The sequence below is a fragment of the Artibeus jamaicensis genome, unplaced genomic scaffold (genome assembly GCF_021234435.1).
Source record: "Artibeus jamaicensis isolate MK-2021 breed Jamaican fruit bat unplaced genomic scaffold, CSHL_Jam_final contig_465, whole genome shotgun sequence".
NCBI lineage: Eukaryota > Metazoa > Chordata > Mammalia > Chiroptera > Phyllostomidae > Artibeus > Artibeus jamaicensis.
The window spans coordinates 2801461-2944574 of NW_026521843.1; the positions used below are offsets into that span (position 1 = coordinate 2801461).

The window sequence follows — 143114 nt, forward strand, 5'->3', positions numbered from 1 at the left end:
GAGGCGAAGGGAGAGAAAAAAAGAAAGAAACATCAGTGTGGTTGTCTCTCAAGTGCCCCCTACTGGGGACCTGGCCCACAACTTAGGCATGTGCCCTGACTGGGAATCGAACTCATGACCCTTCGGTTCACAGGCCAGTGCTCAATCCACTGAGCCACACCAGCCAGGGCTGCTTTTCCTTTCTTCTTAAAGGAAATACTACATCACTTAAGCCAGATGGCTGTTCTCTCCTTCACTTCACTTGAAAATTTACTAATAACAAAAATAAAAAAGATCAGAGACAATCTGCATTTCATTAAATAATGTAAGGTAAAAAGAAAGTAAATTCCACAAAGATTGGTCAAAAAAAGATGCAGCTGAGAGGCCCTGCCCACCCATCCTGTTTGCCGAGGCCCCGACACCAGGCCGACCTGTCACCCCACTGTCCCCATCCAGCTACTGCAGCGAGACTGTGGGGTTCAGGGAGACACCTCGGGATCAAGGCGAGTTCATTATGGTGAAAACAGCCCAAAAGATAAAAGCACATTTTTCTAATTACAGAGTCGAAAACTCATTAACAAGAGTTAACAACAAAATTTTAATGTGAGAAGATAAGAGTTTGGAAACTAATTTATATTATTTTCTAAAAATGTGGCTCAAACCCAATGACATTAAGTTTTCATTTCCCTAAAACGTTCCCAAATATGAATCAAACTGTCAAGGAGGAGAAAGTGAATAGCCAGACAGCAGCCTCACCCAGTGATCTCTCTTTCAAAACCTTGGAGCAATCTCCCACTACTAATTTCATAACCCTTTTACAGTCCTATATAATTTATGCGTGATACATTTCATTTAAGATCTGCAGTATTCAAACATTAGTAAACTTTCGCATCTTACGTATCACAAAAGCTCAGATAAGTAAGGGAGAAGCGCACTTCACCGAGCGCCGGGCACTTGCCGGGCACCCGCACTGCCTCCCGCAGCCACCGGCTGCTGCCCCGCCACCCGGCACCCTGCTCACTCCCGCCCTCCCGCCCGCCGGCCTGCCTCCGTCATCTTCTCTCTCTTCTGTAAGAAAATGAGCTTGAAATATCACATTACCAATCTTTAATTATGCTTAAGAAACGCTTCCTTGAAGCTCTCTGACTGACACAAAGTAATTAAACTCTCTGGGAAAGTAAGCTCCCTATAATTTGGCGTCCTCACTGTCTGCGGACTCGCTACCCACTGTAGTGATTTGAGATACTTTAAGAAACCCCTTCGAACACTGAGGTGTTTATTGCATTTTTAAACTTATCCACAATCTTAAATGTCCTGTTTCGATCTCCCCCAGAATTCCTTCGTAGCCTAGAACGTCAAATATTGAAATAGAGCTCTCACAGTAGCACACCTGAAAACACCATTTAGGGACAACAGTTTAGGAAACAGAGGGCTTAAGGCAAGACATTCGTTTGGAAGAGTTAACACCTCTCCATCGCCCAGAGGGACACAGTCCCGTTGCACCTCTTCAGCGCCTCAGGGCACGCGCGGACTTTCAGCAGCAGGCCCCACGTGCCCCTGCTGCCCCGTGCGGGGGTCCCCGAGCCCATCGAAGTAGTGGGAGTGTCTGTGTAAGGCGTGGCCCGCGGGGACGTGGCAGGGGAGGGCTCGCTCTGCTCCACTTCCGAGCGGGTGCGCAGGAGATTCCCTATCGGCGACTGTCCGATTCCCCCCCAACTTCCTCTCTTTTCAAACAGACCCGGAACCTTGAGAAGGTGCTAAGACTGGTTTCTGTTAATGTACGAACAGCAGCCGGCCTTCTGGTCACTGGTTCGACGGCAGGTGTGCGGAGGCTGCTTCTGGGCTACGAACACTGTTTGTTTCGGGAAAACTGTTCGGTTCCAAAGAAGTCTCTGTCTCATCGAACTTTTTGGATCGTGAGAGCTGCACATTTTCGTGTGTACTCTTTCCTCTTTGAGTTTTTTTCACTGGTAGCAACAGTAATACTAAGATACCAGCAATGTGAAGGCAGTAATACCAGGAGCTGGAAGCAAAAGGAAAAACTTTATTAAAGTTTAACAATCCTTAATACCCATGCACTTGGCAAAAATGTCACATGCCCCCTCAGGTTGTATTTATTTGCTAGTTATTCTCTTATCCCCCCACCCCTGCCTGAGATGATCTCTACAGTGCATTCCAGTGGGTCTTTATAAAGCTCTGGATAAACCCGAGTGGATTATAAGCATGAGACTAGGTATCATACTACATTCCTTTCTAAGGGTCACAAGGCCACAGCTAAATAGACCAAGGACAAAAAGGCACTTCTCAGCGGGTGCAGTGACCTGAGAGTAACCTCTCAAATCCACAGAACCAGACGCTGAGCAGAGGAGAGAATGCGGGACCAGCAGGGATTTCAACGGCTCTGGCATCTCCTGCTATGTACGGTCCTAATTAAGTTACATAGAGTCCAATGAAGCAACATAAACAGTATTGCTTCTTGATGGTACTGTCACGAAATTAAAAAGTCACGTTGCCCAGATTAAATATAAGCTAAATGTGATCTAAGCTGCTTCTACAGCTATAAGTTCAAGTAACTGTGAACGAAAATACTGGGTGAAGTTCAAACAACAGCTCGCTCCATCACATTAAAAAACATGTAACAATTTCATTAAAATGGGTGATTATCGTCACAGTTGATTCAACAAGTTTTGGCCCCGCATTCTGTGCTGTCACTCCGAATGCTGGGCAGTGAAGAATCTATGAGAGAATGAGGCCTTTGGTCTCAAAGATCACTAACGTGGGGGGAGGAGAGGACTTAGACAAAGCATGGAACTCAAGACAATGACGTCCATGTCACAGAGATGACGCGGTGCCGCTGAAGCACGAGACAGAGTGAAGCAAGAACAGGTAAGTGGACTGTCACTAAATTATGTCCTTTCGATTAAAGAAATTAAGAGAACGACTAGGTCCTTGTAAAGAAGAGCTGCGCTTTCTGGTTAACCCTTTCTGGGGGTGGGGGGTCTGAGGCACTGGCCATCCAGCTGCTGGCTCTGCAGCCCAGACTCTCATCTGAGGACCGAGGGGGAATCACTCCGTAAAGAGCCCGGAAACCACAGTCTCCAGACTGAAAAGTGCCGGCCCGGGCACGTGGCGGCAGGAAACGAGGCGCTGCTGCTGTCCGCCTGCCAGCGAGGAGCGCCCCTTAGAGTGGAGGCGCCCCGGGGACACCCCCGGCGGGAGCGCGCACCTGTAGAAGGCCAAGGACGGTCTCACGGAGAGCAGCACGAACGGCACGACGGTGTAGCTCACGGCCACCTGGGTGACTGCCCACGTGACCACGTCATACAGCAGTTTACGCTGGGGAGACCCGACGAAATAGTGTCTGAAGTTACTTCTCATCTGAAACAGAGAAGCACAAACGTGCGCTTCATCTCTAACACTGCTTTACGGAACTCCACCGCCTCCACCGCGTGTTTCGGGGCCTGGGAGAACAGCGCCCGGACAGCGCTGGGGGGGTTGTCCCTGCCGTAAGTGGGTTCAAAACAATATGAGGAGGTAGGAGAGCAGGGAGACAGGGCGCAGAAACACGTGGGCGAAACACGCGCGTCTGGGGGAAGGGCAGAGAGCTCCTTGCAACTCTGCTGTAGACCTGAAGATGTATTAAAATGAAACGTTTCAAAGTTAAAACAGCATTGACTAGAGCTCCTCAGACTGATCTTCCATTTTTCCACAGCAGTGACGATGTTCCCCGCGGCAACCACAAAGGGGACAGCCCCTGCTTTGTCCTCTGCGTTTGCGGAGGACAGATGCCACACTCCGAGCTCTCTTAGGACAAATGGCAGCCGTGCGCGCTCTCTGTTAGCACAAGCTTCGGAGGGCTGCTCGAAAAGCAGCTTTCTAGTAACCGCTGTTCTGTTGCTTTCAGCTTCTAGAGAACAATCGGTTGTGAAGAGGGTAAATTTAAACATTGTTTCCTTGACCTGGACGGGACTGCAGGGACGCGGTGTGAGTCCGTCCGAGGGGAAGTGCTGTGTGGGGCACTGTGCCCCCCCCAAATGTCCCTCCCTGCCCAGGACCCTCCCCTGCAGTTCCCACCCACTCTGTCCCCTCCGTCACCCTCGGCAACCCCGCCCTCCTGAGCCGGGGTTCGAGAGCCTGGGTCCCTGACATGCATACAGAAGGGGACGAGGCCCTTGCCCAGTCTCATGGTCAAGTTCTCTCTCCTATTCTTGCCTGCTGCCCCCACCCTGCCCTTCCCCTTTCCAGACTATTCCTTCTTTACGCAAACCGCGTGCGCCTGTCGTGCCCAAGCACCCCGGGCACTCTCAGACCCATTTCCGCCAATGCCATCTCCACGCCCAGAGCGCCCTTTCTCCCCCCAGCACACCCACCACGGAAGGAACTTTCCCTCTGGGAGCCCGGACCCAGCTGCGCTTTCCTAGGGAAGTCGCCTCTAGTGACCTGAGCCACAGGGACTTCCTGAGCCTCTGAACACCTGTGGTACCTCTCGTAGGCGCACAGAACCCATCACTCGTGCCTGTGGCACACGTGCAACACACGGTCTCACACCCCCAACGAGACCACAAACCACCAGGAGGCAGAGCCTCAGTCAGTCCTTCTTGGTGTTTCTCTCACACGCTCCGCACAGGGCATCACCAGCGGGCACAGCAAACACCTGCTAGCTTGGTACATGAAGCCACCTCACCTGGAAGTGACAGGTAAGACTGCCCTACCACCCTTCTGTCACGTCGCTTTCCTTTCAAGGACTTTCAAGGACTCACACTGAGTGTCCCTCTTCTTTTCCCACCCACGCCACTGATCTGTCTGCTCAACTGTTCCCCAGAACGTTACTCCGGGGCCCAGCCAAGCAAACACTCTCCGGAAGCCCACCCTGCTTCCCACGGCACCTGCCACCAGGGACAGCTATGCACTCCGCCTGGGCTGTCACCTGCGTCCACACCAGGGCTCAAAGGTGCCGGCGCTCAGGCAACGTTGCTAAAACCCCACCTGCCTGGTCATCTTACGTAACGGTTTCCAGCTCCTTAACAACCTCTCCCACAGCAGTGGTCGCTCTGTGGGTGCCACTGTGTGCCGGGCCCACGGGCGGGTCTGGAGCGAGGGGAACACTGCCCCCAGGCCCGTCTATTCCACGCTCTGCTCGGCCTCCGCTCCGGCTCCAGGGGCAGCCGCCGGTGCTCACCGCTCGTGCTGCCAGCGTCATCAGCACCCCGGTCAGGAAGGTCAGGTAGTACCCCGGGTACACGCCGTGCCAGATGGCGGACAGGACGAACGTCTGGATGGTGGGGCTCACGGTGGCACGCTCGTAGCACACCCTGGAACGAGGGAAGGCCGGGAGAGCGCACCGTCAGACTCTGCAGTGCCCACGGCAGCTGCTCCGCTGCTGCTGAGAGGGTTCAGGGGCCCGGGGACTCGGGCACCAGCTGCATCGGCCGAGACGCCGTGGCTGGGCTCAGGCCCCTCGCAGCTGCCAAGTGCCCAGTGTGGGAAAGCAAGTGTAGCCCCGTCTTCTCACTGGGGCAGTGTAATAGCTGGAATGCTCACGCCCAGTGTTTAGGAGTCTACACTAGTTAAAAAAAAACCCTTTAACTATGATTAAAGTTATTTTTATTTTACACTATTTTTTTGTTAGTAGCATTAAGACCTTACAATTGATCTAATAACACTATTTGTTCTGGCAAGTAGGTGGGGCTTACTCTACGGCTTTCTTGTAACAGGCGAGAGAACTCAGATGAAAATAAGATCTTCCTAACGTATCAAACTTAAAATTTGACAACAGAAGTAACACAGCAAATCAGCTCCCAAATTCTGCAGCCACAGGGGGGCTGCAGGGCAACACGAAGCGACAATGACGACAATGACGATGCTACCTTTTGGCTTTCGGGATGAAGACACCCCACTGGTCCTAAGACAGAGCACGGGCAAAAGGAGCCTGGGGCTGGGACCCCCCCATCCCAGGGCAACACGGGGCGTTAAGTCTTGTTGGGACGGTGAGACGGAACTGCTTGGTCTCCTGTGACTGCCCCCGCCCGAGTGGCCTTTCCCACTCATCATCCGTGTCGGGGCGCCCCCCCCCCACCGGCCCTCCCTGGCTGCCCCTGCTCCATCTCCTCCTCGCACCTCGGGGAAGAGCTCATGTGGATCGTTTGGCTCTGTCTTTAAGGAGACTGCAGGCCCTGCAGAGGCCGAGGCTTCTCCTTGGTGACCTTCCTACCCTGTGCTAACGGTGAAGACCTGCTGAGGGGACCATGTGGGAGCTGGAACTGTTCTGGAAAACCCAGGCCATTAGCACAGTGGTTGGACATTCGCTGGTTTTGTGTGACTGCATCTCCAACCAGTGGGAGCAGGGGATGCTGCAGCCTGACCTTGGCAAGGCCTTCTTAGGCCTTGGAGGGCTGGGGACAACTGCCTTTAGGACCTGGCTTTGGAGGACACAAACAGGGTTTCTGGGGACACCAAGGCCACAGTGTCACTCAAAACACTGTTAATTTAATCCAGAATCGGAACTCAGCGGAGCTCGGCCCAATCATTAACCGCCAAAGCACAGCTGAAGACTGTTTGCGAAGGAACGTACCTTTTAAGCCAAAGAGCTGTCTGAATATTCCAGTTATCAAGAAACATCTTGAAACTTGTTGACATCTGAAAAACAAAGGAACTTTTTTCTTTACCCAAGAAAATAATGGAGTTTTAATACAAGTAATAATGTTTTATTGTGCTAAACATCAATGAACTTGACAGTGATGGCAGGGGAGTGATTTCTTCCCCAAACACTGCTGTTCTAATAACGCAGGAACATCACACGCCACGGAAGGAGCCTGTTTGCTGCAGGCTCATCCACAGGGCGAATGGGTCAGCGCTCTTTTCTCCTGAGTGGCGACATTCACGGGGTGCTTGTGAAAGTATGCCAGAGAAATTCCTGAGAGAGTAGCCAGTGACTCTCAGGAGGATGGTACATCCCAAGAGCCACACCCACCCCGGTCCCCGGCTGCAGTCTGTGGCCCACCATCCACCACTCTGGTCAAGGTCCCCATGTCTTTCCTTTCCCCTTCTCACTCAACCCCCATCAAAGTCCTGACCCCAACCAACCATAGCGCCCATCTTCCCTGTCATAACGCCTGAACACTGGGTGCAGAATGTCACACGATGTTCAAGACGGTCGTCACTGTTCCTGGCTCGTAACTCCAACGAGCCCCTCACCCTGCTGGCCATCCCCGTCTCCCCAGTTAGGACAGTTCGTTCTCCTCTTCCTGGAAACGGCTATCGGAGCGCACCACCGGACACGCCTGTGTCTGGTAAGTCCAAACCAGGTAAAGGCCAGCACTTTGCAAGGTCCAACGAAGCATCGCCGAAGCTCCCCACTCTGTTCCTATCACCTCCCCAGTCCCTCAGCTCCTCCTTTAGCGAGGCGACAGACCCCATCAGAAGCCGCCTCCTCACATCAAGACCGCACACTCAGTGGCACCCACGTGCAGCTTTCCTCCGGTCCCTCTTCTGCGGGGTCACTCTGTCCGCCTGTCCTCAGCGCCAGGTCCCCCCCACCCCGCTCAGGGCCCTCACAGAGCCGTCCCTCTTCACACACGCTCCTGATCAGTGAACAGGCGTCAGTGCCTCCACTCTAAAACAACACAAGACTCCTTCGACCACCTGTCCCTCAGCTGTTGTCCTATCTCCACCCTCCTTCCCCGACGGGGAGGGTTGTACAGTTTGGCTCCTACGTTCGTCCCTGCCTCAACGCCGCTACCAAACCCCACAAACTCACACGCTGCTCATGCCAGCGGTGCTTCCGGTCCTGTCTCAGCGGGCACCCTGCACTGCTGCCCACACCCTGCATGAAGGGGGACCCCCTTCTCTTCCCTTCGCTGCTTCTTACACTGTGTCTTTCCAACGGGGGCGATTTCACCCCTGGGGAAGCAGAAATCTCTCTTTGTATGTGTAAAGCGTACACACACACACACACACACACACGGCACAATGGCTATGAAGTGCACCTGTGACTAAATTAAAGTCTCACGGGGGGATTTTGAAAAAAGCTCAAGGGGCCCCTTCGGGCACAACAGTGACGAAGGGTAGAAGTGCTGCCATACAGTCATCACCCGGTGTCCGCAGTCACCAGCTCTTCTCTCCTCTTCTCCCTGTTTAGTACTGACACGGTTAACAGTATTTCAAAGCAGAATTCCAGAAACCTTACTTCACCTGCAATGGATCCGAATTTAAGCCCTTTATACACATAAGGACTTTTAAAAAACTACGATCAGAGCCAACAAAATTAGCAATAATTTCTCAGCATCACTCAATACCCATTTGGTGTTCAGATATCCCCGATCATTTAAATGTGTGTCTCAGTGTCCTCATCTGCTGAGTGGCGAGGACACCAGCACCAGCCCTGGAGGCCGACGGTCAGGAGCCACGGTTCCCACATGCGTGCGGCACAAAGCCCGCCACAATGCTCCAGCACCATTCACACCCGCTCTCTCCACACGCCCTCCGTGGGGTACCTGACCCGCCCCTGTCCTACCCTGGGAGCCGGGTGAAGCGCACGCCCTCGGGCTGACTGCTCCCCTCCACCGGGGGAGGACGCCGCTCACTTCCCTCCTGCTGACCCAACGAAGACATCATGTCCTTCAGGGCCCCGCTGTCACCTGAGGAGGACCCCAGCCCTACGGCGACGTGCACCTGTCTGGTGGTTACCTACCTCTCTGCCTCCCTGTAACCGCCACTAGACCACAGCTCCATCAGAGCCCAGAGTGTCCCATTCTTTGTCCCCAGGGCCCCAGGGCCTGGCACAGGGTTAACAACCAGTCAGCGCTGGTGCAATGACCCAATGGGCAAGATTATTAAAAATCCTTCGACACTGCTCTTAGATATCACATCCTGATCTATGAAAGCAAATGATGGCACTTTCAGTGACATATGGTGACTCAGTGGTTTACTGACCTCTATCTGCTGGATCCGCAAGTTGGAGATCAGGTCCCAACGGGCTTCTCCGTTCTCATCGTGCCCCCTGAAACCGAAGCCCGCAGCATTGTTGATGGCGTCGGCTGCAGCAAACAGAGTGAGACAAAGTGTTAACAACCTATGGAACAATCACTCATGTTCTCCCAGGACGTGTACATTATCCCATACTCGTGTATGACCTTTTATTCTTAAACAGTAAAAGGAGATTTACTCTCGTGTTAACCTAATGATCCAGTTTTTAGGGTAAATCCTCATATTTTGGGTATGAGCTATGAGGTTTGTTTCTTCTACATCAGTGACCCCAGTTTTTCTAACTGGCCTCTAACCAGACATCCTCAAGAGGGCGCTCTCATGGCTGCGTACAGGGTATGATACACTTCAGCACATAAAGAGAAAAGTCTAATCGCAGCGAAGCAGCCTGGACATGGGCAGTCAGGACGTCACTCAGGCCCCAGAAGCTGGCGGCATCTCCACCAAATGGTGCAGAGCCAGACTTTGGGGGGATGGGTCCCACAGGGTGGGTGGCCGTGACACCTAGGCCATTCATCGGGAGTGCAAGTTCAGAACCTCTGGTCAAGAGGGAGGCATGGGTGAACGGGCTTCACCTCCTCACGCAACCACAGAAAGAATTACAACCAGACCTCAAAACCAGTGACACCAGAACCATCAGAAAATGGAGCCGGACGTGAGTCTGGCCACCAAGGATTTAAAGAAGCTGCATTTGTCCAGACGGACCATACCGCTAGGACAGGGAGTCAGAGCAGCTGCCCCAGACACGGAACCAAACACAGGGAAGCTGCCGACTGAGGAGACAAAGAATGATCGAAGAACAGAACGAAACCCAGAAAAATAACTAAACAAAACCGAGATAACCAACCCATCAGATGCAGAGTTCAAAACACTGGTTAGTAGGATGCTCAAAGAACTCACTGGGTACGACAACAGCATAAAAAATGCCCAGGCAGAAATGAAGGTTACACTAGGAGAAATAAAGAAAAACCTACAGGGAACCACAGTAAAGGGGACAAAGCCAAGAATCAAATTAACAGCTTGGAACATAAGGAAGAAATAAGCATTCAACCGGAACAGCAAGCAGAACAAAGAATTAAAAAAAATGATTATAGTATAAGGAGCCTCTGGGACACCGCCAATCATACCAACATCTGAATCATAGGGGTGCCGGAAGAAGAGGAAGAGCAAGAAATTGAAAACTGCCCTGGCTGGTGTAGCTCAGTGGATTGAGCGCGAGCCTGCGAACCAGACAATCACGGTTCGATTCCCAGTCAGGGCACATACTGGGGTTGCAGGCTGGTTCCCTGCAGGCCAGTTCCCAGCAGGGGACGCATGAAAGGCAACCATAGATTGATGTTTCTCTCCCTCTCTCCTTCCCTTCCCCTCTAAAGATAAATAAATAAAATCTTAAAAAAAAAAAGAAATTGAAAACTTATTTGAAAAAAAAAAAGAAAAAAATTCCCTGATTTGGTGAAGGAAATACAACTCCAGGAAGCACAGAGTCCCAAACAAGTTGGACCCAAACAGGACCACACCAAGACACATCATAATTAAAATGCTAAAGGTTAAAAATAAAGAGAGAATTTTAAAAGCAGCAAGAGAAAAGCATAGAGTTACCTACAAAGGAGTTCCCATAAGACTGTCAGCTGATTTCTCAAAAGAAAACTTTGTAGGCAAGAAGGGACTGGCAAGAAATATTCAAAGTGATGAAAAGTGAAGACCTAGGCCCTAGATTCCTCTGTCCAGCAAAACTATCATTTAGAATGGAAGGGCAGACAAAGTGCTTTCCAGACCAGGTAAATAAAGCCAAAGGAGTTATCACCAAGCCATTACTACACAAAGTATAGTATCCAGGGACTTATCCAGGAACACAAAGATGATCAAAACTATGAACATGAAAATGGCAACAAGTTAAAAAGTATCAATAACTGAATTTAAAGATACTGCCCTGGCTGGTGTAGTTCAGTGGATTGAGCGCGGGCCTGCGAACCAGAGGATTGCGGTTCGATTCCCAGTCAGGGCACATGCCTTGGTTGCAGGCCAGTTCCCAGCAGGGGACACACGAGAGGCAACCATGCACTGATATTTCTCTCCCTCTCTCCTTCCCTTCCCCTCTAAAGATAAATAAAATCTAAAAAAAAAAAGATACCAACTAATCAAACCACCAGAACAGGAACAGAATCACAGATAACAGAGACCATCTGGAGGGTTTGCGGCAGGGAAGGGGAGGCGGGAATGGGGAAAGGGGCACAGATTAAGAAACATAATTGGTAGGTACAAAAAAGACAGGGGGAGGTTAAGAATAGCATAGGAAATGGAGAACCAAAGAACTTATAGGCACGACCCATGGACACGAACTGAGGGTCGGGGTAGGGGTTGCTGGAGGGAGTGGCAGACCTGGGTGGAGGGCGGTTTGGGGGGAAGACTTGGGACAACTGTAACAGCATGACCAATAAACTAGGTATATTTTTAAAAGAAAAGTCCAGTCACAGGTTACTTACCTAATGTCCATGCAAAGTAGTATTTGGGCCTGGCCGCCAGGAGAGAGATGTACAGATAGATGACCTTTGTGGGCCACGAGGCTGTGGCTCGGAAGTGCTCGTCGATGTTGTGTTCCACGGGGAAAAAGCTCGAGACGGTCAGGTGAACCAGCAAGGAGAGTCCGCAGACCAGGAGCTTCTGAGTGACCGCCACCTGGAAGGGCGAGACGGGGCTTCGTGAACCGGACCCGCCCTCGGCCTGGGCCTCTGTGCTTTCACTCACAGCCAGGGGGCCCCTAACGGGTGAAGTGGGGAGACAACACAGTCAGTGGAAGAGACCTAAGTGAACACAGTATCTCGTCTGAAACGCAACCCAGCATGACACAGCTTCCGGCGAACACTCAGCCGGTGACAGAAAGCACAGGACAAACGCACCTTTCTGGGCTAAACGCACTCAGCCACACAGCGGGACAGGGGACGCTTTTACCACTGGACACCAGCTCTTCACCACTGTCTGTCTGCAGTGACTGGGACAGGAGGCTGGCCCTCTGCCCCACGCCCACGGTCTGAACATACACTCGCACTGACTCCCAGACTTTTGATCGACCTTCTCATGGGACTTTCAGATTCTATCATACCAACCCCACAGAAAGTTCACCTGCACAGAGCCCCCAACCCTTCCTGACCAGGCAGCACCTGGGCGGGCCCAGCTGCCCTGCGGTTCAAAGGGAGTGGAGACCACCTGGGGTGCAGCACAGCCCGCCGGGTCTGGCCTCCAGTCCTCCCACTGCCAACCCTGGCCTCTGAGTCTGTCTCCTCGTCTGTTGAATGATGAGCATAAGAGCACCAGCTCCGAAGACTGCCGTGCAGGCTGGAGTAGCTGTGAGAAGTCTTACGACAGTGCCTGGCATGTGGGATGTTCTAGCAAAGAGTTAGCTGTTACCTTCCCACTGCTGGGATGGGACAAGGTTTTATGGAAAAGGTGCTATGTGAAGTGGGCCTTTAAAGGAGTAAGATTTCAATGGGAAAGGGAGAGCAGAGAGGAGAACAGGAAAAAAGAACACTTGGAATTTGCTGGAACATAAAATCTAGGTTGGAAAGGCCTGGAAAATTAGGTTGGTTCAATTCCACAAGAAGGGCTTTCTTGTAAACACCCCATAGCTAGTATAAAGCACTATTCTCAGGAAGCTTCCTACGCCCCCACGTCTGTTCTTCTCTCATACTGTACTTCTCCTAAGCATCACTGCCAGGTCCTTAATACAAGAGTCGTTTCTCTTGTAAAAACATCTTAGAGAAATAGAGGGTAAGGACAAAACTTGAACACACGAGCATCTTTGGGTGAACAGGACCAATCAGTCCACGGGATAAAGGCCCCAGGCGGTTCCCACACTTACATTGGGAGACGGCTCTGCTCTTGCACGGTGCGGCTCTTCTTTGCCATTTTTGTCTGAGTGTGCCACGTGGTGCGACCTGCCTTCGATGAATATGATGTAGTCCTTGTACGAGCAGAGGGGGCCGGCCAGGATGCCCATGAAGTTACAGTTGTAGCTCAAATACTCCAGCAGGCTCGGCATGCGCCTGCAAGGACAAGACAGCACCCTGTGCGGCCTACCAGAACCTTTCAGGAAATGTAATGGCGACGACCACCATGTACCTGGCTGCTCCCACCATTTCTGAAATAAAACAAGCTTTCCTTTCCATTCACATCCCAACAATCAGAATCTTGAAGATCTGGATGCGGTCATGCCCAACAGTGGTTCTGGACAAAGAGTTTCCACGCAGGTCTCTGTGAGCCACGACGGGTTTCCACGCCACTCCTCACAAGGAATGACAGGAAGATCCGTCTCCCACCAGTCGATCCCGCGCTCACTCAGCACACCTGTGTGTGCGCCCACTGTGAGCTCACACGCACCAGCGCGTAGACAGAGTGAACAACATAAAGGTCTGCACTCACAGAGCTTATTGCGGCACTTGCAGAAAACATAATAAAATGTAAAATCCTTGCAAAGATGCTAACCACTACAAGAGAGGAGCTATTTTATTACATTACTAAGGTAGAAGCAGCCTCTCAGAGAAGGTGACTTGGAGCAGAGAGGAAGTGAGAGGGGGTCGTGTGCATGTCCAGGACCAGGACTCCTGGCAGAGGCACCAGCGAGTGCAGGGACAGACCACCTGGGCCGCAGGGAGGCCAGCGGGCAGGGGCAGACTGAGCAGGGCAAAGAGAGAGGAGGGAAGTCCGAGGGGGCCGTGGACTGTACTTAACCCAACGTGGTTAAATCCACTGCTCTGACACCAGCCCAAACGGCACATGGTATGTACAGTTTGCAGCGCACTTTCGTTCTCAGTGCAGGTAACCAGGTACTGACTGGTTAGTAACACAGGAGATTATGTGGACTGGACACATTATCATGTAAGGAATCAGGAGCGGAGCTTTTCAATGTGTAAATTCAGCCCCATTCATCAGGCTGCTGATGAATACCAGGCACCCTAAAAGGACCTCTGCGGGTGGAGTTGGGCAGGAGAGGAGCCGGAGCCCAGTGGGGAGCTGTTACAGCAGACGACAAAGAAAGGGATGCAGGCCTGGCTGGGGGGGTCTCCATGGCAACGGTGAGGGCTCAGTCAGGTTCAGAGGGTCCAATGTCGAATTAGAGGTCGATTTCACAGACATAGTTAACCAGATTTGCTGAAGCGGATTTGCAGTGAGAAAAAGGGAGTTTGCCTACGTTTTTGTCCTAAGTCACCAGTAACAAATGGTTCCACAATTTTAAATTTGAGATAACAAATTCAAAATGAGCCCAGCCAGCAAGCCTGCGTTTTTTCCCACTTGGCTTTCAGCAGCTGTTCAGATGGAAAGCTGACTTTAACTAGGTTTGGGTGTTGCCAGGCAGCCACACGAGAGCCATGGATGAAACGGGACCCGTGTACCTGCCGATGCCTGGTGACTGGGAGGGACCAAGGCCTTGTGAAGGTCACTGAACCCAGGTCAGATTGCCCTCTCATCAACTAAGCGTGTTCACGTGGGTGTTTACTGACAGGTAAGGACTGGCTGCAGAGAGTATCAAAGGAGGAAATTTTACAGGTGGGGAAAATATGAGAGGATTCCCAGCACATGCCACCTGGGGTCAAAAGTGCACTCTTAAGGACGGTCTGTCCACCGTCACCAAGTCAGCGCGTTCCTCTGGCGGCCCCGCACCTGCTAGTTCTAGATTTCCAGGAAACAAGGTACTTCAGCAGTTTTTCTTTATGTAAACACGTATCTGATCTCTAATTAGACTTGCTAAGCAAGATGTTTAAGAAAGGTAAGCTATTTCTTAAATTAGCCAACAGAGTGCCTATAATAAATGCAATAGAAGACCATCCCCGAATAAAGTTCTCAAATAAAAACGAGAGCATCCAATGGGCTCCTCCTCCTTTGAAAACATGTCCGTCCATGTGCCGTGTTAACACACGGTCTCGCCCAGCGCCTGGCCTCAGGTCGCTGGCCTCTGAATGGTGCTGCCATTACTACAATCACTGCAGGGCAGACGGGAGGGCTACAGGGTCTTCCCGTCCCCAGGGCGTCTCAGACTGGAGACTGACAGTTCGGCAGAGAGCTTCATGGTACACAGCAGGTGCATACAGTATGCCCATAGATTCAAGGTGCTCTTGGAGCTTAGCAGGGATGCTTAGCCTGGGCTGGCAAGCCTTGGTGGCAGGGGGTTATGCAGAGGGAGGAGGTTTGGTTTCACCAAGGAAGTTCCTCGAGAATGACAATCAGCCTCGGCCCCTGAGCACTGGGTGTCCCGGGCAGAGGTGGCACGAACCCAGCAGGACACAGTGGAAAACACGCACCTCACAGCTAAGTATCTCTGCGACGGAGTCAGCTCTTCATCCTTTCGAAACATGCCTGAGAAATAAAGACAGGTACTGTTACCAATTTTGGTTTCTCCGAAGAAGAGAACTGCTTTTCCCAGGCACACTTTTCTCATTTGAAATCCACACTGTCCTTCCGATTCGGGCGTAATTGTTCCGAACACTCGGCTCCTTTCCCGCTCACTGCAACACACGCTCATCGGTCACGTCCAGGGCCACCGTGAAACCAGCAGGGCCAGGTCTGGGCACGATGGGTAACTCATCAAGGAGCTGATCTGACTCTTCCTTGCAGAAATTAGTGTTAAGTTAAGAAATTCCCCACAGCAAACACATTTAACAGTCAATGCACCCTCGCTGGTGTGGCTCAGTAGGCTGAGCGCCACCTAGTTTAGTTCCCAGTCGGGGCACAGGCCTGGATTAGGTCCCCAGTAGGGGGTGTGAGAGGCAACCACGCACTGATGTTTCCCTCCCTCTCTTCGTTCTCCCTTCCCCTTTCTCTAAAAATAAATAAAATCTTTTTTAAAAAGCAGTAAATGCTGTAACTTTTTACAAGGGTATTAAAAGGTTTCTACATTGGATGATCTAAACGACCAGCGTCAGCACTACGGGAGAGATGTCTTCCCCGCGAGACGGGACTCCCATCAGTGAGAGCTGTACTCTCTACCCTTCATCCGCACGCCTTTCCCCCAAACGGAAGGGCAGTATTACGATTACACATCAACCTTCCAGACCCTGAACCCAACGTAAAGACTAAATGAAAATGCAACCACCACACTTGAAAAACAGCTTCGGGTCTGCCCCAGCAGAGGGCGCAGGACCGGAGATGTGTACCCTGGGGCAAAGCCCGCTGAGCAAGCTGGAACCCGCCCACCTGCTGGAGATACAAACCACGGATCTATACATTCTTATACAAAAACGCACGTGCATGTTTTTAACGAGGGATGGAGAGCAGGGGGAAAACATTCTGATATTAATAAAAGTGTAACACAGAGGTGAAGCAGGAATCGATAAAGCTTTAGACCAAATATCTATTTCCTTTATATTCTAAATTGCCACTAATGTGGGTCATGAGTGAATCACACTGTTTTACTTTGTCACTGAATGGAATGCAAAATTAAGATAAAATATGGAAGAAAATGAACATTTTAATAGCCCTAAGCAGAGTTAAATATTTATTTTCCCCTGCCTTACCTCAGATAGAGAGCAGAAAGTTATGGTGATATCTTAAGCAAAAGATGAATTGAGTATGAGTTCTTTCAGTGATGCAAAGTTCATTTCTGAATTCTTACCGTCATGGATTTCGTAAGCCAAACTAGTGATCTTCTGGGTAATTATCATCATTGGTCTGTGGCAAAATGACAAATGGTTTGAAAGAGCACAGTTAACACAAGAGTTACGGTGCAGGAAAACAGTTCAGTCTGCTTACACAGTGACAGAGCCCTGGGCCGAGGTGACCTGGAGGAGACCTGGGCCGGGGGTGGCCCGGGAGATGGGGGCCAGGCCTGGATGTCAGAGCAGAAGGGAAGTTCACGCAGGGCCTGAGATCCTGGGGGCAGGGCTGAGGCCCAGCCTCACTGTGCGGGAGACGGGGGGGCCAGGGGAGCCAGAGGGGCCAGGACCACAGAGGCTTCAGACCCTGCCACCCAGCTCTGCCTCGGCACTGTCTCAAAGCCCCACGCTGCCTTCTACCCCGGGCTGTGCTTTAAGGCGGAAAGGAAAGTGCTGGGAAAAGGGGAACAGGCACAGCGAGGCTGGGTAAGAAATGTGGGGCAGACAGGAGGACGGAAACCGGGGGGAAGGAAAAGGCCCTGCGCCCATCTCCCTGCTCCAGGAGCCCGGCACCTGGGGGCGATGGCCTGCTAAGGACACCCCTCCTCCCACAGGCAGCCCACAAACCAGGGCACACCCTCGGGGAAAAGACGACTTTCAAAGTGTCACAAGTAATTAGCATTATTTTTGCATACTTTATAACCTCTGACTGAATGGATAACTTAGAAAGGAAAACATTTTGAAGCCGCATGAGAAAACGGCCAGGACACATTTCTACCCTTTAACTGTTACATCAGCTGACAGACACAAGCATCGAGGCACAACGAGCCCTGAGTTCTTTGTTTCTGTCTCTGGAATTTCAAGGAAGCGTGACGTGCCGGGAGAGCGTGAGCCCTCTGCCTGTGCGTGGCCACCCCCACACGCACCTGGGGAGAGGGTAGCCAGATGGGGGGAGGCACAGGCCCCAGAAGGCCAGCCGGCCCCGCTCACCCCCACAGCTCAGAGCACCGGGCTGGTCAGGGCCCACTGCCCCCTGCAGCGAAACACCGGCATCTTCAAGCCCTTGCAGGACACTGATCCCGTCCAAATCACCCACTGAGACATTTGGTCCATGCCACAGAGTCCTTGACACCTGGTCCTTGACATCTGGTTCTCGGGCCTCGCTGACCCACCGACCTGATGCCGAGACCGGCCAGGCTACAGAGGCAGGGAGGGTTAGCGGACGCAGTTGCTGGACCAGTGGAGCACAATGGTATTTTTACTGTGTTAACCCTGTACAGCACGAGCAGCCATGGACGTACGGCCTGCCTGACAGAGAAGGCACACGACTTTTCGCAGTGCCCGCCACCCCATCCAGGGTTCGTTTGAAACATACCTCTCACTGGCAACTAGATGCCCAGACCTGCCCGGGACGTACGTCTCATCCTCTCGAGGCCAGGCCCCAGGACAGCCTGGCGCTGACAGTGCCCCGTGGCAGGGAGACCGTCACCCCCCGCAGCCCCTGCCCCGGCCGTCACAGGTCTGTTCACACGGCTCCTGCTTAGGAAACCGCGCCTCAGCTGGCCCATCCGCCAGGAACTGTCCGTGCCTTTGAGGGTTACAAAAATGCCCTATGCCTCCCATTTCCCTGGGAGGAAAGAGGCATTTTCCCACTCTGCCTGATTCTCTTCATTGTTCGGTTCACCAATGAACGATAAAACACCCTTCAGTTCTAAATTCTAATGTCCCTGACATCTTAAAACATAGTAACAACTGGCAAAATAATTGTTAAGTGTGTTACCAACTTAGTGACATGCTACCTACTAGGTGGGGCAAAAGCAGCTTTGCCCCATCACACGTTTCCGTACGGAAACCGATACAATGATGAGTCAACAACACAGGAATGAACCCTGTGCTTCGTGTGCCGACGCTGCCTCGCCCCACACCCCCGACCCCTGGTGTGAGAAGCCCCCGGTGTTCTGCGTGCACACCCTCTGTCCACAAGCACACGCCCTGCACATCGTCCGCATCAGCCTGCTTCCTTCCCAGATTTCCACGTCTGGGGCCGTGCCATCGACCCCAGACCATGGGGGCTGTCCCCAAAGCAGGGAGGTGAGGCACTATTGCGATTTCTCACCCCTGAACCGCCCCCACCACCGGGCACAGGGCCTGGCACGAGATCTGCGCTGAGTATTTTTCAAATACCGAGTACACTGAGTCTTCTGAGTGCCAGCATCGACCATTCCTTCTGTACGTGTCACCCTCCCTCCTGTCCCTTCTCATCTGCACCGGAAAGCACTCACCCGCAGCTTTATACCTGCGTGTTTACTTTTCGGTCACGGCAGGAACCGTGCCCTGCTCACCTCTGCATCTGTGCTGACGCTCGCAGTCCCCCCACCCCCTCTGTGTTTGCTCTGCCGGCGACCTTCAGCCCTGAGCACTCCCTTCCTTCGGTGTTCAGCGAGTGGCGGCGGCGTCACTAGGGAGTGACAAGGGGGAGCACGCATGAACAGCAGCGCACGGCAGGAAATGTTCGGCAAGGGACAGAAAGGTGAACGAGCGCTCCGAAAAGTGAGCCGGAGGGGAACTGGACAGGCGAGCCTGTCACAGACGTGTGTGTGACCAGGGGACAGAAGAGAGATGGGGAGGGCAGGACAAACCTCAATCCAGGACAAACCTCAGTCCGTCACAGCAAAACACACTGTGCCAAGAAAACCCTTCTAAGTGGAACCACTGTAACAGAGGTTAACTGCAGCGATTTTCTCTGTGCTACACTGTGCTCATAAACACCCACTTCAGAGCCGATCAGAGTGACCACACAATCACTCCCTTGCACCTGACGTCCTGCCACCTGCGGACTGTGTATCCAGGGAGGCCTCAGGTACGCGTGAGTCACTTCCCAGGTGCTAGAAAGTCTGAGACACATTTCTGTGAATCAGAAAGGCCTCGTGTTTCCCTCGAGGGGGGGACTGGAGTTGACAAAGGGAGAGGAAGCAAGTGGCTTCAGAGCCTCCTCTGAGTGACGTCAGGGCCTCGGAGAGAGCCACTGTCCCTTCCACACGACGACACGAAGACCAAGTGGAAGGACAGGTGTTTCTGCCGCTGGCTCTCTGCTGGGCGCTCGGAAAAAACAGGTCTAACGGTTCACGGTAAATACTTCAACTGATGAAACAGTTTCAGGTAAATTAAAAAACACCTATCTGATGTAAAAAACTAAGACTGTAGACTTCTTGAAATTTCAAAAAAAAGATGCAAAAGTTCTACATTTATATTCCGTGCCTTCATTTTTCTACACAGAATGAGAATAACAGGATTTAAGTTCTATCATGCAGCAAACCTCGCTGCAGTTAAACATTATTAGAGAATGAATGCTAAACACAATCCCTTTGCTCCACTGTTCCATTATCTCATGCTGACGCCGACACCTGCACACTCACCTGCAAAGCAAGGACCGAGCCTGCGAGGTCAAAGGCCAGCTCGCCACCAGGGGACAAATTATGTAACAACTGAGGCAGCTGTTGACTGTCCACTGCCATCTCTAAACAATAGAACCCAATGACCCCAAATAAACTCCTCTTACCTGATGCCAAAGGAACACGCAGTAAGAGATCATGGAAAAATCCACGAACACACATGCAGTGAGAGATCACGGAAAAGGCCACGAACACACATGCAGTGAGACCATGGACAAATCCACAAACACACACAGTGAGAGGTCACGGAAAAGGCCACTGGTTCCCCTGCCACACCCACTCATCCGTTCACTTTCCTCCCTCATTCAGGACACAAGCAGTTGGTAGGCGCCTATCGTGCACCAGACACAGCCATGAGCAAGACAGAGCTCTCACTACCATGGAATTTATAGTGCATTAGAGACAGAAAATAAACCAATTAACAGGTAAATGTATCAGGTGTCGGACGCCGCTGAGTGCTGGGCAGAATGAGGCGGAGGGGGTGGTTCATGGGAGGGCCGGCAGAGGGCTGAGAACTAGCCTGGCCCAGAAGGTGACAAGTGTGGCCCAGAAGGTGACACGCGAACAGAGAACTTTTGCAGTCAGGGAGCAAGCCACGCGGAGGTCAGGGGTGAGGATGCCCCAGGAGGAGAGATCAATACATGCAAGAGCCCTCAGGCAGGAGCGAGAAAGGCAGGTTGGAGGGACTCAGAAGTGACTGGGCAGGTGAGTGGGAGAACAGGAAGAAGAGGTGAGGACAGGCAGCAGGTGGTCAGATGGAGCAGGATTTTATGAGGCGCTGTGACAACACGCCGAGGACTGTGGTGCCGGGTGGGGACAGGCAGGCAGAAGGGCACAGGGACAGCTGAGTGGTCTCGAGGGCAGTCTAGCCACCCCTGGAAGGTTGAGCCAACAGGGTCAACGATAATGAGAGTGGACTCGATGCAAGGTGTGCAGCACAATGTCCCGGGGCTCCGGACAGAGCAGCTGCCCAAGCTGACAGCCAGAGGGACGGCAACAGGAACAAGGGGCGGCAAAGCAGGGGTGCAGTTTTAGAGGTTTGGAGTGAGATGCCTGTCAGAGGGCTGGGGGAGACGTGGTGCACAGGAGCGGAACGCGTGTCCCAGGACTCGCCGAGCGACCCCGCTGCGCACCAGCGGCGGAAGACTGGGAAGCTACTTCACTTTCCCTCCCCAAAGTATCTATAGAATGGGGACAAGATCGCCACTGCGCAGATTAAATAAAGAAGCAACGTGGGGGATACCTGAACAGCATCTGAGACAAAGCAGATATTTATCAAAACTCGCACAGAACCAGTGCTGGGCTACAGATCTAAGCAGCACCGTGTTTTTTAATGAACTATTGGGTGGAATCCCCAAACAGGAACTAGAGAAGCGCAGAGCAGAAGCTGCTGGAGAAATGTGCCGGCCAGAGCCTCATCTGCTCAGCGCCCCGGGCACGTGCCCGAAGTCCAGGACTCCGAGTCGTGTGGAGACTCACGATTTGACAACACCGTCAGGCCAGCTGCTACTGCTGACATTTCTACCACCAACACGCGTGAACTGCATTAGTCAATGACATCCTCTTTGCTTCTGGTTCATACGAAATGCTTTGTTTCTTTCTTAGCTATCGTCACGCAAGCACTCGACCCTGTGACTGGACCCCTCAACAGGCCAGCTCTGCCTGCACTGCTCAGGTTTTTCTACGTTGTGTCTGTTATTCTTCCACGCTTTTCTCACTGAATTTCCTACGTTCTTCTTTACTGAAGCACGAGTGTGGGCTCAGCAACTGTTTATTTCACGCCCCTCTGTGCAAGGCGTCAGGAACACGGAGGCAACTGGACCAGGACAGTCACTGATCTCAGAGCGTGAGCTGTCCCGAGTGCCTGGGTCCTTTCAGATACGCACAGCCAGTCCCTGCTTTCACTAGTATGACGACGACCCAGGACCAGGGTCACTTCTTCCAGGTCATTAAGGTTTTTGTGGTGGCCCGACACTTCTACTGACCCTGCCCCTCAGCCCATTTTCTCCGGAACACCTATTACTTTTAAGCCGGACCACCAGCACCCGCTGTCCTTTTCTCACTTCCAGGGGGTTTCTCAGTTCTAGCCGACATCCTGCCAATGGCACTATCTAGGGTGTTTACTGTTTTACTTTGGCTTGCTTTTGTTCCTTTGAATACAATCTCCTTTCATCTAAGCTTATTTTTAAAACCTGTTTAATGAAAGTAAAATCCACTTTACTTTCATTAAGGACAAAAGGGCATTTCATTTTATAAAATTCTCTCATTTCACAGCAGTGATTTTCCTCTAAGCTCATACACCTTTGGTCCATTTCTACTGTTGGACATTTTTTTTCATAAATGCCATCATTTGGTTTTTTTCCCCCTTTAGTTATCCTTAAATTGAGTTTTCTGGTCATTATTAATCCTGTCCAGATAACTCAAGACTGACTTAAAAGTAGGTCTGTGTATCTTATTGAACAGACGACAAAGCAGACACCCTTGCCACAGAGAATGCAGAGGCTTATTGTCACCTTCCACTCCGAGTCGTTGGCCACGCCCCTGTCTACAGAAGGCCAGTGAGCCAGCTCTTGCGGAGGACTCCGGCTACGGAGGACTCCGGCTGCGCTCATCCCCCAGCAGGCAGGCAGGCGGGCAGCGTTGTTACAGGCAGAGAGCACCAGAGAGGGACTGAATCCCCTTCGGAGGAACCAGAGGCAGAGTTATTGTCACCACCCGCTGAACACTGGACGTTAAGAATGTGGAGCGTTCCATGACAGTGAGATGCGAAGAAGTGAACACGGGCTCACGGGTCTCCTCCAGCAACTCCAGACGGACACGCTGGCCCGAGGGCCTCTGGTCCAGAGCAAGCCCCTTGGGTGCAGAGAGGCAAGGACGGGTGGCCAGGCCTCACACAGAAGCTGCCGAGGGGCCACCAAGGAGGACACGGGGAGCAAGGGGAGCAAGGACGGGCAGCGAGCGGGCCGGCTCCAGGGGGCGACCGGCCACTGCTGCAGATGGCGGCAGACGTCTCCATCAGAACTAGGGAGCGCTTTCCGTGTGAGAAGGCCATGTGACCAATGCAGTTGCTATGTGTTTAGAATATTTTAAGGCAATTTAAAAGGACAGGTTATTTTTGTGACTTATGTAGCACTACAAAGACCACTTAACAAGGAGATTTCTAAATTCATAAAGGACTTTTCAACTAAAATGTTTAGTGCTGGCTTTTCATTCGAACTACTAAATGCAACTATATTTTGTCCTTTAATGAACATGTTAGAATAGAAAAAAAACAGGCTACTAAATCGAAGGTTTCATCTTACCCTGAAAAATCAGCGGAATATTGTCCATAATCAAAGATATAGACTCTAGTAATTTGGCACACTATGAGGTATCCCAAAGCAAACACAAAACAATATCTGGAAAACAAAAATAAGCTAGATTAGTGAAAATGAAGATTCATTTTGTTACAGAACACATTTAAGTAATTTATTAACTATTTGATACGGTTCAACACGTCAATATTACTGGATCTCCTCCACCAGGGCTTTTCTTCAACAAACTGTGAGAACCCTGGACCGCTTCCCCCTTCGGTTTACATGAGTCCTGCGCCATCTCCAGTGGTAAATGCACCCCCTTATCGACTGCGTCCCCTCCCCTCTGGAGAGGCTGCCAGGTGCCGACTCCCGTATCTGAGAGCCACACTCACGCACAGAGCTGTGAGCGCTGTGGTTCATTCTGCTTATTTTTCCTTCTTTCTAGAAAACAGAATTTAACACAAAATGTACACTAAACCAATTCTTACTGGGATTCTCTAAACTTGTCCTCGACCGTCTGGGAGCATACGTACGTCCTTTGTGTGCGTCCGTGTGTGTTTACTCACAGTTTTATGTGTGAAAATTTAGTGATTTTTCAGTCTTCCGAAAATGCTCGGAAGAGTTACCATCATTAAAAACACAGCAAGGGGAAGAGAATTTACACACCAACAGAAGAGACCACAGACCCAGGAATAGACTCTAGAATATGTAACTTGCATGAATATGTAACAATATTCATGAATATGTAACTGCACAATGCAAATTAACAAGAATGATGATGGTCAGTCGCCTGCTTGGTTAACGGTCGGAGGGGGAGAGGTGCCATTCCCTCATCACGGCTCAAAGAACTACACACACAACACCGAACCCAAATGCGCTGAAGCTGTGGTGCAGATTCAGACGTGCTCAAGTGGGGGAGCAACTTTCTAAACACATGTGTGTGTGTACATACACACGTACATACAGGTATACAAGTATGAATGAAGAAATGAATGGGAAAAACATATTTGGCTAAAATCTGACACTTTCCATGTAGGCAATTCAGGTGTTTTTAAAATATTTTATTTATTTATTTTCAAAGAGGGGGAAGGATGGAGAAAGAGAGGGAGAGAAACATCAATGTGGGGCTGCCTCTCGCGGCCCCCCACCTACTAGGGACCTGGCTTGCAACCCAGGCATGTGGCCGGACCGGGAACTGAACCAGCGACACTTTGGTTTGTAGGCTGCTGCTCAGTCCACTGAGCCACACAAACCCAGGCGGTTTTATGAAAGAGTTCTTTCAAACTTCAGACAAACAGGTAATTCTGATCTACCTGAACATTCCTGAGCAGAGGAAAATGAGGAAACCTTCCTAATTCAGGTGCTTTACAAAGTTACTATATTCCTGAAGGCTGTATCTGATGAAATAGCATACATGCATACTTACACAGTATTGACAAGTCAAACTGAAAATAATTTCTGAAAGTCACATGGCAGACTGCACTTTCCCAAGACACGGCAGCAGCATCGCCCAGTCTGTGTGCTCCCCTACAACCCGAGCGCCCGCACCGGCAGGAACCCTGCTTTCCTACCCACACTGGGCCCCTACCCACACTGACCGGCAGACTGTGGCAGAAGTAACACGTCGTCCGGTCCAGAGCAAGCCCGTGATTCGCAGGGCGGTGTCTACTTCCTGCCTCTGGGAGGTGGCTGTCAGGGAGGTGTGACTACCCTGAGGCCCCCCCACACAGAGGTTCTGGAGGATGAGCCAAAGGAGGAGGGACGGAGGAAAGCGGGGGAGAGGTGCCCAGCAGTGCCAAGTCCTAAGATCCAAGGGTGAAGGAGCTGACGTCACAGGAGAGAGAGGTGTCTCTCCAGCTGCATCTCTCCCGAATTCCTGACCCACAAAACTGTAAGGAAAATCACACCCCCATTTATCTCAGGTTAGGTGTAGAGACGCAGTCAGAACAGAGGCTGGTGACACCAGGGCACCATCCAAAGAAAACCCGGAGCCGCAGCCCCGGCTTCGGGGCAGGGCGGCAGGAGAGGCTTGGGGGGACTGTCGGTGACAACGCCACGGGCGTGAGGAAACTAGCTGCAGGCCGGCCGTGTTCTGCAGCGGCGGAAATGGGCAGCGCCGCCGCTTCCCTAACGGGGAAAACGAGACCCTCCTGATGAAGTGCCACTGGTTCTCTTACGTGCATGTGACAAAGTATAGAAGGAACAGAAAAAGAAAAGTGTTCAAGTGTTGAGCTGTATTTCGAAAAAATAGAAAGGGCTCAGGACGTCTTCCCAGCCAACAAAATATTCTGAACGTGAACAAGGTGAACGTGAAGTCCAGGGCACTTCTGGATGACACCCCAGACAGACTGAACGGCAGCCCCTAGAAGGACCTCTCCCATGGAAAAGGAGCTTCTAAGAACCTGACGGGCAGGCCTCAGACCGTCTCCGCTAGCAAGGGGCTGGTAAGACCCCCAGGGTCTTCCAGCACTGCAGACACAGTGGACGGGGGCTGCCGCGCAGATCCGCGGGTGCGCTTCCTGTCTGCAGCGCCGCGTTCACAACTAGATGCACAGGAAGCCCACGTCGTTTCTAAGGCAGCTGCATGAAGTTGGACGGAAAGGAGAGACCTCCAGGTCCCCAACAACTCGCAGCTAAGAAAGCTATTCTGCCGCAACATCGAGCCGTTTCCTGTGGAAAGGGAAAGAGCTCGGCGTGTGCCACAGAGGGCCGCGCGCAGGGGCGAGGTGTGGGTCTCATCCAGGGAACCGAAACAGGTGTCTGTCTGGACCAGGGCGTGACTTGCTTTCCCTCCGGTTTTAACAGGCATGTCAAGCACAATTACCCCAACTCTGCTCACCACTGCGTCCTGGGTACGTGAGGGACCCAAACCTGCCCCTTCGGCCTGCGGGCCCTCCGACGGGGGAGAAGTGTGCTGGAGGAACCACACGCAGGCCTCACTCTGAGCAGACTGACTTCATCCCCACGGGAGAGGTCTCGGGCTGGATGCCACTACAGGGAGGGAAGATTGTGGGGATCGTGGGAGAAACCTGAGAGCACTCTCAAGTCGGATGAGCGTAAATTGTGGGGCCAGAGGGCGGACTGTCTCCAAAGGCTGCGAACCCCAACAGCAACCCTCCCTGTGGCAATGCAGCTCCGCACAGCCAGTGAGGGGCTGTGGCTCTCCTCCCCTTGAATCTGGACGGCTCATCCACAGAATCCAAAGGGAAGAAGTTCCTGAAACTTCCAGGCTTGGTCATAAGGAGTCCTGCAGCTCCCCACTGGGTTTCCTGGAATGCTTGTCCTTGGCACGCCCTCCCCACACGGAGATGTGACACGGGAGTGTTCTGTGACGGGTCCTGACTGCTCTCCCAACCAATGGAGCTGACACTGTCAGCCCTCCGGACAAGACTATCATGGGTGTCCAGCAGTCAAACTCAAATGACAACCGTCCCAGCCAACATTCAAGAGTCACCACACCAGTCCCTAAGCAAAAAGTATCCAACCGAGTCTAGTCAACCTACAGAACCATGAAAAACAGTAATTGCTGTTAAGCCACTAAGTTTGAGGTGCTTTGTCATGCCGTAATAGACAACTAAAATAATTCCTTTAAAGTTTCACACACTTTAAGACTAATAGTAATTTAAGATAATTGACCTTAGTCAAGTAGGCCTTATTTGATACATGCAAGTATGATTCAATATAGGAAGACAAGTAATATATAAGGGGAGCCCCCAAAACCCAGAATTTATTTATTAAAAATTGTATACTTATTCTTACATGTTTAAACTTTAGTCACCTTTCAAGTCCTGTCCATTTGATGCAATACACTTATCAAGGTTATTTTTTTCCCCACTGCTTAAAACAGTTTTTGAACTTACTAATTGTGATGCCCTTTAGTGCTTCTGCCATTTTTTGTGTCACAGCTTTCAGGACTTTTTCTATCCAGGGGGAAAAAAAGTTGCTCAGGGTGAGATCGGATAAACAGCGGGAGTGGAGCATGAGGACCATGCCATTTTGGGTCAAAAAGCAAACACTCAATGCAGGGCAGGAAGGTGTGCTCACAAATCACCCATCACGGAACAGGTGAGTGTGGGGATAAAGTCTGCAAAGCGAACTCACTGCGGCTGACCCCACACAACAACGCCAGCTGGATCGCTGATACAGAAGGGTTTCTGGAAGAGTCACCCAGCAGGGGAAGCCTGCTCTACCAGGGGTCCACCCTCCAGGAGGTAACTCCAGTTTTGAGGGTCCCCCTTGTATATCATCACAGTTATGAGTCATAGGCAAAAATAGTTACACTAGCACTAAGCCTATGGCCTCTTCTTTTTACTTACGTTTTGCCCTAGCTAATTTCATTCTGTGGACTATGACCATTTGAATTGTTGGCACTGAATGCCAGATGTGCCTGACTGCCAACTTGACCTTGCCATATGAATATCTCACAATATCAAACTTCGCTTGCCCAAAAAAGCACTCGAGACCAATAGGCTGTTTCTCCCCAGCCCTCAGAAGTAACAAAACCCGACCAGCTGTTCAAGCTGGAAACAGCCGACTCCTCCCTCTTCTCCATGCCCACAGCGTCTTCAGTCCAATCTCAGCGGCCCCACCTCTAAGGCACACCCTGTACCCACCCCACTCTGTCTCCACTGGTCCCCTCCTAGTTTAAGCTAACAACATCTCTGGTCTGATTCCCCAGTGTTCTCCTGCTGGTGTCCCTGCCCCCACGCTTACCCTCTAGCAATCCCATCTACACAGAGAAGTCAGACTATTATTTTAACAAAATGCAGCCCCCTGCTTAAAACTCCCTGGGAGATTTCCACTGCTCTTCAAACCACAGTGAGGCCCAGCCTTCCCCTTTGACCTCATCTTACACCACTGGTGACCTTGCTCACCACACGCTGGCCAGCCTGGACATCCCTCGGGTCTCTGAACACACCACCAAACACCCCACTCCTGGGAGCCTGGCGCAGGACGCCTCGTCTGCCTCAAGAGTACTCCCTCTGGCTCTGGGAATGCCTGGCTTGTTGGCATCAGTTAGTTCTTAACTCACATGAAATAGCACCCGTGTTATTTCATTCCTATCACTCCGCCAACGACTGTGTGTGTATCTGTTCACCTGCCTACTGTCTCCCCCAACCTGAACATTAACTCCGGGGAGGCAGGCGCCTCATGGGTCTTTTCCATCCATGAAAACTTGTAGTTTTCAAGGACACTATAATTCTTTTACTCAATTAATTCCTAGGTATTTTCTTTTTAGAATTGCCTCTGCCCTGTCATTTTTAGACTATTTGCAACATGGAGAAATGTAATGAATTTCTGTATACTGGTCTGGCACCTGCGCCTTGGCCAAACTCACGTACGTACTACGTCTGGCAGTCTTTTTCTACAACCACTCCAGCACTTGTTTGCTGACTATTGGCACAAAATATAACTTTCCACTCTTTTACATTTAAGCTACTTGTGTCTTTGTACCTAAAGAGTGTCTCTTATAGGCAGCTTATGGTTAGGTCTTTTTTATCTCGTCTGACAATCTGATTCCCATTTAATGTTAATTATGGACATAGATTCACGCACATCTGCCATTTCACTACTTGCTGTGGACACCGTACTTTGCCATGCAATATGCACACCCATGTTTTTGTGCACATTATACACAGAATTATCACACCCATTATTATAGCATGGTGTGTAATCACTATACCCATGTATATTGTGCCTTATTTTTCCCTAAAAAACTTGGGCCGGAAGTCCACATTATACACAGCAAAGTACAATATGTCTCTGGTCTTTTATGTTCCTTCTTAGCTGCCTTCTTTTATATTAAGACAAATATTTGGTAGTGTACTTCTTAAGTTCCCCTGCTAATTTTCCCCACTGTATAATTTTTAGTTATTTTCTTAGTGCTTGTCCTGGGAATTACAACATGCATTTTACCTTGTCACCATCTATTTCAGACTAATACTGACTTAATTCTGATAAAATATAGCAAGTTTGATCCAATACAGCTCCATTTTCCCCCTCATCCTTTATGTTATTACCACAGGCATGGCGTCTGCACGTTACAACCCTAACACTCATGTTATAATTACTGCCTTATACAGCTGTATGTTCTTTAAAGAAATGTATGTGTATACCCTCTTTTGTATTTAATCCCATTACTTACCATTTTCAGAGCTCTTTGTTTCTTCCTGTGGATTCAAGTTAACACCTGTTACCCTACCTTCTAACTCAAAGGACTTCCTTTAGAATCTCTTGTAAGGCAAGTCTTTGTTCATCTGATAATGTCTTTATTTCACCTTCATTTCTGAAAGATAACTTTGCTAGACATACAACTTATGAGTGATTTGTTTTTTCTTTTAGCATTCCACTTCCTTCTGACATCCACTGTTTCTGGTAAGAACTGTATCAATCCTCTGTATGTAATGAATTGTTTTCCTCTTGCTGCTCTCAAAATTCTCCCATTGTCTTCGTCTTTCAACAGTGTGGCTACAATGTATCTTCATGAGAATCTGTTCATCTTACTTTGGGGTTGTTGAGCTTCTTGGATCTGGAGATCAATATTTCTTCAAACGCTTTTCTGTCCCTTTCTCTCTCTACTCTCCTTTTGGAACTCTTGCTACTCATAGGTCGGTGTACTTGATGCTTCACAGGTCTCCGAGGCTGCCTGTTTTTCTTTGATATTTTTACATCTGTTCTACGGACTGGCTAATATCTACTGATCCTCCTTTAAGTTTATTGATTCTTTCTTCAGCCATCACAAACCACTATGTAGCACTTCAGTACATTTTTCATTTTGGTTATTTACTCTTCAAAACTCTAGGGATTTCATTTGGTTCTTTTTCATAGTTTCTGTTTCTTTATTGATATAGTCCCTATTTGTTGAATCATGGTCATATCTTCTTTGAACTCTCTGAATAGATTTATAATGGCTGCTTTGAAGTTTGGGGGTCCATTTAGAGACAGTTTCAACTGGCCGATCCCCCCCCACCAGCCCTCATTTCTCCATTTAAAAAATGCTCCAGGAGTCACTCTGTGTCTGCATATCTCAGAGGTCAGCTGATAACTGGCCAGAGCTTCTGCTCATACACTTCAACCAGTAAGTCTTCTGCCCTCTGCTGATGCATCCATGTGTAGGTCCAGAAATTTTCAACTCTTCCCAGCTTTTAGTCTCTGCCCCCCCCAGACCTCCCTAAAGCAAGGACGCAGCCTCCAGTCGGCCAGGACTGTGCAGAGGTCTTCTCAAGTCCCTTTATGGCTCTCTCATTCCAGGATCTTTCTGTTCAGTGGGGGTGCCCGCCCTCAGGAGAGGAGAGCTGGAGGCATCCTCTGTTAGCCTCCGCACAGGCCTTCTGCCCTCCACTCCAAAGCAAGCCAGTTGCCTCCGGTATCAAAGCCATGTTTTCATGGCCAGGCCTGCACTAGCAGAATTACTCTGCCAAAGAATGAAGAAGGCGGGTAACCCCAGGCAAGAATACCACAGATTCCCACTGTTCTTACTCAAAAGTCAGCAGCTTTTTAGGAATAAATGTTTCTCAAATTGTTTTGCTTTTGGTCAATTTCCAGAGCCCTGAAATGGTTTTGAGAAGTTCATTCAGTTTTATAAATCTTTTGGGGGAGAAAATGTGTTCACCTCCTTACCCCTTAAAAGCAGCTCTAACAATTAACGTGGTTTTTGTAGGCTGGCATGGAAACATTATTTCTGCAGTAGGGAAATCGGAATTCTAACAAAGACCTAGAAAATCAGAAACTTATCCACACCTTGTGAAGTCTTGGTGGCAAAGAGATCGCCAGACCTCGCCAGGTAGTGAACTGAGTTCTGTCCATGGAAAACCATCATGTGTTTGCTACTCTAATGGAGGAATTTTAAAACACTTTTAAAAAACCACCTTCTTTACCAGCAAAAGCCATCCAGGTCTCTGTAGGGGAAGCAGCCGCCCCTCCAGGCCCCGTGTTAGGCTTCTCCCCGAGCACAGACACGCCACCCCCCAGTGTCTGCTGACCAGAACACGCTGAACTCTCTCCTGGAGACCTGCGGGCAGTCCCATGTTCTCCAGCGGGATTCTGCTGCTCCTGGGGAGCTGGGGTTTGCTGGGGTGTCTGTCCCACCTTTCTGACCAGGTGTTCTCTCAGCTGGAACAGCGAGACCTCGGTGAGTCATAAATACAACAAAAGTCATGAGGGACTCTGTTCGTTTACAAAGCCTCGCTCATGAACACGAGGAACACAGCTTAGCTGTCCGGACTAGGCCGGGCGCAAACAGTGACCCTGACGCCTGAAGTTACTTGAGTCTTTCCTCGTCTCACTTTCTCTACAGGCGGCAGAAGTGAACCGAACCGCCCAGCTATTGTTTAGCCTTTTTACAAAATCCAACTTTTGCTCTCACACCTGGATTAGTAACATGATGAAGTCACTTACTGGTTCTTTACAAAAAATTTCCCCAGTTGATTCAACTCTACATATCAAATTGGGTGTTGGCTGTTGGTAACAAGCAAGATTAGTTTATCTTTCAAAATACAGACTCTTAGAGTTTGCCTCCAGACCGAGAGCATACACACACTGGAACCTTGGCAGGGGCTCGGTGGCCTTGACGACAGAGGTGGTGGGCTGACGACCCTTTACCCTCTCAGAAACTAAGCATAACCCACACTAACAACAGTCATCAACAGTCACCGTATTACAATAAAAGGGAAAATTTTAAAAATAGCTGTGAATTCAAGAATTGCAATAATAAACATGCCAATACAAACAACATTTTTGTGAATGTACGTATATTTTCCAAAACAAATTAGTAAATCGAGTGGCACCAGTACACACTTGTGCAAATCCCTGCAACACCCGACTTACTAGAAGACAGCTGGATTCTCAAACGATCCCACGGCAGCGCCACGCACCGCGCTGCCCCTGGCAGGCCCGTCCACCCGGGAGAGCAGGGAAGTGAGAAAGGCGAGTCGTGCCTGAGGGTTATTACGAAAACAGCTTCGATCACCCACTCAGGAGCTTTGCACACTAGTCTAAGTAATAGTTCTCTGATCACCTTTGAGTGTTGGAAGGAAATGGAGTTCCAACAGTATGTCGGTTCTCTACGTGACTTTTTCTTTTTTTTAAAATAATTTTATTTATTTATTTTAGATTTATATTTATCTATCTTTAAAAAGGAAGGGAAGGAGAGATGGAGAGAAATATCAATGTATGGTTGCTTCTCTTGCGACCCCTGCTGGGAACTGGCCCCTGCTGGGAACTGGCCTGCAACCCGGGCATGTGCCCTGACTGGGAATCGAACTGCAATCTTTTGGTTCGGAGGACCGTGCTCAATCCACTGAGCTACAGCAGCCAGGGCTGCTGACTCTTTCAAATATGAAAGGCACAGAGCACCCAGCCCACCCTGGCCTGTTACCGCCTCCTGAACACAGGTCACATGAAGGCACAGACCCCGAACACCCCAAGGTTAACGTCTGAGCCAGAGAAACCCAGCAACCGCATCTCTCTTCTGGGCTTCATTAAGTTTGAGAGAAAGCCCAAGATGCATTCAGAGACGCAGGTGTCCAGGCTCACTTGCCGTGACCTCTCTGTACCAAGAAGCCCGGCAGTTCTTCCGGCTGTCAGACAGTCCTCCCACCACCCTCCATCCTTCCACGGCTGCTCTAAATCAGGGCTGTGCAACGAGCTGGAGCAAGGAAGTCCGTATGGCTTCCCTACACAAATTAATTTATCTAAAAGTACTTTAAAATCCTATTTTTAGTTCAAGTGACATTAAAACTGTATGTTAAAGTCTGTATTATAAATTTTGATAAACAGCACTTACAGAAGTCTAAACAATTTTAAATGAAAGAAGTGATTTTAGATATAAAAATCACTATTACTCATATATGTGTGTAAAGGTTAAAACCTGTCCCGACACTGTATTCTAATGAAGACAAAGAGAAAGCCAGCCCCAATATCCTGTCTGAATGGCACTTGTTACTCTTTCAAACAAATAAACTAAAATGTTCATGCTATCTGGTAAGCAGAGAGAAGCCTCTTTGTGTTTCTCCAACTGAAAACAAAGAAAACCCCTGAAAGAGTCATGGTAAGTGGGCAGTGGGACAGCACAGGACCCGCGGTGACCGGGGAGAGAGGAGGAGCAGGGCCTGCGTCCCCAGACCTTGGGGCCGGCAGGCACTGGCCTTGGCCTTGTTCATGGGACTCCACCTTTGGGAACCTAAGCTTCCTCAGCTGTACTGTGGGTGAGAACACCACTTACGCAGGACCGTTGGGACAGGTGAATGGAACGTTGGTGAAAAGCACTCAACGACGTGACTGACACCTAGAAGTCACCCTGTCCCCATTCAGATTCCCAAGTCCAAGTCCAGAGATTCCATTAAACAGGAGTTCCCAATACAGTGAAAACAGAGCTTGTACGGCGTGCCAACCCACTCACGACAATAATAAACCACAGGCGGAGCCGCCATTCAGGAAGCTCTGCTTCTCCAGAACGACTCCTCCTTTCTCACCTGAAGTCAAAATGCACAGCCCGGCCAGGCAAGCTCTCCCCACACACACCTCCACGTGCACCCATATTTTACGTATAAGTGTGGTGTTACGGCACGTAACTGATTTTGTTCATCATTCTAATAGATGGTTGTGTGTAATTTTTCTCTCAGTTTAGGCAAAGATCAGGATCTTGTTGTAAGAGTGAGACTAATTTCCAAAAGTACTCAAAACCAGGAGATGAGTCCTTGTGCTCGGCCAATGAGAAGTGTTCTTATTTTTAATCACTACATTTGTAAAAATAACAGATGATCGTTATTTTTGAAACAAGAAAGATGCATCATGTAATCGAATAGCATGTTCAAACTCTCTCGTGTTTTAGCTGAGGAGGTGGAGAACCAGTCGCCAGCCTGCATCTCGGACGGCCCTGACCTGGCAGACCCCGTTATGTGAGTAACCTGCGCAGGTCTCTCTCCGTTCCAGCCCGGTCCGACATCACGGCAACACCCAGTGTGGCACCCTTATTTACCAGGGGATGGGTGTGGGTCTCTTTAGTGTCCCTACGTTAATGTAACCACACCCTCTTCCTGTGAAAACCTCAATCCAAAGGGGAAAAGGTCCTGTTCTTGCTCATGGATGACGGAATCCTCCTTAAAGGAGATCCAGTTTACAAGTGGAAATCAAATTTAGAATTCAAAGTCCACTCTACTGACTTGCCAGAGAAAAGGAGTCTGACTGTGCTTTTTCCCAAGTTCGGGTTTTATGGAGGGCTGCTGGGCCCGACAAATTTTTCAGGGATCCAACAGGAGCCGGACACCCTCTCACCTACCACCACGTAACAGGTGCACCTTCCTGTGGGAACTGAGAATATTTAAAAACCTTTAATCCTGAGCACAGTGTGCCAACAAAGGCTGCTGCACCCTTCTGCACCTCTGCGGGAAGGGAGTGAACACACCCGCACAAAGCCTGCCGGTGCTGGCTCCCTGCACGGTGCAGCAGGAAAGGGCGTGGCCCCGGGTGCAGCCGACACCAGCGCTCCAGTGCCGCAGGTGGCAATGACTCACTGCTCGCTCCGTAAGACATGTCCACCACGCCCACCTGTGAGGGCTGAGCCAGGATTAAGTGGCACTGTTCGTGCTCCTTGCATCACTGACACACAGCGATGACTGAGACGTTACCCATTACAATCAGAGCACAAAACAGCGATTTTACAATTACCTGTGCTCTTCCGAGTGAAAGTCAACTTTCAGCACAGCAACGCCGAACGGACAGCTGAGTTCCAAACCACTTTTGAACCAGGTCCTCAGGGAGCAGGAAAGAGAAGACCCAGGAGTCTGGCTCCCTTCCTGCCAGAGTCTGCGCCCTCTCAGGGGGCCTCGGGCATGTCCTCAGTGAAGTGAGCACTTTCCCCGCAGAGCTGCCGCAAAGCCGCTAACCACTGCTAATTAACCTCGTGAGCACAAGTTTTCAAGCAATGCAAGGCTACCAGACGGCATTGCCAAGATCACTGTCCTGTCCTTGCGGGGCTCCGGCATCTCCCAACAGCGCTTTTATCCGGGATCGTGCTGTGAGAGTCCCCTTCATAGTGGCAGGTTTCGGGAGGCGAGGGGAGGAATGGACTGGGCCACCGGCTCTGCAGGGGCCCCGTGGATCCATGTAAAGGCCACCTCAGCTCAAACTGCCCAGTCCCCAGGGCCACAGCTCTAAGGTGAGCTAAGGGCAAGAAAAATGAATAGGAAAGGAGACAGGAAACGTGAGCAGGGCTGAGAGTCAGGCCACCAACTGTGCTCCTTAAGGCCTGGAGCACAAACGAATACATCTGTTTGAGAATACTCAACCAAGCCAAAATCAGGGATGTTAAAAAAAAAAACCAAGACTCAAAAGCGAGAGCAAAGCACCACTCAACCGAGCAAAACTGCAGGGACAGCCTCACCCTCTGGGCGGCCAGCATCTACCCACTAGAGGCTAGAGAAAGACGCAGCGCCCTGCCCAGAGTCCGCACTCTGCAGCGAGGGACGCGGCATCTCCGTGCATGGCGGTGACCGTGACAGCATGCACACTGATAGGGAGCTCTGCTGGACATCACAGAAACGCTACGTCACTAAGAACGACCTCTGGAAGCACCCCCCCACAGAATCTGACAGCCTCTTCTTGTTGGCCAGGCCCTCTGTCCAGGCAAAGCTCACCTGGATGCCCACAGTCAGCTGAGTCACTGGTTCAGTCTACCTTGGACCCAGGAAGGGAAAGGGACTTGGCCATGGTCCCCAAGCTAATGAACATCTGGCAGGGCCCGAATTCAAACCCGGGCAGGGCTGACTCCAAACCAGCGTTCACCCAGTCAGCCGCAACGGCCACTCGGTGCAAGTTTGAGTGTCAGTCCCACCCTTTCCTGGGGCCTGGCCAGCTGCTCGAGTTTATCATCAATAAAGGAGGAGTCTGAGGAAAGAACTTTGTAGTATTTCCCCATTTTAAGAAACATGCTTCAGCGCAATTCTACCTAACACCAAATACTGCACTCTGCTTCTGCTCAGCCTGCAGAGGGCCCTGCCCTCGGCACGTGGGCACAGCTCCCATCTGTCCATCTGTCCGCAGTTGCAGGGGCGTAGCAAGGCCAATGGGAAGCATGTGGTGCAGACAGCCTGTCTTTTCACCTGTCGCTGGACCCCAGCACCGGCACGACAGGTATCTGTTGCGTGACTGACAGCTTTAATGTCCCCAAGAGAACAGTGCATCGCAGTGGCTAAGCACCAACATGCCCTTCCGCGCTGAGTCTCTGGAAACACCACAGCGAAACGTTAGCTCAGAGTGTAGAGAGCCGGGCCGAGGGGCGGCAGGTGTGCCATCGTCTTCTACAGCCCCGCCCGTCCAGCCCGTCCCAGCCTGGCTGCCCACGTGATCCGTGCCATTTTACTGTCTCTCTCTACACCTTTTATGTTTCTTCTGGTCAGCTGTTTTGTTGAGCATTACTTGCTGAGTCACAAAGAAAATACTTCGGCTGCACTTCTCAGGATCAGCAGGCTTGTCCACCCTTCCCATTTTAACCACCCGCAGGTCTGCTGTTCACCTTTACACAATGGGGCTTCGCTGTGCTGTGCTCCGAGAGTCTTCGACTTCCTGGAACTCAAAGCAAGTTTTCCCATAGAAAAGTTAAAACAAAAAACTACACGACGGGTGTTTTACTCCTCGTATAAACACAGAACAAGAACATGCCAACGTGGGTGTCCTCAAGCCGGTGCAAATAGCGTCCATGGAGACCGAGGAGACTGAGGGTCAGCGGGCACAACAGAGGGGTGCCCACCGCGTCTGCACTGGAGGTCGGATCTGGCAGCTCCAGGTCCAGACTTCCTGTCACATTCATGCAGTCATGTGTGTCTCAGAATTTGGGAACACACTGTACACGTCATCGCAGGCTTAGGATCTTCTGGTCCACTCTGCCCCAGGGGGTCGACCACATCGGCTGCACAGACCTCTCCCCCAAATCCCCACGTCCCACCCAGACCTCCACACCCAGCCCTGCGTGTATCCAGCAAAGACTCACTGAGTGTTCACTGTTTAGATGCTAAATATACGCTCACTTGAAACACTCATCCCTGAACACGGCCCCGCCTCCAGGGTTCCCTTGTCAGGAAATGGGGCTTCCGGCTACCCGGCCGGTCCAGCCAGCAGCCGTCCTGGACTCCTTCGCCCCATCCACACTTCCCATCAGTCACGAGGCCCTCCAAGTCTCTCTCCAGTCCACCTCACTCCTCCCCACAGCCGTCACCTCTTCGATTAAACTAGTGGCCTTAACTGGAGGCAGTTCTGTCCCCCAAGGGACAGCTGGAGATATCTGGGAACATTCATGCTGTCACAGCATGTGGGGAGGTACCACCCGCCTGCAGCGGGTGGAGGCCTGGGCTGCTGCTGCCCCTCCTCCAGAGCCCAGGATGGCGCACGCCAGGGCGTCCCAGCCTGCGTGCCGGCGCTTCTGCAGGCCAGAGAGCCGGCTCCAGGGAGACAGACGAGTGGTGTGCACCGGCGGTTCTGTCTTTGCATTTAGGACAGTTCTCGGAAAACGGTCACAGCTCAGGATCACTGTGAATGTGGTAACATTCTACTTTGCTCTGATTGTGCTAGAGTGGAACACACTTATGCACACGTGCGCGAACCGACCACTTACTTGTGCATGGCCTCCACTCCCATCCCGATCATGATACAGTAGGAAATCCCACTTTGGACCAGGAAGTGTAAGGCGTACCTGTGAAGAGTGAGAGCACTGTTAGACGGGTGGACGCCCTTCACAAATGCCAGGTCGCAACGATTTAGGCTTCAAAGGGCTTACATGGGACACACACATTCCCAGGGGAAAAGTGAAGAACCAGAGCTTCCATGAACACCAAGAGAGGGAGGCCCACACTGCAAGCCCCAGGAAAGCTGGGCAAAATGAGCCCAAACCCCAGACGGCAGCCCCGGCACCCCGTGGATTACTCACAAGACAACAGAGACATGAACATGAGGCTCTGCTCAGGAGCGCGTGGACTCTGTCCATTCTGAAAATGGGACGGCTCGAGCCAGACCCGCCGCCTCACGCAGACCCACGCGGTCCTCAGTGGGCAGGCACCGCCCTACAGGTCCTCCTGGCTGGGACGGCCAGTCTCCCCGTTCTAACTCGGAGTCCACCCCCAAACGAGAGAACCCATTTACCCATCCCTTCCACCAAACTCAGGCCAAACACAGTCAGGACCCCTGGCTCTAAAATGGACCCTGCCTGTCCCGGATCACGCGTACATGTGCACACACGTGCTCTAGGTCCTCGGGCGGCACGCATAACTCATGAAAAAATGTTCAAATAGCTGCACAAATTGTACAGTATTCATTAGGATCCTGAACCCATGATGAAAATGACTGTTAAACCTAATCGTTATGGACTAACAGGCAACTCCAACGTGGCAACGTTAGCTACATTTTCAAACACGCTTCCCGTGGAGACATTACAAACAAGAAACAGGTTCCATGGCAGGGCCCACGCACAGGCCCGCAGTGCCCCTGTGGCCACAGGAAGAACACGTATGTGAGCACGAATCAAACAAGCTGAAAAGAATGATGAGAACACACACTTTCTGAATTCACTGCCCACCCCGAGTGTCTGCCAGCCCTGGCGCTTCACCACCAGACCTGACGCAGGAGTGCGGGCGACTGCCAGACGCCCCCAGGGCTCTGCTACCTGAAAACACCGCTCCCTGGAGATGCCCGTCCGGCAAGGTTTGCAGACTCGGGGACGTGTTTCCTTTTCCGTGAGTAGACTTCCTGGGAACGTGAAGAGCGTGTGGTGGCCCAGAGGCTGAGTTTCGTTTCTCCTCCCACCGCGGTGGGTGCCCGAGGCCCCAGCACCAGGGTGGAGGGCGCACGTGGCGCCATGTGGGGGGCCGGCCTCCGGCTGCTGCGATGTGGCCCTGCGCAGAGGGGTCCGCACTCGCCTGCCTCACGGACCACCGTGAGTAGCAGCCTCGGGAGCCCTGGGACCGTCTTTGCGACTTGCCCTGTGCAGCGCCCCACTTGTCCTCGTGAGTGAAACGAGCATGAGGCCCACCCACCAGCGCCCACTAGCTGCCAGGACTGGCAGAAACGCACGGGAAGTGGGGCCTGGGGCACAACACGGCCCTCGACTGGGCAGCATCCAGAGAGGGAAGCGCAGGTCAGACGGCGCCTTGAGCGGTCTGTGCTCACCCAGTCCCCCTCGGTCTGGGCTGCGCTCAAAGGGCGTGTGCCTCGCTACACCCCAACTGACACCGAAACCAAAGTTGCTTCTTTCTGGACCTTCGTCTGCTAGCTGGTCCTTCAAGGGGGAGGCAGGGTCGACCCCCCGCCCCCAGACTGTGTGTCATAATCTTTCAGGACACCTAAGTGCTCTGAAAACAGGACGGTCCCTTACCCTGCGTCACTGTAGAGTAACATCACATTTTACTTATTTGGAACTCCAACTTGCACTAAAGGCAAGTAAAAATTTATTTTTAGTAGAAAAGAGCATGTGTTTCCAAAGGCTGAGAAGCACCTCTTTGTTCAGAGCTCCACCCAACGGCCCCCCGACAGGCACCATCTGGGCATTGACCACGAAGAGCCGATGGGCGGCCTCTGTCCCCGGAGACGGACGCACTGACCACGGGCCACCTGAACACTAATGACGCACCCTGAACGGAGAGACTGGGCAGACACGCACGCTCCAGTCCGGCCACCAACTAGGCGGTGGTGGCGATGGGCAAAAGCCCCCTGTGCTCACCAGGAGCCGCTGCCGTGACAAATGAGCCCCTTGGCAGCACTGCCTCGCTCCACCCACGTGGTCATCGCTGGCCTGTTCCACAGAGAAGGCCGAGTGACACACCCAAAGTCACCCAGCTGCCCGGCCAAGGCGCCCAGAGTGGAGTCAGGTCTGTCTGACCTACAGTGGAAGGTCCCTCATACTACCTACACTGTCACCAAAGACAGTTAAGAAATTAGGAAAGTATAAGTTAATTCTTAGCTGAAGGGACATTGTAAATGATACTCCAAGGAAAAAAGGAAAGGCTGAGCCCAACAGAGGCGGCAGGACAGCCCACTCTGCGTTCAGAGGGCTGCCAGACCGCCCTCCCGGGGGCGGAGGGGTGCTGTCAAGCTCTGTCACCTTCGAGGCTAAAATCACCAAGTGCCCAAGCAGCAGAGGGGAGGCCTCGGCCTCCCTGGTCACACCGACAAGCACAGGGATAGCACACCTGGTACAGGGCAGAAACAATCTCCCTTCCCAGAAAAAGGAATGAAAACGAGGCCTTCCTTCAAGAAAAGAGCAGAGCACTCTATTTTAAAGCCCTGCTTATCACGTTGAATTTGAAATGAGCAGGAGTACTTGACCTTTGGGCAGGTTCCTCGAGTCACAAAGCCCCTGGGAAAGGCAGGGCCCTTGAGCACAGCGACGGTGCCCCCCCCAGCCACACCCTTCCATCTCCCCCCCATTTATAAGCCCCTCCATGTGTCCCTAAACTAAAAGCCTTCCCAGAGGACTCCCTAAAATATGCTATGTCCAAATACACACTGAATACTGACCTATCTCACAGTGGAATGTGCACCCTGAGAGGTGCTCCGGGAAAGTGCGTCAGGGAGGGATAAAATAAGAAGGGTGGTGTTCCCAGAGCTGTTCCAGCCGGTGGCAGGAGTGTGGGTGTCCGCCTCATTATTCTGTTACTTCTATACTTAAAAAGTGCCATAATAAAAAGGTAAAGCGCACGCACACGCGCACACACACTACGGCACGACATATTACAAGAATTGTACACAGAATCACCTGCAAACCCTAAGAAAATTCTGATTATATAAACTGATGCTACCAAGGAGGTGGAAAAGACCGTATTGGCTCTAAATGAAGATGCAGAGACCAGGACCAATAAAATGGCCTTGGTCCAGTCAAGACAGCATGAAGTAAACGAAACAAAGTGGAGTCATTTATGTCACCTGAGACGGCTGCCAGGCAGCCGCGACACTTTGGTTCAGGAGGGAAACCACCTAAGTCAGAGTAGACACATCTGGCGAGGAGACACACCCAAGATACCTGCCCACGTGGTCAGAACAGCGGGGTCTGCAGAGCGAGACCACCCACAGATGGGCTCCTGGGGAAAGTCCCCACTCGCCATCAGGAGTGCCAAGACACTAACCAAGAGACCCAGAAGGGTGGGGTGCACCACTCCCAAGGGCATAACGGAGGCAGGCCCCAGACCGCGGCTGAGACGGCCGAGCTCCACACCCCGGAGGGCCGCTCCACGCCACGCTGGTCTCCCCTGGCGTCGGCCACTGGGGGCTCTGCCCTGCTGGACTGGGGACGTCGTCTGCCCCCTGCCCACCTGGCTCTGGAGACCCTTCCTTGCAAAGCGCTGATGACTCCCTTCCCACCGTGCTGTCTCCCAGAACTGCAGAATGAAACTCTGGGACCCGGGTTCGTTACCCCTACTGATTGCTCTGTGTGTGTGTGTGTGTGTGTGTGTGTGTGTGTGATTCCTTAGACTGTCAGGGTGTGAGTAGGACATTAATGTGTGTTGATGTTCTACTCTGAGTGGACCTGTGTTCGATAAAAGCTGAGTGAAGAGCAGAGTTACCGTGTGTGACTCTGGTCCATTCCTTGGTGCCGGGCTCATCAGCCGACTCACAGGAAAGACTGTGTCACATACGTGTACTCGTGACAAGAGATCACACTCGGATCTGAAGACGACACACAGTGTCTATCAGGAGACTGGTCACCGGGCAATATGGGAGGGACTGATTAATTTTCACAGGTTTCTAGGAAACATGGCAATCGCCAGAGGCAAACAATAGATGAAGAAGTCTTGTCTATTCCAGCGCTCACAAGAGTCAGAAACAGCACCTAGAAGGGATGCAGAGGCGTCACCCAAGTCCCACAGATGCTCCCCCACAAGAGCGGCCACTGAACCTCCAGGCAGGGGGTGTGTTTCCGGGCTCTCGGGGAACTTCGATCCCGAAGCAGAGTCTGCGGAAAGAGCAGGCCCGGACGGGGTCTAGTGCGTGGGAGCCAGCGGCCGGCAGCACAGCGCCCCCTGCAGGGGAGACGCAGAAGCAGCCTCTGAGCAGCCTTCCCACTGAGGTCTCTGCTCCTAACTCTTCTGTCTCACGGCTGGCCGCGGGCACCAACAGTGAGGTGGCACTTCAGAATGCAAACCCTCGGGGCAGCCCGAGGACACACCCAGAGAACGTGCCAGGGGTCATAAATAAGAGCTTTCCATCATAAATAATTCTTCCCACCAAAACAAACAGAACACCTCAGCTTGCTAATGGCAGGCTCTAACACATGGGGGTACAGTTCCACCAGTGGGTTTGACCGGACTCGTAAAAGTCACTTGCAGAGAAATTTTTTAAAAATTAACTATTTTAAATGGTTTCTTTGTCTTGGCATAAAACACCTACAAAACAGGTGAAAAGAACGATTCATGATGGAATAAAACGTCTCCACCCTTCGCCTGCCCTCGTTCATGAATTATGAACAGTCGCCTGCCCCGCGCCCCGACTGAAGAGACAGAGCCCATGCTCCACTCTTTGTTGTCTCTGTTAAAGTAAAAATTGTAAAACACTGTAAGTAAATACAAGCACAAAGCCCCACAGCATGCATCTTGCTACACACCCCATTCACAAAGATGTCCAAAGTCTTCAAATAAAAATACTTACCATCCAAAGCAAAAAAGTGCAAGATAAAGGCCCAAAAGGGTAGCAACAACATGTCTTATAAAAGAGCTCGTTTTGCTTGAATGCAGGTAGGTTCGGAACCAGACAGCTGCCAGCAAGGCAGAGAGCTGGCCCACCACGAAGTTGACCTGTGAAGGGAAATGAAAAGGCCAGGTCAGCAACACAGATGGAAATTTTTTCATGTGATATCATCTAAAAATTCTCAGAACCAAAAGGCCGTGTAAAATCAAGACCTTCCATTTTATAAGAGAAAGAAGCACAAACAGAAATCAGGGGCCTTCCCGGGATGACAGTCTCCAGTCCACGGTGGCGGCCAGTGCACCTGTCACTTGGCAGGGCAGGTGCTGCCCAGCTCAGGAGGAGGCCTAAGGGATGCCTGGGAGGGCGGGGTGGACACAGGGTCAGACACGGGGTGGACGGCGAGGCTGCCCGTGGCGCGAGGGGAGAGACTTGTTGAATGACGCAGACAAGCCTGCAACTGGGAGAAAACAAGAGCTGAGTTTCTCCAAAGGTCCCCGGGGTCAAGGTCTGGCCAGGATCCCTGAGGGCCTGGTGGGACCCGTGTGCTCCCGAGGGTTTGTGCCCATCCCGGCGAGGAGTCGAGGGGATGCTGAGGGCCACCCCCATGGGAACCAGTGGGAACCAGCGTCTCAGTTCTGCCGGTTCTCAAGGACGGCTGAGAAGGGACGCAGGACCGCATGGCTGACAACAGAGGAAGGAGCCTTGGGAAAGCGGCGAGGGGGGCGGGTCCACTCCCAAGCCCACCGATGTCAGCTTCACAGTCCTCCTAACTCACTAGGAACGACACCGCCCTTCACTCGCAGAAACGAAATGCACGTTGATGACAGAGCCCTTTCCTCCCCCTCAACACTTCTTTCACCCTAGAAAAATAATGAAGTAAACAGCTACAAATAAAACTCTTTACGGCATGTGAGGAGTCAAGAATGATCTCCATTTCACTCTCATAAAGTATTCTCATAAAACCTTAAGTAAAATATGTCTAAAAATGTACAAACAAATGAAAAATCCATTTGACATCCGGACGTGCAGAAACCAGGTAACCACCGAGCAGAGTCACTGCTCCGAGAGCCTCAGGCACCCGCAGACCAGGGCGCGCCCGCGCAGGCGCAGACCCGCAAAGGCGTCTGCCCAAAGGCAGGCGGCCCCACACGCTTCCTCGCACGACAAGGAGAAAATCGGTTGAACACTGTTGTTCAACTGTTCTCGGAAAGAGACTCGATACAAGCAAAATGTCTTCCATCAGGTCCTTGGCACTGCCTCTAACCTACAGGAATAGAACAGCATTTTAAAAAATATTTTAAAAAGATTTTATGTATTTATCTGTAGAGGGGAAGGGAAGGAGAGAGGGAGAGAAACATAGATGTATGGTTGCCTCTCATGTGTCCCCCACTGGGAACCAGCCTGCAACCCAGGCATGTGTCCTGACTGGGAATTGAACTGCCATCCTCTGGTTCGCAGGCCTGAGCTCAATCCACTGAGCTACGACAGCCAGGGCTAGAACAGCATTTTAATTGAGTGGAAAGTACATCTGAAAACAAATACTTTTAAAAATGTTATTTCTTTCCTCCTGGCCGCAGCCATGGGGAAAGAAAGGTGTCACAGCCATCGGGTAAGCCTAGGCGGACGCTCACAAGCACGTCCAGGGGCCACGGAGGCGATGGCCGTGGGACGCGAGGCCCTCCCCGGGCGCACTGCTGGCAGAACCACCCGCTCTCCGCGCTCCAGGCCCCACCCCCACCCCACTCTGCCCCGCCAGGCCGGATGAGGTGCGCAGGCTGCGACACGAGGCCACGTAAGTTTACATCACAACTCCTGTATTCACGTGGCTGTGACGGCCGCGAGCACCCTGTTCCCAGGACGCGACCGACGGCACACCTGGCCCTTAGGGTGCAAACCAGCCGCCAGTTGGCCGAAGCCCCCCGGCCTGCCGCTGAGGAGCGAGCTGGGCACCGCTGTGGCCTCTAAGAGTCCCGGGTTCTCATGGGGTTGGTGCAGGGTCCACGCACAGATTCTTTGAGGCCATCCTCACGACCTGTTCCAGGAGGCTGTCGGGAGGAACACTGCTACCCAGCGGGCCACCAGGCCGGTCCACAAGCACAGGGAGACACGAGGGCTGACATCGGCAGGCTGAGAGCGGTGGCCTTGGAAAGGGCCCCAGGTCCCACCACACTAGGTGGTCCTCGCGTGCAGCCTAGAGAGGGCGCGACACTCCGGCTCCACCGTTACTGCTAATGTGTCACGTTTATAAAATTCTTACCTAATAAACAATTTAGGCCAGAAATAAATACTTTAATTTTAGAGAGAGAAGAGACAGAAAGAGGGGGAGAGAAACACTGACGTGAGAGAGATACACGCACCAGTTAGTTATCTCTCGTACGTGCCTCAACAGAGGACCGAACCCATGACCCAGCCATGGGCTCTGACTGGGAATCGAACCAGCGACCTTTTGCTTTGCAGCCCAATATCCAACCCACTGGACCACACTGGTCAGGGCTGAAAAATAAATACTTTTCATATTAATAACTACTCACATCTGAAAAGCTTCTTACAGTGTAAAAACTTCCAAGTATCTCTAATTCTACAAAAATACATAGCGCATCTTGCAGGCAAAGGAGTGAAGACGGGCGTCAGTCCTGGGGTGGCCTAGTGGCTTTGGACTCCGATGAGAAAGGCACACACGTGCTCAAGGGACCGCAACCGGGTCACCAGCATCCAAAACTAATCAAACCTAACACTGGGGCACTTCAGTCTCTGCATTTCATTGTATGTTATCATTCAATAAACATTTTTCAAGACATGATTGCCAAATTGAGAAATTTGATGATGTATAAATTACCCTTGAACTTGGTGGCTTAAAAACAACATTCCTTTTGCTCTTGAACCTGCAACATGACAGCAGTCGGGCAGGAGCACATGCTGCTCTGCTCGGCGCTGGCCGCGCACTGAATTTACGCAAAGGCTCGTCACATGCCGACAGCTGATGCTGGCCGCGCTCTGTGACCTGAGCCCAGGCTGCAGGTGGAAACACCTGCACGGCCCCTCTGTGCGCCCTGAGCTCCCCCACGACACGGCGGCTGGTGACGGCATGAACAAAGGAAAACCTCACTCAGGGCGGCATGGGGAAGCCCTGAAGGAGGAGCTCTTGTGCACGCCGCACCCGCTGCAGCTTGCCGTACAAGTCCGGGTAGAAGGAAGCTTACTTTACTCCCCAGCAGGAGGGGAGGAGTTTCCCCTTACCCAGCCCCAGTCCCGCTAAAGAGAAGCCACAGCAACCCCAACTCTCACTGCCCCCCCAGTGTGGGCCTTTGCTGGTAATGGCCCCTCCCCAGGTCCCCCTTTTTCTCTGTAAAATAGTGCTCCCCTCCTTTGTTCTCCGCACTTGCCTATAGTTCACCATAGTTTGCATGTGCCAAATCGCTGATTCCTCTGCCAAACCCTAATAAACTCATCTGCTGGTAAAATAACTGGCTATTTTATCGTTAAGGTCAAGACTGGATTTCAAGGACAAGCACGAGGGGGGAGGGGGAGAGAGAAACAGAGCCACGCACACCGGTGGAAAGCTGCAGCCTGCTAAGGAGTTAACCCAGAGCCACCGAGCCTCACTCCCACTCGCCCCCACGCCACCGTTAGCTGCAGCAGTCATGCAGTCATAAACCTGTCCAGGTTCAAGGGCAAGGGGAAAAAATTCCTCCCTTGGAAGGGAGTGACGAATACTGAAAATGCTGCTGTGACCGTTTTTGGAAAATAAAACCTACCACGGTTGAAATATAAAGTCGAGAAAAGTCTCCGAAGATGTGGGTGCAAGAGAAAGAGAGAGAATTCGCCTGAGACGCCACTGCCCAACAATGAGAGTTCCAGAAAGGAAGCAGCACCGAGGAAAAGGCAGGCACGATGCTAGCTAAGAAATAATTCCAGAGGATTCCCCAGAGCTAAAGAACGTGAGTCTCTGAACTGAACGAACTCACCAAGTACCCACGCAAAGTGAAATTTAAGGACATCCAAGACAGTGGGAGACCCTGTGAATTTCCAGGAAAGAAAACGAGGCTGACACAGTGGAGAGAAGAGACTCACGTCCGACTTCTCCCACCAGCCACAGCACATGCTGAAAAACACCGGCTCCGCGCCTCAGGAGTCAGAGCACACACCTCGGGTGAGTGTCTGCCAGGTGACATTTGAGTTTGCCAGGGAAATCATGGCCGGAAAAGACCAGGAAGCCCCGGGGAGAAGTAAAAGAAGAGTCATCTCACAGTTAAAACAGGTCCCGGTCTCCCCAGGGAAAGGGGCGGAGCAGTGTGCCCCCGTCACCTGTCGCCTGCTGGGCCAGAGACCAGGTGACAGAGACCACCGGCGGGGCACGGGCACTGCGGGAGCTCTGACCAGGGACGCTGCACGGAGCAGCAGGCGGAGCGGCTCACCGCTGTTAGGAACGGCACCTGCCGCTGACAAGGGCTTACTTACCATGTTCTTAAGTTTTAGGGGCATGCGCATTCTTCCACAACATACTAACTTTTCATATTCATGTGTTTGACCCCCCAAAAAGCTTCACTATACTTTTTCCATGTTAATTTCTCCACCTCTGCCTTTACTTTTTAATGAGAAAACACTCCCTAATGTTAACATTCTTAAATCCCCGCCTCTGTGCAGGGGGCAGAAAGGAGACAGCCCGGCCAGGTGCAACAAGGTGCCCGGGGCGAGTGTTGTCTGGCTCAGCTGGGCGCCTCACTGGGGCAGAAACTGTGCCACTGTTGAGAAATCTGTAAAAAGATTTGTCTCCACTTCCCTTCCTTGGTGTCCACCTTTCATATCCCACCCCCCGGGTCTAAAAAGACGGGAAGGCACAGCCCTGTCTCTTGACTGCACAGACCACACCCTCCCCACGGATGTCTTCCTCCAACGTCTCCCGTGACCGCCCAGGCGAGCGCTGCAGACGGTGCGTGGTCAGTTGGAGAGACGATGCGCAGTCCCTCCCCAGAAGCTCCTGGTCTGGGCTAGGGAGCACGCAGGAAAACTGGCACGGGGCAGCAAGTGGCGGTGCCCACGGCAGCAGTGGCAGCGGTGAAGGCTGACAGCTACGGAGCGCTCCTCCTACCTCCCACCCTCTGCAGAGAAAATGCCTTGCAGAGGTCCCCACACGACAGGCACTATTTGTTAGGGACCCTCCTGGGCCTCGTGTTCCTTCTCCTGTGGATACTCCCACCCACCCCACCCCCATGGGAGAAGGCGCAATGTCATCCTCACTAAACCTCTGGGCCTTCCAAGGGCTGCAGACGCCCAGCTCTGCCCGTGCTGGGGGAGTGACAGTAACTCGGGGACAGTCCTGGGAACTCCGGGCAGCAGCACATCCAAGGCACACAGTCCGACGCAGCCTGGACCCGGAAGGCTGACGATCGGACCCACGTCTGCCAGGTCCGGCGCCCCCTCTCAGCCAGGTCCGAACCTGGTGGGGGCAGGCTGCTGACCCCTGAACCCTGAAAAGCCAACACTGCCACAGCCTCTGTTTCACCCACGAGGGACCGGCGGCTTTCACAGGTTCAGTGTCAAGCTCCCGGTTCCCTACCATCACCTCGGAGACCACTGCCTCTTGACAGGAGAAAAACAGGTTCCCACACTGATACTGACTAATCTTAAGCTGAACTACAAAAACGAAACAGAGGTTAGAGCTAAAACACGTCGCCCATTTTACCTTTTGCTGCTGATAAGTTACATTTAGTTAGCTTAAAGAATGAAACCTAAAAAGCAGAAACCATCGCCAGGCTCATAGTTTATTCACACAAGTGACAGATGTTTACTGAGCACCTGCCACATGCCAGGCACTGTTCCAGGGACCAGGCCTAGTCAGTGCAGAAAGCAAAGTCCCCGCTCTCGTGGAGACTATACTTCAGTGAGAGAAACAAACGATAAACAGGGATGTGTAGCGACAAGGTGTGTAACATAATGAAGGTCAACATTTTAAAAACTGGACACAAAGAGCCCTCTGACAGGGAGTTCCAATGTCGGAAGGGGACATCAGACAGCCTCCGTGACCGCCTGAGCAGGAAGCTGCAGGAAGCGAAAGGAGGAAGCCACCAGCCAGCCAGGCAGCAGGAATGTCAAGTGCAAAGGCCCAGAGGTAGGAACACGCTGAAAACACCCGAGGAACTGTGAGGAGGCCGGTGTAAGTGACAGCGAGGAGAAGAAGCAGCAGGACGTGGGGCCAGAGAGGTTGGCAGGGCCGCTGTGACGGCTGAGAGGGACATGTGGTGCGTGCTCTTGGCGCTGGGTGTCTGCCTGCCTGCCTCCACAATACACCCCCAAAGCAGAGCGGCACCGTGTGTTTCTTCTCTTCCCGCCGCAGAAAAACCAAGGGCACGTGCAGTTGGCCCTCCACCTCTCACGCGGCAGGGCCAGCTGACGGACAAAGGACGAGTGGGAGGCTCTGCTCACTAAAACCTCGTTTCAAGTGGCTCATTGTGACCCTGTGCATGAGGCAGCAGACACTCAGGCCTGAGCGTCCTGTCCAGTGTCCTGTGTCCCCGAGGCAGCGGCATGGCCCTTTTCACGGTGAGTCTGACTCTCCTGACGCCTAACAAACCGCAGTGAGAACATGGAAAGGTTAAGCATAACAGTGAAATTCTGCAAGTGCTTTTAGGCAACTGATTTGTTTAAAAAGAGTGGGGGACCCCTACTAGTAGACTTCCAACTGGCTCGGAGGCTTAAAAACTAGCTTTTCTAAGATGCGGAAGCTTTATGGCCACCAACTGGTATGCACCACCACCATCCAAGAAGTGCCAGCAACTCGGCATCTCTGGGCCAGTGAAAAGAAGAGTAGTCTTGGGCCACACATTAAGTGCACAAACACTAATGAAAACTGATGAGCAAACAAAAGGTTCAAGTTCACTGACAGTTTTGGGTGGGGCCACATTCACTGCCATCCTGGGCCACATGCAGCCTGCGGGCTGGACACCCCTGAAATCTAAAGGGTGTAAGAATGAAGAAATAAAAGAAGGGAAAGCATAATTAAAGGAGAAAATGAACAAATAATAGTTTAAGAAAAAAGGAAAAGTTCTCATAGCTGTTAAAAAAACAGTGATTTTACATATTGTTTCAAAATAATCAGGTGTATGCGCCAACATACAAATGAGGAATTTCGCTGTGAAATCGGATGGCAAAAATCATACACGACCGAGGAGTAATTAAGCAGCCACACATCCAAATGATGGGTGGGTTTTGGAAAGCCACTTAACAGAACTGGAGATGACTCTCAAAAAGTAATAACGAAAGATCACAAAAATTTTATACTCAGCATATGCCCAATTTTGTTTAAATAAACATTACAGTCACTGAACCAACGCTACAAAATTTTTTAAGGTCTAACAAGATTAGATTATTCTATAATCCCATTACTTGCAAAACTATTTAGTGTGCTACCTTAACCTTAAAACAAAGGAAACTTTAAAAACTGCATTCAATTTTTATGCAGTTCCATTAAGTCACGACAATGACCTTTATTGATGAAAAAACGCTGCTTGGGAATGCCGCGCATCTTGTGCCAGCAACATGAGCGGAACCGGGAGCCGTGCCCCCCTCGGCCTGGCCAGGAGCAACACCCTAACGCACACGGCAGCATCTGTGACGAACCACACACAGCGCACAAAGACAGGCCAGAAACACAAGGAGTGAAGCAAAGCCTCAAAAAGAACTGAGTTCCCCAAGACGCATTTTGTTCTCGCTGACTGAAGAAATGGTTTTCATGGACACGTCTCAAGAAGAGGACACCCGCTGGTGCGAACCATCGGAGGGAAACCCGCATCTGTACAGCGGGGACAGGGCTGCCAGGGCTGGGGACCCGGACGCGGAGACTGGCCCAGCCGGCACTCGGCCCTGGCTCAGTGTTGACTTCAGCGCCCAGTTGTTAGATGCCCAACCCAAGCCAGCAGCCGGCAGGCCCTTCTCCACACCACCTGTGGCAACGCGCCACGTGGCCCTGGGCAAGCTTTTTGTCTCACGCCGGACTCCCAATCAGCCGGCGGAGCACAGTGCGTCCACCGCGCCTGCGGAAACCGTGCCCGGTGCACGCCTGGCGGTTTCTACCATTGTCTCAACTGTACTTTTGACAGAGGACGCTGGTGACTGAATCGGCACTTCTTTATGTCTGTGCACACAAGTGCACAACGGAGGCAAAGGCGGCAGATCTCCAGACAGCACGCCAACACCGCGATGCTCTACAGAGGGCGAGACGCGGACTCCAACTTTCCGACCCGGCTTCCCACCCCAGGAGCACTGGGAACGCTCACATGCAAGCCCGTGAATTCCACACAGAAGACTCAGGGGGGGTTGCGCCTAAGTCACTGAAGTGCCGCTGTTCACACTCCAGCCATGTGAAGAAAGAAGGGCATGTCTCCAGTGGCCTAGGGGGAGTGGGCTAATGACCGCCACTGTCCAGAAACGGAACTGGCTGCCTCAAAAGGAGCAGGCTCTCATTCGAGCGGGATGCAGGGAGGAGCCCTGGAGCGCCCACGGGCGTGCACAGGCGGCTTCACTTCCCGAGAGCAGCTCGCAGCACCGGTGCCAGGCCAGTGACCACGGACCAGCGCAGAGTGCTCTGGGATGCAGACTCTTCACATATGAAACACCTTTGCCTTTTCATCAGCTGCACCATCAATCGGGCCCTGCCAGTCTACCTTCTGATCTCAGCCACACGCAGCCATGCCCCCACCCACCCCCACCGCCCCCGCCACCCACCAGTGTTTGTGGAGGGAGCGAGCCTGCCTCGCTCTCCCTTGCAAACTGGTTCCTCCACCAGCAGCCGCACTCTTGCTGAGCCACCAGCACCTGTTCCCTTCCACATTTGGGCTCCAACACGACTGTGCCCTGACCATCCAACCCCAGGTTACAGCGCTCTCTCCCCAGATGATTCCAGACTGTGGTGAGCCTGCCCTACCCTCCCACCCCACAGAGCTGTGGCTGGGCACCGCCCCAGAAGGAGGCATTCACCAACCACCCCCACCCACCTCCTTGGAGCCATGTGACAAAGCTCCAGCAGAAGGAATGTGAGTTGCAGGGCTGTGTGTGTGCCACTTCCGGCCAACAGCTGTGACCACGGGGGTGGGGGGGTCCCTGTCCTGCCTGCTGGATGACTGGAAGGCTCCACATTCTCGAAGCAGGAGCCCCGGAGCAGCAGCAGCAGGAATGTCACCTGTGACCCAGCCACACTCACACATGACTCAGCCCCAGCCAGGACCCACTGAATCAGAAAGCCTGGCCATCCAGCCCAGAGGTCCACGTTGGCAAGTGCCGCAGGGGACCCGCAGGCAACACTAAGGGCCGCGCCCGTGGCCAACCAGCATCGCGCAGGCCGGTGGTAAGGCCCCACCTACTGTCCCACTACCGAGTGGCAGGAGGTGTTGGAAGGAACACGGGTCTCTGTGCGACCAGCGGAGTAGAGCTGCCCGCTGAGCTGGACAGTTCACACCCAGACTGTCACAGGAAAATAAACCTCTGTTATCTTTAGGCCACCGACATTGTTGGGGCTCTGTTACAGGAGCCTCATCCTAATGAATCCGGACACATCTCTCTTCCGATGGTCACAGATGTGCTGTTAACAACAGTCGGGCTTGCCCTTCCCACTGGCCGGGAAGTGCCAGAGCCAGAACCAACTCCTACGCATCTCAGCACCTCCCCAGGACCCAACAACACCCCTGCCTACACCACAGGCTCCACACACATCTACGGACCAGCATCTGAAGTGGCATCAGACTTTCCTTTTTAAAAACGCTCCCAAGGTCCCAACATTTACTACAGACTAAAACTCCCAAACCCACACGGATCCCCAGAATAATGCCCATTTGTCAAAGGTTTGTCCTCTGCACCCCTACCGCCTAGTCTCCTGGTCCCCAGCTTCAGAGAGGGGTGTCGACTTTGATCCTGCCTCCGACCGCTGCCGTGAAGCCACCGCGATGCACAGAGCGCTCAGCGTTCCTTGCTGACCGCGCCTGCCGCTGCCCGAACTGTCCCACCGGCCCAGGATGCCCCTGGGGAGCAGGCCCCTGCCTCCACTGCCCCCTCTTCATGAGACAAGGGCCAAACTCCAACACCAGCATTTACCAAATCTGAAGTCAGGGACAGAAAACAGGGAAAAGTAGTTTAATGCCCCCAATATTTCCAGAGGTTCCTATTCCAATAAAATCAGCAGAAAAAGGAAAACAGCTCGAGACCAGCCCTCAGCGCTGCTCCAGTCTATTTTATTGGACAGCTTTGCTGAAATAGTCCCAACGTCCTTTCCCCTTGAACATTCCAAGCAGAATTTTAAAAAATCTACCAGTGCTTTCTACCAAAAGCCATATACGTAACAAAGTTGTTTTGTAAATTACTTTCCAGTCCCACGTGGTAAAACTCTTGACCCGATGCCAAAAGCTTTCTTGGAACAGCGTATTCCTCCATTATTTTGTCTTTCCTGTACCTTGAAAGAGAAATCTGGCCCTTTAGAATGAATCCTTCCAATCCACATCGAAACGTCTACTGAGCATACGGATCGACGACGCCCGACATTCTGCTCTTCAGTTTTGACTAGTTTATCACAATTTCCACTCGAGTCTAGGGGGAGGCTGAAGCGCGATGTGGCAGAGCCAAATTTACCAACATTCCCCCTGGTAAACTGTGGCTTTAAAAACGTTTTCCAGGAACAGAAGGAGACGTAACTAGTCTCCGGCTGCGGCATGCGTGCAGCGACCGGGGCCGTGGTCTCCGAGGCAGGGTCCCTTGACTTTAGCTGCTGCCGGCTGAGGGTGCCCCCACCCTGCACTCTACCTCCATCCTCTCGGCCCCACTCGGACACCGAAAATCCCTGTCACTTGTGCTCTCGGTGTGCAGCTGACACGAACAGCCATGCCACCCTCGCACGAGGAAGGCACGCTATCACTCACGGTGAAGGACGCTGCAGATCAAACACAAACTCCACAGCATGAACAGCTAATGCAAGGCAAAGCATTCTGGCCACAACACCCTAATACACACTCTTAACCTGAAAAGCTGGCCCTGGCTGGTGTGGCTTAGTGACTGAGTGCCAACTTGAAAATCAAAGAGTTGCTGGTTCGATTCCCAGGCAGGGCACGTGCCTGGGTTGCAGGTCAGGTCCCCAATGGGCATTGTGGGAGAGGCAACCACACATTGATGTTTCACTCCCTCTTTCTCCCTCCTTTCCTCTTTCTAAAAAGTAAATAAAATCTCAAAAAAAATTTTTTTAAACAATGAAAAGGTAATCAAGACCTTTCCAAACACCCCTTTCTTCCCTACTAGCTAGACTTGTGTTTTAAAACGTCACACCCCGAAGGGAGCCTTGACAACCCAGACCAACGACTACGGGAACCGTGGACACGCAGAAGGAGTGAGGGGGGGCGCCACGTGCAACCCCAGCCTCCCCTGCAGCGGGGCGTTACCTCTCAAGGCTATTCCAAGATGTTACCTGCTCTGAATGAGAAGAACTAATGGTATAAAATTTAACTCAAACTTCTGGCCCTGGCTGGTGGGGCTCAGTGGGTTGCGTATCATCCCACAAACCGAAAGGTCACTGGTTTGATGCCCAGTCGGGACACACGCCTGGGTTGTGGGCCAGGTCCCCAGTCTGCGCGTCATACAGAAGCACACCTGTGCTTCTATATAATTAATTTCTAGGGCATGGATGCAGGCCTTTGTATTTTTCTTTGAAGTTTACTATTGCTCGGTAGATGCATTCGAGTCGATCTTTACGTACTCGGCACCCGAGAGGAGCGCTCTGGAAACCAGTGGCTTTGCCAAGGGCAGAACGCCCTCTCCATTCCGTCTCAACAAGGTATCGCTTGATGGTCTCTCGTGTGTTGTAGCTCTACTTACAACTTAGTTTCTAAAAGAAAATAAAATGATTCACTCTTCGGCTTGTTTGTATAAGCAGAAAGCTATTTTATCAGGATATACATGCACTGAGTAACTTAAACATATCTAAAATTATATAATACCTGTAACTTTGACCTTCCACAAACACTCACTTTGCAACAGGAAACCTCTAAGAACAAAGGAGGTTTCCGCGGGATTATGAATGAAAACAGAAAGGATGTTTCGTGCTTGCCCCATGCCTAGACAGGAGCAAGCAGGCCGGCCAGAGCCCTGGGCCTTTGCAGGGTGAGGTCCACCTGCTTGGCAGGTGGGGGTGGGAGGTCCTGGTTTCCTCACAGCCCAAGACACTGGTCGCCCGTGGAGGATCTGCTGATGACCACGCTACTGGGCAAAAGCCGGGCACCCCCACCCCGGACTGGCTGGTTGGAAGACGGGTTGGAGGGTGTGGGGCCCTCTAAGAGCAGAGAGGGCAGGCACAGCGCCTCCGTTCTTTCCAGGCCCACAGCCTCTCGCACCAAAGCCCCTGTTCCCCTGTTGTGATAACACACATTCAGACAGAGCTCCTCCTTCCGACCGCCCCTTGTCTCCCAGGCCATGATCGTCATCCGGCTGAGACCACCGTCCCTCACACAGTCATCCTCATTCCCTTTGGTCAGTCACATCCCCCCCCCCCAATCCCTCAATGCTTGGCACGTCTGTCTCCATTTAAGCAACCTGCCCGAAGTAAAGAAGTCAGCCAGAAGGAATCCTCGGCTTCCTTGCCTAAGAGAGACCCGCTGTGCACCCTCAGTGAGCCTCGAAGCCCAGGAGCTCACCCCTCGGGGCCACGCAGGGGGCCAGAGGTACGGCAGTGGCAGCTGGAGAGCCCAGGGCGGGCCGTGCCCTGGGCCCGATCTGAGGAGCTCTGTAGAGTCGAGGGAGGGCCTAAGCCAGGGAAAGGGCGCCGTCTTCTAGCCCAGGGGTGTGAGTGCCAAAGAGAGAGAGTGACAAAGTGACGTGTTCCCGGGAAAAAGATCTCTGAGGGCCCACAGAGCACTAAGTCCCACTCCAGAGCCTGGCTCCTGCCACCGCCCGCCACCTGGCCCGCTCCTCCCAGCAGCCATGGTTTGGGGAAAGTTGGGGACCCGTCGCATCAGCTGGCAGCCCCTGTCTCCTCTGCACCCGTGAGGCCAGCACACTGTGCAGCACGTGCCAGACACTTGCAAAACGGGTCACTGAGGAGGCACTGATGGACGGAAGGACCTGAGCGATGGGCACAGGTCTAATACAATCCTGTGCTCCCCACGACCACTGGCAAAGTGCCCACCTAGTTAGGGACACCCAGCACTGACTGGGCTCTCCCTGGGCTCTGCCCTCTACCTGCACCTCCCCCCCCACAAAGCCAACCACCACCCCAAGAGGCAGGGCCCCCACGTCCCCCTCACAGCCCAGGAAGCCATGGCTGACGCAGGCTCAGCCCGGGGCTGGCAGCATCGAGGTGCCCAGGCTCTGTGCCACGCCAGCCTCGTGAACCGCAGACACGCTCTGTGCCGATGAGGATCTGAGCAGGGGGGTCGCAGCATGAAGAAGAGGAGGCCCTGTGCTTGGAGGGAGTCACAGTGGCTAGGCGGCGCGACCTGTGCAGTGAGCAACAGCGGAGGCGTGGCAGGTGCTGGCAGAGCAGGCAGAGTGGGGCAGGTGGGAGGGCGGGCGTGTCAACAGGGCAGCTGGCTCACGGGCAGCTGGCTCACGGCAAACCGGGGGCAGCGGGGAGCGCGCTTCCCACTGCTTCCTAGAGTGGGAAGGACCCACAGCTGTCAAGGTGCCAGTGAAGAGACCCCCCAAAAGAGCCCTTCCCAAGAAAGAGAGAGGTGGGTGACCCTGGGCCCTGGCTCTGCAGAGGCAGAGCAGCGGCGGGCGCAGTCCAGAGCCGGGGGGAGGCCGCAGGACAGCCAGCCCATTACGCAGCGCTGCGGGGCGCAAGTAGGAGGCGCAGAGGAGTGGAGGCTCCACCGGAACGCCCCGCCTGAGGTGGGGGCGTGCACTGACCCCGCGTGAGCGTGCGCCTCACACACGCAACAGAGGCTCAGAAGGGGAGAGCCCAGTGGCTGGAAAGCAGGGGACGGAGCATCAAAAGCTTTGCCGAGGAGGCACAGGCTCTGGCTGAACACCGAAAATACGGGTGTGCTGGGCCAAGAGAAGGGCGGAGGGGATTTCAGGCCGAGGAAACAGCCTAGAAAGGCATGGAGCTAAAATACAGGAAGGTGCTGATGGCAACTGGAAGTAACTGGCGTGCGGCAGGCCCAGATTAAACCCCGGCGGCAGTGCTTCTACACGCGTGGCTCTCCCACCCCGTCTGAGAGAGGACAAAGGTGGGGGCGCGCGGGGTGCACAACAAGGAAGGAGCTGGCGGCCACCCTCTGGAGGCTGCCGCTGGTCCTCAAAGGTAATCAAGCGGCAGAACCGGGGGGGGGGGGGGGGGCCCACGCAGGGGAGGCCCACGTTCCGGAAGGGCCCCAGGGAGACTGCTGACACTGTCTACCCATGAGGCCACACCAACGGTCACTGGAGGCGCAATGACAGGACTGCAAGGACACACAACCAGCATCCGCGGAACACGAGCCCCGTGTCAGGGCCACGCTGCCCACAGTGCACCCTGCACTTTGTTTTTCCCAAACCTCACGATCATATCGTCAACGGCACAACGACACTGCCTCAGTCCAGCCGCAGCAGAGCCCAGGGCCCCGAAGGTGGGTAAGGCGTCGGCAATGGGTAACAGACGACATCACGCCTCAAAGGACAGTGAAGCTCCATCCGTCTATTGCAAGTACAAGCAGGTTTTTATATTTTCATTTTAGGTAGTGATTAACATTTGCAGGTGTATAGCATGATGAGTTAAGCAGAAAAAAATCAATACAGAGGTAATCAGGAAAAGTACAAGAATTTCCATAGTTTCAGTTATATTAAACAAAAATTGTTTTGACCAGGAGAACCATTAATCAGACAATTAGATGTAGCTTCATGTACAGAATTTGAAAGTCTTATTGAATATTAAATTTTCTCAGAATTTGTTATGGGGCAAAAGGATACGCTAGATTGAGTAGAGGTAATAGGAAATTTATTATAAGGCCTTTGTGATGTCTAACTTAGCTATCTATCCTTTTCTGTCTAAAATGTTTCTCTGTGTACTATAAACTGACTCTCTAGTAACTGTTTCTACGTGTTTAGTTTGTAATAGTTAACCAGCCCTTTTTTAATTTCTTTGCCTGTCTAATTGATATATATTCCTATTCAAGGTAAAGGAGGGGCTGTTACTCCAACAACTTTTAGACATTCAGGGGCTATTTCATTACAGGGAACTTTGTTCTCTGGTCAAGGAATTATTTTGTACAACTTCATTGGAATTATGTGAATCAATGAACCTGAAATATAAATGTCTAACAATTCCACCACCTTTTGATCACCCAAACAAACATGTAACTTGTTTTTCTTACTTCTCGTACACCATGGTGGTCCTGATCGACTTAAATTGCTCACACCAGGGTAATTTGTACAACTTGACATGTTTTCCCTAATGGTTAACAATTATATCGCCCTGGCTGTCGTACTCCCCTGTATAAGGGAGAGCGGAATCTGTGGAGATTTTTCCATCCTTTCAGGCAGTTCCGTGGGGAATACTAATGTTTTTCCCCTAAACTGTTTCTTCTTCTTGGATGATTTTCATAGGAATAAGTAAGTACAGTACAGTGTCCATACTCAGTAGCAAGAGTAAAATAATTAAAATAAAACAGCCAATTGTTAACCCATTTTGGATGCCACATTCTCCTCCAGGGAGACGGATTCCTTGAACTCGACTCCTCCGTGCCCGGACCTTGTCAGACAACGTGGTTGGAAGAGGACGTGGCATGACACTGCATGATATTTCGGAGGGTCTATGTTAACTGCTCCAACGCACGCATGTAAAAAGTACACCAGATTTTTATAACCCTGTAATGATAGGGAGAGTCTTTCGCAAATGTGCCCAGGTAGCTCCCCACCTCTGATGGCGGTGGTCAAACACGCAGGCTCCTGGCGCTCACCCAGGAGGTCCAGGGAGAGAACAGGTCTCTTTAGCAACGACCCCAGGTGACTGTTGGCACCAGCCGTCTCGGAGCTTAAACAGCCCTGGCGGCAGGCAGGACTGATGAGTCCTGGCTTCTCAAAGTTTGCACTGGATTTGGCCATTAGTGTTGGAGGCCGAGCCCCGATTACAATGGTTGTAAGCGACTAGGAATTAAGAAAACGGAAAAGCAAGAACTGGGGATTCTTTCCCAGCGCAGGGCTGGCGGGGAAGGGAAGGAGGGCGTGCACAGAGGCCTGGCCAGAGCCCCTACCCCGGTTCATCGGGTGGAGACTGTAAAGCATGGTGTATCAGTGGCCAGAGTGTTCAGGGCAGGAATACACGCCCTCCAACCCACTACCCACCTCGCTGCGCCCCGGGCACCCACCTGCCCTCTGGGAGGCGCACCAGCAAGAGGTACGGGGAGAAGGGATGCTCACCTGCCTGCACCAGTTCCCTCTCTCAGTCCACCACCTCCGGCTGGCTGGTCCCTCACTGGAGGCCACAGCTGCTCCCAGCAGGCAGCCCCCACAGCTCCCCTTCGGGTGCTGCTCCCCCGGTGTCTGCCCCAACCTTCCCCCTGCCCTGTAGGCCCAGTGCAGCTGGGACTGTTCCCCTAACCTGCCTGGATCTTAGGACCAAATGATTCTTTAAGTCTCCTCGGTTACCTAGTTCAGTCCGTCTCCTACCAGAACCCTGAATGATAGGAATAACATTAAACAGAATACGAATGCCAAATCCAAAATGCTTCTGTCGTTCAAATGAGCAAGCAGGCCCATCAGGTGGCATTCAGAAAAGATTTATGCGCGGTGCACTGGATGTGGGTGGGGAGGACGGTTAGGGCTGAGACGGGGAGGGAAGAGGGATACGGCGTTCGCACCTGTTCGGATGTCCCAATCAGCTCCCCCCCCCCCCGCCTTCCCACACCTGACATTTACCAAAGCGTGGCTTCAGGCTTCACCCCGTCACTCATAAAACCATCAGGAGACCACTCTCCTGAGGGCCGTGTTTGTGGCTTAAAGGAGCCGTGCGTAGCTCCGTCACTGCAGAATCCTGCCTGGCGAACTGGCCGCAGGCAGAAGCAGCCGCATGTAGGCTGTTTTGACTATGCCCCTGGAAAGCCAGCGCTTGCAGACCACAATCAACAGAGGCAGAGGTTATTTGTACCCAGCGAGGCAGTACTAACAGAGGGGGACAAAGAACCCTTGAAGCAGCAAGGAAGCAGAAAAACCACTTTTGACTCCAGATTCAAAACTGGACTGTAATCCTATTTGATCTCGGCGCAGGCATGCGGCTTACTAGGGGGCTCGTGCTTCCCTTCCCACTAAGGAAGCCCTGACGATGAAAAGTGGGTACCTGCGAACTTCCCGAAAGAGAAAGAGAAATAAATTCCACACACTTCAAAATTTATGAAGAGGCAAGAACTGTATCAAACACGTACGGGAGGAGCCAGGCACCTCACAGAGGCCGTGACGATCTCCACGACAACCCACAAGTAGGTCCTACTGACTGTCTGTACTGCACAGACGAGGACTGGGCTGACGGAAAAGTGCGAGAACGTGCCCAAGCGCAGCTCCAAACCCAGGCAACCCGGTGTTTCCCCGACCCCCCCCCCAGAGCTACTTCCTATCGACAAAGGGAAATGGCCTGCAGTTCAGGGAAGCCCACACGCCCTGCCAGTTTCTGGGCACGTGGTGTTCTGCTCAACTGCTTCCGATTATGCTGAGAGGCAGCTTGAACTGTACCGCTGAGAAGTCTTCAAAATGCATCGGACCACTGATTCCCTGTAGTTTTCATTGATATTCCCTCCAACTCAGTCCAGAAAGAATTTGGGGCAGCTTCCTTAGTTCACGAAACAAAGAATCGAGGGACTTTAAAAGGAAGCGCAACACACATCTTACACCAGAGAAAGCTCACCCATGTGCGTTAGATTAGCGATGGGGCCTGAGATGCGGGTAGGGTTCAAGCTCACACCCCCGGGGCCTCCCTGTGAACAGGACTCTGTCCCAGCAGGCCTCCCGGGTACCCCAGGGGTCCCCTGGGAAGACTGTGTTGTTTGTGGGGGTACAGAGGACATGAGAGGCACATTAGTTAAACATTTATGTCCTAAACCTAGAGCATCCAAATGGCCATTTCAAAATAAAGTTAATCCTCGACTGGCTTCTTTTATTGCCATTCACCTTCTTCTAAAGTTCGTATCCTTCAAAAGGCCCGATACTGAGAGCTTCACTTATTTCTTTATCTGGGAAATGGGGTTCATCAGAGTACAGCCTGGAGGGGGAGGAGAGAGGTTAATGTTTTAAACTTCTCTTCTCCCTAATATATCGCCTCATTTCACTGATGCTCTATCAGGGTGTCCCGCCCCCAGCCTGCGGGCTGCCTACGGCCCAGAATGGCCATGAACGCGGCCCAACACAAAATTGTAAATGTACTTAAAACCTTTTTTCGCTCATCAGCTTTTGTTAGTGTTTGCGTATTTAACATGTGGCCCAAGACAACTCTTCTTCCTCCGGTGTGGCCCAGAGACGCCCAAAGGATGGACACCCCTGGACAGCGTGGGTGCGAATGTTCGGAAAAGGCCCATCAGCAAACTGACCAAAAAGGAGGCAATTTTCTACAAGCCTCTGCACGTCCCTCCCACGGACACGCACCTTCCCCAGTCCCACACTCACCAGCTCGTCAGTGATGGCCAAGTCCTCTCCCTCCACCCTCTCCTTCAAAAATGTATGGGCAACCCAGAGCGTGGGGTTACCCATACAGTGGGCAATGAATGACCCAAGTTTCTTGCCACATGTTGAGACTATAAATTAAAACTGACCTTTGACTCAAGGTCATATATATATTTTTTTTCCTGAAGTTAAATACTTCAAGCCTTGAATTTTATCTGACTTCATAAGGTGCTGTAAGGATTCAGTTAAATAATATAATGCAACTGAAGACATCCAGAAACTGTAAGGTGTCACCCACTAAAATCACCGCCTGAGTTTGCAGGATTAATCACATACAACGGGTTGTCTCCCTTCTTCTCCTTCCTCCAAAACCTTTCAAAAGCCCTGCGTCTCCCTCTTGCCCCTCTTCATCCCCCACAAGCGAAGCACATCATCCCTAAAACAGTGACCCTGTCCCCAAGCACGACCGTGCAATGAGCCAGTCTCATTCCTAAAGGGCCGTCTGCCGGGCATGTCATCCGGGTGTCCCGTCACTAGGGAGACGTACTCTAGTTTCACAGTGATGACCGCATCACAGAAAATAAGGGAACGAAATGGTTAAAAAGGAGAGAAACAGATGTTCCTTTACAGATATTAGTAAATGGATGTTAAATTGACTTATTGTGGAAATCATTTCACAGTCTATACAAATAACAAACGGTTACGTTGTACACCGGAAACTAATATAATGTTATAGTGTCAACACCTCGATTAAAAAAAAAGCCGCCCCTCATGCACACCTGGATGCCGGCTTCCAGATGCTTCCACAGCATTGTCTGGAATGAAGAAAACTCAGCATCATGGTCCTCATCTGCAGTTTCTGCACTGCTGGCTTTGCAATAGGAAAAGAGCTAATAAACCACATCTTTCAAAACCCCTCCCCCATGCCCCCCCAAAAAGGAAAGGAAGAGAGAGAGAGACAGGCAGGGAGGAAGAAGAGGGTGGTTCTGAGTTACCAGAACCACCTCAGTCTGGTAACTCAGAGACTTAGGTAGATCAAACGCACAGAACAGATGTGTCAAGGTTAAAAAACACAAAAGCAAAAACAGGCTGATGTGCAGCCTGCAGTGATTCCCTTCGGGATGGTGCTCCGCACTTCCGGGTCTTTGAAAAGCCACCGCATCAGCAGCTGTCCAGGGACACCACTGTGTCCCGCGGCTCCAGAGTCCTCTCCGCGGCGCCTCTGGCCCTTTGGCACAGCTCTCCCTGGGCCCCAGTCCTCGGCAAACCTACCCTCCACGTGCCCCTTTATGGTCACTGCCCTCAAAATAAAGTCCCTCGAATGCGAGGCCTAGAGGGGGGGACACCAGACGCTCAGTATTTCCTGCCCTAAGGCATCACGGGACCTCACCTGATACTAGATTTTGTATTTTCATTTCAATGTAAGGCCCACTGAACAAATACTATGCTCACCCCAAGGTTATGCTGGAATTCCAGGAAAGATGAAACATCCAGGGGTCTAAGGTGAGGTATTTTGCTCCCCTTCCTTGCCTGGTCTTCCTGTGAAACGTTCCCTTGCTCCTTTCCATCCTACTCCACCTGCAACAGACGTTCCCACACAGGGCAGCGCAGAAGTTGGCTGACAGTTGAGTCCACAACACACAGAATCTATTCTTGTATTATTATTCATTACTTATTGTATTGTTTTCTATATGAGCAAGGGTAAACCTACTTCTGTCCCACCCTGTGTTCCATACATACCAATAATTTCTACCACTTCATAAATTCTACACTCTAAAAAGTTAGACAGCTTAAAAGTTAGTCTAAAAGTTAGACTATGTTTCTGGCCCTAAGGCCCTTTTTCCTCCTCTGAGATTGAACAACTACTTTTATGATCTCCTAAACTTTCAAAGCACTGTGAATTAGTATATGCCAAATTCACACACTAACAAGTTATATTTTTACACTTTGCATTTCCTGATTTGTCTTTTTCCTGTTAAATCACACTATCTGATTACAACCCATTCTTAAGCTTTCTCAAACTTGGACTCAATTATTTACATATCACCAACATTATTTTCTATTTTGCTCAATTTTAAAATGATGGGCTAAGTGGTTTTTCATCCAATTTTACAATAAGAGCCTTCAGTAAATCCAAGAGCTTTATCAACAAAAAAGCCAACTCTTCAGTGCATCAAAGAAATCATTTATCATCGCTATATAAAAAATTAAGGTTTTTGTTGATATTAATTCAATATCATTAAGACTTGCTTAGAAAAACAAACAATCCAATTTAAAAAATGGGCACAGGATTTAAAGAGACACTACTCCAAAGAGTAGGCCATACAGATGGCCAATAGACATCTGAAAAGATGCTCAACATCACTAATCATCAGAGAGAAGCAAATTAAAACCACACCTGTCAGAATGGCCATTGTCAATAAATCAACAATGTGTGGTCCAGGGTGTGGAGAAAGGATGCAGATTGGTGCAGTCACTGTGGAAAACAGCATGGAGTTTCCTCAGAAAATTAAAACAGGAACTGCCTTATGACCCAGTGATTCCACTTCTGGGTATATATTCAAAGAAACCCAAAACACCAATTCAAAAGGATACACACACCTCTGTGTTCACTGCAGCATTATTTACAATAGCCAAGCTATGGAAGCAACCCAAGTGCCCATCAGTTGATGAGTGGATAAAAAAAATTGTGGTACATATGTACAATGGAATATTACTCAGCCATAAAAAATGAAACCCTACCCTTTGCAAAAGCATAGATGGACCTAGAGAGTTTTATGCTAAGCGAAGTAAGTCAGAGAAAGATAAGATTTCATTCATACCTGAAAATTAAAAAACAAAATAAATGAACAAACAAAGCAGGAACAGACTCACAGACACAGACAACAGATGGTTGCCGGAGGGGAGGGGGCTGGAGGGCTGGGTGAACAAGGTGAAGGGGCTGAGGAGTACAGACTTGTAGGTACAGAATAGTTATGGGGATGTAATGTACAGCAGAGGGAATATAGTTACTAAGATTGTATATAACTATGCTTGATGCCAGGCAGGTACCTGAAATATCAGGGGGAACACTGTAAATGCATCTAACCACTATGCTGTACACCTGAAACTGACACGAAAACCACGTGGAAAGAGAGACTTGCTTAGAGAAAACAACTCAAAACACTCTGCACACGGCCCTACAAACTCAGATCACTCCCAAGAGCAGGAAGTCTGTCCAAAGCACCAGATCCAGACTGAAGGTAACAGGGAAGGGAAGTCGGGGTGGAAGCCCTGCCCCCTTCCCTGGACCCCCTGCCGTCTCAGGGCTGAAGAGAACTTGCTCTGGACTGCTGAGATGTTTCAAGGAGTTCATTAATATTAAATCACTCTTAAAAGATAAGCTTCATATAAATTTAAACATATTAGCACAGTTAGGAAAAATTTCATCATGGCAGGGGCAAAGAAGGACAGAGAGAATATGAATACACCTTTCTCCCCAAAATAAACCTTGCTCCACATCAGCAAAAAAAATTCTAAACTGGCACTGCCCTGCCTGTGCTGATACCCTAACAGCAACCTACTTAAGCCAGCGTATAGGTCACCCACAGTTCCCCAAAAGGAGACTCCACACAGGAGTCCCCTCAGGTCTGACCAGTGTGCTCATGACAGAGAGGACTCTTTCCTCAGAGGACAAGAGCCATTTCACCAGGGACACTTGAATCTATCAGCATGAGTCCCATGATCACAGTTCAAGGTGTGTGTGTGGGGGGGGGGGTAGAATAGGCGTTTTACTATGAACCCAAACTTACGACTAAAATATAATTAAACAATTAAGATCTGAACAGAAGGTGGATTTTTTTTTTTTAAGCAGCAGAACACAAAGCAGTTAGTGTCCTAAAGCAGACCCAGGAGTTGTCCCATCCCGCTGCTATGAAACAGGGTCTGGGTGCAGAGGAATCCTGTCTTGCGAGAGAAGTCCCCGGAGGAGTCCCCGGTGACATCAGTGACAACCACGCATTCAGGAGGACAGTGCACCAGGGTCTCTCGTACAGGGCAAATGCTTCTATATCAAGCACACTTGAAATCACTTGCAGCAAAATTTCCAGTTAATTCCCAGAAGCTAGGGGCTAGGGCAGTTCATAATCCCCATCAGCAACTTCCCTAAGTGTCACAGTGACCGAACACTTGGGAACTTTCTTTTCTGAGTAACACAGCAGTGCTGCACCCACCACAGGGCCGAGTATGTCACAGCAACCCCTCGGCCTTTCACATAAACTCAGTCGGCCTCCCTGAAACGCCACCCTTCCCTGGACAATGAATGTCAAAGGCTTTGCTGACTGGTGGGAGGGAAGGGACCGGGTGGCTGCCTCTAGCTACAAGGTTGCAACTTTCTCCCCTAGAAATCCTCGGATTATTAACTCCCTCCGATTTTCCTTCATAACCTGTCTTCCCACACACTGCTGCCTCTCAAATTAGCGACACCTCAACGCTAACTGTCCGACAGCACAGGTCGCTGACCCCTCGGCTGGTCCCCTCCACACTACACAGCCTCGTCCAGCGCACCCTCCACCTAGGCACACCCGTCCTGCTTCCCCGTGGGGTAGCGGGCGCCAGGCACGCACGGCACAGACACCCGAGTTTCCCTGAAGCACAGCCCTTCTACGCTGTCTATACCGACGTCCGCACGCCCTGTAAGTGGCTTTGGAACTCCGGGGGGCCGGCCCGCCGCCCGGCGCACACGCCCGGGTGCCGGCACTGCCGTGGCACAGCGCAGGGCCAGGCATGCACGCGCGCACGTTGGTGCCCCGAGCCCCCCCGGCGGCACGGGCACCAGCCGGGTGGGGGCTGGGTGGGCACGCCGGGAGGGGCGACGGTGCCAGGCGGCGGGTGGACAATAACAGGCGGGTCGCCCCCTCCCTTCAAGGGGCGGCCCCCACCTCAGCCCGCGCCCGGCTCCGGTGCGGAGGGCACCACGGCCCGAAGGGGGCGGCGAGGGCACGATGCCAGCAGGGCCGCCTCGCGTACCTGGTCGATGGGCAGCTGCACGGCGTTGCTGAGGGGCTGCAGCAGGGTGGAGCCCGTGGTGCTGGTGGTGGCCATGGCCGGCCTGGCGCTCCGCCCGCCGCGCTCCGGCCGCCCGCGCGCTCTGCCGGGCGACACTGAGGATGGGGATGCAACCGGCGCGCCCGCCCCCTGGCCGCCCGTGGTCTGGGCTGAGCGGGGCGGGGCCGGGGAGGGGCCGGGGGCGGTGACCAGCTGGGCCCTCCCCCCGCGCACCCTCCCCCTCGCGCCCCCTACCGCCCCCGCGCCCTGCGCCCCGCGCCCCAGACCTCGCGGGCGCCCGCCCCGCCCCCCGACTTCCAGCAGCTTCCAGCCGCCCCCTCCCCACCTCGCGCGCCCTCGCGCCAGACAGCGCCGCGGCCCAATCCGGGCGCGGTGCCCCGACAACGGCAGCCAATCAGAGGGCGCCGGCCCCGCCACACTCCGCCCCATGCCAGGCTCGGGCCGAGGGGCACGGCGGCGGCACAGGCTGGTCTGCGCCGCCTCGTCCTCCTGTTGCTCCTCCCCGAGGGTCAGCGGCTCCCGCACCTGTCTAGAAGGGGCGGCGGGCAACAAAGGGGACCCCCCAGGGGCCGCCAGACAAAGGGACGGCGGCGAGGGGAGCCGTTTGGCCAGCCCTGGGCAAGTTGGGGACAAAGCCTGGGGCTAGGATGACAAGGAGGGCAACACACGGAAAAAGTGAGGCCGATGAGAAGCCCCTTTGTCTTCGGGGTTCCGTGGGGGGAAGCGCAGGCTGGAGACCAGTTCCAGCCGAGTGTGCCTGTCGGTCCCCCGCAAGCCTCCGGGGCCTTCTACAGGCGAGAGGCGCAGGTGGGGGACACAGCCTCCCCCACGGTGACCTGGCGCCGGCGGAGGGGGCCTGGCGTCCTGGCCGAGGCGCGCTGTTTCTGAGCCTCCGTTCACCTGGAGCGCTGGCGTCCCCAGACTCCCCGGGTGCAGGCTGGCTCTCGTGTCGGGTGCAGATGCCATCCACCTGCCCGAACTTAATCGGTGTCCACTGCCGTCTAGAAAACTTCAAAAGGGGAGGAGTGCTGGGGAGAGCTCCGAATTCAAGGACGGAACGGGCTGAATTTGGGGCAAGAAATCAGTAGTGATTAAGGAGAATTTAACCACAAGCTTTTAGGCTTTGAACGCTGCCTTCGAGGTGCGTGTTAACGCGTAATCGCCACAACCACTGCATGACATAGGCCTGGGACCACCCTCCATGTAGCGAAAACATCGAGTCACAGAAAAGCTCAGTGCCTGGCCCAGGAGTGCACAGCGGATAATAAGCAGGGAAAGGATTGCGATCCCAATAACCTACCTTCAATTTCCCTCTTGGGCATCAGGCCCTCCTCGTCCTGCCGCTGGCCCCAGCCCAGAAGTCTCATCCGTGGTCAGGCGTCCAGCCTCCTCGATGGCTCCCGCGGAATCGGATGGTGAGGCCGCGCAACCGCTCTCTGGACGGCAGTCATTCATCCGAAAAGGAGGCCGTGGGATTTCCTAGTCCGGTCTCTTCCTGCCTAACATGCTGGATCGTGGGGGTTACTGAATCCAGTGGCGCCCAGTCTTGTCTTCCCTGGACGAAGGGTGGAAGGCAGGATCTCCCACCAGAGCCCGCCTTCTCCCTGGAGTCTGGTTCCAACAGGACTGGGCCTCCGCGAGAGACCCAGCCCGTTCCTCGTGCGGCTCTTTGAACGTCCGATCATCTCGATGTCTCTATTCATATAATCTTAGAAAATGTTATGTTTTTTTCCCATTTTGGGGACAGGTAGCTCAGCGCACAAACTGAAGGGAATTTGAAATATTGTTTAAAAACTTGAAAGGCGAGTGTTGGGAACGTATTACAACCTAAAGTAAGCAGCCTGAAGACACACTCCCGGGTCCAGAACAAAGAATGTCTGCAAAAATGTTTCCTTAGGCTGACATTTTAGCAGCACGTGAAAGAACATACTGTAGTCTTTCCTTGGGGTGACCACATAAACGGAGTATCTATAATGGGGAGGATTTTAATCCTCCGGGGAAATTTTCTGTCAGTCATAAAGCTATAGGCAAAATAGGAGTTTTAATAACAGCTTAAATTTGGGAGTGAAACAGGTAGGTTAGCTACCTTTTTTATTTGCTTTAGGTTATTGGGCAAGTTACTTATCCTTTCGAAGCCCCAGTTCCCTCGTGTAAAAATGACCATAATAGCAAAAATTATATTTCACATATTATAGTTCATAAATTATAGGACTTACATAAAGACCTCGGAACTGTATGTGGCGCATGATGAGGCTTAAACCATATTAATTGCCATCCAAGAAGCATAATGTAATTCTGAAAATGGAAACTTTTTCTCTTATTAAAAAATACTACATTTTCATGTTTTTAATAAAGAAACTGAGACCCATATTTTAAGCTAATAACTCAGTAATGAGCATAAATTTGATGTAGACCTTCTGACCAGTGTCTGCTAATTAGACCAAAAGCCCTTAAACAGTAATGAGAAAAGGAAGACTTGAACTAATTACATGTAACACCTCACTGTCCTACCTCAGATAACATCCATCCTATGGAAGTGACTCTCACATTCTTAATTCTTAAAACAAAACAACTATTGAGTACTTGCCAGGTTCAGGGACCTGTATGGGGTTTGAAAACAGTAAATGATGCTTGTAACCAAAAGAAGAAACTATCAGACGAAATGGAGAGTGGGGTGTTAACCAGAAAAGTACCTATCATAAGGTGTGTGTCTAATCACTATGTCATACACTTGAAACCAATATGATATTGTGGGACAACTGTAATTGGAAAATAAATGGAAAAGAAGAAAAGTACCAAATGAGGTTTTTCATTAAATATTAAAATCAAAAGATCACATCCAGGAGAAAGAAACTTGGCTGGAAGTCCAAAGACCTGATTTCGTAGCCCTGTCTTTTCCCCTAAATAGCTATGAACCTGAAAAATCTGCTTACCTTTTATGTGCCTGAAGTTTCTCATTGTTAAAAAGGGATAATGATAACTCTTTGCCCTATGTCACAAGGGTATTGTGATTCTGAGCATGAAGTTAATAATAGACTAAGTTATTTTAAATACATTAGAAATGTTAGTATTAGAAATAATAAGCAGAAGAGGGATTTCAATATAGCAACTGCATTTTACCAAGTTTCTACCCTGGGCCAAATTGGGAGAACAGTGAGCAGTGTTCACAGAATAATAAAACGAGTGTCTCCGGACTCCTCATCCTCCGACTCTCCCCTCCTAAAACAGTAATAGTAATTAAAGATTGCTAAAATGAAAATTTCCCTTCCCAACTTATTTTTAACTTTGAATAAAGCACTCAGAAGAAATGACTATTCTGCCAAGCTGCTTTTGTTCCATAAAAATGGTATGTGCCATGACATACATGTTCTTGGGCAATGGTTCTGCCTATTCTGTGCCCCAACCTCCTGGCATAACTTCGTGGATGGAAGGCGTTGGGCCGTACCCATCTAAAAGCCCCAGTCAACTGGTCGCCCTCCTGGATGACTTAGTCAACAGTGAAATTTAGGAAGCCACCCTGTAAGATTGAAGGCAGTGCCAGCAGGACATCACAAAGCCGGTGGGACAAGAGATAAACAGGAAACAGTGGGTGACCTCCTCAGGAGTCTGGGTGCTGCCCCACCACTGACAAGGCCGGGGCGACTGCAAGGCATTTTATCTTCGGTTTCGTTGTCCAGACAGGAGGAGATTGAAAAACTGAATAATCTCATCAGTCCCTTCCTCCTAAAATTACATGATTCCCAGCAATGTCTAGAATTGTCCTTTCTTCCTGTACCTACGTTCACTAGGTTTGTCTAAAGTGTGCAAACAGAACTAACCGCCACTCCAGTCTGAGGGCCGCACTGGGTTCCGGTCGCTCCGCTGGACCCTGGGCTCCCTCTGCTTTGTGGCCTCTCTGATCAAACTTGCTTCTTGAAAATGTCCGTCATTCTCAGTGGCGTATGATGATGTCTGTGTCACATCCGTACATCTTGGGGCTGTGAGCCATTTTCCTCATACGCTTACTTGGCTTTTTCGCCTTCCTCCGACCGAGTCTAATGCAAAGAACACCCCCTTCACGCTTATGTATTCTCTGAGTATGCCACATGAAACCCTGCAGTCTCCAGGCTCAGAAAAACACAAGGACAACCCCCCGTGCGTGCACATTTGCGTAATGGCATTCGTGTTCAGATTATGAAGCAGCATCTTAGGTGTAAGTCACCACACCCGCCCAGGTTTCGTCACCATCACCGTCCCCACCTGCAGCACTTAGTTCCTCCGCATCTGGTCCTGAACTGGCCTCATCTACTCAGCTCTGCCTACTAGCTCACGTTCTTTCTGTTTGTCTGTAATTATAAGAGGAGCTCCCTCCCTTACACAGGCTGACATCGCTTCCAAGTAGTGCAGTCCGGTGACTCGGGAGGAGTTACACCCCCGCTTCCCATGCCAGCTCAGTAACAAAGGGAAGGTGGCGACTCTCCAGCCCCCCGCCCCCCAAGGAGTTCCTTGTCACCCCCCATACGCCGTCGCTTGCAGCAAATTTTCCACTCTGTAGGTAAATGTGTCCAAAAACGTGTTTTTGTGGTAGGTGCTTTCTGCTTAAACACACCATCCATGACTGCTTTTTCGGAGGCTGGGTTTTGCTCCACGAATCCCAGGGGCGATGCCGGAGCCCGAAGCGGTGCAGAATTAGGAACGAGGGTCCTCTCTGCCTCCTGCGGAAAAGTCTGTGGTCTCCGCATCTAACCCAGTTTCCTCACCAAAGACCTGCTGTCCCGGGCAGGTGGCTCTTCTGGTTAAACATGAGCTGCCTGCCAAGAAATGTCCTTACCATCAGATAATGGCTTGGTTTCGATTTCATCAAATTATATTTTAATTTAGTTCCATCTGAAAGCAGATAGTTATTCACTCTTATTTAGGTTTCTGTGTGCAACTTCTGATCTATGCTTAGAAAACTATAGCACAGGGCAGTTTTGTTATCACGACATGTTTGTAATAGAAATCTAGAATGAAAGGTATACCAAATGTTCTCAAGGAAGCTGAAACCATTCGTATTATTAGATGTATAAATAATAGGTTGCCATGTTGAAAATGAAGATGCAGATCAGGTGGGAATGACTGCCAATACGGGCCCCTTTCTTAGACTCTTCATTTGGAATATTGGCCCTGACTTTGTTGAGGCATTGGGGGTGGGGGGTGATGTCCTCAAGTATCAGGTAAAGAGTTGGCGCTAGAACCAAGTTGCCTGAGTTTGATTGGATTGGATTCATTTGACTTGGGACATGTTATTTATCCTCTTTGGGCCCCAATCTTCTCACCTATAAAATGTGAATAATAATAGTTTGGACCGATCAAGTAACTTAATTCACATAAAGCATGTCATACTTGTCAAATAGTAAGCTCTCAGTAATATTAGCCACCATCACCTCCATTTGGGTGATCCTCCCACCGTTATTTTTAGAGAAGTGACAGGTCTTGGAGCACATAGTCACCTCTCCCTTGGGTCCCCTGTGCCAGGCAGGAGTGTACATTAGCAGCCAATGAATGGTCTGGCTGGTGTATTTCTCCAAATTGAGAGGGGAAAAGAAATACTAAGAGCTAGGATTTGCAGTATAAAGAGAACGTTAAATGGTTTATTATAGTCCTGGTCTATCTCATCTGAAAGCATGAACAGAGCTTTATATTTACAGAAATAGATGACAACGAGCTTTAAACTTTTTCCTCTTAAATGCTGGAATTAGTATGGTGAGTTAGGTTACTTTGTTTTCTGGCTGTCAGTATCTATTCTGAGCCTGTACAGCCTACGCAATAGAAAAAGGATGCAAAAAGGACAAATGGGAATTTATGTAAGGATTTTATGGGTAAGAACTAAGCAAATGAATGTATAGTTTATAATTTGGGGTATTACTTTGTGACACTTAAAAATTATTACTCTGATGAATTTGAAAATTCCAGGTGCCATGAGACTTCGTCCATCTGTACAGCATTTCTTTACATTCCATCTCCAAATCCACGAGTGTTTGTCTTTTTTTGGTCGGCACCCAGCTGGTGGCAGGAACCAGGAACTCGATCTTACTGCACAAAACCGCTCCATTCCTATTTGTGTAAAATACATCCAGCTACTGGCCCCTAGATACTTATCTGAGAGAGTGCTTAAAATTTTTCCCTGTGGGGTGGCTTGAGGGTCATTGAGAAATACATTAAAGGAAAAAGAAAATGAACTCAAGTACATCTAATACAATCCCACAAATTGGTGTCTCTCGGTGGTTCCCTCAAGATCAGCTTTATGGGAATCACCCAGGACACTGCCGAAAGTCCAGATTCCTGGGCAATACCAAACACAGGAAGAACCAGAATTTGAATAAGGTGAAGGAGAAGGAGAATTATTATTTTTAGGTCAGGGCCCTGGGATCTGCATTTTACCGGTATCCACAGGTAATTCCTAAGCACACACTGAAGTTCGGGAACCAATACCCCAGGTTCTTACTCTAGTAAGGACATCATTTTAAGCAAATACAGAAATAATTCACAGGTGCTGACTCTCAGAACCAGTAATTTAGCTAGGTTTTAAGTGTCTTTCCAATTTACAATGAATAAACCTGTGACCCTTTTCCTATGTGAAAATGTTAATAAAATTCACTAATACTAAGTTGGTACCAATAACTATGACAATGAACATTACCAGGTCCGTGTTGTTGTTTAAATGAAATCAACATTAAATGCTCAGGGTAAATTCTTGTGGATGGCCATGTGCAGTAAAGATAGAAACATTAACACTCCTCTATAGTTCTGATATCCGGCTTCTCAGAAGCATCAGAAGCCTGAGACCCTGCATTTGAGATCTGACGTCGGCCAGAACACCGTTCGTGAGCTGGAGCATTTGGATCGGGAAGAGAGTCTGGGAAGCAAAGAAAATTCATTGGCCGCAGTGTTCAGTTGTAAGAAAATCATCTGAGCAAGGCCTGCGAATGATATGGCCGTCCAAAGTCTTTGCACAGGAATGGTCTGTCTGGGGGAAGAAAAGGTAAGTATAGAGAAATATTAGCAAGATCATCCAGGGGTGAAATGGAGAGGGAGAAGCAATTAAGAGGCCCTAGAACAGTGCAGGCACTTTTTTCTCTTGCTTTTATTTTTTTTTACTTCCATTTTATTTTTATTTTTCATAAAGGAAAACATGTATAAGTTAAAACATCAAACAGCACAGACTTCAACAGAAAAAGGAAAGTTGCCCATCGGGCCTCTCCTCACTCCTGATTTTTCCTTCCCATAGTCAACATTCTCAGCTTTTATATCTGCCTCTATTGGTATTGGCCTCCACATTTTCTTTATAAAAAATGTTTATCCTGCTTTCAAGACTTTCTCCTTTTAAACATCGTGCACTGACCACTTTACTATGGTTGATGAGAACTTTGCTCTTTCTCCATCTTCTCTGCAGCCCTGTTCTCGTAATGGAATTATCTTACCATAAATATGACCTGAGTTACATAAATACTCAGCATTTCCCTTGTTATGACCTCACAAATATTGTTCAAAGGGGGGTCACCACACAGCAGACCATCCTTATGTTTCCTCCACCACTTTGCGTTTTTCCTGGAATTGGCATTTGCCTCTTCTCCTGCCTTCAGTTTTCTATGTCACTGATCCATCTCCCAGTCCTACCACACGGCTCTAAACCTCATCAGCACGGCCAGTTCTACGTTTTCCTAGGTGTCTTGGATCCCCACCTTCTTCTGTTCCGTTCCAGGCTGGTTGCCCCCTAACCCTACAGCCTTCGGACGAGAATTCTCCCGTGGCATCACGGATGGCTCTTCGAACTTCCCTCCTGTATCAGAGCTCCAGGAACAGGCCTCAGTCACCCCGCTGGACCGTTCTCATAGTAACCCCACCGCCATTGCCACCTGGTGTGTGGGACGTGCATTCTCAGTGGGACAGTATTTCCCCCCCCCAAAAAAAAACCCCAAAATTGTTTTGGGGCATGGGAAGTCCAGAAAACCATATTCTTATAAAACATTCAGTATAAGCCGTTACCACAGTGTATCAGTGGCATTAAAATTCAATGGGTTGGGGTCATTAAAGGGGAAAAGGTGTAAAAAGGCTCCTCAGGGGAGCAATAATGAAAACAAAGAGACTGGGAAACACGGGCTGGTGCAGCCTTGGCCCCAGACGCCCCAGGACGAGGGACACCCTGTGTAGCGCTGCTTCCTCCATCTCCCCCGCCAGGTCCTCATGGGCGAGTCTGCCTGATGGGGGGCCTTGGGGACCTTCAGATCCATTGCTGCGAGGGAGCCTGGGAAACATGGTCTCAGCTTTCCAACATGGGAAAGTGGCGGTCTGCAGCTCCTGCCAAAGCGGGGTCTATAATTTCAGACTGAGGCCCTTAGCGCTCAGAAGTTTGGAAGGCAGTGGTCCATTTTGCTGTGAGTTCCAATGGTGCTACTGAGAAATGCCCTTTAACTCCTGATTCTTTGTATGGGGACTTTTGGGGGGTTTCCTCTCCTCTGAAAGCCTTTTGGATATTCTGTCCATATTGTTGACGTTCTCAAGTTTTAACGATCTGTCTTGGGGTGGGTCTTCTGTATTCATATTGCTGGGTATTTTGTGGGCCCTGCTAGAAACACATGACCTTCAATTCAGGGGAATTTCCTTCTTTCCTTGATAATTCTGTCCCCTTCATTCTGTCTTCACTTTACGGAGTTCTTATTTGTAAGATACTAGACTTCCTGGATTGAGCCTCTAAGTTAATTTTTTTCTCTTTTTTTCAGCTCTGTCTTTTCTCATGTAAGACTTTCTCAGCTTTGTCTTTGAAATTTCTCCTGATTGGCTGGTTATTCCCTTCAAATATTTTTTATTAAATCATTCACAAAAATTATGTATATTTCCTTCAATGAAAACTCTTGTAATGAACAGAAGCAAACAAAATAAGAGAACAATAAAATATATTTCACACAGTTAAAAATGTCGTATTATGAGAAAGGGAATCTGTACAAGAGAACATAAGCTCCCAGCACACACCCAAACGGACGTGTAAAAGACAGTGAACCCACTACCTGGCTCACTGTGATTCATTGTTTACAGAATTACTAAATCAGCCACTCAGGAAATGCAAGTGAGAACATTGAGAGATGCAAGATCCACCTTACGTTTCCGATTTTCACAATACCAGCATTAGACTCATAATAGCATCTTCATCCACCCTAATTGTTCAGTGTTTCCAAGGCAAAAAAACCCAAACAATTCTCACAACCTGCCGGCTGGACAGGTTTCCCTATAATCGCGGAGTCCCCTGTTCTCACAAGGAGACTCTGTCTGACACAACGTATTATAAAATAGCGTGAGTAATAATTACAGCGAGACAGCATGAGTAATAAAGAACAGCAAACAGGCATCACTAGGAGTAAAACCCACACACATGAAAGCACTGGTTGGAACTTTTTTCTAACTGAATTAAATGCCCATTAAATCAGCCAACTTTACATGAGACATAACACCATGTCAAAGAATGCGAATTCAGGTACCAGCAGTTTTCAAAAGTGTAACCTCAACTTAGCGTTTGTACACTTGTTAAGAATTACCAGTTAATTAGAAAACAATAAAGATACACATACATATTCATAATTTAAAATGTTATGTAATACACAGATAATGTTTGGAGTTAAGTGTTGAACCAAGTTACTTCTTCCTGAGTTACATTTGTCATCAAGTCTTTAATATAAAGTTTTCTCAGGAACATCTATCAGATTGCGGTAGTATTTCCAGTGCGTGATTTCTCCTGTTGAGATATGAACGTATAAACCTATTCTGAATATAAAGATATTTTTCAAGATAGAGGTACAAACATTTTGTCAGGCAAATAATTTAGTGAAAAAAGTTGACCTTTATTTTAAAACATATAGGATCTCGTAATGAGTCCCCTGGCTTTTCAGGTTGAAATACATATTGAATTTCTCAAAAAGGCACATGCTTCATTTGAAAGGAAGATTGTGAGATATAAACTCACCAAAGTATTGAAAACCCATTAGTTTTTTAAAAACCAAGACTGCTTCTGAAGATGTGAGCAATGTGTTATAACATGGACATGCATTTCACATGATATGAGTTCTCCCCTTCAATGGTATTCCTGTAGAAGTTGAAATACGATTTTAACCTCGGGCCATGGCTTCATTTGATGGTCTGTGTAATACATTCGATATTACCTCAGACGTCATATTCCTGAAGTCAAAATCAGGGTTCTGTTTACGGAAGTCACGGGGATGCGGCCAAAGGAACCGTCCCTCTTTGCTGCTAACAAGGCAGAAATCTTGAACGGCATTTCCACCCGTGGCCGTTTTGACGCCTGTCAGATCTGCAGAACAAGGCACAGTTGTCATCGGCCTTTAAAAAGCAGCAATGAAAGCCACAAGGCCAACCGTGGAACGCCTGTCCCCGCGTCAACACCCCCTTATCTGCAGGGACAGACCTTGCAAGGCCTCCAGCGGGTGCCTGGAGCCTCAGATAGTCCCAAACGCTATATATACTTTTTTCCCTAGAGCCACAATGAAGTTTAGTTCACAAATTAGGCACAGTAAGAGACTAACAACAATAACATCAGAAAATAGACCATCACAATATGTGTAATCAAAGTTATAGGAAGGCGGTCCTTCCCTCTCTCTCTGATGACCAGGCTGATGACCAAGACAGCTACTGAGTGACTGATGGGAGATGCTGAGCGAAGTCACATCCTGGGCGAGACCGAGCGAGATGACATGGGATTTCATCCCACTGCTCAGAGTGGCATACACCTTAAAATGTATACCTTGTTTATTTCTGGAATTTTCCACTTAGGTTTTCAGGCCACGGTTGACCACAGTTATGTCAACTGAAATCACAAAGAGGGAAGCCACAGAGAAGGGGTGGCTACTGTACCCACAATGGGAGGTCAGGGAAGCGATCTGAAGGACAAAGTCAGTAACGCGGCGGGGACTGGAGCTCAGAGGTAACACAGAGCAAGCAGAAGACGACTCCTCTGAGGCTGTGGCTGCTGTAACTTCCTACACACGTCCCCATCTGGGGAATCAGGTGAATCTGACTCAGCCCGACAAGTAAGCACAATTGGTATTAATGGTCCCAGTGTTAGAAATTTTAGGAATTCCACTTTTACCTCTAACATGTGCGCAGGTGGCAAAAACCAAGCTGAAACCTATGCATTGCTCTAACCGAGGGGCTCATGGAATCTTCTGGAAATATTCACACATCCGACTGCAATGCATGGAATTAACGTTTTCTTAAGTGTCAGTTACTGTTCATTTATTCATGACATGTTTGTATTGTATACAAATTGTGTACAGTATCCTTGTACACAACAATACATTTATGGAAGAGGTAATAGAAACATATCTGTGTTTCCATGAACTGCAAACCTCCTTGACTAAATGTCTAGTTCTTACTTAATTCCCATGCACATTACAGGAACTTTTGACAACTGGATGCATGGCACTCAATTATTAACTCTATTGTTCGTAGATATAAATAAAACTTAAAGTATACTTTATTACCGTAACAGTGGGTCAAACCCTTTCAAAACCAGCTGATACTTTTTAAGTCTCTAATGTAACGGTGAATTTAGATTTAGGCAGGCATGACATAGGCAAAGATCAAATCAAAAGAGAAACACTGATTTATTTCAATCAGTAAAACAGGGGGACCCCTTTTAAGTCCATCATTTTAATCTTTCAGTAACAAAATATGTATTTGAACGAGATTTCTTAGAGCTTCAGTCTGAAAACTGAGCAATTTTAGAGAGAAGGGGAAAGAAGACCAGAATGTAAGGGTCTTTCCTCAAAACCATTATCGTCAATAGTAAAGTAAGGAATGGAGATTATTAAGCGAACATCAAATCACTGAGGACGGGGGCGGGCTCACTGCCTCCACGGAGAACCATGCGACTGTGCTCCCTTGTGCTCCCTCAGCGCAGGGACGCCGGGGAGGGTGTGGGCGGACTGAGTAAGACCAACTTCCCTGCTGCAGCGGAAGCTCCAGTGCGAGGGGCGAGAAGCATCGGCCCCCTCGCACCTGTGTCCACAGTCATGGCCGCGGTCTTCAGGGTAAAGAAAAGTGTCACCAAAATAAAACAAATACAAGGATCTATGTGAGGTTCAACAAATTGGCTCAAAATGTCACTTGTCAGATTCTTGGACCCGAATGACTAAAATCTCTCCCACGGCTGCAGGCTGATAGGCCATCAAACATCTTGTAATAATATAGGAACTTGTATCATAACTCCCAATTTTTTTACATGTTGCTTCTAGAATATCAAATTGCTTCAACATAAGCAAAGATCTTATCACTGGCCTCAGAACAGAGGAAGCCCCCTGCCACCCTGTGATTTAACAAACGGGAAAACTGAGGCTCGGAGACCTGTATTAATTCACCCAAGTTCAGGGAGTTATCGAGGGGCAGCGGGGAGGCTCCAGGACACATCTTCGTGCCCGGGGGTCTTTCTAGACCAAGCAGAGCTCCTACCTAGTAATGGCTTTTTTAAAGTAATTAGTCATAACGAAAGCTTAGAGAATCAAAGTTTGGGGACAGAAGGTGAGGAGCTATGGAAGGGAATTTGGTTATTCTTTTTAACATCATTAAAAAGAATTATTTTTTCAGTACAAGCAGAATAACACCACCACCACCAAAGCACAGGTTTGCATTTCAACATAAATAAATAAAATCTTGATTAAAGTGGCAAATGAGAAAAGGGTTTTTTCCCCCCGAGAACCTGTATGGTTCCCCAGACACCCATGCAACACTGCGCTGTGCACCAGTGATCGCTGGAGGGCGCGATGTCAGCCTCTGCCGCTCAGGAGCCTCGCTCAGTGGGAGAGACTGACAGCAAGGGCCCGCTCTCACCCCCAGTGCAGCCCCAGGGACACCACCTGTCTGGTCCGGCAGGGTTTGGATGCCGTTCGGCAAAGTCGTACGAGCAGACCTTCAAACAGAAACATTACGGACTCACTGATCTTTTCAATCTTATGAAAAATTTTGGCAACAGAATATATCTGTAGAGTCTGTTATACATATTCCGTTTATCTTGGTTTTATTTTTATTTTTATTTTTCATTTTTTAAAGATTTCCCAACATGCGCAAAGAATGATGCAATAAATAGCTGTCGTTCGGCTTCAGTAATTATCAGCGTGGATCAGAGCTGCTCTCACCGATACACTCCCTCCCTCGCCCCCAGGTAGACGACTCGAAAGCAAATTCCAGACATCATAGCACTTGATCTGTAAATTCTTCTGTCTGTATTCTTCTAAAGAAGAATCCTTTAGATTCTTCTATCTAAAGGATATACACCTAAAATATTAATAGAGACTTAATAGTGTGTGATATGAGTCTTCCAATTTCCTTGATTGTCCCATAAGTCTTTGCTATTTTTTGTTTGTTTAAATCAAGCGATATCAAAGTCCCTGTGTTTCACTGCCTCACTATCTCCCGTGTGATAGGGCCATTCGTTTTGTACGGACCTCAGATCTGGAATTGTCCTGTCTGGATTTGTCCCACTGTGTCCCCATAGCAGAGTTGAAGTCTTTTCCTTCCTCCAAGTTTTCTTTCACCTGGTAGGTGGAGCTAGGGCCTCACTCAGGTTTGATTTGTTTTGGGCAAGAATCTTCCACAGGTGGTCACGTGCACTTCCTGACATCAGGAAACGTACACTTCCGGATGTTTCCTTTTGGGTCATGTTAAGAATTGTTCAGCGGACTCCGCTGTTAATGGCCTGATCCTTCCTGGGCCGAGCTCTCAACAGCCTTGAATTAATGGCTTTCACAGCTGTGATTTATTTTTAATGCAATGCTTTGATAATTTGGTGACATCAGATCGTTCACATTCCCTGACTAAAGCCAAATTCGGCCCAGAAATACACAGACGTCACCTAGTACAATAGAAAGACTGGGGGATCTTCAGGTCTGCCATCTGGGATCCCGCTGACCAACCCCCAGTAAGCTGCTCTGGGGGCCGAATTTCTCACTCACAAAGCGAGGGAGCCGCTGGGTGATGGAGTTCTTTTCAGCTCTGAAGTGTTGTGGCTGTAGTCCCCCGACTGTCCCGGGAATGGTTGGGGTTCCAGAATCAACCTTTGGCCTCCGCCTGGGTAGGGACACAGTTCACACCCACTTCCCTGCCTTAAATAGCTTCAAGGGTAAGAAACCCGGAGCTACGCGGTCGTTTTTGTTTTTCCTGTTGACCCCTGACAAGTATGTGGCACTCTGGCTGCTGACGCGGCAAGTTCGGGGCAGGGAACCCGGCGTCACCACTCCGCAGGCGGCTCAGGAAGCGCTCTATCAGCTAATCAGGCTTCACGGTTTTCTGGGCGCTCTTTGACATTTAAGTCAATCGGGTGCTTTAGAGATTTTAAAGAAAACGATTCTGAGTGTGCTTGGTCATAGAGAACTCTGTGCACTAATTCTGATTTTTGCATGACAATAACTACCACATTATTACCCTATGCAGACGCTGGACTTTATCACTAATTATCTGACTTCAAAAGCTATTGCTTTTGACATATTTCCTGCAATATAAGCAAAGTAATTCATTGACTTCAGGCGCATGTAATTTGCAATATAAATGTACACAATGAACCAAAAAATTAGCAGTACCTTTAAATCAATAATTTAACATGCACATTGACAAGAGAAAACATTACTCATGGCTTTCCATTCAAAGGAACAAACACAGATGTTGAAAGAGCCCCAGGAAAGCGACCAGGCTTCTCCTATCTAAGGAAGGAGGCCCGCGTTAAAAACCAAGGGAACAGTCTACTGACCTTTGATGAACCACAGTGTCCTTCAATGTCAGAGGAGTGTCCCCGTGAGAGGCAGCAGCATGGCCTTTGTTTCATCCTGCAAACCTAGACTGCCTGAAAAAAATCTGGATTTAAAACTCTTTAGTTGAGAACTTCCTCTCTTGTCGTCACTGAGAGAGCAGATGATATTTCATGCTTATTTCACATCATCATTAGCAGAATAGGAATGTCGGGTTCGAGGCTTGGAGGTCAGGGGTGGAAACCTGGGCTCATCTGTGGCCTGCCTCAGACTGAAACATGTTTTGGAGAATGCTTTATTGCTTAACACATGCTGTCCTTCTGAAATATTTATAGTTGACACATATTAAAGAAAGTAAAGCAGCATGAGGTTCAAAGTTTTCTTCCGCTCAGTCTAGCAAAATAGGCCTTCAGCCAACCTCAAAGATTCTCCCTCTGACGTTTGGAAACCACACTCTGGGTGTCAGGGCTCTTGGGGTGAAGAGGGTGTTAGCAGACACTGCGGAGGGACAGAAAAAATAAGAGGCCTCGAGCACCAGGCTGCAGAGCCCTCCTGGTTCTGAATGAAAAGGGCTCCGGTACCACTTCCAGACACAGGAAGTCACAGGGTCTGACACTGGACAGCCCCGGTCCTACGGTGAGTTGTGACTCACAGCGATGCAGCCCTGTGGGCTCCGGCTGCCTGTGTTCACCGGAGCACCTTGGAAGAGAAGGGTCGAGGAACGGGTCTCAAACACTTCACTGGACTCTTGGTATTAGACCTGTTTCAGAATAATGGCCCGATTGTTTTAGGGGACAAAGGAAGGAAAATGAATCTGTGTCTAGGATTCTATACTTACATTCTGCCCTCTGCTAAAGAACAGCCAGAGCTGGACAGGACTTAGAGCAGTGGAAATAGATTTTATTCAGAACACTTACAATGGGAGGGAACAGGGCTCAATTCTGAATACAGCTCCTTTGTGCTCAAGGAGCAGAGTGGGGGGCAGTGGGTGGGAAAGTACCAGGAGGAAAACCCAAGGAGGTGGGAGGGCTCTGGCTGAACTGACCCAGCAGGATTCTCCTGGAGGCAGGCTGGGGATCTGACGTCTGTCACCTGGGGCTGGCGAGAGGTGAAGACATGCGGGGGGGCCAGATGTCACCAAGGGTGGGACTTCTTTCCAGACTGGGCCAGCGGGCCTCTTGCTGAGACCGGCTCACAGAGAGACAGACGCAGAAGCGGGGGACCCTCGCCGAGGCTGGTCGAGAAGAGCATCTTTGTCACCTCTTTCCAAATGGATTTGACGCAGAGTGTGATGACCATGCTGACTGTAACAAAGCCATTAGTATAACCACAAAAATAAAATGACGGTACTACAGTGAGGGGAGATAAGGACATAATTAGAATAGAAATCTCCGAGTGTGAACATCTCTGCCGATAAGCAGAGAACCAGCTCTGAGTTTCGGAGGGCGGGACAGCGACACACCTCTCACTTTCCCGGCCTCAGCAGACGGCCTGCTCATCCCGAAGCGGTGGTTCCCGGCTCTGGTATCGGAGAGAAACTACGCCCGTGTGCACGTGCCGTGGACGGCATGCTGGGCAGGCCTGCCGGCAGGGCCACGGAACAGACACGGAAGTTCCACGTGTGGCTGTGTCTCAGGTGGCCTTTTGATCAAAGCTGAGGCATAATGTGAAGTTGCCTTTTTTTTTTTCAGATTTTATTTATTTATTTTTTAGAGAGAGCGGAAGGGAGACAGAAGGAGAGGGAGAGAAACATCCATGCGTGGTCGCCTCTCACTCGCCCTCCACTGGGGGCCTGGCCTGCAAGCCGGGCATGTGCCCTGACTGGGAATTAAACCAGCGACCCTTTGGTTCACAGGCCGGTGCTCAATCCACGGAGCCACAGCAGCCGGGGTGAAGTTTTCTTTCTATGATGAAGGTGCCAAGGGAGGCCAGTTCACTCCACGCTTTCCAGAGATTTGATTTGACACAGAGATGAAACCTACACGGCCTCCAGGAACAAGGCCCTTCAAACACCAGCTGCCTCAACTTGACATGAACTTGGTCTGGACCATTCGAAACTTGGGTCTGTGATAAGCAGCTGCAGGACAGACAACCTGTACTGCACAGTGAAGGGGGCGCCACGCTCCTGTCACCCCTTCTGTGAACGCCCAGGAGCCTGGGCTGTATCCTCATCACCCAGAAGGCCACACCCTGGCGTTCCATAGAAGACTTGAGCCACATAGAGTATTTGTTTTTCGGATTTGGCTTTTTCCACAGGAACATCTGAAAGTCAGCTTTATGTAAGGGTTGATCCAAACTGCATGTCCCTGGAGGTTATTTCCAAAATTTTCCATCATCGTTGAAAATGTATCTTTTCAAACCTCCCTGTTAGTCTCTTATCTTCCTCTGTCAGATTCCAAAATATCCGCATTTTTCTTTATTAAAAATGTCCCAGACAGCACATCAGAAAGCTAGTTCACAAGATGTATCAGGGAGACACCGGGAGGCCGATGCTGCCGTGTGTGTGGTGGGGGCCTCTGCAGCTTTACCTTGTCGGCCGGGTTTATCCTCTTAATTCTCTCCTGGAAGCAGAGAGGCAGGACCCGCTAAGCCTGGGCAGTCGGATGCGGTAGCCATTATCCACAGGTGGTGATTAAATTTAAAGTAATGAAATAAAATTCCAAAATACAGCTCTGCTAAAAATTCGGTTGCATTAGCCACATTTAAAGTGCTCAACAGCCACGTGTGGCTGGTGGCCAGAGAATAGGACAGCAGAGAAGAGAGACAAATAGAGAGAGAGAGCGCACGTTTCTGCATCACAGAAAATTCTGTGGCACAGCACAGCTCTGAGGAGTAAAATCGGTCACTGTCAGTGCAGGAAACACGATCCATACAGTCCCAGCTGGGCGGCTTAGCCGGCTACCTGTCAGGAACTTTCAGTGTTCCAACCTGGTCCCTGCCCCCAGGAACGCTGCTATGAGCCTCAAGAGCTCCCCTTAAGGTAGGCAGCAGGTGGCTTCAGTGTGGCCACTCGCCGCTTTCCCAGTTCTATAGCCCTTGGGGACCATGGATGGGCCGCCTGGATGGGCATTCACAGCACCTTCGAGAGCAGAGCATCCTGGCTTTGATAGCACAAGCGCCTGCTCCAAGGAAACAGAAGACGGAGGGAGGAAGCTGAGGCCCCCTGGTGGGGTCTTCCCTTAAGTGAGGTCCCTGTGGCGGAGCTGGTCCCTGTGGCATGACGCTGGCAGGCAGACAGAGAGACGCCCCTGCCGCTCTCCAGCCTGGCGCTCCTGTTCACACTCTCCCCCCGCTCCCATCCCCTCGGAACCAAGTGCACCTGCTCCGGTTGCCGCTGCTGCTGCTGCAGCTTCAGCTCATCGGTGGCCATGTCCCCTGCTTCACAGGTGGGAGCTGCTCTTTGACAAGAGGAGCTCAATACCATACAATTGCACTCAGAGAGTGATCTGTCAAAAGGTTTCCTGACTCGACGTTGCCCAGAGCCCAAAGCTGAGACTGTCAGGCCTTAAATCGTTCCAGGCAGTGAGCAAGCCTTGACTGTTCCGCTTCCTCTACGTCCAACGGCTCCCTCTGCTCCTCTGACCCAGCTGTCATCCTGTCTTGGGGCTATTTCTCAAAAGACCCCTGGGCCAGAGAGCCAGGGCCTTCAGTGCTCTGTCCAGCATGTCGCTTCTTTACAAGGTGTTCCCTCTTTCAGGGAGGAGGCCACCCCCTCCATCACTCGAAGGGCCCTGCCCAAGTAGCCAGTCACCATGGCAGGAACAAGGGGCAGCACACAGCCAACAGCCTGCACAGCAGTCCTGCCTCGCCAAGGAGTGCAGAGCCGTGCGGCTGGGAGCTCAGCCCCTCTGACCTCTTTGCCTTCTGCCGAGGGTAATAGGGATGCAGCCAGGTTCCTCTCCGCTTCCCAGCTGAGGTCTGTCTTTGCCAGGCGTGAAGATAAAGCAGAGAGACAGAGGTCAGGTGGAGGGTGGTTCACAGCCTTCATGCCTCATGACCTCAAAACCACCGATACAGCATCTTCATAATTTTCCTTCTTTATAAGATAGTCCATCGGTAAATTAAACGTAATCATCTGAACAAATTCCATATTGAACCTTATTTACAAGGGTATAGAAGGTTTGCCTTGTGCACTGTGTTTTAGATACTGCCCAATCCAGGGACAGACAGTCCGGTCTCCCAGGTACTAGCAGTTGGGGCTGTGGCAGAGTTTACAAAGGTGATACTCTGCATGGTCTGTCTCCTCTCAGGATGAAGCATTGTCCACAAAACCACGATGTTGTTAAAGAATTAACAATGAAGCAGAACTTCTCCTCTTGCTTCTTATTTGTGGTTGTCCCCACACGCTACAGAAGGCAGACAACTGCCACCTGCCACCTGCCACCTGCCCAGGAGAGCAAGGGAAAGGCCCTCCACCCTGAGGACTCTGGGCCACCCTCTCTTTCTGTCTTAGAACTGCTCACGTGTGTGGGGTTCCCGTATGTACGTATGTAATGACATTTGGTTATTTTCTCTTGTTGATTTCTTGTGTAGATTTCATTATCAGACCACCTGAAGGAACCATAAGGGGTAGAGGAAAGTTTTTTCCTCCCCCACAGTGTAAAAAAATGTTTTTTTTCTTCTAATACATGCTATAATGGGAAATAATAAAACCCAAGTAAAAGTTCTTGGCCAGTTCACAGTTTCAACCTCTAAAATTGAGAAAGACTCTTCCAAATAGACCTTGTTTTTATTCTGAAACTCTTTGGATTCATTGATATCTAAATTATACAGTTAATCACCAGATTTTAGAAATATGTTTTCATCACTGAATAACAATGAGTCCCTCATATGGGTCAGGTATTTTGATGCATTTTCTGTAAACAAGTCTGCAAAGTAGCTGTTACCCCACTTTAGGGGTGAAGAACCTGAGGGTCAGAGACATCAATTTGCTTAACATCTCCCATCAGTAAACTCAATCTGGGATTCAAATCTATGTCCATCTGATTCAAAAGCCTGTTTTGTTTTTGGGTTGTTTTTTTTTTTTTTTCTGGTTGGATGCCTTTGATTTATGAACATGTTCAAAATAAAATCTAATTTTCAGGAACTCCCAATACATGGATTGGTTCTCTGGGCATTTAAGGCTTAGGACTCTCTTTTAAGGTAGGAGGTGGTTATATTTATTTGTGGGTTTTTTAAGGTTTTATTTATTTATTTTTTAGAAAGAAGGTAACAGAGGGAAAAAGAGAGGGAGAGAAACATCCATACGCAAGAGCAACTTCAATCGGTCGCCACTCGTAAGTGCCCCAAATGGGGGCCGAACCCGCCCCCCAGGATATTAAATGAGTGACCTTTCGCTTTGCAGGACGATGCCCAACCAACTGAGCCACACCAGTCAGGGCGGGAGGAGGTCATTTAACACAGTGGAGTCAGGCTTGTATTTTAGCCACCCAGGGAGCACCGTGGGCTACACGGCGTACCTAGGTGTGTGTGCAGGCAGGACCACTGGTGTTCTCATTTCACCACGGATTCTAGGCTGTTGAATATCCTACTTGGAGAGCACCTAGCTGTGCAGAGCACACAGGTCCCCCCAGTCCCACACTTAAGCGGCTTGGAGCTTACCATACAATTGCACTCAGAGCCCCTCCCTCACAGGATGTGACAGAGACTCTGAATCACTCCAGCGAACCCCGAAAACCCTGAAAATATGTTATATTCTGAACATAACACGACAGAGTCGTCTAACCAGGTAGCACTTTCCAGGTTATCTGGTTCAACCCCTCATGTCACCGGCAAAGAAGTCGGGACTCAGGGGTTTCCTGCAAGTCCCCGAGGTACTTAGGGACCCCACTCAGGCGCTCTTCCCACAGGGCCACGCGGTGCTCACTGGTGAGGACACCAGGGTGGGCACAGTTCCCCGGGGAGGACCCTTCACAGAGTTTCGTACCTGGGGGGAGCCAAGAGACCCATACAGAAAGCTCCCTGGGGTCCCAAGTTTTGGTGACATAACCAGTAAAGGTCACAATGGTGCTACTTATACAAGATTTTATCCGACTGAAAGTTCCTCCCCAGGCGTTCTGTTTACCACAGACGCTGCCTCGCACGCAGGTGGCCGACGTCTCCTAGTGTGAGGACTACTTTCCTGCACACCGTCTCACGACCGGGGAGCCGAGCAGCTGGCAGGGGATGGGAGTCCTCACTCTACAGATGAGAGAGCTCAAGCCTGAAGACGTTCAGACGTCTTGCCACACTGTCCGTGACAATGATGGGGCCGGGTTTGTGTATGCCTCTTACCTTGGTGCCCAGGTCTCGTGATACCTAAGAAGAGGTGCCAGCACAGTGGACTTTGATGGACGCATGTTAGAGAAAACCCAGGCCCAGAGCACACGCTTGGGGACCTCACCAACATGACACACTCACCGTGCAGCAGAACTGGTCCAGCAAAGTATTTCACAGGATAGTCTTCTGGCTGCAGCACAGACGCCCCTCGCCTTTGTTAATCCTGTGCACAGCACACCGCGGATGTGCACCGGACACTCACAGTCCCCTCCAAACGAGGCAACTCTGGTTGGATAACGCAGCCAGGAAGCCTAATGTCTCGGACGAGTTGGCGCTCCTGCCAAGTCCAAATCCTGTACATCCGCGTCTTCTTCCTTCCCTTGTAATGAGTTGGAATCTTTTCTGGAAGGTACTTCCTCACAAGGAGAGGTAATAGAGGTTCTTTCTCTCATCCACCTTAAGATGAAGAAATAAATTACTTGGCAGTTGACAAGCAAGGTCTGCCCTGCCAGTTTGGAACTGTACCAAGAAGAGAGCAGAGGGAATTTCCAAGAGATAGTTCAGAACTCAACCCTCAAAATATGAGTAAGAGGTTATGGCTGGAAGGGAAACCTTCTGTTTTCATGAGGGTGGGGTAGAATTTCAGGGTACCCGCTAGTGACCATGCCCACGTTGCTTTCTTCTAAGTATCCAGACAGATAAAGCTTTTAATATTATCTTAGGAGACCTCGGTGTAATTGAGAGTAGGAAGGCCTAGGTTAAGTGTCAAACGATCTCTTTGCTCTTCTTTAACTAGATTATAACGGTTTGTTTTACCATCTGTGAGTGTAGCAGAAATACCTACTGTTGTAAGTTTCCACAAGTTCATTGATAGGTTTTAGACTGTAAAATTTTCAAAGCCGAATTCATAAATCCCGATGCAACTATTAAAGAAATGCGTAGACACAATGGTTGGATAAACCAGCTGTCTTCTTGCTCCATCTTTGGGAGGTGCCATTTCCCCAGGGTCTGCCACATTACGGAGATCATTCTGCCCACCTTCCACCTCCGAATCCTGTTGCCCCTGCCGGCTAGCATCTCAACGCATCACAGAGCCCTGGCTGCCTCACATGTTGCGTGTTTATCACGTGGGTTATTTTAATGGCCTCCCTATATAAAATTTAGTTTTTTGACTATGTAATCTTGTGTTTTAGAAATGCACTATTATCTGTGGACACTCTGTGCATGGAGGACACAGAATCTCCAAAGACACCTTGAATCGCTTAGACGAGAGAGCATGGCTCTGCTCTGCTGGTTGGGGACTCAGCCAAAAAGGTCACTTTTTCTTGTGTGACTCTGAAGCTCCCAACCATTTCTCAGTCAGTAAGAAAGCTCCATATGTAGGCAGGGGAACCACAGATTTCCTAAATGCATGCCCAGTATCTCAACGGAGCATGAAGGTAGGAGAAATAAAATGAATATTCAAGGCGAACCAATAGTTTAAGTGAATAATGGAATGCATTTAACCTGTGGTGTTAAACTGATGATATGTGGAGATAGGCTATGGTACTTCTTGGAATACCCTGAGAGAAACAATTATGCCAAGCAAAATAATTTTCAAGCCTGTGTAGAAAGCTGGCATTCGAATTGGCCGTGCATGCCAGAACGCAGTAACACAAATCGACGCATCCGAGCGCCCTTCCGGGCATTGCACAGCCTCCTCCTCCTTGCCAATTTGTTTGTTTGCCAAGTTTTTATTGATTACTTGGGAGAGTCACTTTGAACTTTAGCTTTTGAGGTTTTCCTGTCAATACCTACCTGACTTTCTAAGAATGCCTTCACCCTGTATCTGACATCATCAGCTTTAGGAGTTTCTGTGAGATTGGAGAGACCTGGAAAGATCTGTGTGTTTCTGCACTATGGAACCCTTTCCAAGATAACCGAGCACACAGCGGCATTTTCACCTGCAGTAAAGAGCAATTTCGGAATCAAGAGAGGTTTGCGAGACGTGCTAGACAGCTCTCCCAGGGGGGTGAAACCCTGTGCTTACTTGTTACACTGGCTGTGTGACTCTCACAATAACACAGTCCTGAACATAAACACACGCACAACTCCCGCAGTGTCCACAGGGCCTCCATTTGCTTTGCCAGTCTCCTTACTTTGGGAAACACCAGAAAATAGGGCCACAGGGGACTTCCCATGTTATTCCCATCTTTCTCTCCACTTAAAAATCACCCAAAAACTCCAATAAGGAAAATACAAATTAGAAACACAAATTGCATCTTTGATAAAGTCAGGAGACTTCTGAAACCCCCAAACCAAACTCCCTCTCCCCCCAAAAGCACTGGCTTACTGTCTGATCACACCAACATGACTGTCCACAAGGACTCCTAGTCCTGCCCCAGCCCAGCATGCACATCACGCAGAGACGCACGCCACACACACCACACAACCACACATGGAGACACGCACACACACCTTCCGGCCTGGTTCTGTGCATCCCACCGTTAAATTAGAGATTTGAGGGTTGCTGGGCACGTGGGGGAAAATGTCAACAAGAGGTGCAACTGACTGAGAGAGAAGAAGAGTTCAGAGGAAGTGAGTCCATGTTAGTATGAGCTAATGTTAACATCCTGAGATAAGATAAATATTATATCCACACAACAGGAACAAAAAAATTATTTATGTTTAAAGGTACCATCAGGGAACAAGAGAGACATCATCCCTTGGAAATTAAAAATAGACAACCTAAATATTTTTAAGTCAGTGAAAGAATTGAGAGAGAAAGTCGAAGTGCAGGGAAGAGGTAGAGACAGAAAAGAAGAGAGACAGGTACGTATTTGAAAGATGGTGCAGGAAGCCCGACATCCATGTGACAAGTGTCCTGCAGAGAAAAGAGCAAGGGAGAAATGACCAGAGAGGCGAGGAGAGAAAGTGTCCTCCAGCTGAGACATGAGTCCTGGGATGAAAGGACTCACTAAGCGTCCAGCAAAACGCCTGACAAGAGGATGCAGAACAACGCATATTTCAGTGAGAGTTCATGTGCCACGTACAAAAATGACCATCATGGGAACGTCTGGGGAGACCCAGCGGGGCAGAGGCTGAGGATCCCGATGCTGCAGCAGAACGACGCGGGCTCCTCAAAAGCGCTCGGAGAACCAGGAACCAGGGCGCCTTCAAAACCGCTGGGCGAGGACACCTCGTAAACGTGAGTTCCAACCCCAACCAGGCTGTTCATTACACGAGGTCAGAGATGACATTTTCAGTCACATAAAGATTAAAAATAATTGATCGCCCATGCATTTTCTCAGAAAGTTATTAGAGTCTGCCGTCCACCCCAAAGTAAGAATACATTAGGGCAGAGGACACTGGGACCCAGGAATCAGGGGAGCTGAAAGGAGAGAGGTCATGGTGAGTCCAGGGCAGCCTAGGCCAGAGCCAGAGGCCTGAGGGGCCCAGAGCGTCTCCAGGAATTGCAGGGAGAGGATCACATGTATAATTCATGGGCAGAGTGCTGCAGAATTTGGGCAGGAAATTTTTCGGGGGATACAAGTATAGATTGGTGCAGGGAGACAGATTCCCCAAAAAGATATCGTCCAGGAAAAAAAAAAGAATTGCTAAATTAACTGACAGGTTTGGCCTTTCAGAAACAGAGGCTATTGGCCGTATGAGAACACATGGGCACAGTTTGGAGGAAGTAAAGTAACGGCAACAATAAAAAGGAAGCTACTACTAAGTCTTGGAAAAGCAGGTTTACAAGGAAACAAACAACAACAGTCTCTCGGCTCAGCAGAGAATATATTTGCATATACATGATAAAGTAAAGACTGAATAGTGGTTTAACCAAAACGTAAAACTATATGTGGTTTTCAACAAACACTGCTGGGACAATTGGATTTATACACACAAAATAATAAAGTTATACCCCAGTTCCCATCATATGCAAAAAAAATTAAGCCAAAATGACTCATACACCTAAAGTTAAGGGCTGCAAGTATAAACCTCTTTTAAGAAAACATAAGAGACTTCCTGCCAAGACCAAGGTGTAGGTAGACACACTGTGCCTCCTCTCACAACCAAAAGAAGGACGACAACCAATTTAAAAACAAAAAACAACCATAACTGCCAGAAAATCAAATTGTGTGGAAATCCAGCAACCAAGGATTCAAAGAAGAAATACTCACCCAGACCGGTAGGAGGGGTGGAGACAGCAGCCTGGCAGAAGTAACTCACCGTGAGGCAGAGGCTGGCAGAGGGGGCGGTCCCACATTCCAGTGCGGATAAACCGGGAGGAAAAACTGGGAAGTGAGGCAGACTAACAACCCAGGCCCAGTGCGGGTTGGGGCAGTGGGAGAAACTCTCAGCCTCACAGGAGAGTTCACTGGAGAGACCCACGGGGTCCTAGAACGTACATAAACCCACCCACCCAGGAATCAGCACCAGAAGGACCCAATTTGCTTGTGGGAAATGGGGGAAGTGACTTAAAGCCAGCAGAGAGCGAAGCAAGCAGCACTGTTCCCTCTCGGACCTTCCCCCACACACAGCATCACAACACAGTGACATAAGTGGCCCTGCCCTGGTGAATGTAAGTCTCTTCCCCTTACTATGTAACAGGTGCTCAAGACAAAAAACAATGGCTAGAATGAAAGAACAGATCAAAGCTCCAGAAAAAGTACAACTAAGTGATGAAGAGATAACCAACCTATCAGATGCACAGTTCAAAACACTGGTAATCAGGATGTTCACAGAAATGTTTGAGTATGGTCACAAAACAGAGGAAAGGGTGAAGGCTATAAAAAGTGAAATAAAGAAAAATGCACAGGGAACCAACAGTGACAGGAAGAAAACTGGGTCTCAAATCAACACTTGGGAGCAGAAGGAAGAAATAAACAGTCAACCAGAACAAAATGAAGAAACAAGAACTCAAAAATACAAGGAGAGGCTTAGGAACCTCCAGGACAACTTTTAATGTTTCAACATTTGAATCATAGGGGTGCCAGTAGGAGAAGAGGAAGACCATGGAATTGAACTTATTTGAAAAAATAATGAAGGAGAACTCCAATCTGGCAAAGGAAACAGACTTCCAGGAAGTCCAGGAAGCTCAGAGAGTCCCAAAGAAGTTGGACCCAAGGAAGCACTCACCAAGGCATATCATAAGTACATTACCCAAGATGAAAGATAAGGAGAGAATCTTAAAAGCAGCAAAAGAAAAGAAGACAGTTACCACAAAGCATTTCCCATGAGGCTATCAGCTGATTTCTCAAAAGAAACCTTGTAGGCAAGAAGGTGCTGGAAAGAAGTATTCCAAGTCATGAAAGTCAAGGACCTACATCCAAGATGACTATATTCAGCAAAACTATCATTTAGAATGGAAAGGCAGATAAAGTGCTTTTCAGATAAGGTCAAGTTCAAGGAGTTCATCATCACCAAGCCTTTATTACATGAAAAGTTAAAGGTACTTATCTAAGAAAAAGAAGATGATCAAAACTATGAACAGTAAAATGATCATAAACTCACAACTATCAACAACCAAACCTAAAACAAAAACAAACTAAGCAAACAACTAAACAGGAACAGAATCACAGAAATGAAGATCACATGGAGGGTTATCAACATGGAGGGTTATCAACAGTGGGAGGGGGAGAGAGGGGGAAAAAGTACAGAGAATAAGTAGCATAGATGGTAGGTAGCAAATAGACAGGGAGAGGGTAAGAATAGTATGGGAAATGGAGAAGCCAAAGAACTTATATGTACGACCCACGGACATGAACTAAAAGGGGGGATATGGGTGGGAAGCGGTATGCAGGGTGGAGGGGAATAAAGGGGGAGAAATCAGACAACTGTAACAGCATAATCAATAAAATATATTTTTAAAAAAGAAATATAATGAAGATTATGAGATGTAAAAAAAGAACATACAACTACACAATGGTTTCTTTGCTACGGAAGAAAAAGACACCATAGGACACCCAAAGCACAGGCCACAAGGAAAGAAAATAGGTGTATTGTGTGCTTCAAAGGACACCATCGGAAAGTGAAAAGACAATTCACAGAACTGGGGAAAATATTAGCAAATAATTTACTTGATAAAGGACTTGTCTTTAGAATATCAAAAGAACTCTTACAACTCATACAACTGACAACAATAAGAAGACAACTCGCTCAATTTAAAAATGGGCAAATGATTTGAATAGACATTTTCTCCAAATGTATACAAATGGCCAATAAGCACGTGAAAAGATGCTCAACATCACTAGTCATCAGGGAGGGGCAGATCAAAACCCCATGAGACGCCACTTCACACCCACCAGGATTTCTAAAATAGAAAGGACAGGCAGCATGGCCAAGGACACGCAGACATTGCAAGTGTCACGCATCCGCCAGTGGGAGTGGAAGGAGGCAGCCGCTTTGAACGGCTTGCCCACTGCTGGACGCGTTGCACGCTCGCTGCAGTGCCCCACAATTCCTCTCCTACGTATGTGCGCGAGTTACTGAAGGTATGTTCGCACAAAAAGTTGCGCTTGAATGTTTAGGTTATCCGTAATGGCCACAAAGCGGCGACAACCCAAATGCTTGTCAGCTGATGGATGGACGCTCAGAATGTACCGTGTATGTGCACACAATGGAACATTACTCCATCACACAGTAGACTGAAGCACCGATACATGAGTGAATATGGATACACCGTGTAAGCGCTGTGATAGATGAAAGAAGCCAGACGCAAGGCCACAAACCCTATGATTTCATTGGGATGAAATGACCAGAAGAGGCAAACCCAGAGAGAGAGGAAGCAGATGACTGCCTGGCTGGGGTTGAGCGGAGGAGAGAATGGGGAGTCCCTGCTAATAGGTACAAACTTTCTTTTTCAAGGCGAAGAAAATGTTGTACCACTAACTAGCAATGGTGGGGATACAGCTCTGTGAATAGACTGAAAACGCCCCACTGTGCCCTTCCAACGGGTGAATAGTGGGGCGTGGGTTACATCTCCACAAAGCTGTTACACGAGCAGCTCTGATGGAATGGGGGAGGGCAGATAATGGCGCTAAAACCACTACCTTCCACCGCAGGACAGCAAGATACTGTGTCCAAAATGTACGGGCCACAGTAATTTTATACTCTATATTCTAATTTTAGAGTATTGTTTGCTATATTCTGACTTTAGAATATAGAACAAATTCTACATAGAATAAATTCTATATTCTAAAGTTAGTTGCAAATACTTAGAGGAATATTCTGGAAGGAACCGCTGAGAGAGTGCCTGGTTGCTTCTGGGTGGCAGGCCATGGAGGGAGAGGAGGCGAGGGGTTGCCGTCTCCGATTAGGAGCCTCATAAGAAGGCTGGCACATCATTAAACTGCGCACCTGCGTTGCTTTGACGAAATTAAAATTTAAAGCTTTATGCTCAAAGTTGCTGACGTAGCACAAAGAGTTCTATTAACAGCCCAGCCGCTGCGTAAAGCTGCCCCTTGAAGCAGCAGGTGGGGATTCCTCACGGAGAGCTGTTCCAGGCGGGGGCACGTTTGGACGCGTGCAGAAGCCCCCTGGAAAGTTTCAGACGAGTGACAGGGGAGTGTCACCCTCCCTTGGTTTCTCCCCACAAAGGTCTTTGTGGTCTCTAAGAATTTCAACATATTCACGTTCAGGGTCAACCTAAGTTGCTCTCCTGAGGATAGTTAGTGAATGATGGTTCAAAAGCACGATAAGGAGCAGGCAGACAGGGCCGGGCGGGAAATTGCACCGTGTCCCCCGGCTGTGTCCCTCTGGGGCCGTGACTGATGTCTGAGCCTTTCTTTCTCCATCTGTAAAATGGGGGTGATACACCGCTGCCATGAGGACCGGAGGAGGCGAGGGAGGAGGACGCACCCAGCACACATTCTTCCCCTTCACTGATATGTTCAAAGTGAGGAGTCAGGCTGCAAAATGGAAAAAGGGACAAGATCTCCCCAAAGACAGATAGGGCCAGGGTAATGACTCTACTCTGCAAAAACGAAAAAGAATTACACTCCAGGCATTGCAACTAATACGCAGTCGGAGTCACTTGGGAATTATCTGGGGACAGCTCTAAGTTCTTTGAGTCTCTCAGCTGCAGTAAACACCACGTGTCACGGAAGAGAAATACAGCTGTCCATGGCCCCTTCAGTTCATGTGCCCTGCGGACGTGCAGAGCTGGGCAGAGCGAGGCCGTCTGGTCCGAGACCAGAAGGACGTGGGCTCGGGTCTGATTCCTCCCTGGGCAGCCGCCCCGAGCTCTGGTTTGCTCACCTGGGAATTCGAGGTGAGGTGTTATTACGCCCGAATTATGCACTATATTCCTTGCTGGGTTGTTCTGAGGGTCGAGTAAGAGAGTGTGTGAGAGAGTGTAAACCACGTCAGAGCCGTTCTGTAAGAACCATTTCTTTCTGATTTTTTTACAGTGTGCCTCCAGGGCCTTTCTTCCCTGCCCCTCAAAGAACCCCAAGGGTCCTCCACGGGATGCTTTGCATTGTTGCAAGACCTTCCTTCCACTCCGAGTGACGTTCGGTCATCTGTCCAGGTGACCTCCTCTGCTACGAGCATCCGCGTGGCCTTCACGCCACCCCTCCTTTCCGTACCGCAGACCCACAGAGAAGAAGAGCAATCGTGTAACCTCGATCACGGCACCTCACGACAATCCCAACGTTTTCTCGTATGTGCCTCAGATACATCTTCTTCTTTCAAAAAATCATATCTTAGAGCCGAATCCCTCTACTTTAAAGCAGGGGCCCATCATGCCCAGGCCTGTTTGCAAGCTTCCACTGGGCACACACGCGTGTGTCCACAGCAGGTGACAGTGTCTTGCACATTGTCAGGGGTAACGAGACTGCCGTGTCCTGCGCCGCACTCCATGGCTGGCCGTCTTCACCGACACTGGTCTGTGTATCTCAGCTGGTCTGCAAAGTTCCACTGTGCGAACGGACGGACGGACGGACGGACGGCGTCTGCCTGCTCTCCTTGCCGGCCAGGGAGGCTGGGCCCCGTTGCCTCTGTTACCCGCGGCCTCACCGAGAGCGTGTTCGAACTGGCCCCCTGGTGGGCGTGTCCCGGACTTTCTCTCAGGCCGTGGTTCTCAGCCCTTTTGGCCTCAGGACCCCTTTACACCCGTGAGGCCCACTGGAGACCCCAAAGAGGTTTTGTTTATGTGATGGAGGTATTGGTGTTTACCATGTTAGAAATTAAAACTGAGAAGATGTAAAAATGTTTATTCATTCATTCATTTAAAAAATGGCAGACGAGGAAACGTGAATTTAGATGTTAGTAATGAGGGCCACACGTCCGGGAGACAGGGGGCACATCCGGCCACAGCCGTGTCTCCTGCTCCGGGCCCCTCGACCCCCTGCCCGGGCCTGGCAGGGACCCTGCGGTGGTCTCTGCTTCCATGTGACCAGGCCTCTGGTGTCCCGGGTGGGCTCTGGGGGGGACAGACAGAGGGGTGAGGGTCCAGCCCTGAGGAGGACTCGTGTGAGGTGTGATGCAGTCAGGGTGACAGCTGTGTGTCAGCCAAACCAGGAGAGCTTTGGACTTCTGTAATTTAACAGAGATGTGCCCTCCACCCCATCCCAGCTCCTCCCAAACTCAGGTATCTTGTCAGCTGCTGAGATACACTTTCATTCTCCCCCCTGAGGTTGAACATGCAAGCTTCGTATTAACTGACCTGTACGATACCCTCTTTGCAGTAAGCTATTGCCTTTGTATCTTTGTTATGAGAGAAGCAATTGCCTATTGACTGGGAAAGTGAATGAGACACCTGTGAGGGAGGAAGAACCTTTACCCTTCACAACTCTGTTGGCTCTCTAATAATTAAATCCCCTGATTAACAGGATGCAGGAACCAAACTTAATTACATACATATACATGGAGACACACTCATGCGCACTCACTCATATACACTCACTCATATACATACACATGGGGACTCACTCATGTACACACACACACACACAGGGACTCACTCGTACACACGAGCAAGTCGGGACCCCGCATACACAAGAGGTTCAGAGGCAGAAAACGAAAAGGAGACCCGTGCAGCACTGTGGGCTGAGGGTGGGGTCGGACACCCCAGGTCCAGCGGGCAGGAAGGTGCTGCAGGGCCATAGGAAGAGCCGGTGTTCAGTAATTAGTACTTCTTGCCGCCACATAAAGAAGTCAGAAAGGTTCTCTCTGATAACCCCTTACTTCTGGGCAAGGCCCCCATTCAAATTCTTCTAGGTGGTCGGGGAAGGGGGCAGATGGTCCTCCGGAGACCCCAGGGTCTCGGTGGCCTTCAGCTCAAAAAGTCCACGTACCTCTGAGACGCATCTCAGAGTGATTCATTCCGAACCCCTACACGCCCAAAAGGCATCGTTAACATGCACCTTTTGGAAACATTTTTGAGGCTATGTAATACACCTGGTGTGATTTTTATGAAAAGTCTGTGGGGCAAGATTCCCACTTTGTGGGGGATGAAAATGGTGCTCTGAGCCCGTGACGGACGTTTTCAGGGACTGGAGGGCAGAACTGCATTTTAAATCATCACCCTGTGTTTCATCAGATGCGGGCCCTTCAGGATTTTCTCCCCGCCCCCCAGAGGCCTTCCCAGATGCCGACACACTGCCGAGATCGCTTCCTGGGCTCCCCCTGGGCCCTGAGCGACGTTCAGTTCAGGGGACCGACAGCTTCCACTTGTCACAAATCTAGGCCACGTCCTGCTCTCCAGCAAAGTGGGTCCTGGTTCTCAGCCGAGTGCAAAGCCAATGAGTGATGCTCGGTGTCTGTCCCCTCCTCTGCTCAAGGTGGAGTCTTGCTGGTTCTGAAAATTGCCTGCCACTGAAGGCCTTGACTCCAGCATGTTCTCTCCCTCTGTTCGTTCACATTCTCACGCTCGTCTCTCTCGTGACATTTCGTGTCCCGTGCGATCTGTTTTGGCTCTCTGTGACCCATCCATGGGAGGACGTCAGCCGAGAGGGTCTGGGTCCACTGAGTATCCCACCACCAGTGCCTGGCGCGGTGCGTACCATGTGCTGGGTGAACACTCATTCGAGAATGGATGTCAGGGTTGCAGTTCAGCCCCAGGCCGAGGAGCAAGTGTCCACTTGGGACTGAGTCCTGCAGTGGCCCAGCAGCAGCAGCAAATCAGAACGCGCTGGCTTCTGCTTCTCCGTCAGCACCCAAAACAAGCAGGCGATGTGGTTTCTGACCACACGGAGCCTACGGTTTTAGCATAGATATAAAACATATTGAAGACTCAGGTATGATTCTGAGAGGGCATGACAAATGCCAAAGAAATTGTACGAGTGGAAGTGATACATAAAACCAAAAAGGTCGTTTCCATTGTTCACGGAGCTTTGCAGGAAGTGGGCTCAGGAAGACAGCAGGGATTTAAGGAGACCGGGTGAAGAGGATATTTAAATGAGCAGAGACCCGGCAGGAAATGAACAGGCCGTGCTTAGGAATCCAGAGTGAGCTGGGCTGGTTGGAGAAAAGGTTTCCTTATGAAAACAATGAAAAAAAAATGTTGCAAAGGTACGAGAAGGCTACATTAGAGCTGCGAGTGCAGTTCTAAGGAGTTTGGACTTTGTTTTATAAGAAATAATCATGTATATTAGTTAGGATTACTTCCTCTGCGCATAACATATAAACTCAAGCAAGTTTAAAAGGAGAACAGAATTGTTTTAGAGAATATGAGGTGTCTTGCACATGGTAATGATTCATATGTAGTTGTTGCATTGAATTGGAATTTCAGAATAACATTCCTTTAAGATGGATGGGGGAAAATAAGGAGACGAACCATAAGTATGCTGAGGAGAAAAACAGGGCGCCTATAAGAGCATCTATAAGACGTCCAGGTCGCTGTAATTCAGTCGCTGTTGTTCTACTCCACGATCCTTGGGGCGCCTTGATCTTCTCCCGGAGCCGTGTTACGGACAGAGCGGAGAGCTGGCCCTTTGGGCCCTTTCTCTCGGGCACCTCTGCCGCCAGGGTCTGAGCGAATCGAAGGAGCACTTTCTCCCAGGACAAGCCTCTCCCTTTCTCTGTCCACTGCGCCCCAACCCCAGGCACACGAATGACTTCCACTGTGTCGTGGCCCTCAGCACAAAGCAGGACGAAGTTCGGTAATTTTGTTTCCTTTTAAAAACGGGAGAGAACAATTAATTCCCTGTGTGATGGATGGTCGTCGTTTCTGCAGTGCGTTTTCCTTAATTGCACATCTCAATCTTATTTTATTTTGAGAATTATTACAGTGGGTGAACTCACTCAGCCTGTTAATATTAGAATAAGCAGCTGTGAAAGCATGAATTGTTTGAAGAGCTCCGAGTAGAGGTCAGACAAAACCACCATCCCTTTATTTGTTCAAAGAAGATTAAAAAAACAAACTAGAAGGAACATTGAGATCAGAGAGGAAGGCAGTCTGGGGAATGTGAATGAGCACATTTTCCCATGTCCTCTTATTTTCTTTTAAAAAACAGTTACTAAGTTGTGGGACTATAGGAAGAAGAACTCCCTGCACCGTTAAACGGCAATTACTATCATTTCCATTCCATTCACGTTATTCCTATTTAGAATCTTTTCGTATGCAGTTACAAACTTCCCAGTGTTGTCAATAAGGTGCAGCTAATGTGCTCCCTCTTTATTTTTACTTCACATAAACACGCCTGTGCGTTGGCTGTGGTTAGCACACGTGTCGTTGTCCCACCCCATCCTGTCGACGTAGCCCCTCTGTCCTGGGGAGCTGAGAGTCATTGGGGGGTTAACGGTGTCACAAGGCTTTGCTCCAATGACACACTGACTGGGCGTGTGCAGGAGAGCAGCGTGGGGGCCTGACGAAGGAAGAGCAAGGGAAGTCCTCGTGTGAGGGATTTCATGGTGACTGTTATTTTCAGGAGCAAGGTCTTCTCGTAACTTTGTTCCTTTGTTTGTTTGTTTTTACCATAAAAACCCACTGGGGCATGGTTCATTGCAGAGTGCTGGGAGAACGAACTGAGGACATGTGTGTCCGTTACTGAGTTACTGTCTGTTCGTTCTAACTCACCCCTTTGTACCCACTCTGTCCTCCTGGAGCGGGGACTCTGCAGACTACACTTTTCCTTTGCAAGCGGCTCCATGTTTGGCTCTGTTGGTAGGGGCATTGGAGGGGGGTGTCTACAAGGCTGGAAGGGAGGAGGGATTTGTTTCTTCCTGGTGCTTTCTGTGCAACTTCCTGTCCCCTGTGTGTGACTTCCTGTCTGCTTCCTGTGTGGCTCCTGTCCCCTGTTTGTGACTTCTTATCTGCTTGCTCTGTGGCTTCTGCCTGCTGTGTGTGACTTCCTATTTACTTCCTATCTATTTCCTGTGTGGCTTCTGTCTGCTGTGTGTGACTTCCTGTCTGCTTTGTGTGTGACTTCCTATCTATTTCCTGTGTGGCTTCTGTCTGCTGTGTGTGACTTCCTGTCTGCTTTGTGTGTGACTTCCTGCCTGCTTCCTGTGTGGCTCCTGTCTGCTGTGTGACTTCCTGCCTGCTGCTGTCCCTGTGAGTGCACCTCACTGTGCTTCCTCTCCCTGGTGGCAGCAGCTCCTTCCCGCAGTGGCGGAACCCAGACTGCAGCTGTCCCCACACTTGCCACCGGACTCTGGTACCTCCTTCACCCCCATGCCAGCCCAGAGGCTCCAGCACCAGCTGAGCAGCGCGCTCCCCCCAGAGGTCTGGGTTCCTATTTGTCGTTCTTCTGTGCTTCATTTTTTGCCTTCCTTCTGTTGAAATGAGAACATCTTTAAATATCGCTCAGCAATGAGCAGAAGCTGGCGGGCGGGGATCAGGGGGGTGCTGGTCGAAGGGTCTGTGGCTTTGCTCTGCAGAATCGGCTCAGACTGTTTCACAAATCTCACTGTGTGCAGTGGGCCGAGGTGCATCCTCTGGAATTCCCATGTTGAAGTCTTAACTCCTGGGACCTTGGAATGTGACTCTGCTTGGAGACTAGGTCCTTAAGGAGGTGATTAGTTTAGAGGAGGTCATTCGGATGGGACCTAATCCAATATGACTGATGTCTCTACAAGAAGATGAAATTGGGACACAAGACAGAGGGTGACCAAGTGAAGACACAGAGAAGATGGCCACCTACAAACCAAGGAGAGAGCCCCCAGCAGAAACCAGTCCTGCCTTGATCGTGGACTTCCAGCCCCCAGAACAGTGAGAAGCTGATTTCTGTCGTTTAAGCCACTTGGCCCGAGGCCCTGTACTTTGTTGTGGGAGCCCTAGCAGAGTAATATACTGGGTCATAGTCGGTGTATATTTTTACTCATCATCCAATTTGATAAACACCCATCAAACTGGGTGAACGTGAGCACCTTGCATTATGTTTTGAAAACTGACGAGGTACCACGTGAGTTCTCTCGGGGTCTGCCGTGGGAGAATATTATCGGGCCCGGACAGTAAATAGCGCTGTGCAGAGGAGGGCGGAGGAAGGGCCCTCAGCGGTCCTCCGCATGGGCCCTGGGCTGGGGCCGGGTGTCCCCTGGGCAACAGTGTGCTGAGCGTGTCTTCTCCGGAAGTGGAGTGGGTGTCTGGACTGGGTTTGGCCAGTAAGAAAACTTGCCTTGTCCAGTTTGCTGAAGTATCGCATCTGAGAGGAGCAGTATAAAGAATTAACTTTTGGACAGGAATGTGTGAGTGTGTGTCTGTGTGTGTGTGTGTGTGTGTGTGTGTGTGTGCACTCACGCCATAGTCCTAGCGGGTCTCTTCCACTTTTCGTCCCCATTCTTTGTAGCTGAGTCTCCCCAGGGCTCACGGGCGGAGATGCTCTATGAAAAGAGGCTCGGGGATAACAGGTCTCTTATCACCCGACTGGAGTGCTTTCTTCTGGCGTGAGCTGGAGTAGAAGGTCGGTTTCATCTGCAAAAGACTCTGCTACAACCAACGCCAGTGACTTCACTCTCCAGCCTGCAAGGTGCAAGGGGCCCCGACCCCGTGTGAGGGGTAAGAGTGGGGGTTGGGGATCAGGGTGACCAGCTTTGGCTCTTCCGAATGCCTGCTCTTGCATGCGTTTCCACCCCCCAAAGCCGTCTCCGGGGCCATGAACAGTGATAGTAATAAGAGCGCTCACTTAAGGTCCTTTGGCAACAGAGCACAGGAGACACCAGGCCTGGCGATGCAGAGAACCAGGCAGACACTGGTCAGGACGGCTGCTTACTGGACTCCTTAGAAACAAAGGCAACAGCAGCAAGTCACGTTTTCACGGCTCCTCCCAATGACGGTCCCAGCCTGGGGTGGGCTAGCAGCTCCCTCCTTCCCTAACGGTGTTGGCCCAAGATCACAGATGGGGGACAGCAGGTGACACTAGCTTAGGACGCTGCCTTCCTACAGAGCCTCATGCTGCATCCCAATGCCAACTGGAAAAATCTTTGGACGGTGTGAGGGATCGGGACTCCATACTCCCCCACGTTCACACCAGCAGGTCCCGTCCCCCTGGCAGAACGTCCACCCTGCTCCAATCAGGGCCTGCACCCCAACCCCGGCACTGAGCCGGCACAGCCCTGGAAAGGTGGACAGCTAACTTCTCCATCCGGCTCCACTCTCTCAGGACAATGGCCCTGCGTTCCTCTGTCCATTCACAAAGACACCTCTCCATATCGGTAAATAAACTGTCTTTCATCTCAGGAATACCTTCTTTCACAATGGTCTTCACTGCAGCATCTGATTTCTTTATATAATAATAACGCCAACATGATTACTGGCTTGGACTTTATTCAGTAACCGGGGGCGGTTCACTTTCCTGGCGTCCCCATCCTCTGTTGGCATAATTTAGCTCTAATTGGCGTCTAATTTCCCTGCTGGCATCTGGTCAGCCCCTCTGTGTCTTTGAGGCCACAGTTCTCTCCTGACAACTCCCCCCCCCATGTCTCCATGTGTCTGAGGACGTTTGTCATGCAGTGCGGTCTCGCCAAGGTACCGAGCATCCATTTTTTATCAGTCTTTCCTTTCCCTTTGATAGAAGTAGCTGGTGCCAGGTTCCTGTAAATAATTCTGCTGCTTCTGTGAGTGTAGGCGTGTGGTCAGGGGCAGCTTTCCTTGTTTCGCGCGTCCTCATCGATGTTTTGTTTGATGTGTTCGGCTTGCTGTGATGCTACTTCTCGCTCTCCAGCACGTGCTCTACTAACTAGTGCAGTTCCAGGAGCTTCTTTGGACAACGTACCAATCTCGAGAGGCTGCGCCGCGCCGAGGGCGGCTTTCTCTCGGTGGGCCAACTGAAACACGACATCCCAGGCGTCCTTACCAAGGCAGCGAAGCACTAATGTTATTATAAATGCACTTTGTCTAATTTGATCTTTCCCTTGGCAGCGTATCCTGAATATTGCACTTGCTCAGTTTTCCAGGGAACTTAGAAAAAGACTTTAAATGAGAATATTGCAACCTTCACAGCCATTTGATGGAGACAATAATGGTTGCCCCTCCTTTGGGATTCCTTGAATTCCAAGGAATCTGGGAGCAAACGGTGGGTGAGAGGGGAGGTGGGGTGCTAGAAAGGGTGTCCACGTTTCCGGTGGGTGTCATGACTCGGGGCTCTCGGGTGCCCACAGCGCTGAGGTTCTGTGTTCTCTGCGGCCCGTGGAACCGCTTGACAGCTAGACATGCGTGGTGTGTGCCCTTCTTCCTCACCGCTTCCCCAATACCCCACGGTGTTATTTTGCTGGCAAATACCTGAGTGGCAGCAACGCCCAGTAAGGAAAGGCTGGGCGACAAATCCCAGCACATTTGGATCAGAGCAAACCTACTCTACAATTTTTACTACTTTAAAAGCAAACCAACAAAAAAGCCAACCTGTGCCAGGTGCCTCTCTTCTTCCACTGCAAGTCACGTGGCTCCTGCTGCTGCTGCCTGACCGGTTTGCTCTAGTTCTGGCCAGCTTCACACCGGCGCCGCCTGGACCTTGCCCGAGGCCCACACACCTCACCTCTCCCTCTTGCCCAGCACTTCCTGGGGCTGCCAGTGGGGAGACCTCACATAGCCATGCACGTCCACAGGCGGGGCCACCTGCGCCCCCAGACCAGCCAGCTGTGAGAGCCAGGGATGCGTGCTCCTCCCTCGTCTGAGACGTGTTTCCTCGAGGCTCCCGTGACCCACACATGCCATGGCCCCACCGGACAGACGGGGAGCTGGTCGCCTCCAGCGGCAGCTGATGGGGAAATACAGTTAGAAACAAAATCTCCTCCAACCCAGAAGTCGCCCGCACAGAGGCGGTAGAGAAAGAGAGTAGTTCTTGTTCCTGACTGAGAGTTAAACCTGAATGGGATGGGGGTCACCGACAACCAGCTGAGGGACCGCAGGACAAAGGACTCTGTCCCCTCTGCAGCCAGCCCGCCCCACATGTGACGACGCGCAGCAGCCAGTCCTCGGGGGCTGGGACTGGACAATACCAGCGGTCACACTGCAGCCGTCCAGCTTCAGCTGGTCTATCTCTGGGACTGGAGGGGCTTTGGCGAGTTGGAGCCAGGCCCCCGCCAGGGTTAGGATTCGACCCCTCCCAGGAATCGGGAGGCATGGGAGCGCTCCCCTTTTTGTCCTTCAAAAAGATGCTCGCCCCTCGAAGAGACGGTTCCCAGGTTCTCCAGGAAGGTGTTCCTGAGTCATGAGGCTAAAAATAAAGGGGCCAGCGGACAAGAGGCCTGCTTCTTCTCCGAAGGAGGTGGGATAGCACCTGCGTGTTTCTGAGGTTAATGCTCCGAGGAGAGACACCCCCCCCCCGTTTCCATCCTCTCGGTCTTTGTCTGTACGTGGGCTCCCGTGGTGTCTGCGTGGCCACGGTGATGACGCATCTGGGACCGACTTTTGCTCCTGCCTGGCCCGCTGCCCTTGCCTGTCTCCTGTCCCCGGGATCACTGAGCACAAGGCCACACCCTCCAGGGCCTGTTACGCAGGTAAGGCGCTCAGAAGGAAGGCCCTTTATACCAAAACCTGGTCTGTAAGGAAAACACCGCAATCAAAACACAAAGGCAAAGAAATGGGGAAAAACATTTTGTCCAAAGGAGGGACAAAGAATGAATATCCCCAATATACTAAAAAGCAGAGAATTAAACAAAGATCCTAACCCCTCCAAAACTGCAAATTTAAAATAGAAACCTTCCCCCAACTAGTTATTAAACAATTTTTTAACATAACATTTCACTGAATCCAAGATGCATGAATTATACAAAGTACGTTATGTTATGAACCATGAAGAAAGGGAAAGTCTCGACTAAGTTCATCAAGACTTGGTTTTTCCGCTCGTCTGGTTTTGCCTAATGTGAACGGGAATGACAGCCCCGAGCCTTGAACTTGGGCTCCTGGGGCGTGAGTCTCTAGTGTCTGAGAGTCGGAGTTGGAACTCAAACCCAGGCTCTCCCCCAGAATTCTCGTCACCGCGAGGTTTGCCACAGCCGCAAAGACAGGTGACATTCTGGCTCATCCCCCAAATGCTCGCCAAGTCGGGAAAACAGAAAATCCATTGCAAATGTAATGCTAGCGACCACGGCCCTTTACGGGTTGAGTCCCAGCAACACACAAGTTTTGTTTTTCTTCGTGTCTCTGAATAAACTTGTTTATGAAGAGTTTTACATTTACAAAAAAGAAACTGGGAAAAGAGTGCCGAGTTCCAGTGTGACCCCCACCTCGTCTCCTGTATCCTTAACATTGCCCCTCAGCGATGTTCAGTTCTCGCAACTAACTGATGGATCGAATGTCACTCCTGGGCAAGGACCCTGCTGCCCACGCGGTTTCTGAGCTTTTCCCTCGGATCCGCGTGTCTGTCCCGGGACATCCGCTCGCACTTTGTCACCACGTCCTCACACGCCTCTGCCGTAACCGCTTCTCACGCTTTCTGGCCCTTCCTTGACCGTTTTGAGGGGCCCTGGTCAGGCGCCAGGTGGGATTTGTCTGGTGTTCTCCTCACGATCAGCCCCGGGCTTGCAGGCTTTGGGGGGGAGGCCATGGCAGGAAAGAGCCGTTTCCCGCACACCTTACCAGGGGGGTATTAGAAACAGGACCTGCGTGGCCGGTGCTGGCCCTGGTCACGGTGCTGGCCAGGCTTCTCCCCAGGGACGCGGCTCCTCCCCCACCCGGCTGCCCCACTGGAGGGGAGCCACCGCGCGGCCCCCCGCTGCAGGGCAGGGGCTGTGCTGCCCCCACCAGAGGGCAGAATCTCTGTGTGAACGACTTCGGGTTCCTCTGCGAGTGAGAGCTGTCCCCTCTCCTCCTCCGGCGGCCCCTGGTCTGTGTGTCTCCCCTACAGCTCTGCCCTTCCCAGAACGTAATACAAATGGGCCCATATAGTCTGTCGCCGTACAGATGGCTTCGCTCAGCCTGGGTTCCCCTCTGTGTGTCCACGGGGAGAGGCAGAATCACTCCCACGTACACCGAGCTGCAAGGAGGCTGGGAGCTGTCGCGGCTCGTGTGTGGCTCTGTGCCCTGCTCACACTCCTAGGGGTCCGATCCCTAAAAGGGAGAAGGGGAGGCTGGGTGCCGGGGAGCAATTAGCCGTCTCAGCCACCGTTCGGAGATCTAGCGACCATCTGCCCGGGGGACTCCACCGCCACAGCCCCAGTGTCCTGCTCTCCCAGGCGTCCACGCACCCATCCCCACCCAAGGACCCCTTTAATGTGTCCCTCTTCTTCCCCGCCCTTCCCAGGCTGAAAGAGTCGACCTCACTCACCAAGACCACGCCCTCACAAACCCCAGGACCCGACTGCCATTTTCATGACAATATAGCTCGTCCCCCTGGGGTCCAGACCTTCCCAGCAAGTACCCAAGTCTGTCCGGGAGGCGTGGTCAACAGGGCATCCCGCTCTGGCCCGGAATCTCCCAGCCTTTCCGCACCAAGAACGACACGCGAGGGGCTCTGGTCTGTGGGCAGGGAGAGCACAGGCATCCGGGGGCCGGGAGAAGTGTGGTCCTGGAGTGTCTGCAGCAGCCAGAGCAAACCGTGGGGCAGATACCAACAGGTCTCGAGCCCACAGTCACTCACAAAGGAATCTCCATGCTACACCTCCCTCGTGGGCTGACTCAAGTCCCCTAAAATCACATGCGGCAGTCTGAACATCCGGCACCACACAGCATGGCCTCGCTCCGATGCAGGGTCTTCGAAGAACGTGAGGTTAGAATGGGGCCCTGAGGGTGGCCTCAGTGCGGTGGCACTGGTGTCTCCGTAAGAAGAGGAGACAGGACACAGACACCCAGGGGGACTACCGTGCAAGGACACAGGGAGAAGACACACGTCTGCCAGCCGAGGAGAGACACCTCCGGAGGGGCCGACCCACCGGCTCACAGGCTGCAGGGCCGCAACCGCATCCGTTCTGCTCCCTAAGCCACGAGGTCTGCGGTGTCGTCAGGGCACCAAACTAACAGCACGTCACTTCCGGGAGGAATGCGGGAGTGTAGCGGGGGAGTTATACGTGTCTGCTGGTGTGTGTTGTAGACCGATCACAGTAGAATTTAGCATAAGGAGCAGGCGCTGTGAGTCTGGACCCCTGAATTTTGATTCCGGATCAGCCTCCACCATCCCCCCGGCCCAGGACCCGCCCCCGCCCTCTCCCTGGTCTGGTACCCACCAGGTTACATCTCTAGACCTTGGACTCCTTGTCTCTCCAATGGGAGGGACTGACTGGGTCATCTTTCAGCACTCGGTTTCTGAGTTGGCACTTGATTAGACTGTGAGACCCGCCTTACCCTGTACCTCTATTCCAGCTTCTACCAAAGGCGCTTGGTGCACCATGGCAACGGAAAGATAACAGGGCCCCCAGAAGAGGCTGGAGAAAGTGGGGAAACTCCGTTCTCCACCTTCCACTTTTGGAAAGGGCCATTTGTACTCTAGGATCTTTTTTTAAAAAGACCTACAGGAAAGGAAAGAAAACTGTAGCTTTCACCAAGAATTTCCTATGCAGCTGGGCGCCCGGGACACTTTATAAACATCCTGAGATGCTAACACTCCCCAGGTCGGGTGCTGATGGGGCTGTCACTTTCCAGTGTGAAAGAAAAATGGCCCTGACACTTGTTAAAACAGTAGGGGAGACTTCACCCCAGCCAGCTGCAGCGGGGTCGGCTCTTACGGCCGGGGCCAGAGGTCAGGCTCAGCAGGGGCGAGTTTCCCTACAGCCACGGAGCAGCGTGGGCGTCCGTGTGTACGAGACAACCAAGAGGAGACCTCGGGTGGGGGGGTACTTACCGAACTAATCTAAGAGGGTTCTTACTGAAGGCAGGCTGGGGGCCAGGCGTGGGAAGCTGAGGCATTCCGCCGGCTCTCGGGGATCTCAGGCATCAAGGGTCAGAGGACTCTTGCTGAAGTTACTCGGCAGGATTCTTGCTGAAGCGGGGCTCAGCCCGGGCCTAAGGGAGATGCCTAGTCTGTAAAAGGCCCCGGAGGGGGAGGCCCCACGCTGGGCTCTCACCCGCCCGCCTATGAGAGTCAATCAGAGCAAGAAGCTGCCCTGAAATCGCCACCAGTCACCCTTCTCTTATTTTCTCAGTAAATCATCTCAAGACAGTCTCGTTTTCCAAGAGGGAGAAAAAGACGGGATTCCAGTTGTGTCCATCTCAGTCTCCTGGCCACACACAGTCTCCTGTGAAAACAGGGAAACGTGCCCGAGAGCAGCCAGGGCCCGGCCCTGGCCCCGGCCTGGGTCAGAGATGCAGCAGCTTCTGATAACACAGAGGGGCCCCAGGGCCGACAGTGGCCAAGACCGAAGACTATTTCAGGCCAGTGTGTCACCACACCCGCTCCCTTCTCTGTCTGTCACCTCGTCTTCTTCACAGCAGCCCGAGGACGTTTCTGTGTGAGGTGGCAGCATCCTGTTTCACTGGGACATTCACAAAAAATGTGGCAAAGGAGCGGCATTATGACAAAGAGTTCAAACCCAGTAGGAATGAGACACCTCCTTTGCCTTAAACATATACCCAGGACTAAAACGAAACTGTAAGAGAAGCAGATAATGGCAGGAGTGGAATGAATGTTAAGAACCACCTGGTTCGGTGACTCCCCGTGGTGGCTGGACCGATTGGGGGCTTGACCACATCCATGTGCCAGGGCCCAGCTCCCCGAGATTCTGCGTGGGACCCGAGTCGTGCTCAGGCCCTGAAGGCAGATGCTGTCAGGGCTCCTCCGCCCCAGGGACTTGGTGTTGGCGCTGAGCTGTTTCCTGGTTGGCTCACCGCAGTGGCAGCGGCTGTCATCTCGATGGCTGTCCTTGTCCTGTGCTCTTAGCCCCGGTGGCTGAGCAGCAGGTCTCCAAGGAAAAGGAGACAGGAGGGTGTCCCCTTGAAGACGGAAATGAGAGGCTCAGACCGCGCTCCCTGGCTGGGTGTCTCTTCTGGTTGGAGTGTTGACCCACACACCAAAAAATTGTGGGTTCGATCCCCAGTCAGGGCACACAGGAGGCAACTGATGGGCATTTCTCACATCGATGTCTTTTACTTCTTTTCTCCCTTCCTCTCTCTTTAGAAAAAAATCAGTGGATATACACTTGGGTGAGGATTAAAGAAAAAAAGGACATAGCAAAGACATTCAGCCTCATCCGGGCTCCGAATGACCTGTGGCTCTGGCTGCTCCGTCCCTCTCCAGGGGTTTGCCCAGAATTATTATTACGGGATGTGGCACAGCCCCGAGGCAGGCCCGGCTCCCGGGTCACCTTGGCGGCAGGATGGGGCACACACTGACTTTCGACTGATCCCGAACGACCGGAAACACTCCGTGTGCTGGGGGAGGGCACCGACCCGATGGGGAGGAGGGGCGGGCCTGCAGACAGTCTCCGGGTCAGGAGCCGCGCTGCTGGGGGTGAGGACGTGAGCCGCACCCTCCCCCTGAGGGTGGGAAGGAGGCCACTTCTTCCCGGTGGGGTCCTCGGCCAGCCTGTGACACTCTCCGCTGGGAACCCGCATTTATGACCATGCACAGTTATTTATCCTTCTCCGTCCCACTTAGCTGTGGAACCTCTTGTCACTGTGAATCTCTCACCCACCACAGTGCTGTTCCTTTGTGACAACCACGTAGCAAGGCTGAGGCCAGAGTCAGGAACAGACCCCACTGTCCGAAGGCGTCAGGTCTGAGTTCAGGGGTCCTCACAGTAGAATCCCTCTCCTCGGGCTCTGTTGAGACCCGAGGTTATGGCAGACACGCACGGATGGTCCCTCTGCGTGGTTTTCCTAAAGGCAGGTACTTACTGAGTGAGGCCGTGGGCTCCACCGACCCGAACGTCGTTAACCGGGGTGATGTGTACGGGGGCAGCCGCAGAGCCAGGCCGAGGGCCCCGGCAGGTCCGAGGGTTATGGGAGGGTCCGGAATGGAATGTGGGGACACGGCTGCCTCGTCCCAGTCCCGCTCTGGAAGCATCTCTCAGCCTGAAGACTTTCTGAAAGCTGTGAATCCAGTCTCCTGCACGGACAAGTTAAAAATCATCGTGGGGAAATCGCTCCACAGTTTGGGGTCTCACGCCGATGCCATTTCCTGTGAAATGAATACAATTGCTTTTGTAACATTGAAAGGCCTGTATTCTACCTGTGGGAGAAAAGACTTGGAAATTATTCCATCCCGCCTGCGTGGCATGGGACGCTTAGGCGATTGCCACACAACCCCAGGTATCGTGACCCGTAACCGACCGCACTGATTCCAAACACCCCATTTCGGAAAGCAGTGCTGCGGACCAGCTTTCACTGGGGGCTCCCGGAGAGACACGCACCAGCTCATCTTTTCCCCGGAAGGGGCTCCGCCGAACGCAGTCTGATGCGGGAGCGTTGGCTGGTCTGGGTCACGGACAGCAGGTGTTCCCAAAGCAGAGCACGGACAGAGTCGGAAACCACGACAGAAAGACCAGGTGCCAGGGAAGAGGGGAAGGAGAATTGCCAGGGAAACACGGACCCTGGGAGAGTGAAAAGGAGAGGAGACAAAGAACAGCGATTACAAAATAATAGAAAACTGTTCTCCACGAAGAGAGAAAAACCTACGGGTTGTGAGGCCCCCGAATCAAGCAAGGGGGAAGAAAGGAGACACACAGCTGAGCCTATTCTCAAAAACGCCCACTTTCCAAAGCAGGCAGCCTCCCCAAGAGGCGGTTCAAACCAAGCGGTGCCTGGAGACGGTTTTTGGTGGGAACAGTCACACACCGAGGACTCAGGAACGGGCCTGCCGCGTGCCTGGGAGCAGATAGGCAGCTCTCCGGGAGGGTCACGAGGGGCCGGGGATATTTGAAAAACCCGAGAGAGGCCAAGGCGGGCTTCTCGGGCCTGGTGGGCTGCGCTCTGTGAGGACGCCGTCCTCGGCGGTGGCACCCGTGAGGATCCGGGGTCCCGGGGGCCGCAGGCCCAGCTGTGACAGCAGTGGCCTCTGTCCTCCCTGGGAGCCGTCTCTTCAGCCACATTTCCACAGCTTCTGCGGTTCCACAGTCTCATGCGCCCTAAAATCAAACCCTCCCAGCTTCCCCTGGGAAAGGACGAGTCGCACGGGAAGGAGATTCAGGCTGGCGGCCGATTCTTCCCCGTCACTCTGGAGGCTAGACAGTGGCACGGGATCTGTGGCCTGCTGGGAAAGACGTAGCCCACCCCCAGGATCCTGCACGCAGAGGGGTAGAGGGTAGGAATGAGGGGGACGGGCAAGAAGCAGGAGGTCCGCCCAGGCAGCTCAGCTGGTCAGAGCATCGTCCCCACACACCAAGGTCGCGGGTTTGATCTCCAATCAAGGCTCATTAAGAAACGACCAATGAATGAGAGAGTAAGTGGAACAAGAAATCGACGCCTCTCTCTCCTTCTCTCTCTCTCTCTCATAGGACATAGCAAGTGAAGTTATAACACGATGACACTTACAACAGAGACTCAGGGCCAGGCCTGTGGGGGGCACAGCATGGGTTGGGGTGTCTTCCTTCAAGTTTTCTAAGTCACCCTCCGGTGCAGGGGACTGACTGTGATCTAGAGCAGGGTGGCCCACACCTGAAGCCTGAGTACAGAGTGACGTGGGCCACCGGCGTCCGGAAGGGGGAGGAAAGCAGCAGAGAACCCAGGCTTCCCCCAGGACCGTGCAGCGCAGAGACGCCTCGGTGAGATGGAGGGCCCTGCAATGCACTCTGTCTCCTCCCGACCAGCAGGAGATCCCGGGCTGAAAGTGGCGGCGGTTATGAAACCGTTGCCATTGCCTTGTCATTCAAGGCCCTGGGCTCTGTTCCCCAAGGGAGCGAATGCACTTCTCATATGCAAGAGCTCACCACATAACGTGACTTACAGCTCTCACCGAACATGTGGAGGACTGAGAAGCCCAGGCCTGCATCAGACTAGGGGAGACGATCGGAATTAGTCTCAGCATTGTGTGAGTGAGTTGCAGGGTCCTGTCCCTTCGCCTGCCTGCTGGGCGGCAGTTTTTGGGGGGGGGTGCCTCAAAAGCTCCTTCCTTCCGTCCTGCTTTTGGAAGGAGGTCTAACACACGCCTTTTTGTTTTTCTTAACAACCCGGTGGTCTAGCCAGGGAATCGGACATGAGCTCTATTTTTAGCTACGTTACAGTATATCCATGTTAAAGGCTGAAGGTCCTTGAGGTAAAAAAATAACAATCCAAGGTTAAATAAAACTGACCTCCCAGCTGCAGAAAGGCTTCGAGCCTCGGGAGCACGCAGCCACTGGAAGCGGCTCATGTTTGTATGTCATAGCGTGTTTTCATGTGTGCCCCTGCTCTTAAAAATGGTCACTATGAAGAGGCTGCCTGCGGGAGGTGCACTGTAGGCATTTTCAGGCACGCTCTGGTGCTTGGCTGTCTGTCCAGTCCAGCTTCTGCTTTGCCGGAGAGCAGGACAGTGAGCAGGCGTCACTACTTTCCTCACCGGAGGCGCCTTGCTTTCTGCCAGGCCGCGCCACAGGGCTAGCTCCAAGCTCCAGTCCCCTCCTGTCTCTGCCAGCGCGGAGCACCACTGCTTTTCATACCCTGCGATGACCTGGCATGAGACGTCCCCTAAGAAATGAAATGAGGAATTGAGCAATTCCAGAACACCGAGCGCGTGGGCTCTGCCTGCTACTCAGAGGAGCTCTAATTCCGCCCCCACGGTCACCTGCCTTCCTCATTGGACAATTGGAGGTCTCCGTGCATTGTGGGTTTTCTCCCGTGCTACCCTCATTCCAGGAAGGGGAAGGTCGTATCTTCAGGCTACTGTGCTCAGCATAGCTCGAGGGCAGAATACAGAATAGCCTCCATAAATACAGTCCAGCCTCTTACGTGGGTTATGGTATTACTACCCGAATCTCACAGGGAAAGCAACTGAAGCTAAGAAGGCAAGCGACTTGCTCGAGGTCTTACAAGTGGTGACTTGGCTGAGCCGGGATTTGAATCCGTGTGTGCTTCTCCAATGTGCCCCTTACTCCAGCCGGTCCCAGGACTAACCTACCCAAGAAAGTTCTAACAAACCAGTCAAGCCTCCTGGACGAGGAGAGCTGCACACAGCTTTCTCAGAAGCACGAACGCGTTTTCCGATGATGCGTTCAGTGTGGTGCAAGGCTTCCGTCCCAGGCAGCGTGACCCCCTTCCAAACGGGGCTCTGAGACGGGCCCCACACTCTTCCCTGTTGCCCAGGCACCGTGGGTCGTGGGCTCTTGCTGGCTGATTAAATTAAGATTCAAGGACCTCTGGTTGCCGTCCAGAAATGCATTCACTGCGATAAAATCTACTGGGCAGACGTCTGTTCTTGTGCTAATTAATGAGACAGACAGCATTTCTTTCAGCCGCTTCACCCTTGAGTACTTTTCCAAACCCTCCTTTTAGAGGCTAATGTGCCTTTTAACTCTTTTCTTCCTTTATGCCACGTCGTGAGACCTTGCCCGCCACGCGGTTCCCGGCGGTCAGGCTGGCCCACGCTGCTGGACGAGCCATTGTCTGGTCGTGAGCTGGGTGTTCAGGGTGCGTGGTCTGCGTCACAGGCACCAGTTCAGCGGCGTGGCCTTCACTCTTCTAAGGGCTGGATGGAGCCAACATCTCCGAACAGTTTTCTAATGTGGTGATCAGAATACCTGGGGTTTACTGCCATTTCTACTAGGGGGGCAGGTACGCTAATTACTTGAGGTTCCAAAGCAAACACATAGGAACTGTGAACAGGAAGGGATTAAGATGTTGGATCTTGTGCAAAAAATAAAGTTAAGGGTGGAGACTACTGGTGGTAACTCACAGTGCACACAGGGAAGTCCGGTGCTCCCTCGAGGTCCGAGAACAGCAGTCCTGTGATACAACGTGTCTGATTAGAGAGGGGTCTTATCTGCACTGATGTTAATCCCAGTTCTACCCCCACCTGTCTGACAGGCCCGCGCCCTTCATAACAGCGAATACTAACAACGTCTAGTCCTGGCCCTTCACTGAACCCAGGGCTTATTTACGAGACAGATCTTTCTTGGTTCTCACATCCTGTGGGGTAAACACCATTGTGATCCCCCTTCCTATATATAAACACACACAGAACGGAGGCCGAGAGAGCGTCTAGCTTTTGTCCACACTGCTGTGCTTGGCTGGCTAGTGTTTTGTTTAAGATTTTTGCATTTGTCTTCGTGAATAAAATGGGCCTGTGATTGTCCTTGTTGTAATGTCCTTACCACATGGTGGAATCAAGGTTTTCTGGCCTCATAAAATTTTAAAGAAATCTGTCCTATTTTTTTCTGTCTTCTGACAGAGTTGTGTAAGATTGACGCTATTTCTTCCCTACATATGTGACAGCGTGCCCCTTGAGAATCCATCCGGGTCTCAGGTATTCTTTGCAGAAGGCTTTTAAGTGGTGCATTCAAATATTCAGATTTTCTACTTATTCTTGTGTTGGTTTTGGTAAGATGCGGTTTTCAATTCACACGTGTCGTTGAAACTTCCAAATTTACTGGCATAAAGTTGTTAACAATGTTTTCTTATTTTTTTCTGGTCTGTCTGATATTAGAATAACTCAGTTAGCTTTCTTCAGTTTTATTTTGTTGCGGTGGTTGTTTTGTCTGTCCCAAATGATCGTTCCCAAACCCACTCTCTAGCGTCAATAACCTCACATTTAAACTTTGGTGGGTTCCTTGGGGAATTTCCACAGGCTTCTCCTCCACGTGCGGGAACAGCTCTGTTCCTTGTTTACTTCTCAGCAGGCCCGCCTCGCCCTGGCTGGAGCTGCAGGACAATGCTGAGTAGAACTGGCCACGGCAGACGCGCCCTGCCTGCCTTTCCCAGGGAAGAGCGTTGCACCCTTTCCCCTTCAGTGCGACGTTGGCTGGGGGTTGCTTCTGCCTAAGCACCCCCATCAGGTTGACTTTGCACTAATTCTGAACCTGAGACGGGACACTTCATAGAGATGTGACCACTTTGGGGACTTGGACACACTCTTGGAACAAACATTTGTTCTTCTCTGAGTTTAAGAAGCTCAAGCGGAAGGGTGACAGTGGCACTGCGCAGGACGGTGACAGGCTCCGTGGCGGGACAACTGAGGGAGTGTCCCCTGCAGGAGGCAGGTGGGGCACGTAGGTGCGACTGCCCATCTCCCTCGAATGAACACCTCGGTCGTGGCTGTTCCCGCCATTCGTGCCGCTGTGAGCTCTGCAGGACACAACCCAAGCCCACCCGTGTGGCCCTAATGCCACCCTGAACTGGTTGAAGCGGGGCCAGTGCACCCAGTCTCCACACACCCCGCTCGGCAGAGGTGGCCGCTGGGGCACAGGCAGCACAGACTGCGGCTGCCCAAGCCTCATTGATATTCTAGGGACAGAGGCGGCAGTGGTCAGAATCCTCAGCTGAACCTGCCCGGCTGCTCCGGAGGCCGGAGGGTGTTTGGCAGGAAGGCCCGGAAGGGAAGTAACAAACACAGTCTACAAAAGGCCGGCCCTGCGAGGGCTCCTAGGGACTGCAGTGGCCCTTTGTCGCCCCCACCCTGTGGAGAGAGCCGTCCCTGGGCCCGGGGCCCCAGTAAGTAGGCTGGGACCGCGGTCACCGCGGACTCAGCAAGCCCCAGTCCTTCCCTCCAGGCCTCTAGCACCGCCAGCGGCTCCATCTTTGGCCTTGGCATTCATTGTTGCCCACTGTGGGGGTACCAATGGCTCAACCTGGTGAGGGCAGATGAGGGAGCTCAGTGCCACTGTCAGAGTCCCCAAGAGTCACAGGGAAGAGAGGGGTGCGAGGGGACGGGCCCAGAGAGGAGGGGCGTGCCCTCACAGACTTCCCGGGTGTCTGGAGTCCCAGGGACAACCTGCGTTGTACTGAAATCAGAAAGCGAAGTCCACTGATCACAGACATCGATCATCGAAGTCCAACACAGATCAATAAACCAGGGTCCAGCGTCTCTGTGAAACCTCCTGGGCTTGCGTCTCACACAGACTCTGCTCACTGCGCCCATCCTCCTGCCCCCTCAGGGCCCCGAGGCTCCGGAGGAGGGAGCGGCCCCAGCAGGACCCCCCCTTGGGCAGCTGGCTTCCCAGTTTCTGCTCAGTCAACGAGGAATTGCCATCTGGTGGCATGTCGGGCACCACAACACACCGCAGGCCCTTCAGCTGGAGCTAGAGATTCGCAAAAGACCCGAGACCCAGGCCCAGGCTCAGGACAGGGGGGGCCAGCTGGGCTGAGTGGCTCTGGCCTACACGGGAAGTGCCAGGCCCGGCACACAGCGGGGACAGGCACAGGGCGGGGCCTCCCGTCCGGTGGGGCCCCCGCAGGTCCAGGGCAGGAGCGCAAGCGGGACCCCAGGGGCTGCCAGGCCTCGGAAGATTGGGAAGCCGGAGGAAAGACCCCCCAGCAGGGCCAGAGCAGGTCCTGCTGCCTCAGGGATGGAGATGAGGGCAGGCTGGGTGGAGCGGGGCTCGGGGAGGAGACACAGAGACGGGGGACTCGGGACACGTCCACTCCGTTATCCCAAAGAAGGGGGTGGCATCTGGAAGCTCTGCCTCTGCAGCTGTTGGAGATCCAGACCCAAAATGGCCACTTGGCAGTGAGTGCACCCTTGAGCAGGTGGGGAATGCCCCTCGGGTGGGGGGTGCTGGGGTCCCGGGGGCCCGGGGCAAGCCCAGAAGCCCCAGAGCAGCCGGGAGGGCTGCAGAGACCCCTCTTCAAATCCCAGGCACGTCCTGTAACACGACCTCAGCTGCCTGGCCGCCCCAGGAAGTGTTCCGGGACTGCGGTCACCATGGCTGGTGGACACTGAAATGTCAGGAATGTCAAACTGAAGGCGTCCTGAGCCGGGTGCCCACCCAGGGCTCTGTGGGGGGAGGGCTGGAAAGGCAGTGTCGTGGACAATTTCTAGGACACTGTCCGGCACTCAGGCAGGGCCCCTTTTTATTCCCTCTATGCTGTTAAAAGAGTGTGAGTGTGTGTGTGTGTTAGGATGGCCTGTGCCGGTGCCTGGCTCCACCCAGCTCTGCCCAGCCTCACTGAGTGGCCTCGGACAAGTGGACACACTGGCTCGGGCCCTGTCTTCCCTCAGCTTTAAAAGGGAGCTCCAGCCCTTCAGGGGTTGTTCGAGAATCCAGGGGAATCTTAGATGTGACGGGAAGCTGCCTAAAACTCCTTTTGCGAATGAAATGGTGAGTACGCCTTCATCTATTCACTATAACTCATTCATTCATTGAAGAAACACCCTTGAGCCCGGAGCTGGAACATCCCTCCGGCTGAGCCCTCCTCCTCCGGAAGACAGCAATTTTGCACCAGGGTCAGACATGAGAATACGCACACGAACATGCCCGTGTCCTACAGGGCGAGGACGGCATGGACCGGGAGGAGGGCCATGAGCCCAGGACAGCTGCCAAGGTGGGTCCAGGAGACTCTGAAGCCCGGGAATCTGCACGAGGGCCGGGCACAAGGCTTGTTCATCAGAACAAGACCGGGAGCCTGGGAGCTCGTCCAAACAGGGACGGGGCAGAGAGCAGCAGATGGGCTCTTGAGGGTGCAGACCAGGAAAGGCCCGGGGACGGGGGGCTTACAGGCAGTCTGGGCAGTGCTTTGGGGGAGCAGCAGGACCAGGAGAACTCGATTCCTGCAGAAGTGGGGTGCCACGGTCACCGGAGGACCCCACGCCAGGAGTGGGGACACGGGGCCTCTGCCCAGATGACAGGTGCCCAGGGAGCTGCGGTCACAGGACTCCGAGGCCAGCTTTAGAGACTCAGGGTTTGGCTCTTCTCTCTGGCCCTGAGCACAACCTGAGGACTTGAAAACTGTCCCTGGTTTCTGCACTTCATGCTTCCACGCCGTTCAAGGTCAGAACTCTCTTTAAGCTCCTTCTCACTGCTCTGGGCAGGGCTGGCCCCCAGCACGAGGGCACCAGCCAGATCTCCTCTGGGCCTCCGGGAGGGTGTGAGCAAAGCCATGGCCAGCCAGGGCTTCCTTACAAAGCTCTGAATCTCCCACTGGGAACTGAGTGGGTTTCAGAGTCTGGGGTAGGAACTGTTCTGATTGAGGCTTGGTGGCCCCGGGCCAGTCAGCAACACTGTGTGGAATGAATGAACCGACAGAAAACCAAAACCAACCAAGGGCTGGTGCTATTGGGGACCAGGATGATTCTTCCCGCGTCCATGGCGTGGGTGGGTGATGAAGCCCAGGATTTCCGGTGCCAATGGCCATGGGTGCCCGCCCCCCAAAACAGATTTAACATTTGAGCCCTGTAATCAAAGAAAACAAACCTGGTCTAGCCCTTGATGTTCATATTATATCTTTAAATAGATCTGAACACAAAGTCTCGCTAAGCCTTATAATATTTAACACTCTGAGGCCAGCGTTGTTTGTGTCTGTGGTGAAGGAGAGGACAGGAGGGTCGGAGAAGGTGGGTGACTGTGGGCACAGAGCCAGTGGCTGGCAGAATGCAGACGACTGCACTTGACAATGCTTGAAACAGCAGGTCACGCTGTCGACCTTGGAGTTTGGCTTGCAGAGTTTGGTGTGGGTTACTTTTGCTAAACTAGGCAATTATTTGGCCCCTTTTCTGCATGTGATTCCATCTTTGCAGGAGCCACTGAAGGCTGATCCAGGCCTCCAGCTGCCCCCACGCGATTGTCCTGCCCCGTGCCAGCTCCCCCTGACATTCACGTCAGCAAAACCACACACCAAAGGAGCGGGGTCTGCAGCTGGAAACCTCCTGGGGCTCCTGGTGGGTCTCCTTCGTCATCAGACCTCCCCCAGGGGACAGGCTCAGAGCCGATTCCTGGGAAGGGCCTGAGACAGGAAGAGAAAGGATGTTTCCGAAGAGGAAACAAATGGTCCCAGATGCCTGCATTTGTTAGGAAGAGCCAGGGAGCGAGTACACCGTCCCCACTGTCCTGAGTCATAAAACCGAGGCCTCGGGCTTCAGCAAGTAGCACGAAGGAACACACACACACTGCCATTACCAAGGCGCTCCGACGACAGGCACACTCAGTGGGAACACCTCGCTCCAAACGCTCAAGGCCCCCTGCGTAGCAGTTTGGGCTCCTCCATTACGTGACGGAGGCTGTGAGGGCACTCAGGGACCGGGCAGAGACGTGCTCTTCATGCCCCAGGACTTGATACCACAGCCAGGACAGTCCAGGGGATGGTGTGACGTGCAGAGATCAACCTCAACGTCACTTTCTCCACCCCAGCGCCCCCCCCGGGGGGCTGACAGCTGCTCTCCACCCCACGGGGCCCCCCTCCCTCTTTTCCCCAGCGTACGGCAGTGGGTGTTCCGAGTCCCCAAGCTTTGGAAAGGGGGCATCTTGTCTTCACTGTCATCTCATGCTGTGGCATCTCATTGTGGCTTCAGCTGAACCTGTCCCATCTGACCTCTGGCCGAAGGCCCACTCAGTCTGCCCCGGGCCCTCTCCTGGCCTGTCACTTCTCGGGACCCTGGGAGATAACACTGAACAATATCATTCCCCCATTAGTCCCCCGGTCACGAGAACTGCCCTCACCCACTGACCAGCACATGCTCCTTCCCCGCTGCCCAGCTCCTTCACCCACCTACTGCCCCATTCTATACGTGTACAGCCCGTGGCGCCCACTTTGCAGATGAAAACACGGAGGCCCTGGTGGAGAGCTGATTGTCTACTGCCCGCAGCTGGTCCACGTCAGCGACGAGAGAGGAGCGGGTTCACGCCCTACGTCTCCACGCACAGGGAGGCTCACGCTGGCCAACCCTCAGGACAAAGGTGGGCGTGGCGGTCGCTGATTCAGGAGGCTGCGAAGCGCTCCCAAGCCCCCACCCCTCACATAGGCTCCCCTCAAGCTCCCCCATTAGCTCCTCCTGAGGGTTGAGGTTGAAGACCCAGGGGACTTGCTGCCGTGGCGGGAGCCGTGGCCGGGCCTGGCCACTTGAGTCCTGGGAGGAACCAAGGGCGTGTGAGACGGTGGCCCAGAGCGGAGGGCCCGAGGCCAGTCTAGTCCTCCTCACGCACACACTGTGTGATTCCAGGCCACTTGCAACTCTCTGTGCCCACGTATAAAAGGGCATAATGAGAGGGTGTCCCCCAAAAGGTTCATTGTGAGAGCTGAGTCAGATGGAAAAGGTGAGATAAGTCAGCCCCGCCTGGTGCAGAGGAGGCGCCGGCCGCGGCCAGAGCTTCCGGAAGGGGCTGTGGAAGCAGGCAGACACCGCCAGTGCCCCGGTCGCCACTGCCGCAGGAAGACACACAGCAACGGGTCATCAGCCCCTGACGTGGCCGCCCCCACCGGCCTAGTCGGGGATGCATGTGGAGCACAGTGGGTGTGGGTGGGAGCCAGCGCCCCGAGTATGTCCCCGAGAGGCCCAGCGAGGCTGAGCTCACCGAGGAGGATGACGTCGCCCGGGGGAAGGAGGCCGGAGTCCCACGGGCCACTGGAGAGGACGGCGGGCCCGAGCGTGTTCCTTCCGGGACTGCCTGCCGGGCAGGGAGACACAGGTGACTCAGGCCGAAGGAGCCACTCGGCCGGGCCGGGCGTTCACCTGGAGTGGCCTTGGGTCAGAGGAGACAGGGAACGTGACCCAGGCCGGAAGGTCAGAGCCAGCCCAGTGCTCGGGAGGGACACGGAACAGAAGGTCGTCCTCCTGAGATGCAAAACGGACCGTGAGCCAGTGACGCAGACGAGAGACCTCGGAGCTGCGTGCGAGCCTGTGGCCTTGCCCCACCCTCTCCCTGACGTGTCCAGTCCAGGAAAGTGGGTGCCATTAATTCTCCACCCGTGGCTGCACAAGGGGGAAAAATGGAAGAAAAGGAGAAGGGGGAGAAGTGCCTCAACCCCTGTGATTGTCTCCAGAGGCTCTTCACAGATTGCTGAGCTGGACTCAGAGCTCCCAAGAGAACAGGCAGACGCCGCACGGAGAATCGCTGATCTGGTCCCCTCTCCGCGGTGACTCTGTGAGGGGAGTGAGGCCATCTCTGGCCACCTGGGACTTCACTCGATGCTTCTGGAAAATAGCCTCTCTCTCTCTCTCTCTCTCTGTCTTTCTCTCTTAGTCTGCCCCCCTCTCTCTCTCTCCACCCCCCGACAGGGCGAGGAGAATTAATCTGTTTGCAGAGACCTTCTGGCTCCTCATCGGAAGGTGCCTGGACAGCTCTGATGATCCAGTGTGTCCATGTCACTCGCTTCTCTCTCCGGTCAGGGACACAAATGAGATCGTGTCCCCGAGCTGCCAGGGCCAGCCCTCCCATGGAGCGTCTCCGCCCAGACTCCCAGCCTCTGCAGGGAGCTGGCACCTCGTGTGTGGGGACATCCTGACACGGGGCCAGGACCCTGCCCCTGCCCCTCCCACCCCACGAGGAGGCGTAATGGGGAATAATTTGACAAACTCCCAAAGGCCTCCCCACGGCCAAACACAACCCCCGTGACTTCTCACGGGCGCTGGAGACCCCTCCACCAAAACCCCGCTTGCTCCCTGGGGTCTCGGCTGTTCTCCCACACGGGCAGCCTGTGGTCACAGAGAGCAACCCAGACCGGGCACCGGGCCCCCACCCTGGCCCCCAGGCCCTGGGTGCTGCCGGCTGTGCTGCTAGCCGAGCTCTTCCGAGCCGCTGACCCGGGGTGAACCCGCTGACTTTCTCTTTTTTTCCATCTAAAAAGACACAGCTAATGCCGGCCCGAGAGCCGCTGCGAGGCTCTGGCTCTGGCGAGATAATGGATGTGAAAGCCAAGCGCAGCAGAAACGTAAGAAGCATTATCTCGTCTCAGCGCTGCCCCACAGACCTGGCAAACCCCCGAAGGCACCAGTCACTGCCCCCCAGGCACTCGGACCGGCCAGCCGGCCAGGCGAGGAGAAGCACTCCTGGGGAGGACAAGGGAGGGACCCCCCTCTGCTGGCACGATGAGTGAAGTTTTGGGTTGAGAAAGGGCTCAGGATCTTTCCAGCACAGTCGGGCCTCCGGCCTTGACACTCCGCTCCCCTGTTGCCTCAGGGCGTGAGGACCCACTGAGGCTTGCTCCGTGGAAAAACCATGTCTGTGCAGACAAGTGACTCAGGTGATCCCAACATGAAGGCCCTGTGTGGGCCACAGGCGTCGGTCAGAGCAGAGGAACTGCCGCTCTGTCAGGGGGTCCTGCTCCTCTCCGCTCCCCCCACCCCCCGTGGGGCTGCCTGCCAGCCGGCAAGACACACCGGGTCCTTGGAAAGGGAAGGTGCCGACTGAGCCATTTCCCAAAAACAGGTGGCACCTGTGTTCATTGTCCGGCGAGAGCTCATGGCAGGGCGGCTGCCGATGGAGCCACTTCTGCTCTGCAGCTATCCCGGGCCCAGCCCCCCGAATCTGGGCGGGTGGCATTTACCGGCTCATTCAACCCTCACCTCAGCCCCTCAAGGCAGCTCCTAGGAGGCAGCTCCCAGGAGCGGGAGGAGCTGGAGGAGCTGGGGGATGGAAGCCAAACCCCGAGGGCATGAGTCCCACCTGGCCATCTGTGGTGACCAGGCGGGCTCCGGGCCCATTGGGCTTTGGGTTCCTCGCCCAGGCGGCGGGCGCCAGCAGGAGGCGGTGGCGAGCCATGTCTGTCCCCTGGGGTCTGGGAGCAGCCCAGGGTGGGCTCACCCACTGCTTCCGTGGTTCCCACTCAGCACCTCGCACGCCACAGGTGCGCAGAAACGTCTGTTCAACAAGGAGGAGAGTCACAAACAGTTGAGGCAACTGTGTCACTGCCCTGTGCCGGGTCACCTGGGGTTGGGACACGGGGGTCCCTCACACTAAAGGACAGCCATTTGAACCTCCCTGACGTGGCCGTCGTGATGGGAAGGGGCGCCCGCAGCAGAACCTGTCAGAGGGAAGGGAGGTCCCCACGAACACGCAGGGGACAGACTGGGGGGAGGGGGAGCAGGGAGTGAGGAGAACGGACTGGCAGTCACGAGGTGACCTCAGGACGTGCGGCGTGGGAAACACAGCCGGTGGCGTCGCCACAGCCCTGCACGGTGCCGGGTGGGCATCGGACTGGAGCGTCTAATGGCTACACCACACACGTGAAACTCCAGTAAAACGGTATTTTTTCAAAAAGGAGGAAATCGCCTCAAACGGAAACGTCCGAGTGTGTGGACTTTGTGACCCAACGGTAGGCGTGATGCCCGCCGACTTACGCGTGAGCGAAGTGAACACATCCTCACAGGTCGCATGCGGCGTGACACTCTCTCAAAGGTGACAACATGTAAAGCCGAAGAGTGCATTTCGGGGACACTCAAGAGAGACAAACACAGGTACAGATGTGAGATGACAGGAAAGGGGGCCCAGGGGACGAGGGACGGGGGTCGAGGGGCACGTCGGCAGCCGCTGCGAGTCGCGGTGCAGGCCCTCGGTCTCGGGTTGGGTGGTGGCTTCACGGGTGTGTATTTTATTGCTTTAAAATGGGGAATGTAACCTGGGCCGGTAGGGTCGGGCATGGACCGATGATGAAAGTGCGATACATTGTGAGCCAAGGGCTGGGTTCACCCCAGGGGAGGGAGTGGCATGAGCAGGGGGAATGGGCCCGGTGTGTGCTGGAGACAACGAAGGGACCGCACTTGCTGATGCAGAGGGTGACCCAAGAGGACAGCGCTCTGAGTCTAAGGGTCCCGGGCGTCCTCCAGGCTGCCCGTCAGGTCAGCAGGTCGGGGGTAGGCCCTTCAACCACTGGGGCCGTGCCAGGGGCTCCAGGGCCGGGGACCTTCCTTAACCTTCCAGAATCAGACCGGCCCGCAGCTCCATCCCCCAGAGGACGATCGATGACTGGGCGGGAGCCAGAGAGGTGGGGGCTGTGGTCCAGGGGCGTCAGACAGCAGCCTCCTGCAGCAGCGCTGTGCCCCTCCCCGGCAGGTACCTCGCAGCTGACAGAGGGACAGGTAGATGTTCTAGGACCGGAGCAGATGCTCCCAGATCTCCAGCCCCACCCAGGTTCTGGAACTGCGGTGGGAGGAAGGCGGGGCCTTCACACTCTCCAGGCGTCATTCGTCAGAGCCCACTCCTCCTGGGCACCAGGCGCCACCCTGCTCCCCGCCTCCCACTCCCGCTCGTCTGAATGTAACCCCCAAGAGGGCCCAGCCCCCACCCCCAGCCTCTGGCAAGTTCTGCAGCTCCACACCCCTCCTGACCCTGCAAACTTGCATACACCTCCACCCAGGCTGCCCCCTCCCTGAAGTCTTTGGGGAGGGTGTGGCGGACACGGGCCTCCAGTCCGTCCGTGACCACACCCTCCCCCAGGGTCTGCTCCACCAGCCTCGCCCTCCGCCTTCCAGCCTGAGAGTCTACCTCTCTCCCACAGCTCCTTCCCCTCGCTTAGCCTTCACCCAGGCTCAGGTCCTGAGGAAGCTAAGAAAGGAAACCTTCCTTACAGCCATCAGTTTCCACGTCTGGTTCCTTCAAGCTTCTTGCAGAAAAGCCTGCGCTCCCTCCGTCTGCCCACTTCAGGTCTCCCCATCTTCACTGCTCCACGACTTGCAATCTGAAGTTCACTCCCCTGCAGCCCCTGCAACTCCCCGAAACAGCTGAGTTCTCCAGGGTCCTTTTCAATGCCAAACACAACAGAACATTTCCTTCAGTCCTTACCTTTCCAGCCATCTCTACTGGGTGCTCCCTTGTAACTCCTCCTTGAACTGGCTCCCCCCCCCCCCCCCCGGTTTCCATGGCCTCCCAGCCCTCTTCTCTCATCTGCCCCTCAACGCTGAGGGTCCACTGTGGCCCACTCCCCTCCCCCTTGGCTCCGTCCCCTGAGCTCACTGGGACCGCCTGCCACTCCCTGAGGACTCTCAGATCTTGTCCGCAGGGGACACGCTCTGTTCGGCTCCATCGGCCATCTCCGCCCGGACCACCTGCACCCACCTTAAGCTCCCACATCAGAACAGAATTGTCTTCTTCCCCCGCCCCGCCCAAAACTTGCGTTTCCTTTTCTATTTCTTCACTCAGTGGGCCCCCCATCGTCCCACCCAATCTGGGGTTCACGCTTGATTTCTGCCTCCCCCCCCGCATCACTGAATTAATCACCAGTCCTCCTTTTTTATTTCTCCTCTCCATTCCCACCGTGACCCTAATTTGGGCCTTAGCATCTCTGTGTCTCCTCCTCAAATTCCTCCTCCCTCTGCAGCCAGACGGCTGTTCCTTCCGCCCACCCTGCCCCCCACCCAGCCCTCTAGGAGAAACTGAGCTTCTGCACCAGATGCAAGGGTCCCCTGGGGTCTTCCCGCCCTGCCCTCCTCCAGGGCAGCGCTGCTCCTGGTAACCCACCTCCATCCCGTCCACCCATCTCCCGGGGTCCTGGGCTGTGCCCCTCCTGAAATGCTCCCTCCCAACACAGACAGCTGCCACACCCCCCCTCAGGCCTCTGGTCAGGCCCACACCCTCCAGGGCACGCAGCAGCCTCCCCAGGTGGCACCAGTCCCCAGCCCTGGCCCCTGGGTGACTCTCCGGCACTATCCTTCCCACAGGACGCCACATTCGCTTGTCTGTCCGTCTATCCCCCCCGCGCCTGCCCCAGGGAGACCTAGTCCCATCCCTGCTGCTGGATAGAAAACCGAATGATCTCGGGAGGCTCCTTCCACTTCTGAGGTTCTTTTGTTTCTCTGTTTGTTGGCTTTAGAAATCGCTGAACTTTGAACTTCCAAGTGAAGAAGGTGGAGACACACAGCCTCCTCCGGAATCCCCGCCCTGCGGTCTCAGCGCCCAGGATGAGCCCCCCCTCCCCCGTTCTCAGGGGCCTGTGGTGTGCAGGGTCCCGTCCCCCTTCCAGGGACACGGTGGCCTGGAAACCGGGGGCAGCCACGGACCCTCCCGTCCAACCTCAGGAAGCGGGTTTTCATCCCTCGGGCTGCTTCTGCCCGGGCAGCAAGTGAAAGCAGCATTTCTGCTGGGATTCCCTCCAGGGCAGGCGCCTCTGCCTCCGCGGGCCCTCCCCTCCCGTCCACCACGTCCGGCCGCAAGACACGAGACGCGTGGAAAAGAAAACAAAACCGTGTGTTTGTTCCCGCCGTGGAGCCGAGACAGATTTCTGGCTCGTGAAAGAGATGGATACTGTCATCAGATAACATGTGTTTGAGTAAATAAACATACCACAAAACCCTACAAAATATATATTAACAGGAAAGCAACAGAATGGGGAACATACGTCACTGGGAAAACTGCAAAGAGCTATTAACAAAATTATTAAAGTTGGCAGAACTGCATGAGGCCCAAGTCTAGACGCCCCTCCAAGAAGCGGGTCAGGTGGACCACTGGGGGGTCGTCCATGTCACCGCCCCGGGGAGCCACGGTGTGGCTTGGAGACAGAGCGCTGATGGGTCAAGGGTTCGCCCAGCCAAGCTCCCCGAAGAGCCCGCGTCTGTCCCTTCACCTGTAAAATGGATATAATTACACCTACTTTGCAGGAGTCTTATGAGGATAAATTAGAGGGCCTGTCTCCATAGTGAGCAGTCAAGGATTATTATTATCAGCAGAGGGTAAAAATACACAGCGTCACTGGCAATGAAAGATAAAGAAATTTCCGTGGTTTAAAGGTAATACGGCACATTTACTGAAGTAGCAGAAAGATACACAAGTTCACCAAAAAGTCTTGAACAAGATTATTCACAGCAGCGTTATCCATGATCTGCAAGCCCCGAACAGAGCCCAGGTGCCCGCGGGGGGTAAACACCCTGGTACCTCGGGTGACGGAGCACTTCTCGGCACTAAGGAGAGTGACTCAGGGAGGCGCAATAGCGTGGGTGAGTCCCGGATCCCTGTGCTGAGTGAGAGACGCCCATCACAAAAGATTTCATGTTGCCCAACTCCATTCACAGGAAATCCTGCGACTCTAGAGAAAGCGAATCCTTGGGAGACAAAGTCCGAAGAATAATGGCTTTCAGAGGGTGGGGCCAGGGAGTGACTTGGCAGGGCCACAAGGAAGTTTCTGGGGGGACAGGAATGTTTCTCCCACAACAGACATGGGCTCAGCACAGTCACACTTGAGAGCCGTGGCTGTACTCTGAAGGGGGAGCCATAAACAGTGTAGCTGACGGTGGGTGCGTTGGCGTGTTTGAGGGGACATGGGCCTGTGTCTGTGACTTACTTTGAAATATATAAAAAGATCCCTGGCTGGTGTGGCTCAGTGGGTTGAGTGCCGGCCTGCGAACCCAAGGGTCACCAGTTCGATTCCCAGTTGGGGCACCTGCCTGGATTGTAGGCCAGGTCCCCAGTAGGGGGCGCGCAAGAGGCAACCACGCACTGATGTTTCCCTCTCTTTCTCCCTTCCTCTGTCTAAAAAATAAATAAAATCTTTAAAAAAAGGAATATATAAAAAGGAAGATGGGTTACTAACTAGAGGGCTGGATGGACGGGTACGTGGTAAGGAAAACAGAGTGAAATGTTAAGGACCAGGCAGTTCCCTGTGAAATTATCTCAACTTTTCTGCATGTTTGAAATTTTTCATAATAAAATATCAAGATGAAAAAAGAGCATTTGTAGGGTGCTGGGGACTGCCGAATCCATTGAACAGTGACCCTGAAAATACGGCCTCGGTTTCTGTGGGACATTCCGGCCGTACGCACCGATTCCGACCCAGTCATCAACTCTGGGTGACAATGTGTCCCAAAGAAATAACTGTGTCCTGGGAAACAGGGGGCATGTGTGGAAAAACCAAAAGTGCAGTTTAGAGCCACAGACTGTGGTGGGAACCGGGACCAGCACAGATGCCCAACAGCGAGGGAATGGCGGCGTTTAGGGCGGCGCATTGCCCCGGAACGAGATAAATCACTACAACGACAGCCAGCGGTCAGATGCACCGTGTGTGCCCGAACTCGCCACATGAAACATCAGCGAGCAGCCCTGGCAGAACCCCAGCAATGTGTCCTCACTGGTGAGCCCCACACGTGGGGGTCATTCTTCCCACAGACCCGTCCTCTGAGATTCCCGCCCCGGGCCTGGGGGTTGGCCGTGGAGAAGGTTCGGTGCCAGCCCCAGGTGGCTCAGTGCCGTGAGGGGGGTGTGGCCTTGGAAGCGGACGATGATGCGGTGCACACCAGTGACAGCGGCGCACAGAGGACGTTCTCCTGACTCGCTGGTGTTTGGAAGGCACCTACGACGGGGTGTGAAGGGAGGTCAGCGTCCTGCTCGAGGTGCACAGCATGTGACGTGGCATGTCACCCTCACAAGCACCCCGAGAGCAAAGCGTTCTTTTCTCACTTCACAAACGTGGCCACGGAGACGCCATCGCTAAAGCGACTTGCCCAGGGCGACCTACGTGGTAGGTGGTTTCGCTTCGAGAATAAACAGCCTCCCTTTGGGCTTTATCTTTCTAGACCAAAACTGCTCTGGAATCAATCCTATTTTCAAATAAAAACTTTTATTACAATGTTATTTTTAGTAACAATGGACAACTTTGATCTCGTAGCAGAAGAATCAGTCGCCTGTTTGTTCTGGGTTCGGAGGAAGCCGGATGCTTCCAGGCCGGACAAAGGGTGAATTTTAATTAATTGATCTTTTTTCCTGTTTTAAGCCCACAGCTGGTGAATAACATTGGCAGTGGCTCAGACTGGGTTTACCTCGGTGGCTTCCAGGAGGACCCGGACACAGTGTGGCCTGCTGAGGGCCTAACTCGTTACTCAGAGCCTGAAGTGGCAGGACCGGGCTCAGAGGACGGGGATGTCCTAGCTGCTCTGCCTGCACCTCTGAGCCGGCCCACGCTGCCCTGGGCAGCTGCTGTCCTGGCCCTGACCCAGGGGAGCGGGCAGTGCCCTCCAGTGTGGACACAGGCTATGTGCTGAGGGTTAAGTACAGCTGCAAACTGCTGACTCGGGGACCTGCATTCTGCCTCCTCATTCCCAGTGTGTGACCTTCCTGTGACCTTGGAGGGGAGAAGGACGGGCACAGTCATTTCGGGGGCTTGCGGCCAGGCTGGGAGTGGCACAAGTCTCTTCCAACGGTCTCCTGGTGGTCAGAACCCAGTCGAGTGCCCCGATCTAATGACAAAAGGCGGAGACACACAGTCACCCTGTGAGTGAAGGAAGGAAACAGGGAACAGGAGCTGCCGGCTGGCTCCTCCCTCCCCGACCCCACGAGCCACCTGGTTTAAATGGCACCTGTCCCCACCCATGCACCTACCCCCCTTGACCTCCTGTTTGTTCTGCTTTTCTTTTCCATGGCCCTCGTTTGTAAATGGTATAGATATTTATTTATCGTGTTACTGCCAGTGCCCCCTACAAGTCACAGAATCTCCTCCTCCAGGTTAAGGGTTTCCATCCGTTTGGTCCACAAGCGGGAAGAGTCCTGTGTCCACAGGACAGAGACCTCGGGTGTGGAAGTGCCACCGTCTCTTTCCTGCTCTGTCCCTCAGCATCGCCACCCGGCCAGCAGCTCGTCCATCCTTCGTAGCTCAGCCACCGTCCCCCCCTCACTCACCAAAGTCCTCCCGGATTCCCCCGCCGTCCCAGGGACCGATTGTGCCCTTCTCTGAGGCACAGCCACACGCATGTCAAATTCAATTTATCCCACTTCCCATCCTTGTGACATGCATGTCTTCCCTGTGAAACCCTGAGCTCCATGGAGCCCTGACCAGGTAAGACTTCTTGGGGTCAGATCAATGAATCAATGAATCAATGAATCAATGAATGAATACATACCAGGAAGGGCCACCATGCCTGTCACCGTCGGCACAGCCATTGACACACATCGATAGGTTTGTCAGGTGCGGTAATGGCAGTAGAGCTACGTCATCACAGGGACACGAGTCCATTGGAAACACACCCTGAGGGGCTCACAGGCAGAATAACCAGATGCCCGAGATTCGCCTCGAAGTAAAGTGGAAAGGAAGTGTGTTGGGGAGGGAGGGTGGATGAAATGGGAGACGGAAGTTGGGTGATTGGCACGCACACCATCACCATGCCGTTCTCTCTGCCCCGTGGATGCTGGAAAGCACTTCTGTGATGACAGTGACAAGGCCACCTGAGCCCCGCGGGGCTCCCCGGTGCTGCCCTGCCTTCAGCCTGGGTCCGGGCAGCACAGTTCTGAACAAAGGCCACCGGTGCCAGGACGAAACCAGGAAGGCCAGCCTGCCCGGCCCGGCCCGGCCCATTTCCCAGGCCCTGTGTCCCCGCCCTCTGAGGAATAGGGACAGGAGTGTCCCTACCCGGGAGGAGCAGTTGCTCAGGGTCACTGCCAAACATTCTTCCCGAACACGAGGCTAGCGAGAGGCCTTTACCACCACTGGCTGCAGCCCCTTTGGGAACGGGACCCACAGGTCAAAGGGCAACAAGACCAAAACTCAGACCAGGCCCCGGGTCCCTGGAGCCGCATCCCCCTTCCCACCGCCCCGTCCCTGATCTGCTTGTGAAGATGTCTATGTCTTCTGCATCTTTTAAAACAGTCTTTATCCAAGGGTGTGTTTTTTATTGATTTTATAGGAACATCAGTGTGAGAGGGAAGTATTGGTCAGCCACCTCCTGTACCCGCGCCCACGGAGCATCAAACCTGCAACCTTCTGGTGTTCGGGACAGTGCTCTCACCAGCTGAGTCCCCGGCCAGGTCTCTCCTCCACGTCTTTTAAATACTTTCACCGTCTACCCCTGTCAGAGGATTCGTGTGCACGGATTGCGTGGATCAATACTTGTGGAACAATTGAGTATTGCTCAGACAGGCAATAAAAAGTACTAACTGCCCCGGCTGGTGTGGCTCAGTTGATTGAGTGCAGGCCTGCAAACTGAAGGGTCGCCAGTTCAATTCCCACTCAGGGCACGTGCCTGGGTTGTGGGCCAGTTCCCCAGTAGGGGGTGTGAGAGGCAACCACACATGGATGTTTCGCTCCCTCTCTTTCTCCTTCCCTTCCCCTCTGCCTAAATATAAATAAGTAAAATCTAAATAAAAAATTACTAAATTACGTAGGTGAAATTCAGAGTCCCCTGCAAACCTGTGCGTGCAGGGCGCTGGTCGAAGCATCGCTGGTCAAAGCATCGCTGGTGGGGAGGAGGCACCAGCGGAGAGGCCGACTCAGCCTCCGGCCGACAGGCCTGATGGGACCGACCAGCGTCAGCTGTGTTTTCGGGGATCGCTCGGGGTGGTTCTACCAACAGTCACCGTTGGCTGACTGTCCTCTCTCTCCGGGCACCTGGTACGCACCCTCGGACGCTCTCAACAGCCCTACAAAGTGAGGACCGTCCACTTTGTCTCCAGAGAAAGAGCAGGCAGCTCAGAGTCCCACTGAAGCTCACACACCAAGAGCGACCGACCCAGGGTTTGAATCAAGTCCGTCCTATCAACGGCTCATCCTCCTTCCACTCGCCAAGCTGGGTTTGAAGGACCCAAATGCTTTTGACCAAGATAGAAGTTCACTCGCCAAGAAGCTGGAGATGTCTGTGACCCTGCTGGGAAACAGCGCTGTGGAAGGTGGAAGGGGCACTTTCCCGGCTCTCGTCGGGGCGAGGGGCCCGGCAGACACTCCACCCACCCTTTGTAAATTCGGGGGCCATTCCAGGACCTGTTGGAACGGGGCCCAGGGGCAACAGGAAGGCCATCCCTGCCAGCTGACTCACGGATGGCATGGCTCCACATTCCCTGTCCAAGTCGGACGGTGCCGCTCTGACTGATGATCTCACACCGCCTCACGCTCTCCTGCCTGTGTCTCTCACCAGCTCAGCAAAGGGGCCCCGGGAGAGAGGGAGGTCGGTGCTCCATCACCCCCGCCTCCGAGGACGGCTCTCACTGTGAGGGCCCCCCAGCTTCCCTCCGGGTCCGTTTCTGGGTTAGCGCCCTCCCTGCCCTCCTCCAGCCCCACACGCAGAACGGCACACACCACACGTGTGCACGCACGCACACACACACTCTTCCTGGATCTGTTTCACAGACAAAACCCAGAGCCCCCGCCGACTTAGAGTTGACTCAGGTTGTCCACAGGGGCCTCCAGAAACCATACGTGGCTCCCAGAAAAGAATCACATAAAAATAAGGGGTAAATGAGCCCTGGCTGGTATGGCTCAGTGGACTGAGCGCCGGCCTGTGAACCAGAGGGTCACTGGTTCGATTCCCAGTCCAGGCACATGCCTGGGTCATGGGCCAGGTCCCCGGTGGGGGGCGTGTGAGAGTCAACCACACATTAATGTTTCTGTCCTTCCCTTTCTCCCTCCCTCCCCCTCTCTCTAAAAATAAATAAATAAAATCTTTTAAAAATAATAAAGGATAAAGGAAAACACACGCCCACGCAGAAGTAGGTGCACAGATGTTCAGACAACATGACCCGTAACAGCCCCAAAGGGCAAACACCCTGAGTGTCCGTCTGCTGACGCTGGACACACAACCTGTGGTCTGTCTCAGCTGCTCGTCACGATGAGGCCACCTCGTGCTTGCTCCCACGGGCTCTGGGCTCTCTGAGACGCCGGAGTGGGGACTTCAGGGACAGTCTGAGGCACCCCTTACCTCACAGTGACTGCACACTAAGGACCCTCATCAGGACATAATTTGCAGGAACTTGAACTTGACCGTGAAAACGCAGGACCCCTTGTTCCAAAACCTGAGAGAGTTTCAAGATGGTGACAACAGAGCCTCCACCAACCTCTGGGCTCCTCCGAGCAGGCGTCTCTCTGTGACAGCACAGGTCACACCCTGGAACCAGCCTGCCCTCCAACCCAGTCACGCAGATGCCCAGACACGCAGAGCAGATGCATCTCCGAGCGGCTCTGGACCCCAGCTGCAGCGCCTGCCCGCGGGCGTGGGTCCCGTGGCCCAGCTGACCCAGCACCCTCCCACATGTCCGGCTTTGCAAACCCGCAGTCTCTGGGCGACCCACAGGGCAGCTACCTTGTTTGCATGAGAAAGCCCGGCTCCCTGGCCAAGGGGATCCGAGAACACCCCCGGACAGAGAGCTCGGACAGTGAGGGGGGAACATGCGCTCAGAGCTGAGTGCTCCTCGGCGGGCTGTCAGGGCACCACGTGTCTCGGGCGACGGTTTTCTCCCCAGTTTGCAGTGACCTGAGAGCCGTGTTGCAGAAAACAAGACGGCTGGCTGACAAGTAGCAGTCTTTCTTTTCATCCAGCATGAAGTCTCATTTTTTTCTGAATCATTGGTACGTAGGAACTACAGACAAGCCAGGAGATGCTAGAATGTCAAGAATCAGAAATATAATTCGGTATTAATTAGGCGTCAGAGGCAGACAGGAGCAAATTAATCAGGGGATGAGCTGGGAGGCTTCACCAGGTCATATACCCTTTGTTACGGCTTGAGCTGTGTCCCCTAGAAAAGTGTGTTGAAGGTCTCGGACCCTCGGAATGCAGTGTTATCCGGAAACAAGGCTGTTACAGAAGCAAGGTCACCTTGACACCACACGTGGGTGTCAGTGTGTGTGGCCTGACCTCAACCACACACCCACCTGGTCCCCAGAAATAAAATCCCCCACTCAAGTCAAATCCAGTTCTTTCTGTCGCTCTTTCGCTCAGGGAGCTTTCTAGACAACCTTCCTCTTTTCAGGTTAGTTATCCCTGTCAAAGGTGTCCTCCTGCACAGAATCCTCTAAGGCACCCTCACCTGCAACACATGCTTTCTCAGACCTCACCTGAGGGCCCGTGGTACACACACATACAAACACGTGAAATTCATTCAGGTGACTGTGCAGCCTCTGGTTCCCAGTCCCCACCCCTCCCTGTTGCCCCACACTGAGTCCCTTCTCTGAACTTCCTCTGCGGGAAGGAGGCAGAGCTCTGACTCAGCAGCGCCACCTCCTGGTTACCATGGTGTTCGTGGCAGACGGTGACTGGCCAACCACACAAGGGGCAGAGGGGCTCTGAAGGGAGCCCCCAGGGTCTCAGGGCTCTCACCTGACCCCAGGAGCCCGTTTGTGACCCTGGAGGTGGATTCATAGAACTGGTACCCTTTGTGCATCAGGGAGTCTGGGCCAGTGAGGGAGGCTGAACCCCAAGGGAACATGAAATCTGAGAGGGCAGGGACCAGAGCTGCCTGCACTGGCCTTGCACTTCATGTGCCTTACACTCAGCCTGTATCCGACCCGTGGCCAGGCCTCTGCACCAGAGGACAGCCCGGGTGAGGGAGTTTCCCTTGCAGCATTGGGGTGGGGGGGGGCGGTGATGAGGGGTAATCCAGGGGAGGGGAGGTCCCAGGAATTGTCCAGGACGGGGTGCTCAGGGTTCAGGGGGGTGAGCTGGCCCCAAGGACCCTGGCGTGGAGGAGCGTTCTAGCAGAATCACACCAGGGAACCAGACCCTCAGGAAAAAATGCGGCCCACGGTGGCTGACGGAAGGCGGTGGGTCGACCGTTGGGGCCAGGGCCGGAGAGCAGCCGGAGCACCACTAACTCCCTCACAGGAGCCCCTGCAGCTCCCACAGGGAGTCCGTCACTGGGCTCCCCCTGGTACCAGCCACTCGTCCCTGTTCCCGTCCCCACCAAGGCCAGCTCCGACTGCTACAGAGCCCTTCTCTCGGAAACCGGCATCTGCTTTCTCCTGGCCTCGGAACCGCCCAGGTAAGCCCCACGCCAGCTGTCCGTCTCTGTGAGCACAGCCTGTCTCCCCACCGAGGGGCCCAGCCTGGCATTCCCCCCACCTCTTCTCGGCCAGGTGCTGGGAGCCACAAGCCCCCGTGAAACAGGGACATTAATGTCCACCTCGCCAGGTTGCAGTGTAGGTTACAGACAGGGCCTGGCACAGAGGTGGCTTCTGGGCACTGGACCTCGGTAGTCGGCCTCAGAGCACCGTGGGAATCTTCTTCTCCAACCCAGCTTCCCAGAACCCCTCCTGGAGGCTCTGGGGGAGCCCACCTGTCTGGGCTCACTCAGTCTGCCCGCTGCACCTCGCCCGCCCTCTGCTCAAGCCAGAACGCACCCTCTGCAGTTCCCCAAGGGCACCAAGTTCCTCCTGCTGCCTTGCCCTTGTACACACAGCTCGCCCGTCCACCCTGCCTTTCCCTCCTGGTGGGGAACCCCCCACTCACCCTTCCAAACCCAGCTGAGGGGTCTCCTCCTTTGGGAAGCCCTTCCTGACCCCACGTCCATAGTCCCTCCTTTGTCCAACCAGTTATGGCATTGGTAACATTTTTTAAAGATTTCGTTTATTTAGAGAGGGGAAGGGAGGGGGACAGAGAGGGAAATATTAGTGTGTAGTTGCCTCTCATGCATCCCCTACTGGGGACCTGGCCCAAAACCCAGGCATATGCCCTGACTGGGAATCAAACCGGGAATCTCAGGCCAGTACTCAATCCACTGAGCCACACCAGCCAGGGCATAATTACTTTTCTTTTAGTGAATCTATAGTGAACTTTGTCTTTCACAGAAAGTGTGGCTTTTTAAAACAACCACTTTAGGGACTGTTAGCCCCCTGTTTACGGAGGAAAGAGCAGCCTCGGTACTGGCAGAGCCAGAGCTCACAGCCCAGGTGTCCCGGCTCCTGTCCTTACCGTCTAGGCCCTGCCTCCTTCCCCCAGCAGCAGGGATCAGCACGCATTGGAGCTGGCCCACCCCTCTATCTGCCACACCAGGCTTTCTCTGGGCTGGGGGAGAGGCAGAGCCAGGGCTCTGTGACTGGTAGACCCTGGGCCTGGGGAGGTACCTGGAGGGGGCCCGCACGTGGTTTTTGAGGAACGCATTCCCCTGCCTCCGGGTGCAACACTCACATCCTCCAGCAGATGGCGATGCTGCCGCACCATTCAGGCACCGTGGCTGCCCAGAAAGGTGCCTTTGGGTGTTTGTGTTGGGCGGGTCTGAGGCTGTGATGCTCGGAATCTGCAAAATTCAGGGCTTGTGGATGACAGAGTTGATGTGCAGGTGACAGAATAAAAATACACAGAGTGTGACATTGACAGTGAGGCAGCACTCTCCTCGGTGGGGAAAAAATCCTTCCTCCTTGGGCAGGAGCTGACTTGCTAAGTTTCTGAGGGACCCAGGGTGGCTGTGCTCTCTTGTGGCAGAGAAGGTGCCAAACGTGTAGCGTTTAACCAGGAGCAGCCGCGTGTCCCCTGTGCAGCGGGCCCTGTGTGGGCCGAATGGAACCGCAGCGTCTGCCTCATGGCAGTGACGTCAGGGTCCCCTCGGGACAAGCCTTAATCACAGCGTGGTGCTGTCAACACGCCCTACACACTTACATTTTCCGAGCCCTGACGTGCTGCAGGGGGCCCAGAAGAGCATCCCAGATGCTCTGCTTTCTGGGGGGCGCCACCGCCAAGGGACTGGGCCGATGATTTGCGGACTGATGGACAGGTCTGGAGATCCCAGGGCCAAGGGCAGAGAAAGGGAGGGGTGGCCACAGACCACAGCAGGCCCTTTATCTCTCACAGGGCCTCCCCTCCCCCTAAGGCCCGAGTACAGCCCTCCTCCTCCTTCCTGCCCTTGGCCCCCTCCCCCTGGAAACCTCATCCAAGTCCACCGCCTGACGTATCTGCTGAAGATGCTTCCGAGACACCATTACTGGACATACAGACAAGTAAAGAGATGGTGCAGCCCTGGCTGGTGTGGCGCAGTGGACTGAGCACTGGCCTGTGAACCAAAGGGTCGCCGGTACAATTCCCAGTCAGGGCACATGCTGGGGTTGCAGGCCAGGTCCCAGCAGGGGATGCACAAAAGGCAACCACACATTGATGTTTCTCTCCCTCTCTTTCGCCCTCCCTTCCCCTTTGTCTAAAAATAAATAAATAAAATCTTGAAAAAAGAAACAGATGGTGTGTGCCGACTACCCAATCCTGCACATGTCATGAAATCATGTACAACGAGACACACATGCAACACGTTAACTGGTGGCTCGGAACGGCCCTGGGTGTCGTGCCGATGTCGGCTTCCTGGCTTTGCTGTCGCGCCAGACGGTGACGTGGCATGAGACTGGATGAGGGGCACAGGGGGACTGAAAGAGTACACTTTTTTACAACTTCCTGTAAATCTGGAATAATTTTAAAGTTTTTTTAAGTGCCCAGCTCACACTTCTGTCCTGTGCTCAGGCTTCTGGGATCAACCACATTCCCGTAGGGCAGGTTCCTGAGGTCTCCTCAGACTAGCGTGGCCGGGCACCCCACCCGTCACCCTCCACCTCACAACCCCCCACGCACCAGCCTCCCCTGGCCCCCAGAGCTCCCCCTGTCCTGGGCCTCCCCCCCAAAGTTTAATAAGCCCTTTAGCACAAAGGCCAGCGTGGCAATCTCCTGGGTTCAGTGCACACTCAGGTGGCTTTGAGCCGTCCACATGCCAGACGGAGAGGATTCATCTCTGTGGTGACCGACTCTGTCCTTGACCTGCCTCCAGTCCGGCTCCTCGGAGCCTCTAGGCCTGGGCCTTGGTGTCTGGCCTGCATTGCCCGGTTACGGCAAGAGCCCTGTCAGGCCAGTGTAGCAGGAACCGCCGCTCCGTGTCTGCCCCCCCTTGACCACCGCCCACTCCCCGCTGCCTCCAGGAATCCACCCGAGCAGCTGAACCAGCCTCACACCGCGGACCCTGTGGTTTCCCCTTGAGTTTCTGTCCATGGGACACCCCGCCCCCCTCGCCCCTCCGCCGCTACCCCTGGCTGCAGCGCCCGGTCCGCGTCATTTCTAGACTGCGCCCAGCTCTAGCCCAGGTTTCTTTTCACCCGTTGTAGTTCCTGAGTACAATCTGTTCTTCCTATGGTCCGGCTCTGGTTGTTGTTGTTTTTTAAAAGATTTTATTTATTTGTTTGTTTATTTTTGAGAAGGGAAGCGAGAGAGAAAGAGAGAGAGAGAAACATCAATGTGTGGTTGCTTCTCAGGTGGCCCCCACTGGGGTCCTGGCCTGCAACCCAGGCATGTGCCCTGACTGGGAATCAAACCGGTGACCCTTTGGTTTGCAGCCCATGCTCAGTCCACTGAGCCACACCAGCCAGGGCTGGGTTGGTTTGTTGTTGCTGTTTTGTTTGTTTAACAGTAGTCAAAGTGAAATCCACTTCTTTTGTTGAAAGTTTTTATCACTACAGTTCCAGCAGCAAAGGGCTGGGGAGAGTCAAGACATTCAACTTCGGACGGACAGACACACCAAGGTGCTGCCGGCCTGACCCATGGATGCAGTGGCAAACCTGACCCTCCGGTTTCTGGAACCAGGCGGAGCTTCAGAAACTCCGTCGGCTCTCTGGGAGGCTTCAGCCAGTTGTGAGTTTGCTCTCTCTTCTGAAAAACAGGGTCGCCGGGGCCTGGAAGCCATGCTTCACGGGTGGAACAGGATGCAGGGGCAGGGGCCTCCTGAGCCGGGTGGCCGGGCCCTACACCTCCCCGGCCCACCCTCGGGCCTCGCTCCTGCTCGTGTGGAGGGTGCTCGCTGCTTCCTCCTTGGCTCGCTGGTCCCAGCAGCAGTTTCCCGACGTGGCTGTGTGTTCTGCTGTCTGCGGGTTTACACCAAGGTTCCTGGGTGGGGATTGGCTCTGCCACTGTCTGTGGGACCTGTGGCCCATTCTGAAGCCCGTGGGCCTCAGTGTTCTTATCCATAAAATGGGTGCAGCTACGGCACACACACACCCCCCTTACATAACCGGTGCGAACTAAGTTCACCGAGTGCTTAGTGCAGAGCCCAGCACCTGGTGAGCGCTATGGAAGCGCTTCGATAGTAACACAAGCAGTTGTCACGGTCATTTCAGGAAGGTCCGGGACGCTTCAGCCTCACCCCACAGCACGGCCATGCCGCTCACGCAGGTGCAATGGCCACTCGCACCAGCACGAACAGAAGGGAAGTTTGCCTCATGGCCAGCGCCAGGCCAGGCCTGAGAGTGGACCCGGGGGCTTGGGCTTCCTTCCCTGGACTTCGCCTTCTTTCGTGGCTGGTCTTCACGAGGGGGCTGGCAGCAAGATGTCAATAAGACGGCAGGTGTCTGACTTCGCAGCGACAGATGGCTACAGTCAGAGAACGGAAGGGGGAGGCTCGGACCCAGGGTTTCAAGCCAGAGAGCCGAGACCCACCGGAGCAGACCTCTGGGTTGCACACCCAGCCCCAGGTGCCAGAGCCGACACTCCTCACCCCTGTGGGCCCGGGTGCTCAGAGCGGCCAGTGGTACCTCCCAGCACACCGGGCTCCACCTGGGGGTCCTGGGAGTCAGGCGGAGCTGTCCTGCCCTGCAGCCGGGCTCGGGCCCTGGGCCAGGCCTCCGGGAAAGCCCCGGCTGGCTCTGCAGCAAACTCCAGGACCTGCTGCCTCCAGGGACAGCAGCTCCAGCCCCGCCTGCCCCGCATTTCGTGACTTTTACGACTCCATCAGCGCTGAGAGTGCATTGTAATGAATGAGCTTTCAACAGCAATTCATCAATTAGTTAAAAATGGCCTGTGATCGATCTTCCCCGGAGGTTTGGCTGCAGCGGCGTCTTGGGAAGGACGGAAACAGCGCAGGCTCCGTCTGCACCGCAGTGCTCGCCTCGGCAGCATCCACGCCAGAGGGAACTAAATCTGCTCGCAGCCAGGGAGCAGAGATAACGTTCGCTTCGTTAGGTCATGCTCCTTTCGGGGGCCTGCACATCAGCAAACCAAATGCGTTAACATTCAAAATGAACAGTTTCGCTCACACAGCCTCCCGTGCGCAGGGCCTTATTGTTACGAGATGGGGTGGGTGCAGACTTGGGGCAGGAACGGCAGGATAGGAGTCACGCAGCAGGCAGAACGGCCGCGGCAACCCCGGGGGGCCTCCTCCCAGACTCTCCGCCCAGGGATGTGGTGGCCAGGCCGCGGTGGCCCCTGCAGACATGTTAACCAAGCCCTGGGCACCGAGTCTCTCCTTCTGGGCTCCTGCTGCTCTTCCCTGTCCCCTGAGCCCAGACCCAGTCCAAGGGAGCCCTGCACGTCTCCAAACACTAAATTTCCCTCACTGCCCTGATGCTAAAAGTTCCCCGCGTGCCTTAGCCACGCCCTCAGGAGACCGTGGTGAGCAGAGAAACATCGTCTGGGTCATTTAGTGCTAAGCATGAGTCAACTGGAAAACTTTCAAAGTGGCAGGATTTCATTTTCTGCCGCTGGGAAGAACAGGGACCAGGGGAGAAGCGAAGCCGAACGCTAGGAAGCCCAGGAAGATGCGCTCACCTGCCTTTTCCCCGGAAAGCACAAGCCCACGGGAGGCTTCTGTGGCTGCCGTGGGCTCAGCCCTGTCATGGACTGTGCCGCGGTGCATGGGCACAAGGAGGTACACGTCCCGTCCCCCAGAGGCTTCCACTAGCCAGTCTGGAGTGCTTTTCGGCACCTTGAATTTGTCATGCAGCTGCCTCCATGGTTTCTAATGAGATGTCAGCTGCTGATTTCACTGGGGATCTCTAGACTTGAATTGGCAAGATTTTATTTTTTGCTGCAAAGAGGCATCGGGCCAGCAGACAGAGACTCAGTCCAGCTCCACACACAGGCTTGCAGCAGGTGTCCTAGTGGACACACTGAGGGTCAGCACCTGCTAAGGGAGTGAAGGAAGACAGACTGGGTGGAGGAAAGAGGCCAACGGTGACGTAGGATGTGGTCACGACAGAGATGTCGGCCAGTCCCATGACCCCCTGGGCAGCCCTAGAAGTGGGGCGACCCTTCGGAGTTGCCCAGCCTTGAGAAAAGGGGACCAAGAGTGTGTGCCCCCTTCATGAGCCAGTCACTGGACATGGGCCACCCCAGGGAGAGTGTACCCTTGGGTGAGAAGGCTTTCTTTTGCTGAGGGACTCTCTGAGAGTAATCAGCCACCAAGGCTTCCAGCAGCTGGGCACCTGGGGCCTCCCAGGATCCAGGGAGAAGGGGTCTGCAGTGGCCAGAGGGAGTCCCGTGACCTCCAGGGGCTCACGGCCTTCCGGCCTCCTTGGCCTCCCAGGATTCCACGTTGTTCAGCCAGAGGTGAAGGCCAGCCCTGTTTTCTGAGGGGCATGAACGACCTCACAGCTTCATTTCGAGGTGCAGGAGCCTGCAGCCGATTCCAGGAGGAGCCTGCAGGCAGCTGCCGTCTCAGCGGTCACTGTCGCTCTGCTTCCTTCCGGTTTCCCTCCCCCGAGATTCCCTGGTTGCCTTTCCTCTCAGCCTTCTCCCCACCGGGCAGAACCACTCACGATCGGCCCGGAATCGGGTCACCCTTCCACCCGCGGCAGCTTCGACACAGCACAGAGTCCTGCAACCGCGGCTCCCGAGGCCTCGGACGTCCGTCCGTGGAGCGCAGTGGCCCGTGGCAGGCTGCCGCACACTCCCGAGTTGTCCCCATCAGGAACCCTGATGTGAGACCTCACAAGGCTGTCCCGTTCTTCAGTAATGTTCTAACTCAGTCCTCCAGACTCTTCCCTCTGACCGTCCCACCTTCCTGTCATGAGAAAAGGCTCCAAAGAACCGTGACACATAATAACCAGAGCTGCCAAGATGTGCCCTTCAAAAACCGAAGCCAATTAAAAACCTGCCCTGGGCAAACAGGGCTGAGAGTCACCTTAGAGCGCTTACACGAGTGAGCACTGGAGGGGACAGAGCTCAGAATCTTACACAGACAGACATTCCTAAGAGAGGGTAACGCAGAATCGGGGCCCAGCTGCACCAGGCAGGCGCTCGGGGCCAGCATTCAATCGGATCTCCGTGCCACTGTTTCCCGGCCACGTGGTCTCTCCCCCTCATCCTGGCTCCTCGTGCTACCCTGGGGATACGGTGCCCAGCGCGCTTATGTCCGGACCGGGACCGGTGTGGTTGGCCCGCCACAATCCGGGTGTAGAGACTCATTACAATTGTCTGACCCATTCTCACGCACCTTCCTTTGACTTAAAACGTACATTGATTGGCCCACGGTGGACCCGCTGGGCCTGACTGGAGCTCCGCATTCTACGTGAGACACGCCCTCCTGCCTCCGTGGAGGAGCTTCGGGTGGAGGGCCGGAAGGGTTCTGCCCCACGTCACACCAACAGGAAGAGGTGGGGCGGGGATGTCAGCCAAAACCCCAGCTCTCGTCTCTGCACCGTAGTCCCTCCAAGGGGGGGGGGGTGTCCGGCTGGGGTGGTGGGCGGGATGCTCAGTGCCTGGTCAGCTCTGCCGGCAGCAGAGGCTGCAGAATGTGCAGGGAAAACACGAACGTCCCGCTCTGGCCGGACCTGCCCTTCCAAATACGGCCCCTCCACAGCCTCCCCGGGCTGGGCCCGCGGCCCCCTCCTCGGCTGCCCAGACCAGCCGGTGCCTGGGCCTCACAGGTGTTAAACATCTGAAGTATCCGTGCTGGCCGGCCCACACCCCGAACCCCACCAACCTGCTCCCCCCAAGTGGGCTCAGGGAGACGACTGAAAGTCCAAGAAGCTGTCTCCAAAGCTGACCGCAGTTGCCCTCGGAGTTT

The 143114-nt window shown here is 52.4% G+C and overlaps 1 protein-coding gene across 7 annotated transcripts; it reads right to left on the reverse strand.

Moving 5' to 3' along the window:
• Positions 1–1012: 1012 nt before the first annotated feature.
• On the reverse strand, positions 1013–66744 carry MBOAT2 (membrane bound O-acyltransferase domain containing 2). 7 transcript variants are annotated; one of them, XM_053667158.1, is made up of 13 exons: positions 66559–66744; positions 42919–43064; positions 37901–37978; positions 23299–23394; positions 16565–16620; positions 15255–15309; positions 12818–13001; positions 11445–11637; positions 8911–9014; positions 6551–6615; positions 5159–5291; positions 3206–3357; positions 1013–2002 (listed from the first exon to the last, which is right to left on the reverse strand). In XM_053667158.1, exons 1-13 carry the CDS (start codon positions 66631–66633, stop codon positions 1783–1785), a joined length of 1557 nt encoding a protein of 518 aa, XP_053523133.1. In that variant the 5' UTR covers positions 66634–66744; the 3' UTR covers positions 1013–1782. The 7 variants fall into 7 exon arrangements, with proteins under 7 accessions (XP_053523133.1, XP_053523134.1, XP_053523138.1 ...); XM_053667159.1 differs by lacking the exon at positions 23299–23394; XM_053667163.1 differs by lacking the exons at positions 23299–23394; positions 37901–37978; positions 42919–43064; positions 66559–66744 and adding exons at positions 17920–18132; positions 18729–18800.
• Positions 66745–143114: the final 76370 nt, after the last annotated feature.

What these genes read in the sequence shown, in the direction of transcription:
- MBOAT2 (XM_053667158.1), bottom strand. Translation starts at nt 66,633, where the DNA reads ATGGCCACCACCAGCACCACGGGCTCCACCCTGCTGCAGCCCCTCAGC. An exon ending in GCACTTTTTTGCTTTGGATG is followed by an intron (nt 37,979 to 42,918) that starts GTAAGTATTTTT and finishes CACTCTTCACAG; the next exon opens with GTACGCCTTACACTTCCTGG. An exon ending in GAGCAGAGCCGTCTCCCAAT is followed by an intron (nt 11,638 to 12,817) that starts GTAAGTGTGGGA and finishes TCGCCCTTCCAG; the next exon opens with GTGGCGGTCACTCAGAAGCT.